We start from the raw sequence: 144,179 nt of genomic DNA, 5'->3' as shown, positions 1-144,179 counted from the left end.
TCTAGCTCATAAGTATTCTTGCTAGCCAATAGCATATCATCCACATATAGTGCCAGGATTATCAGGCTACTATCCTTAGCCCTTTTAGTGTAGAGGCAGTGATCAATTTCACTCCTTCTAAAACCCTGGGACCGAATGAAAGCATCAAACTTCTGATACCATTCTCTAGGTGCTTGTTTAAGACCATAGAGACTCTTTTTCAGCTTGCAAACTAAATGCTCTTTGCCCTTTTCTTCAAAGCCTTCCGGCTGCACCATGTAGATGTCCTCATGCAAATCCCCATGCAAGAAAGCTGTCTTGACATCCATTTGCGTAAGCTCCATATCCTCTACTGCCACTAGTCCAAGCATGCATCTAAGTGTGGTCATCTTCACAACCAGAGAGAATATCTCATCAAAGTCCACACCCTTCTCTTGCTTGAACCCTTTAGCAACCAAACGGGCCTTGTATCTAGGCACATCATCACCTGTGACCTTCATTTTGTAGACCCATTTACATGGCAATGCTTTCTTTCCATGTGGCAAAGAAACCAAGTCCCAAGTCTTATTCTTCATAAGTGAACTCATCTCTGATTGCATAGCATACTCCCACTTGCGTTGATCCTCACGCATCATAGCCTCTCTGTAGCAAGAAGGCTCCCCGCAATCAGTAAGCATCACATAGTCTACCCCTGGAACAAACCTATCAGGCGGTCTAGACACTCTAGATGATCTTCTCAAGGGCATTTCAGCTTGCTGTCCCACTTGCATATCATCCACATTTGGCTCATCATTTCCACCAATAGATGATCCATCATCTACCCTTGATTGTATACCTGTGGGAGTACTTGGTTGTACCATTTCTTGCACATTTGGTGCATGGACAGCTTGCTGCCTATCAACATATGCAGGTGGATTCACATCTTGGAAAGTGATTCTCCTCATTTCCACATCCCTCATGGGTGCCTTATGCATCTTCTTCTCATTGAAGACCACATCATGGCTGCGTATGATCTTCTTTGCTTCTGGATCCCAGAGACGATAGCCCATCTCTCCACTTTCACCATAACCTAGAAAGATGCATTTCCTAGACTTAGGATCTAGCTTCTTTCAAAGCTCTTTTGGCACATGTGCATATGCCTCACACCCAAATATATGCAAATGAGAGTAAGAGGGCTTCTTGCCACTCCATGCCTCTTCAGGAATACCACCATCCAAACTCTTACTAGGTGATCTATTGATCACATGCACTGCAATCTTCATTGCCTCAGCCCAAAAACCACCAGAAAGACTTGCATTGGAAAGCATGCATTGCAACCTTTCTTGAATGGTACGATTCATCTTTTCTGCAACTGGATTTTGCTCTGGAGTACGAGGGGATGTGAGCTCCCTCTTAATCCCACGTGTATCACAGAAATGCTGAAAGTCATGAGAGAGATACTCTCCACCATTGTCAGTCCGTAGGCATTTAAGCGTTCTAGCTGACTGATTCTCAACCAAGGCCAGCCATTTCTGAAATACCTGGAACACATCACTCTTCCGAGCTATAGCATAAGCCCACACTTTCCTAGTTGCATCATCAATGAATGTCACATAGTATTCAGCCCCGCCTAAGGACCGTGTAGGCATGGGACCACATACGTCTGAATGCACCAAATCAAGCATTTCAAACTCTTTCTTTCCCCTTCTTTTATGGGCTGATTTAGTTTGCTTCCCATAGAGACAGTGCTCACAAAATTCAAAATCAGAGAAACTCAAATGCTCTGATACCAGTTGAGAGTGCTCTCAACGGAAGCAAGAATGGAAGAAGGAGAGAGAGAGAGAGAGAGCCACACAAGTTTTGGTGGGTGCAGAACCCAAACGGCATAAGAGTTTCATTCCATTCTGGCTCATGTGCCCCAACCTGCAATGCCACAAAGAAGTGCTTGGCTGCTCGGTTATTGCAACAACATGATCAAATACCCCTGATACATGTAAGGGATACAAAGTCCCACACTTGACACCCCTGGCCAAAAGCATAGAGCCCTTCTGAATTTTCCAACTCTGAAAGCCAAAAGTGGTGTGAAAACCAGCATCATCTAGCTGACCCACTGAAATAAGACTCTTGGTTAACTTAGGCACATGTCTTACATGTTTCAAAACAAATGCAGACCCATTTGCAAAAGAAAACTTTATGTCACCTGCTCCCACTATGTCACATGCATAGTCATTTCCAAGATGCACACAACCTGTCTTTCCACTATCATAAGTGGAGAACCATTCCCTATGGGGAGTAACATGGAATGAAGCACCAGAATCCAAAATCCAATCCTGGGAATATGCATCATCTGAAGTGGTAAGCAACTCTGCAGATAAACTAGACATGAAGAGAACATCATTGTCACTATCACGTGTGACTGCATTGATCTCCTCGATCTTCACTTTTCCTTTGTCCTCCCTTGGACTCTCTTCCTTTTGATTTGCACCCCAATTTGCATTCTTTTTCTTATCCTTTTGCTCTCTTTTCAGCTTCTTGTAGCAATCCTTTTTCATATGGCCCTTCTTGCCACAATGGTAACACTCAATGTTCCATGCCCTGGATTTGCTACGAGACTTCCCTCTTTCTTGGGACTTCCCCCTGAACTGTGATCTGCCCCTTTGCACATTTAAGGCTGCATCCTGCTTGTTGCCATCCATAGACTTCCGTCTAATCTCCTCAGCCAACAAGCTACCCACAACATCATCAAATTTCAGTACTCCACCAGGTGCAGAGTTACTGACAGCTGTACGGAAGGTATCCCATGAGGATGGCAATGAACATAAGAGAAATATTGCCTTAGTCTCTGCATCAAAATTCATTTTCTGAGCCTGAAGCTGGCTGAAAATAATATTGAATTCATTCAAATGAGAAGCAATGGAGACCCCTTCCTTCATCTGCAGCTCAAACAACCTCTTCATGAGGTAAACTTTATTAGAGGCAGTTTCCTTCTCATAAGTGGCACACAGTTTCTTCCACAAATCTTCCGTAGTCTGCTCATTTACTACTGTGAAATAAACTGACTCTGCAAGATGAAGTCTAATAGTAGACTTTGCTAATGCATCCAACTCATTCCAATCATCCTCAAACATATTTGCAGGCTTAGCTTCAATCCCTGCCAAGGGTTTAATCTGCTTCTTTTGAATAAGCACATCCCTTATCTGTTCTTTCCACAAAGAAAAGTTTGTCCCATCAAACTTTTTAATGTTGAAAAACTCCTTTTCAGGCATGGAAGAGGATGCCATGATGCAAATAAAGCAAAATCCCAAATGCTAGTGCCTGCAAGAGAGAATCACACCAAATACCAGGTGCACCCAAATGTGTATGCCACAATAGAGTGAAATATCACCAAAATTCAAAGCTCAAAGCATCAAAAGATGCATCTGACTCATGTGCATATACTATGCATCCATATGAGCAAATCTGGCCCAAAAGAAAATGCCAATAAGTGCCAAATGACTCAAGCATAAACACTGTCCACTGGCATATGCATCAATAATGTCTCATCCAAGAGAGCATAGCACTATCAGTGCATCACCTGCAATGTGTCAAAGCTGTCCCTCAGCTTAAAATAGCATCCATGTGCAAAGCGTCCATAAAAATAGCATCCCACAAGGCAATTTGGGCCTATCAGCGCATCCAACAAGGACCGCAATGCATCCAAATGGCCTATAAATCATCCACTGCAACCCAATGCATACCACGAATGAGCGCACACTGCTCAACTGCAACCAGAGTGATCTGCATAAGGTATGCTCAAGAAATCATAGTCCCACGGTAATGAGCGCTACTGAAAATAGAACCTGAGATGCTTAAAAACATGGGCGCCATTGCATAATCGGACTCAGCAAGAAAATCTGCAAATATCTCTCTTCTACCAGAACTCCAAAATCACAACCGATGAGTGAGAAATGGGAGTCAACACTTATCCACTGCCATGTGGCATAAATCTAAGGTTTCAAAACCTTAGTATGAAAAATGCATAACAGAGAGACGAAATCGAATACACAGAGATTTATAACTCTGAAAATCCTCCACCGAATCATGCAAGAACTGATAGGTAGGGGTTTTTGGGCGTCCGGAACGCAATGGGACAGACGGTTTTGGAAACCGTGGCCTCAATCACTGGGTCCAACACACGGACTGAAAAACGTTTTTGGAAACAGAGCTATCTGTAAACTCCACCGGAGTGCGAATGATGAGCAACATAGAAGTTTTAGGACCTCCTGAGTCCACCGGAACTGACAGATCTGCAAATGGTTGCTCCAAACTTGAGTTCCAACACCCGGGCAAAAAACGTAGGAACTGATACAGTGAGTCAGAAATCCACTGAAATGATCCCAGATTCAAGAATGAAGGTGTTTCCAAGCTCCTGAAGTAATGTGGACACCAAAAGCAAGCAATAGTTGCCTCTACAAGTCAATACGGAGTCTCTGTCATCGAACGGAACAGGGAAAAGCTCAAAAAACGACTTTTTCTTTGAAAGCTCTTAACAGGCTCTCAAAACCACTTCGCAAAGCCAAAGTGACTTTTCCAAAGGTTCCTCCAAGGTCTCTGCACACTCGGATGCAAGTAAAGTCACCCACAAAGCTTCCCACAAAGCTTCTCCTTCCTCCCACAGAGCTGCTGAGCTTCAAGCATTCACGCATGCTCAGCTAGATCACCCGGGCTCTGATACGAGTTGAGAGTGCTCTCAACGGAAGCAAGAATGGAAGAAGGAGAGAGAGAGAGAGAGAGCCACACAAGTTTTGGTGGGTGCAGAACCACCCTAATCTTCTTTTTCATTCATTTATATATGTGTTTGAGTATTGTACATAACTGGGGTTAAGGCACAGTGACCTTTAACCCCCACAGATAAAAGAATCAGTCAATCTAAGAGCAATTATGGCTAGTGCCTTTTCATCCTCAGGGATCCATAAAGCTTCTCCTTCCCTAGTGGTTGGTTTCTTTTCTTTTCCATTAGCCACATTCCAGATCCCCTTTTTCGAGAGAATAAATTTCAGTTTGGTCTACCAAGTATGCAAACCCTCTCCCTCAAACTTATCTATCTTGTTTTTGGAGGCCATAAGGAAGGTCTTACCAAGACTGGCAGTGTCTAATCCCTTTACAATTCAAAAAGAACCATCACCATATAGATGCATGTTACAAGCAATGAAAAGCCAAGGTCCTTTGCATATTGATAAGTCAGGGACTTGGGATTTGCCTTGGAGTTTAGTGACCTTCCTATTGTTATATCTTGGAGTTTTCTTCTTGTTTATCTCCCTAACACATGGAGTGTTGCTAGAACCACAAGAAGAAGGCATGTTCAAAAACTATCTTTCCATGAATATAAAGCTATGAAGGAAAGATTGTCAAGATACCAAGTAGAATGTTTGTAGGTGAATGAGATTCCCACAAGTCCAATGGCTCAACTCTAGCACTCTAGCATAGTCAGTACTAAAAATTCTTGCAATTAAACTAAGAAGCCCGAAATCTTAGTTGACTTGGTCAACTCTCCAATTCACAAAACTATCAAAATGTGAACTCAGAAATGAGCAGAGATTGGAGGCTAAAATTCAAGTTCTAGAAGCAAGCATTGAAGGGGCTTTTACAATGGAATGAAAGCTCTTTTACCAAAGAGGAGCCCCTAGAGAAGAGTTGTGCAATGTTGTATCGGGTTGCTTGAGAGAGATGCACATTTTTCGACTATTTTTTCTTGTTTTCTCCTCAATTACCAGACCATTGTTGCTCAAACTTCATCAGCAACTAGCTCATAAGGCCACCCAGCCTCCCCTAAGAGGGTTTTGCAAATGGTTGAGTCTACAGGCAGAATTTTGCAAAATATCATCGGGTGAAGAAGTTGTCAACACAGGCAGTAGGAGCAAAATCTTGTAAAATGCTTTTAGGTGGAAGTGCTCCATAGGGAAGTGGTTCTATAACTCAGAGGGCTCAAGGAATAGTCACATGTAGAGGGAGAACAAGCTTAAGGAAAAAACGTGGTAAGAGAGGGGAGAAATCCTTCATTTTGGAAGAAGATGATGACATGGCACTCAGAGGGCTCAAGGAGGGTGGATGTGGCTCTGATATCACATGATGGAACAGTAAGAAGGATTCAAAAAATGAAGCAAAATGGAGGATTTTATTCAAGAGAGGAGACGCCCTTATAGGGCAACTGATACAATGCATGTGCCCCAAAGGAGAACATCTCCAGATCCACAAATCACTTCACTAATCTCTCAATCAAGCCATGAATCTCTCAATCACACCTAATAGAACCTTCTACCACCTAACCTGGTCACAGTAACCACCATGTGGCGACACACAAACTCACACAATCTAGGTACACCCCATTACATCAATTTGTCCTTCATTCTCTAGGTGCTTGCTTAAGGCCATAGAGGCTCTTTTTCAGCTTGCAAACCAAATTCTCTTCGCCCTTTTCTTCAAAGCCTCCCAGATGTACCATGTAAATTTCATCATGCAGATCCCCATGCTATCTTGACATCCATCTGCATAAGCTCCATATCCTCTACTACCACAAGTCCAAGTACACATCTAAGTGTGGTCATCTTCACAACAACTGGAGAGAAGATCTCATCAAAGTCCACACCCTTCTCTTGCTTGAACCCTTTAGCAACCAAATGGTCCTTGTACTTAGGAACATCATCACCCGTGACCTTCATCTTGTAGACCCATTTAGATGGCAATGCTTTCTTTCCATGTGGCAAAGAAACCAAGTCCCAAGTCTTATTCTTCATGAGTGAACTCATCTCTGATTGCATAGAATACTCCCACTTGCACTGATCCTCATGCATCATAGCCTCTCTATAGCAAGAAGGCTACCGCTTGCACTGATCCTCATGCATCTCATGCATCATAGCCTCTCTATAGCAAGAAGGCTCCCGCAATCAGTTAAGCATCACATAGTCTACCTAGAACAAATCTCTCAAGCACTCTAAACAATCTAGCTGATCTTCTAAAGGGCATTTCAGCTTGCTGTCCCACCTGCATATTAGCCACATTTGGCTCATCATTTCCACCAATAGATTGTCCATCGTTTGCCCTTGATTGTGTACCTATGGGAGTACATGGAGGCGCCATTTCTTGATGCACGGACAGCTTGCTATCTATCAACATAACCAGGTGGATTTACATCCTAGAAAGTGATTCTCCTCATTTCCACATCCCTCATGGGTGCCTTTTACGTCTTCTTCTCATTGAAGTCCACATCATGGCCTCGTATGATCTTCTTTGCTTCTCGATCCCAAAGATGATAGCCCATCTCTCCACTTTCACCATAACCCATAAAGATGCATTTCCTAGACTTAGGATCTAGCTTCTTCCGAAGCTCTTTTGGCACATGTGCATATGCCTCACACCCAAATATATGCAAATGAGAGTAAGAGGGCTTCTTGCCACTCCATGCATCCTAAAAAATACCACCATCCAAACTCTACTTGAGAGAGAGACTCTCCACCATTGTCAGTCCGTAGGGATTTCAGTGTTCTACCTGGCTGATTTTCAACCAAAGCCAGCCATTTTTGAAATACTTAGAACACATTGCTCTTTTGAGCTATAGCATAAGCCCACACTTTCCTAGTTGTGTCATCAATGAATGTCACATAGTATTCACCCCCGCCTAATGACCCTGTAGGCATGGGACCACATACATCTGGATGCACCAAATCAAGCCTTTCAAGCTCTTTATTTCCCCTTTTTTAATGGGGCTGATTTAGTTTGCTTCCCATAAAGACAATGCTCACAAATTTCAAAATAAAAAAACTCAAATGCATACCTACATAACCCATACAGCATAAGAGTTTTATTCCATTTTGGCTCATGTGCCCCAATCGCCAATGCCACAAAGAAGTACTTGGCTGCTCAGTTATTGCAACAACATGATCAGACACCCATAATACATGTAAGGGATACATTGTCCCACACTTGGCACCTCTTGCCAAAACCATAGAGCCCTTCTAAATTTTCCAACTCTGAAAGCCAAAGCCAACATCCTCTAGCTAACCCACTGAAATGAGACTCTTGGTCAGCTTAGGCACATGTCTCAGGCAAAAACAAATGCAGACCCATTTGAAAAAGAAAACTTTGTCACCTATTCCCACTATATCACATGCATAGTTATTTCCAAGATGCACACACCTTGTCTTTCCACTGTCATAAGTGGAGAACCATTCCCTATGGGGAGTAACATGGAATGAAGCACCTGAATCCAAAATCCAATTCTAGAAATATGCATCATTTGAAGTGGTAAGCGACTTTTCAAGTAAACTAGACATGAAGAAAATGTCATTGTCACTATCATGAATGATTGCATTGATCTCCTTAATCTTCACTTTTCCTTTGTTCTCCCTTGGACTCTGTTCCTTCTTATTTGCACCCCAATTTGCATTCTTTTTTCTATCCTTTTGCTCTCTTTTTCTTATCCTTTTGCTCTCTTTTTAGCTTGTAGCAATCCTTTTTCATGTGACCCTTCTTGCCACAATGGTAACACTCAATGTTCCCATGCCCTGGATTTGCTATGAGACTTCCCTCTTTCTTGGGACTTCCCTTGAACTGCGATCTGTCCCTTTGCACATTTAAGGCTACATTCAACTTGTTGCCATCCATAGACTTCTGTCTAATCTCCTCAGCCAACAACCTACCCACAACATCATCAAACTTTAGTACTCCACCAGGTGCAAAGTTACTGGCAGATGTACAGAAGGTATCCCATGAGGATGGCAATGAAAACAAGAGGAATATTGCCTTACTCCGCATTAAAATTCAACTTCTAAGCCTGAAGCTGGCTAAAAATAATGTTGTTTTCATTCAAGTAAGAAGCAATGGAGACCCTTCCTTCATCTACAACTCAAAAAACCTCTTCATGAGGTAAACTTTATTAGAGGTAGTTTCCTTCTCATAAGTGGCACATAATTTCTTCCACAAATCTTCCGTAGTCTGCTCATTTGCTACTATGCAATAAACTGACTCTACAAGATGAAGTCTTACAGTAGACTTTGCTAATGCATCCAACTCATTTTAATCATCCTCAGACATATCTGCAGGCTTAGCTTCAATACTTGCCAAGGGTTTAATCTACTTCTTTTGAATAAGCACATCCCTTATCAGCTCTTTCCACACAAAAAAGCTTGTCCCATCAAACTTTTTAATGCTGAAAAGCTCCTTTTCAGACACGAAAGAGGATGCCATGATGCAAATGAAACAAAATCCCAAATGCTAGTACTTGCAAGAGAGAAATCACACCAAATACTAGGTGCACCCAATATGTCTGCCTTAATGAAGGATAGAGTCATCAAAAATCAAGGCTCAAAGCCAAAATGCATCTGACTCATGTGCATATACTACGCGTCCATATGAGCAAATCTGGCCCAAAAGAAAATGTCAACCCGCAATGACAAAACAATGGCAAACCCAATGCCAATAAGAGCCAAATGCCTCAAGCATAAACATTGTCCATGGGCATAAGCATCAATAATATCTCATCTAAGAGAGCATAGCACGATGACTGCATCAACTAAAATCTGTTGAAGCTTTCCCTCAACATAAAATAGCATCTGTGTGCTAAATGTCCATTAATAAAGCATCCTACAAGGCAATCTAGGCCTATCAGCACATCCAACAAGGATCATAATGCATCAAAATTGCATGTAAAGCATCCACTACAACCCAATGCAAACCACAAATGAGTGCACATGGTTTAGACTACAACTAGAGTGATCTGCATAAGGTATATCCAAGAAATCACAACCCCACAGAAATGACTGCTTATGAAAATAGAACCTGGGATGTCTCAAAACATGGGCGTCATTGTGTAATTGAAATCAGCAAGACAATCTAAAAATATCTCTCTTCTTCAACCCTTGCATTTACTTGCAAAAATGAACCTTCGAAAACTTAACCTTAGCCAAAATGCCACATGGCAATCAATGAGAAGGTCTTGGAAACTTTGAGAAATTTCCTTCAAAGAGACGATAAAAAAACACAAAGAAGCACAACTCCCTCGATTCTTTACGAAATGGTAAGCAGTCTTGTAGACAGATGTTTCAGGTAGTCCTTAGCCAAAATGCCACATGGCAATCAATGAGAAGGTCTTGGAAACTTTGAGAAATTTCCTTCAAAGAGACAATAAAAAAACACTGAGAAGCACAACTCCCTCGATTCTTCACAAAATGGTAAGCAGTCTTGTAGATAGATGTTTCAGGTAGTCCTAGATCCCAATGAGATAGATAGCTCTGCAAATGGAGGCCTGGATATTGAGATCCCACTCACATAGGAAATGACAAAATGAAGACGTTGGAGTAGACAGAGCTTCACCAACAACTTCAGAACTTCATCGAATCAGAAGCAACTTCACAGCTAGAAGTTTTGGACCACTCTAAATCCATTGGGACTGTGTGAACTGCAAATGGTGGCCTGGATATGGAGATCCAACCCATGAAATCCAAGCAGGAAATTGAGTTTCGCCACCTTTTGTAGGAACTGTAACTTTTTACTGAAAACTCAGATGACAGAGATGTAAAAATGAAAATTTAAGTACTCAAAGTATTCTACAATTTTCTTTTGATCTTAGGGTGAGATTCAGCTTCTAGATAAAGATATCTTCATCACAAGACTCTCAAGTCTAAAGTAGACTGTCTTTTGCCTCCAAAACCCCCTGCTAGCTTGCAAAAAACCACTCAGAGAACTTTTCAAAGGTTTCTACAAGGTCTCTCAGGACATAGGTAAGTCACCCAATAGAGCTTCTCCTTCCTCCCATAAAGCTATAGCAACAGACTTCAGGCTCCAGGCTCACACCTAGGCTTAGCTAGAACACCCAGGCTCTGATACCAGTTGAAAGATCTCAACAACAACGAAAGCGGAATGGAAGAAGGTGAGAGAGAGGGAGAGTCAGAAGAGAGTCACACAAATTTTTAGTGGGTGCAGAACACCCTAATCTTCTATGTCATCCATATATATATGTGTTTGAGTATTGTACATAATCGGGGTTAAGGTATAGTGGCCTTTAACCCCCACAGCTATGGGATACTTTAAAATGGAAACTTCTTCTAAAGCATCCTTGTACATTTTGCTAGTCATGTGATCCTTCCCAACTTCTCCATAGCAATATCATCCATGCAAATGCAATGCTATCTTCTCTTCTTTGATGATTCGCTCATCATGCATCTCCATGTGCCTAGTCCTATTTTTGTGTAGTAAGAATACACTACTTTGAATGTCATTATATCGTATTTCTCCCCTCCAAGAATGAAATGTACTTCCCCTCCAACAAAAAAATATTTCTTACCAAAAGTCCACACTAACAATGGCCTAGCTGAACTCTAGAACCTCTTGAGCTATGGGTGCAAAAGGCTCACCATGACCTTCTTTTACTACACACATATAAGCAAACCAACCATAAAATAAAGCCAATTTTCTATTAGCTTCAGCTAAGCATAAGTTTTTATTCTTGCCATTACATGAAAAAGTCTCAAATGATTGCATTGCATGCTTTCTCGCTCGACTTTATGTCTCAAATTCCAATTCACAATTTGGTGATCAAAATCCACAACCATAACTTGCATGCTAGCCTTTCCCCTTGCCTTGGTGGACCCACCTACTCCAATAAGCATACAAAGCTACTACAACCTCCTTGAAAAATGCAAAAAGGAGGAATTGCAAGAATGATTCACTCTTCTCCAAGCTTCCACTCAATGGTTTGCTGTCAGCAGTATCTGTGCTGCAATTTGATTTTGAAAGAAGATGAGTCCACACATTATTCCTTTGCTTGAATAAATTTTCTCTTGCTATAACTACATACAATTTGGGTGCACACATATTGTGACATAAAATGTACAAATCAAGAGCCATCTCCAGTAGTAGCATGCAAAACCAAAGTTAGAGAGCATGACATAAACCTTAACAATATTCCAACAAACATGACCAAAAAAAAAATTCAAATAAAAAATACACTTGGTCTACAAACACTTCCATCTCACTTGCTACAAACATTTCCACATAAAACCACATCCAACAAACATGCTACTAACTTTTTCAAACAATACCACTACAAACATTTCTAGCTTAAAATTATTTTCCAAGACAAGGTTTCATTATGTCTCTACCATCAAATCTCCTACCAAAAGGATCCACTCCATGCAAATGACTCGCAAATTAATACATCATGTACATGGAGACCATGTCTCTTAATTTGTGACGTTGTCTCCCATCTATAGGTAGTGGAAGGGATTAATAACAACCACCTAGAATCATCCAACATCATAATACTAAGGCCAAGGACTACTTCAAGCATTTTGACGGACCATATATTCAACCATGCGTGCCTTAGTTAAAACCCTTCACTGCCATGTCAGTGGGCATTTCCAAACCTATGGCATCCACACTAGATTCCAAGTCAACTTTGAAAGAGGAAATTTTTTTCAAAGCTCAATGACTTAGTAAAAGCCACTTGTTCATTGGTTTAGCAACAAACCAACTCAATTTCTATAGAAAGTACCTTTTCTTGGAAGAAGTGGTGATGTGCCTTGATATGTTTGGTGTGAGTATGAAAAGCAAGGCTCCTTGCAAAGTGAATGTTGCTCAATCTACCATCAACATATTTCCATCTATTACACAAAACAAGAATTGTTTGCATTCTATATATCCAACTACCTTAATTTGAGTTATCTAGATTTGTTGAAGTCTCAAGATTGATGTTGCTTGTGGTTGACATGATTTGGGTGTCAAATGACATAGATAGAATGAAAATACATCAAACATTGATGTTTTAAATATTGCTATAAAATATTACGTGGGTGTCAAATGACCCTAATACAATTTGAATGCATCAAACAATAGTGTTTTAAATAATGATATCCAAAAAGATGCAAAATTTATCAAAATTGTCTTGAGAATGTTACCTTTCACTTGTTGAAGTTGGTGAAGACAAAATTAAAATTTGATCAAGATATGGCCAAAAGTGCCAAAAATAGTGTATCAAAATATGCCACAATACTGAAGTCAAAAGTACTAAAAAATGATACCAAATGGTAACACTTTTTTGTGTGTAAAACCTTGGTTCAAATAGCATCCAAATAAGATACATATTGACCAAGCATGATGCACTAAAAATAGGTAATTTTTTCGGCTCTAGGAATTAAACACCACTGAACATTGTCTGGGTAATATTACCTACTTAGGAGAAACATTTGGAATCTTTGAAAGATTCCACACAAAAGGGGGGCCATTTCATAGAAATTAAAGAAGTGCTTTAGCGTAAAGGCTTTTCTACAATGAGCCAAAAATCAATACTTCTTAAAACACAAATAACAAAAAATTTCCAAGAAATGACATGATATTTGGAGCATAATAGATTCAACATATTCATGAATCTCAAATGGAAAGAAAATTGTGCTATCATTAGAAGTAAATATCATAGACTATATTTTAAAATCAAACAAATCATTGAAAGGTGATCACTAATATAAGTAACAATAAATTTTATTCTAGTACATTTTAAATTTGACTACTACTCGTGAATCTTTAGTGCATCATTATCATTGGTAGCATTGGTTCCACCTTAGATGAAGTGGAAGAAGCATCTTCATCTACATTATCAATAATAATGTATCCTTTCTCAAGATGAAGACCATGGCTCTCTACACTTTGTGTTTAACTCTTGGTGTGTACTTTTTTTGCTCCTTCACAATCCTCGCTCTCCTACAAGCATGAAGTTTTTTCCTTGAGAATATTTATAGTCAACATTCTGACATGTCTTACCTTTGTAAGAGTGAACTCATACAAAAGTATGTTCACTTCATTAGGACCAAGTATACTAGTACCACCACTTATCATTTCCAAGTTATATTTCCCTTTGAATTCATCTTCATGATTTGTTTTATGTCATTGTACTGTGATTGACAATATATTGTCTTTATTTTCTTCTTTATGCAATCCAATGACTTTACCAATCCAAAATGGATGCCCAAGATTATCAACCTCTGCCAATGTAGCTTTAAGAGTACCCTCTTGAATATGTTGTGGATCTGGACACTCCACATCTTTTTAAGCTATTTAGTTCTTGCACTTGAACTTCTAGCTCTAAGATGCATTTCCATTGCTGGGCATGTAAGAGGCTATCATTCTCTACTAGAATAAGATTACTCATTTGGATGGAAAAGAGTATATCTTGAAGAGATGATGCATATGAAGCTCTACTTGGTCATTTGCTTAAGAGAATCTTGGAGGATTGCACGATTTTTCACATAAGACTATCTTATAATATTCAAGCATGGCAAGGTACTCATTTCCTTATTGCTAAATTTTTTTAAAGAGCTTTCATTTTTTACTCTTTATAAATCTATGTGCTACTATGTAAACACTTCAACAAATTTTATATTCATAATGTTGTTTGCATATTAGTAAAATATTATGTTCATCTGAAACATCAAGCTAAAGGGTAAACTTAATTTACAAAATCAAGTTAAATTATCTTCTTCTTGTAAAACATCAAGATCAAAAGTAATTTCTATGTTAACAAAATTGATGCTTAATGTTGATCTAGAACATCATTTTGAACTATGACCTTGACATTGGACATCAAGTTGAAGCTTCAACTTGATGCTGATGAACATCAAGTTCAAGCTTTAAATTGATGTCAAACTCAAGTTTTAGATTCAAGTCAATGTCAAGCATCGAGTTTATGCTTCAGCTTGATGTCCAACATTGAGCTAAAGCTTGATCTTGATGTCAGACATCAAGTTCAAGCTTCTACTTGATGTTGGACATTGAGTTAAGGCTTTAACTTGATGTTTAAAATCAAGTTGAATCTTATACTTGATGCTTCATACTGATCCAAGCTTTAACTCGATGTCAAACATGAGTTTAAGCATCAAGTTAAAGCTTAGACTCAATGTTGGGCACCGACCTTAATCTTGGACACGATGTCAAGCATCAATTTTTATGTTTAGATGTGTGGTATCTTGGTGGTTCTCATCTCCTGGCCATGTAATTTATTGTGTGAATTTTTGCATGGTATTTTGGAGTCAATATTTAGTTGATAGGTGAGAGGAGTGTGTATATAGCGCATTTCAAAATCTACAAAAGGTGCTTTGAAAAGATAAGCTTATTTATACTCAACCATCATCTACTACTCCCACCTTGCACCCGATAGTTCAACCATTCCAAGCCTAAGATAGATGGCTAATCCAAGAAGAGCATGGTTTAGCAAAGGAGAGCCACATTTAACATGAAGCTCAAGCATGATCATTTCACGATGTAAAATTTTTTGAGGCATCTCAATCCTTGATAGGAACCAAGCTGGCTTATATAATTATGGTACATTATTGTTTTTAAGCAAAAGTCTTCTCAAACTCTTGCAAATTGTTCTTTCAAGCTTAGTTGAGAAACGGTGGTGCAAATTGCTTGATGTTGCATGTGCTACTGCTTTCACAAGTAGGGAATATGTGTATGTAAAATAAATACTTTTTTGTGTTGGATATATGGATTTGGATTTGACTTTATTTCTTTTGCAAATAGCTCCATGACTTTAAATGCAAACTCGATGTCACACATTGAATTTGAGTTTCAATCTGATGTGCGACATCAAATTTTTGGCTCAATAAAGCAAGTGTGTTGATCTCCTAGGAGTATTAAACATGCATGGAAGGACAATGGTCATGGCCATGGTGCATTGACTCTACTCCACTTTCTTGCATTGCCTCCATGCTCCAAGGAATGCCCTATATACATCTTGCAGCTCTCTGAATTCTTCTACAAGATCTCAACTCCAATGAACACTAATGTTCTACAAGATAAAGTCTAGCAGTATACTTTGCTAATGCATCCAACTCATTCCAATCATCCTCAAACAAAGCTGCAGACTCAGTTGCAATCCCTTCCAAGGGATTAATCTTCTTCTTTTGAATAAGCACATCCCTTATCTATTCTTTCCACGGAGAAAAGTTTGTCCCATCAAGCTTTTTAATGCTGAAAAACTCCTTTTTAGACATGGAAGAGGATGCCATGATGCAAATAAAGCAAATTTCCAAATGCTAGTGTCTCAAGAAAGAATCACACCAATTACTAGGTGCACCCAAATGTGTATGCCACAATGGAAGGTAATATTACCAAACCTCAAAGGCTCAAAGCATCAAAATGCAACTGATCTCATGTGCATATACTATGCATCCATATGAGCAAATCTAGCCCAAAAGAAAATGTCAACTTACAATGACAAAATAATGGCAAATTTAATGCCAATAAGATCCAAATGCCTCAAGCATAAACACCGTAAATGGGTATAAGGATCAATAATGTCTCATCCAAGAGAGCATAGCATTATCAATGCATCAACTGCAATGTGTCAAAGTTGTCCCTCAACATAAAATAGTATTGGTGTCTTAAATATCCATTAATAAAGCATCCCACAAGGAAATTTGGGCCTATCATGCACATCCAACAAGGATCACAATGCATCCAAATGGCCTGTAAAGCATCCATTGCAACCCAATGCAAATCACAAATGAGTGCACATGGCTTAAACTACAACTACAGTGATTTGCATAAGGTATGCCCAAAACCATGGCCTCAAGGCAATGGTCGATACTGCAAAGCAAATCTAAGATGCCTTAAAAACATGACCCTTACTACATATCCAAACTCAATGATGCGATCTACACATTTCTCCTTTCTGTTCTAACTCCAAAACCTATCTGATGAGGGAGTAAAAGCCAATCAACCCTTGCAGTTGACTTGAAATTGAACCTTTGAATGATTTTCAAACACAGAGAAAAAGGAGATGATTCAACGTCTCAAAGAGGCAAAGATTCTCCAAATCTCCACAGGATCATGCAAGAAGTGATAGATAGGGGCTTTTGGGCCTCCGGAATGCAATGGAACAGACAATTTTGGAAACCATGGTCTCAATCACCGCGTCCACACACGAATTGAAAAATGTTTTAGCAAACCGATCCATTTGTAAACACCACCAGAATTAAAATGATGAGTAACACAAAAGTTTCAAGACCTCCTAAGTCCACCAAAACTAACAGATTTGCGAATGGTTGCTCCAAACTTGAGTTCCAACACACTGGCAGAAAACGTTGAAGCAGAGATAGTGAGTCAAAAATCCAAGGAAATGAACCCAAATTCAAGAATGAAGGGGTTTTCAAACTCCTGAAGTACAATGGATACAAAAAGTAAGAAATGGTTGCCTCTGCAAGTCATTCCAAACTCTCAATCATCGTCATGGTCAAAAGATATAGGAGAATTGTCAAAAAAATGTATTTTCACTCCAAAACCACCTGTTGGCTTGCAAAAACCACTCTAGAGACTTCCAAAAACCACGTGCAAGCTTCTACAAGGTTTTGCAACCACACACACAGGCTCAGCTAAACCACCCACAAGCATCAAATGGGCTCTGATACCAATTGAGAGTGCTCCCAACGGAAGCAGAATGAAAGAGAGAGAGAGAGAGAGAGAGAGAGAGAGAGAGAAGTTTTGGTGGGTGCAAAACACCTAATCTTCTATGTCATCCATATATATATGTGTCTAAGTATTGTACATAATCAGGGTTAAGTCACAGTGGCCTTTAATCCCCACAATATGCCACCCATGTACAATCATCTTTATTGACTATTTTCTAGCATTGGTTTCAACTTGCATACACATTAGCCTTGTACAACCTCTTGGCCACTCTCGCGACACACAGTTGTCATCACTTCACTACAAGCTTGATCCTTGGCACACGTGTAGTTCTTCTATCATGATGGTTTTTATAGGGTAGCATAAGACCCAAAGTGTCAACTTTCATATAGCGTTCTCATAGGTCGACTCTCTCATCGGTACATGGGTAAGCCTCTTACACAAAGCACAAGACCACCTTCAACATGGAGTGATCACACAGTTGATGATACACCACTCATGACTGTGGATGAGATATGTGCATGGAAAGAGAACCTACTTTGACCTATTATTTTCAAAGGGTATGCAAACTCGAGCATCATTGGTCTTGAGAGATTGGACACAGATGTTCCACATGTTAGCATGGATCAACCTTCATATTTTGGTCATGCAAATTTGACCCTAAGCCCTCGGCATGAGGCACATTTGATAGTAAGCCCTCAATATGAGGCACTCCCATCTACATGTGCACAGTTTGATTCTAGTGATGTACAGCTAGCACATTCATGCATGGATTTGACTCCATCTTCTGTCACACCACATGCACATACTTAGCAGGAGCTCACCAATGATCATGCAATTTTTCATCAGGTAAGTACTTAGTATGAGGCACTTACATCTCTAGTAGCATGTGGAGATACATGCCATAGTGCATTCACCTCCTTAGGTGATTCTATTTCAGCATTCATCATTGATGCTTTCACCTCTGACGTGGAGCACATCATATCTTTGGACATAGTTTCCATTAGCAATACCGATTAGCATATCAGTCTTTAAGGCATTCTAGCATGAGCTCAGTCATGCTACACTACATCATGCTTAGATCCAATTATCACCAGCTCCGATTAGTAGATCATTCCTTAGCATGAGGACATTTATGTATCAATGTAGTCCTACTAGTGTAGTGAACATCATCAAGTTCAACCATAGCACAACCTGGGAGTCTCACTGTTTCAACATGCACTTATGACTATCATATATAGTCCATACTTGATACAAATGAGTGGTTGGATCTAGGACTACATATCTATCTAAACATCAGCATTCGACACCTAAGATGCCATCTTATGCATTCTCACTTGTATTTCATGCTTCTAGGCCTTTATTATGTCAACTCCACCTTGATCCTATGACAGATGCTACATCCCATGCCGATGGATGTTTAGCCATGCACATATCAAATGACCTTCAGCTCATGATAGTTGAGCATACATGTTGGACATGTTCCCATACCTTGTCAGTTTTACAGGCCTCTTCATCAACAGAGCATGGTATTATACTTGCACCTTCGGCCCCAAATTTTCAACCCTAGATCACTCTGTTGACATTTGACTATGCAATCCTCTTCAACCCCACATCATTTGACAGAGATTATATTTCTACTGCATTAGATATCACATATTGTTGTCAGTTCTTTTGGGTTGGTGATACCCTTGTTTGTCACAACCTACCAAATTTTTTCTCCATAGCTACATCAACTAGCTTCACATTCAAATGCCCCTTCTATAGAGTAGCTGCACAGTCCATGATGACACATGACATGTTCAACTTTTACATGTTCGACATGTAGCCATACACATCGTTCTTCATGCAATCACCTTTTGATCGACCACTCTTTGATTCAGGCGGGCATCTTACTTTTTGGATTTCCTTCCGCTTCCCTTCAACTTATCTTCTAGATTTTATTCCTAAAGGTGAAGGATGACCCACAACTTAAGAGGGGAAATGCACATCTATGTACAAAATCACAAGTTATACTTGTTGTACAGGCTTCAATGACATAGTCATTGTGCTCACACATGCGCATATTGCTCTGATTCTTTTCAATTTTGGATGCTATCATATGCACTAAACGAAACCCACAAAAAGATCTTGTACATGCACCCTCTACTTACCCAGTGTAATTTAAGAGGGGGTGTTGAGGATGGTGTGAATTGCACCATACCTTAAGGGCATTAGGGGCAAATCCTAATCCTAACCCTAAACATAAGGGGTATCATGTATATATTCATGATTATGTTTAATACAACATAGTGTATAGGTAGTATCATGTGCACTCCTCTCTCTCTCTCTCTCTCTCTCTCCCCACTTTACAAATAGTGTGGACATTGTTTGATGATTTATGGACCTTGTTTGTTGACTAGTGAAGGATTCTTGGTTTAACGACCCACTTTTTCAGATGTACACACCTTGGGAGGCCACTCATCAATTACTCTATGGATAATATAAAATCTTTGAATTCGGCATTAACGACTACCATGTAGAAATATCCCCCTATTCTAGAGACATGGGAGGATATTTGTGAATCATGTCTACTATAGTCCAAGGATGGTATTCCTAAATCTTGTGGTAGGTCAAGGGTGGTAGTACAAGAGCTTGTGGTAGTCTAAGATTCCAAGCATAGTGGTCTAAGAGCTTGTAGTAGTCCATGAGTTCGTAAACATTCAAAAGTCTAAGTTCATAAATGTCCAAGAGTTTAAGATCTTGTAGTAGTCCAAGGGTAGTAGTCTAAGAGCTTGTATTAATCCATGAGTCCATAAACTTTCAAGAGTCAAAGGGTGGTAATTGAAGAGGTAGTGATATCCAAAAGTCCAAGGGTGACATGTGGCAACATTTTCTCCTCCAAGATGCCATGTGTCCAAAATTGTCCTTGTTTTTGGGCTATTGCTTGGGGTAGAACTTAGCAATGGTATAAGTTTCAAAGGGAAACTTGGTTTTTGGTTTCTCGTTAATTTCTGGAAAATTTTGACATGAAAAAAAAAAGAGAGAGAGTTTACATTATATGTTCAATGTTATTTTTGGAGTGTCAGTAATGTTCATTAGATAGGATGCACTAAAATGGGGGTGCATACATCTATCACAAATCAAACAAAATAAAACCTACTACAAGACTCCATTGCCTAACTTCTCCCTGCATGCAAATTGTAATTCCACTACTCACAAAGTATTTTTTTTTATAGAGACAATAGGAGGTAGATTTATTGCTTCATAATTTTGCATTCATTAGAGCTCTTATACATTTACTTGTTGATCTATAGGTTTGGCATGGAGTCTAGCGCCATTGAAAGATGCTTGATCTGGTATTTGATTTTCTTTGTCTCTATCATTTGATTAAGGAGAAAAACTTGATTGTCTATCTCATGCACTTTTGTGCTTATCAGATGATTTATTAGGAGGTGAGGTTTTGGTCAAGTGGCAAAGAATAAAAAATTGATTCATATGTGATCTGAAGAAAGAATTGTTAGTGTTTAGATATGAGAGAGGATGTGAGATTTAACCATGTTTGGTAGGCCCACTTGAAAAAATTGATTCTTATGTTCATGCATTTTCGAGGTTAAGTGAGAAAGAATTAAAAAAATAGACACACCTAGAACTGATGTTTTTTCTATTTGGTGATGCTCCTTTGTTGGCCCTGCTATGCTAACTCTCATAGATGGGCATGTGGGGCAACACATGGCATGATTAATAGGTAGGTATTTGAAGCATAGCCAGCTAATCACCACTAAAAATTCTATTGATATGGGGGCTTATCTAGCCAAAATCCTTCTTACATAAGAGGGCTTACTGATAAGAGTATTCCATAGGTTTTGAGTAGTGCTAGAGCCCTCATTTTTCACTTAGATAGCCAATATTAATGACAAGATGTGAGCTTTCCAAAAATTAATGGATACCAAGGAGGGTAACTTAGATAGGTTTTGAGTAGTGCTAACACCCTTTTTTTTAACTTAGATTGCCAATATTAATGACAAGATGTGAGCTTTCTAAAAAAATAATGTATACCAAGGAGGGTAACTTCATTTTTCTAAATCTTACCAAGTTGATAAACTTCTCACTCTTCAAGCTTCTTTAGCTTCAAACTTCTTTTTTTGAGTATTTGCCAACTTCTAAACTTACTCTTGGAATAGAATGCAGAAGCACCACCTATGCAAATGATGTTCATCTATCTACCAATCAAGAAAACTCTCTTATTGATGGTACCATCAAATTGCTTAAGCTATCGGTTCTTTCTTGCAATAAGTTCTTGTTTTTTATTGCTTAAGCCCATGCTAATTGTTTTGATTGGTTCTTTCTTGCAATCAATTCTTGTATTTCTTTTGGCTTCCTTGACATCACCTAAGGTTTTATTGATCTAGTTTATGTCAGCACAAGAGGATCAAGTAGTTGACATATTCACAAAGGCATTGGGTGCAGAGAAGCTACGCAAATTCAGAGACCTACTTGGTGTGCAAGAATTGGGATTGAGCTCGAGGGGGAGTGTTGAGATATCGAGCTCCACTCGTGATATGCCAGGGTGACCATTGTGTATTTATGTCATCGACTTGTTAGCTGCAGATGCGGTTGGTACACTGCCCATGAATAATAGCTGGATGACAACTATCTTTATGTACTCTAGTTAGTGGGTCAGTTAGTATGCCACCTTAGTTAGCTGAGTTTGGTTTGAGACCCACATATAGGGTTCACCTATTCTTTTGTACTTAGAGTTCTTTTGGCTTTCACAACTAAGAAGAGGAAAACTATTTTTAGCCTCCACCTTTGTGTATATTCCCCCATTGTGTATGTGAGAAAGCTCCAAGTGAGACTCCTTCCTTCTCTCCCACTCTCTTCACACATTGTCCACGACACCTTTAGTGCTTATAGCTAGCAGTGGCAAACCAAACAAAGATGGACACTTTCGACTTTTAGGAAAACCCCAAATGGTCTCTGCCAAAGGCATTCCGATGATGCTCAACATGCATATGCCAAAGGTAATGCCATCAAAACTAACTGTCAACAATTTTGCATGTAATTATTGGCGGGAAGATCATTGTTTTGTTGCGGTGGACATCTCTCTTAACCATACTAGAATTCTTCTTGATGGTTTCACTATAGTAATATTGAAGTATGGACCCTTTTAGGGTAGAGGCAAATCTAAGTGATGTATTTTATCTTTAGTGAAAGCTAAAATTTAGTCATAGAGACTTTGTTGTGGTTTATTATGTTCTCATGTAAATTTTATTAGGCTCATGCTAGCCTATATTCTCTCTCTCTCTCTCTCTCTCTCTCTCTCTCTCTCTCTCTCTCTCTCTCTCTCCCTCATGCATACATGCATGTACTATTAGCTCTTGGTTTAGGCTAACATGGAGCCTGCTTAAGTGTGGTAACCAAGTGCTGACCTCGGATGAAAGTGGAGCCAAGCACCAATTTTGTAGTAGAGGTGCAGAAGATTGTGCAGTCACCCCCAATTGGTAGAGGTGAGTTGGCTCACCAAGAACGTATCTATTTAGAAGGTGGCTAGGTAGATTGATATGCTTTGTAACATGCAAAGAAGGGAATAAGAGAGTAGTATGCCGAGTTCGCTTTGTCTCTGACCTGAGCTTGTTAGGTTATTACAAGCCGAGGCGGCTTGGTTGTTCAGTGGTTTTAATAGAAATTGATGTTTCCTCTCTATAAACTTGTCTCTATTGTGTTATACATTTGATATTATTTTAAGTGTACTTAAGTGTGTACACGACTCGGTATTCTCCCTTCATCACACAGTTCTATTGTGATAGCTAACCTCGACCTCCGAGTGTATATGTTGTCATTTGTTCTACACCCAATCACATCATCTTAAAGGCTACAAGAGAAGTCATCTTCATTGAGCACAGTACCTGGTTGAGTTAACACTCATCACCTTTCCCAAGTTAGTCTTGGGTACCATCAACATTTCAGTGATCCTAATGGGGAAGGGTCAATTAAATTTCAACTTGACGAGCTATCAGGTTAGGAGGTTTAAAGAACCAAGTTGGTAAGCTTAGTGTCAAAGTGAGGAAGGCTCATGTTAACCAGCAACAAAGTAAAACAATTGCTAGGAATCATGGGCTACTACAAGAGGTTCCTTCAAGTGACTCCAAAGCATCGTCTGGTGGTGTGCTTGAAGACCAAAGTGTGGGATACATAGAGTACTCAAATTGTTGCTCGGATACTCTCAATGGCTAACACATTCTTAGAAAGATGAAGAAAATATGCGGCCAGGTGTGAAGAGTACCTGAGCCAAAGGAATTAGCTACATCTGACCATTAGAAGTGGAATAGTCTTGGAACCATAATTCATCGCCCAAAGGAGGTTGGCAGAAGAAACTATCCAATAGGAGAAATGAGAGCGAGGAGAGAGATTTGCTATGCTACTGTAGGGGTGAAAGTTGAGTACTATGCAGAGCTAGAGGTTGGAACAATCGTGTTGGGCCAAGGTGACCTAGGATGTTAGTGGATGAAGGTACATCATGGCAAGTGAAGTCCATTACTCATCCACGGAGAGTGTGGGTTTTGGGCAAATGGCCATTTCCTTGATGGAACAACAGAATGAACAAGAAGACCGACTCAGATAATGCAGAGAGAGTCTTTGGCAGTATTTGGTTTATCATTCCAAAGGAATGGCATCGAGAAAGATGTGAAGTTAGAAGAGCAGCTACAGCTGGTGGTGGAAAAAGAAACAACTGATGGGAAGAGCAACGTAATTTTGATGGAGGGATACACAATCGAAGACTCTAGGAAATATGGAGCAACTAAAACAGATAGAAATTCCACTCCACCAATAGGCTTATATCAAATTGTGCCTCTAAGGCCTGAAGACAGTATTAATTAACTGAGGGAGAGTCTATAGCAACCTCATGTACTCATGTACCTCAAGGCAGTTATAAAAGATGGAAGGATGATGACTCGGCTCTTCCTAGTGAAAGACCTGTCTACTTGGGTTTTGGAGTAGAGAAATCTAAGTAGCTCTAACATCAAAGTGAAGTTTCAAAATTTTAAAGGCACGGATGATGAAGACCCTTACAGTCACTTGCAGAGTTTCTTGCATGTCTGTCATATCGAGGGTACAACAATAGACAAAGTCTATATAGATTTTTTTCCATGTACCTTAATTAAGAATGCCCAAAGATGGTTCAATTAGTTTCCAATTGGTTACTTCTCTGATTGGTATGCAATGTCCAAAGCATTCCTACGAAGGTTTCAGCAGGAGATCAATGAAGAAGATGTTTAGAAAAAGCTAAGTGAACCGAAGTAGCACAAGGGAAAGTCCATCCAAGACTTTGTGCTTTGGATGAGAGCTCTCATCAATCAGTTGAATACGGTTCTAGATGACAAGGCTATGCAATCCTACTTGATCACAGTTTGCACCTAGGTAGATTTGCGCAAGCCAGAGATAGTCAATCTGACTAGAACCTATGAGGAACTGCTAGAAGAAATGCAAACTCAAGACCATCATGAAGAAGGCCTTCAAAGAAGTGGGCATTTGAGGTAAGCCAAATAACAATGAGAAAGGGTGTAATAGGTGCTTCAAGGGTAGACACATAGAAGAGGAATGCAAGACTAAGTATCATAACACCTGTACCAAGTTTGGACATGATGAATCAGATTGTTGGTTTAATCATAAAAATTGTCAAGTGTCAGCAAACGAAGTGGCAACCAATACTCGATCATCGAGAGTTACATAGATATAGGTGGAGTTTCTCTTGAATTGTGCCAACACAAGACACCTTTGGTGCCATATGCTAAGCCAATTCGACAATATAGAGGTCCAAAATTCTAACTATGCAAAACATGTAAAACCCCAACTCCTACATGCTGGATTCATCTATACCATTGTCGTAGTGATTGGCCCTTCCCTATTGTGGTTGTGCTTAAGAAAAATGGCAAACTCCAAGTATGTGTGGACTATAGGAAGTTGAGTTCCCAGATAGTTCCTGATCCATTTTCGATTCCATTAGCTAATGGAATCTTGGATTGAGTTGCAGGACATGAGATATATTCATTCATGGATGGTTACATTGGCTATAACCAAATCACATTGGCTTCAGAAGCTCACTCCATGACTATCTTTATCATATAATGCGGTGCTTATGCAACCAAAGTTATGCCTTTTGGATTAAATAATGCCCATCAGCTTCTAGAAGTTTATGGTTAAAAGTTTCTAAGATTACCTCACCAAGCTCATTGCCATTTATCTACATGAATTTTGTGTCTATTCCTCAAATACAGATCATCTCAAATACCTGGAGAAGGTTTTTACAAATGTAAACAAGTGGGTATCTCATTGAAGCTAGCTAATAGTGTATTCTACATCAGAGTCGAGATACTATTCAGCCACATCATCTCCAAAGATGGCATCAAAATTGAGCCAAGTAAAACTAAAGCTATACAATAGATGCTTGAGCCCATAATCTAACTCAATTGCATTCTTTTGTGGGGTCTGTTAGCTTCTATTAAAGGTTCATTAAAGACAACTAGATTGTAATGTCTTTGTATGAGTTGACAAAGAAAGATGCCAAGTTTGGCTGGAATGATGAGTTGACTGTGGTTTACCATGAGCTGAAGAATCGAGCAATGCTAAGTTGACTGTGGTTTACCATGAGTTGAAGAATCGAGCAATGGATACTCCTATTCTAATGCAACTAATGTGAGATATGATCATTCATGTGCATGTAGATGCTTTTGGATATGCCTTAGGAATCATTTTGGCTCAACCAAATGGTCAATTGGACTATCCAATATATTATGTCAGTCGATTATTAACACCTACCGAGTCCAATTATAGCACTACAAGTGAGAAGCTTTGGAAATGGTATTTAGTGTGTAAAAATTAATGCATTATCTACTCGGTAATACTTTTGTGCTCTATGTGGATCATTAAGCTCTAAGAGAGTGCGATAGGCCATGATAGAAGGTGTGTCATGGATGAGGAGGGATGAGAAGGACCATGCATGATTTTTCATGAAGATCTTCTATGATCTTTTAGTGGTTGGCTGGCAATCAAAAGGAAAACTTATGACATAGCTGCTCCATGGTTCATAGTGATAACTACCTCATAGACAGTCAACTGTGTTCTTTCTTAGCTTATCATTAGGAGTAAAGAGTGCCCATCCCCATCCACTAAATATTTCCAAAAGAAATACAATCGTAGAAGAAATTGCAACACAATCTTCTACAACACATTGAAAGCATTATAATTTATGTGGCTCGTACTAAGCCGCCTTATCAAATCCTAGTAGAGGTGACCACTATCTTGTCTAAGAAGTCATCAAGGAAGGGTTGTAAAATATCAATGCATGATGAAGAGGCTAAACAAAAGGTGAAGACCAAGAGTCAATGCATTTGGCCCTTCTCACACATGCACAAAAGATACAATGGCATATGTGGTTGTTTTATCAAGTTTTGCTTATCTGATCTTATACGTTTTGGTCTTGATTTAAAAGTACTAATTATATACCAAAGAATAGAGTTGACTAGAGGTCTTATGTTTGATAAATGTTAAAAAGGATTCTATGTGGGATTTAGCATCATAATGTGTTAGTGGTAGTGTATTGACATGTTTTAGCTAGCCTGACTGGTATAAGTCTTCAATGCTATTTGTATGGAACTCGAAGCAAATAATCTATTGGGGACATGAAAGAGCCCAAAAATGGAGAAATGGTACTCCAAGGAGATCTATCTTCCCATTTCTTTGTACTTTCCAAGGCCTCTCAGGGGCCTGATTATGAGTTCCCCATGGTAGAAGAGGACTTCTTTGTCCTTTTTTTCATGTGTAATGGGTCTATGAAGGGGTCCATAATTACTAACCTTATCATGCCAATCCATGCCGAAGATGAGTGTAAAAAGTCAATTCTTCTTAATGATTGAGTAGAACGTTAACATAGTTGATAAATTAGTCATCCAATTAATGACTTCAATAAATAATGTACCCATGGTGTTATTATCATTCCTAGATATTTACAACCCTTGCACATGATGGAAGACAATAAACATAGACAATCCTATTTTTTGCAAGTACTTGTTTCATGAGTGTAGTATTCCAATACATATCAAAATGAACTTCTATTCTAGAAAGCCACAAAAGAGAATTCTCTTCAGCACTAACTCCAATAGAGGCTGATAATGTTTCCAAGAACTTCATCGTATACAATTTTCCTTTCTTCATCTTTTTGCTCTCTGGAAAGTTCACAATTGTTTTGTAGTATCTCCTCTGAGAACATCAATGGTGAGATATTTGACCAAATATTAATAACTTTTCATTTGTCCCTTTGTATGATTCTATCATATACACCCTAAGCCTCATCTTTCATCCTTGTTAAGTAGTGTCTCCTAACCAATGGAGCTATCCAAAGTTAATCCTTTTGTAATTTTTTGCGAAATTATACTATATTAAAATACAGAGGTAGGTAAAAATGGTGGTTTCCATGGGCTCTTTTGTAAGTCATCACGAAGGCTTGGCCTAATGTAAGAGATGCTATTGTAAAGCTCAGGCTCTTTATAAGAGAACCTCTTACGCGAGGCTGAAGCGTATGATGAATTAGAACAAGGGCTCATGGAAATGACCATTTCTCTCAACCCCTCTCTTTTCATTGAGTATAGCTTCACAAATACAAAAGCATTAATTTTGAAGAGCTTCTAGTTTTGTGAGATACTACTCAATATTTTGATATCAAGATAAGTTTATCTTGGATTTGGTAGAGTTTGGTAGAGGATTGACAAATGAAAACTTATTAATATTTAGTCTAAATATCTCGCCATTGATGCCATAGAGGAGATACTACAAAACAAATTTGAACTATCATTGTACAAGAAATTGGAAGATAAAAATCGTATAATGAAATAAATGGTCGCATAATAATAATATCAGTTTGTATTATAGCATGTCCTAAAGAAATTTATCTTTTAGGGGTGTCCTGGATGGCATTTCATGTTGCTTTGCACTGGGATGTTGCATTCTTGAAACAATCATTTATGAAAGAGAATATTATTCATGTTTATTCTCTTCTAGCATGTAGAAGAACAATGAATCTCTTAAATAATAATGACTTTATGGGTTTCTAATTTATCTGACTTTATGTAAAAGTAATATTAATTGATCATATATGGGGTACGTCCTTCATGATGAGATTAATATATCTCTTCCTATAATGTTGCAGGTGTCACATTCACTTCAGCATAATCATCTAAGAAAGGACACAATATCCCAAATTGTAGAATGTGCCACTCGAATGCAATTGGTCGATGTTTTGACTTACCTGTCTATCTTGATGGACGCCCTTGTGGGCCAACACTTGCTCGGCCCATCATGCACACTCAACAATCTACTCTAGAGTAAGAGTAGTGATATCTATAGAAGCCACAACACGTTTTATTTATTTAAATATTCTGAGCAAACTAGGAGTTCAATCCTTTCATAGTAGCTTATAGTAACCATTGCTAAAGCAAGCAAAACTTGGTCAAGTGTTCGTCCAATGTCATGTCCTTTTCATCCATGCGACCAATCTTGGTGGGGATTGTTGGGAAAATTGATGTAATTAGGATAGAACCACGAGACACGAGTGTGTATGTGAACATGTATATGTGGATCTAGATTTGATTAGTCATAGTTGGTGGACGGTGGAGAGTTGGCTAAGTCTTCAATGACCTCACCCATGAGGTCAACATCTATTGTACTTTGGCTATATAAGGCTACTTCTACATGGAAATAGATATGCTTTTTGGTCTACTCCTGCAAGCTATGGATTGCTACCTCTATCCTCCTTGATCTCTCCAACTCCTACTCCACCTTCCAATTACAACAAATGGTATCACATCAGTATGACCCTCCTTGAGCTTCTAGCCTTCTCTTGTGCCATGTCATCATTTTCTTCCTCATCTTCTTCTCCTCCTATTCCACTTTCCCCCAACTTGAGCTGAACCTTGGAGACCTGCATTCTCCCTCAATGGTCAATCACATTCTTTGATTATTATGGGTTGGACAATCCTGCAACTTTTTGAATTAATTTCCTTGCCTCCATTGGTCTTAGTTCGGAAGGTGGTCTTCCTATCGTTAAATACCCAATGATGTTTGCACACCATTTGAGAACAGCATCAATTTGAAACAAAGTAGCATCTATCATGTCATCTCCTATTCCTTCTAGCTCTTCCCCTTTCATCAATCGTGATATATGATCTACAATGTAGTGTTGAGCTCCTTTCCGTACAACTATCTTTTGAAATTGAATTCTTGGAGTAGGAGAATCCGTCTGGTGATCCGGCTGATGGTACATGGTCAATTCATAAGATATAATAGGTTTAATGATCAGTGTAAAATAAAAATTCAATGGCCAATAAATAATGTCAAAATTTATTCACATTGCTAGGGTTTCTCTTCTAGTGGTTGTGTAATTCACCTCTCCATCATTCAACTGCCTACTTACAAGGTAGATTGGGTAGTCTTTGTTGTATTCGCTAGTTTGACATAATAGACTCCCTACTTGGAACCATCCATATGCACATGGAATTCAATGTCCCAATTTGGATTCAGTATTATCAAAGCTGTGATCAATTTTCACTAAGGGTTTCAAATGCTTGTTTGCATTCTTCCATCTAGATGAAGTTTACCAGTAGCTTATATAGGCGTCTTGTAATCATATAATTGTTGCACTGGGGCTTGCATCCTTTCAAACTCATTGAAGTGTGCACTTTAGCCTACTAGTGTTGCACACTCTTTTTCTTCTTCCTTGACCATCTGCTATTTCTTTTTTCTCGAGGATCTAGTTTGGGATACTCTACTACCATTAATGTTTGAAGGATGGCCAAGTCATCAAAGACTTGACCTTCTAATGTGGCATTCTCCACTTCTATTTCTAGATCCCAGACAAAATCTGCACCATAGTTTTCAATGATGGCCTCTTCACGATCACTATCCCATTCTATACCTACCACCATGAAGATAGGTACATCCACCACTTCCAATTCTTCATCCCAAATTGGTGGTGCTAGCTGTATCATTTGTGCGTCAACATCTGGCAACATTGGATGCATTGTCTTGTAGTTATCAATTGTGGCCAAGGATTGTATCCAATTTTTTATATCACTTTGGCTATCTCCCTCTGCGGGGTTGAGTTCTTTCAATTTTGAAAGTGAGGCATGACTGGTAGCTGTGGTGGAAGATATGTCATCTATAGTAGGCTTGATTTCTCCACTTCTTTACATGGGACCACCAAGTAATGGTACTATAGTGGATTCACTTGTCATTTGCTTAATGCTAAAGAAGATTTATTTTCATGGCAGCAGTATCTCTATTTTGGATTGTGATCCTATCAGTACCCCAATCATGGAGTATTTAAGCCTCTCTAATCCATGGTCTTCCCAACACAATTTGGTATGTTGTTGATCCTTGGGGAAGATCTAGAATGGTGAATTGTATGGTGAACTTGACTCCCACAATTTTTGTTGGCACATTATCAACAATTCCCAATGGCTTCATCTTAGTGTGGTCGGCTAGGTGTATGTTGAATGTGGCATTCCTCATTGGTGGTAGTCCAACCCTTCATAGAGATCTTTTGCTATAATATTCACACATGCCTCACCATCTACTATAGTAGGGTATTGAGCAAAGGCTTTATGCTCAAGTGGGATGGTTACAGTTTTTATGTCATCCCTGGTACCAAATTTAGGTGGTGGGAAACCTTGTGTTGATTCTATCCATCCCTTGAAATTCTCCCACATTATAGGACAATTTCTCAATAAGGTTCCATAGTTGGCATTGTGATGAGGCATCTAATTAAGCAATTGGGGATGACTTGCATGTAGATCCATTACTCTTGCATTGGTGGTGGATTTAATCACTGTGTCAATATTGTGCGATGTTGGTTCCATGTCCACTATTGTTGCTCTTTGGTCTGACTCAAATTTTTCCTATTCATGCCTTACCCATTCCTTCAAGGCTTGATAGCGAACTTTCTCCACTTTGATGTTGGGGTAGACTTCCTTAGATTCTTGAAGAGCACTAGGAGTATATGTGCTTGGCATTTCTTCACTTTGTGCTACATGATAGTAGCACCCATATCAAGGATACTCAATAAGTAAGCTCCAAAAGGATGAGGTAAAATAGTTTTTTTTATTTCTTTCAGAGTGCCTTGGTTTCAAGTACAGTTTTGGCAACATTCCCCATTCCTTGGTTCTTAAAGGCATGCATGCAAGGGGGCGACAAGGTAGTAGATTGGGCCATGCTTTCCATTAAGCTTTCCATGAGCAATTGAAGAGTTGCACCAATGGCTCATGCAAAAAGAAAAAGTCGAGAATGCCTTTGAGTGGCTATATAAGCATTTGTAGGAAGTTCCTCGTTGATCTAAATCAAACTTGGTTCTTCCCATGATCCACATTAATCTATTTGATTGCTGGCCTTTGATGATTTGTTTAGTTCCCACTAACTTGCTAGTTCAATTTGGTGGCTATTCTTGGACTTTTCTTTCTCCTTTATCATTCTCAATGAAGAACTTTGGAAAATTATGTACAACTCTTCAACTTCATCAATATTTTGGTTTCCACCTACAATGCATCGATCATTGTGATTAGCATAGTGTTCAAGACCAATACTGTTCTTCTCGTTATTGGAGGCATAGTCTTCTTCCCCCTCTAGACATTCGGGCTTACATATTTTTTGGATTCTACTTTATGCATTGATATTTGCACATCCTTCCATTCTTGGGCGATTATGAGAGTGTTGCCTACCCAATCATGAAGTACCACAACCACAATGCGTCGGGTACCCTCGTTCACTCTCCATATTGAGCACGATTAATGTAATTGTGAAGTAGACTCCACTGATTTTGATACAAATTTCTTTCAATATGCCAGTGGGAATTACTAACCTTTGATCTGCCATCCGAATTTCGAACGATGAGGACTTAAGTTTTTACTTTGTCGGAGATGGCGTTTACTACTATATGGGTGACCATCACTAAGCACTCGTCATTTTAGACTTTGACATTGATCAAGGTACCTCTTTGTCCTAGATTGTCATCTTCATCACCTCAATCCTTAATGTAAGGGGTGTAGTTGTAGGTCATTGGTGCATGACTAGACTCTAGGATAATTTTACACATTGGGAAGTGAGTTCCATTAGTTGACCAATCGAGACCATCACATTTTGTTCTAAAAAATTCTCTTAGATTAAGTTGATGTGCATTTTCTCCACTAGTCTTTTGGCTCCATCTTTACTCTTAGGTTTGTTTCCCTTTTCTAATTCATTTGTTCCCATCAATCCATCTATCTCTAGTTGTTGATCGATGATTCTCCTACTTTGATGAGTGGCTCTTTTTGCTTTAGCTCTCGGTTGAGCTTCATCACCATCTTCTTTTCTGCCTTCTAGTGGAACCCTTGCTCTTTCTACTTCTTTAGGTTCACCTAGGTTGCTCCTTGGGAGCTTGTGACCATATCCACATTGTCAATACTATGCTCACGTGGGGTGCACAATCATCTTGGTCTCACGCCTTTTGCAACAGTTCATCTTTGTCATGAAAGTAGTATGTTCTATTGGTGCTCTTCGATCTTTCCCCTTTGTGGAGTCTACTTATCTCTTGATCCAGTTGGTAGGCTTCTGCCATTTGTTTGTGCTTGTTACTAGAAATCTTTGGTCGTGTGGCCCAGACAATTGTAGATGTTGCAATACCTACCAGATTGACACTCATTCACCATTTGACTATCGGTTTTGTACTTGTGGCACTAGACCTCTCATTTTTTTGGGTTACCTCTGATGTCCATCTCACTTGGGAGCTTCTTGAGATCCTCCTTTTCCATTTTGGCATCCTTTTTGGTCGTCACCTCTTCTTGTTCCTTTTTAGAAGCTTCTTTAGCTCCTTCTTTTCCATTTTGGTGTCCTTTTTGGTTGTCACCTATTCTTTTTCATCTTTATCTTACTATCCACCTTAAAGATAAACATTTAGGGTTCCATGTTTCCCTCCTTGACCATAATTGATCTTTTTAGCAATTCATCATATGTCCTCATTGTAATATCCATGTTGCATAGCTCTACTCCTTGAATGACACCATTCATCAACAAGGATTGTGGCATTGTTTTGTCATGCACATTGTCAAGCTGATTGGTCAGCATCCTCATTCTACTATACTACTTTGCCTTTTTTTAAATTAAGGCAGTGAAGCTTTAGAAATACATCATCCTTGCTGAATTTGTGTTGGTACCTTTTTAGGAACGTGGTCTTCAACTCATCCCACAAGGCAAAGTGGTCATCAGGGTGCTAGTTGTACCATTCCATGGTTTATTGTTGGGAAAAAGGGTGGGCAAGTACATCAAGTACTCTTCCTCATGGGTACCTTGCAAGGTGCAACCATTCTCTGGAAATAATGCAGATGAGACTAGGGATTATCTCCCTTGTGTCCCATTAAGTATTGAAACTTCATTAATATCTTTGGTCCTCTTATTTTGTTGACTTCTTAGTGTGGGCTCACTAGTGGTCTATCTTTATCTTTGTCCATCTCTACTTGCTCTACTCAGTTGGATCTCCTTCTTTATGATGATGACAAGAATTTGCTACCTTGTCCTTGCCAAAACTCACTAGAGGTGTGGTCCTTTGACTCTCTTGGCCACTCCATTCTTCCTCTTCATTCGATGATGGTGATGGCAAACTAGGCAACCTACTCACTTCCCTTGGTTAAGGATTCGTCTCCTTCAGTGATTGTCTCAAGCCTTCTTGTCTCCACTTCATGTTTGATGATCCACTCTTCTCTTTATCATTGGTATCTTAGTTGACATCTTGTTTTTTCATCAGTTTGCTTCATCATTCACCACACATCAATTTTTACTTCCTCTGGACACTGGCTTCTCTAACACATACCACTTCACATTCCCTAGCAAGATCACTAAATGTTAATGAGATAAATTGTGGTGGTGCATACTGGTTCGTCAATTTGTCTCGTGGCCCTTCATTCGTTTAGGTGTGCGGAGTGATTACTTTTTCCAAATGGCTAAAGAGGTATCAACCTCATCGAGCAAATGCAAATCATTGTAAATAAAAGCATAGGGTGGGGCAAGGAGGAACGTGCAAGGTACAATGAAACGTTGAACTGAGAGAGAGAGAGAGAGAGAGAGAGAGAGAGAGAGAGAAAGAGAGAGAGAGAGAGGAAAGATCGCAATGAGTGGAAACAAGATGCTCATCTGTTACTTGGCCTAAAATCGCATTCGAATATAAATGGTTCTTGGTTGCAATCCACACATGCTAGTTGTCTTGGTAGCAAGAATCAACCTAACTTGTAGAACTCTAGAATCTTATATAAATGACCTTCCTAGTGACATTTGTTGCGAGTACTATCCATTAGATTTACAATGGTCACACCTCCATCTCAAAAGGGGTAGGTTCCATTACTCTCCCATTACTTTGTTATGTCCTCATTAACACACGTTGCCCTTGTGAATACTTTGTACATAGCCATTGATGTCATCCTTAGTCTGACCAATTGAACCTTTGTTAAGCTCCTAATTCTTCTCTTCCTTTGTTGTTGCAAGGATCACAACACTCTAATAGCTGAGGTCCTTTGCCAACTTGCCAATACCCATGTCACATAGCATTGTTTCAATTGTCTTCTAGCGTTATCTATGGACTGGGCACCTTGAAGACAATGTTGACTATGCATGTACGACTTTCTCCCCACTTCACCTAATCCTACAACCACTCACTCTAGGGAGCTCCATCTATTCACTTCGCTCTTCGGTTTGAAGGCTCTCCTTCGATTGCATTTAAATTCCCAAAATGTCATTTTCAAGGTTCAACAACATTATGCAATGAATGCTAAGAACTGTTATTCAATAGAAGAAGACCAGAAGTAGAAGAAGACAATAGGAATGCTTGCTGACATAATATAGCTTTTTATGGATCATGTTGTAGAAATGTTTATGAAAGGAATTCCAATCATGGGCTAGCACTGAGACCTAACTTCCCCACTACCCTCTCTTATGCTAAGATAAAGAAACAACCTTGTTAATTGCATTCATCTAAATACAAGACAAAGTTAAAACCCATGAATTGTGAAAAGGTATAACTAGGTGGCTTACATTTTAATTGCTTATTACTTATGTCAAGGGTAAGTGTTTGCGAGAATAATTTATATAACAAATTTTTAAAAAGTAAAATTGATACATGGAACTATTGTTTTTTAAAAAGCTAGGGATGTTGGGATGGGTTATCAACACTCTTTAACAATCGTACATACATATAAGCAAAGATACTCCTGTATTATTTTCATAGAATCTAAGCCATAGTTTGTAGGAAAAGAAAATGCAGTGTAGAATCTTGGCCATTATTCTATGGGAAATTAAAATGCAATGCCAAATCTAGTCAAATAATATTAAAGCATCATGAAGGTCACATTCAAATGCCATGTAGAATCTATTCGAATACGTGCAATCACACCAAAGGATTATGAGGTTCACACTATGATGTAACTTATTTAAAGGACATTGCTTGTCCAAGTTTTCTTTTGGTTTGTCATGTGAGAGACATATGCCTAAAAAGTGAGGTGGTTGCTCAACAAAAAGAAATGGATACATCATGTCCAAGCTAGCAAAAAAATGGGAATTTTATTTCTGAAATGTCAAAAGCTCGTAAGGGAGAGTTGATGAAATGCCATACAATCCCCAAAAGCCATTAAATTCTTACTAAAAGAAGTAGGCCCACCAAAATCTCTTTAATGGTTCAAGCTGTAAGCATGATTAATTGGTACGCTTTTACTGCTTTGGTAGTAGTCAAAAAGCACCCCTAATATTACTTTTAGAAATTCCATTGGGGCAAAAAGAATAGGGAGAGTTGATGAAATGCCATACAATCCCCTCATGCCATTAAATTATATACTTATTAAAAGAAGTAGGCCTACCAAAATCTCTTCAATGGTTCGACATGAGCCCAGCTCTCATACTTATTCATCCAAAAAATAGCTATTATATAAATAGAATAATCATTATGACTCATTATTTTAATGAGTAATCCTTCTAAAAAAGGTATAATATCTTTTAAAATGTTATAGCATGATGATGTTAAAAATGTGATCTTGGTATATATACATTGTCTGCTATATTTGTGAGATGAGAGCAACACCCTACGTGTTACTGTCATCATAGAGAACCCTCATGATTTGGGCAATGCCTCTTTCTTGTCTCTATTTCTTCGTCCAAGCAAATAGAGGCAATTTCAAGAGCAGTCCCAAATTACTTTTCAATTGCTACATGCCAGTCCATACCACTTTCTACTCTAGTCAACTACATATGCTAAGCTAAGCACTAAAGTAAATACAACACTAGGACACTATGGTATTGTCAAGAGAAGATGGTATGGAAGCATCTTTTTCACCAATGTAAGCTCACAATTTTGATTTTTGTCACCAAATGAAAATCAATTTTTTTTCACAAGTCTACAAAATTAACGGCATGCATTGAAGCAATTTTGAAGAGAATGAATGCATGCGTTAATATGAGAAAATTAATTCAATAAAAGTTTGAAATAAGCGTGTTATTTGCATTGATTTTTAATTAAGAATCTAATGCATATCCCATCGTTAGAGGAAAGAAATGAAAAAGGATGAGGAGGCAATACATGTTCACAAGGATCCACCATGAGTGCAGTAAAAATTACCAGTCACCGGGCTTGCATGCTCAGTAAAGTACTAGAGTGCATGGCAATGAGTGATTACAGCAATGTTTATGGTGGCTACGATTATACCAAGTTACGAGTTAAAATTACTAGCCATCGCAATGGCTTGCTCATCCACCACCAGGCTTAAGCATGCATGATCACTACGAGTGCAGTAAAAATACCAGCCGGGCTCGCATGCTCAGTAGAGTACTAGAGTGCATGGTAATGAGTGATTAGAGGTGATTAGGTTTCATGATTTACTTTTGTGGGAATTACTGCCTGGTGGTGGTGGCTCTCATCAGTTTGTCGTGGCTACGATTCCACTGGGCTAGCAGTTAAAATTACTAGCTACACTGCTCACCCACCACCGGGCTTAAGAATGCATGATCACTATGAGTGCAGTAAAAATTACCAGTTACCAGGCTCGCATGCTCAGTAGAGAACTAGAGTGCATGGTAATGAGTGATTAGAGCTTCATGATTTACTTATGTGGGATTTACTACCAGCATCAGCCACGGTGGTGGGTGAGCGGTGGCTGGTAATTTTAACTGCTGCCAGCTCGGTGGAATCGTAGCCACAATAGACGTGGCTGATGAGAGCCACCACCACCAGGCTAGTAATTCCCACAAAAGTAAATCATGAACCCTAATCATCTCTAATCCCTCATTACCATGCACTCTAGTACTCTCCTGAGCATGCAAGCCCGATGACTGGTAAATTATTGCACTCGTAGTAATCATGCATGCAAGCCCGATGGTGGTAACGGAAAGGTGAGTAATTGCGAGCCACAGTGGTGGCACATGAATAGTAAGGGAATAGTAGTATCTTTGCATACGAATTACCACATGAATAGTATTATCTTTGCAAACATGAGAGTGCTGGAAATTTGTGTGGAACTTTGATGCACTTTATCTAGCCTTTTAAATCTCTAATTACTCCATCATGGTACAATACATGCTTTTTAATTATCTAGTTACTCCATCTCTAGTTACTCAATCAAAGAGAGAGAGAGAGAGAGAGAGAGAGAGAGAGAGAGAGAGAGCCTAGTACCACCACCCCTCGATGCTCTATGATCCCAATAATATCTGCCTTCTCATATAAGGTGATTGACGCAATCACTCACCTGGAGTAGAAATGCTAGCACTAGTGGAAACCCTTTGTTCCCATAGGCGATTCCCCACACATTTGAATCTCATCACCTCTCCAATCCTTTAAAAGAGGTTAATGAAAATGTTATCCTGGCCATCCTCAGGTTTGATACTATCTTTTTTTTTGTTGCTACTTCAATCTTTTAATTAAATCTAATGAGCTAATGTTTGTTTATTTGTTTACAGTGTAGTTATATCTCTTAGATAACATGCTCATAGAGGACCTCTTTGTGGCTATGCTGTATGGGTTTCCCCTAGATGTCGATGAAGGCCTCAATATTTTCAGAGCAGAGTCTCTCGACTTGCTAGGGGGGCCGTAATCTGAGTCCTAGCAATGTGCATGGTCTTCAGCCTCTCCATCGGATCCTCCTTTGGCTCCCTAAAAATTTTTAATGCAACAAGCTAGACTGGCAGAAAATTGAGTTGTACAAATTCCCTCTTGCTCAAAAGAGCCTCTCAGCAATGGCCGGATGTGATCTTTTGGGCTCTCAACGATCTTTTGGCTCACTGGATGTAATGTTTTGGTTTACCTTCCAGTTAAGTGAATTACAAATGTCGAATGTCAAGAGTCCAGATCACATGTGGCAACATTTGGTGATTTCCAACCAATTCCCCTAACTAACGACCAACTTACCTTAAAGTGGGCTCCATATTCAAGGCATCCCTTTTTAGAAGGTAGATTATAAATAGTCCATTAAAGAATACCTCAAGTAGGCACCGCCCATTCCATGCCTAAGTCGTAGGTAGCCAACATTGATCTTGGGCAAGTAAGCTTAAGTGTAGGCTTTACCAAGGCAGGCAACCTGCATTAAATTTCTTGACATGCCATTGTACCAACATCATTGGCCACCGCCTCTAATACTTTATTGGTTAGAGTAATGGGTGCCCATCCTTGGGTACCCACACTCTTGGTTGCCCCAACCATGGGCACTAGGTGGCTTTTGAACTCTCTGAAAGTTCAGTTGCATGTAAAAGGGGTGTGCTCGTCCATCCAAATTAAGCATCCCGATCTGCTCCTTGCAGTAAGGTTGGGAGGGCAGTCCTTGGTCTGTAAAGGCCTGCTTTCCAATGGAGTATGTGCATTCACATCAAGGTTCGCGGTCCGATGAAAAAATCAATGTTCGACATATGATAGCGGGTACTCGTATCCGCCATTCATGCTCGGATGTCCCTATTCATCCTAGAATATTTTTGTACGTTGTTTTTCGAGGCTCGAAAATCCGAGGTGTATAGGTGCTACTAGTGGTACGTCCAGAAATGTTGACATGTAGGGTAAAGGGGCTACTAAAGAGGTGCGTGCCTTTAAAATGTTAGCACCCTCCCCTATTTTCTCCATGGAAAGACCCAATAAAGAGGCCTGAAAAAGGGAAAATATGCTTAGGTGTCAAGCTCTTATGAAAAGTTAAGATAGTCTAAATGTGACACAGTACTGGGCCACCACTGCCTTTAGTATTGGGTATGTAGGTTTTCCAAGAAGTTAATATTTTTTCCTCATTTTTTTTGGAAAAATTATATTCTTTCTCTATTTCCATTCATGGGATGCCCTTACATTTTGAAAAACATAAAAAAAACTATAGGCCCAGCCCCTTACACTATGAAAAAGATAGGGGTGCTCAAGACTGGCCACCGACTCCTTGTGCGGGGACCTCGACGGGCGTGGAAAGCGGCCATGGAAAGTTCATGGAGCTGCACCACCACGGACCAAGGATGCTAGATGACGTGGAGGGCTGTGATTGGTGGAGGATAAGAAGGGACGAGAGGGAGATAATTTCTCGAGTAGAAGGGTTAATTAAGAAGAGATTAGTGGGCTAATGACATATTTAAGGAGTGAGGACAGTTCTTCGTTGCTATTAAGCAGCGTCCATCGTCTTTGTTTGATCTTCTTTTATGTGGCTATGGCGTCCTCGAGCTCCAATTCATCTTAGCAAGATTTCCATTTCCTGCTGCAGAAACGGTAAAATTCTCGAGGTATGCTTCTTCTCACAAGCCTCGCATTTTCGCCTCCCGAAATTGCAAGAGTTTCGTCACAGTCTTTTGGAAGTTTTCCCTTCATCTTCCACAGCAGTAGCTCCCGCTTCTCCCGTCTTTGAATCAGTCCGCTTTTCGTTTCATTTTCCTTTGCAGCTCCGCAGCAGGAGTGCCTGCATCAGTGCCTATGGCATCCCTTGACGCTGGAGCAGGTAATCTGGTTTGCATGCGTCCGCGGACAAGGGCCCTGACAATGCCTTCAGCAAGGAGCCTTGGCGATGGTTTTATCGGTCCGGCGATAGCCTTCTGTAATGGGAATGGTAAGAAAGGCAGGTGCCAAAGCTCAGTTGATCGTAAATTGGAGACGGCTGCGCCGTTACAAGGTGAAGAGCACGCCCGTTCGTCGGTATTAGCATCAAATCAGAGAAGAAGATATGAAACTTCTGCAGTCAGCCGTGGAACAGGCCGAAGCCACTCCAGAAGGACAAGCCGATGTGCAGTACCCTGCAAAAATGCTTTATTGCTATCTGCCTCTGGGCAGCACGTTATGGACCATTCAACAAAAAATTTAACTATAAGATGCAAAGTATGCAGATCTTCACCTAGCCTTACTTCCGATGATGGTGAACAAGACTCGGGAATTGAACATGGAAGAGAATCGGACCAGTCCAACGCAGCTCCAGGGATTCTTTGCACAGAGGTACGGTCGGACGATAGGGGTGAATTCGATGCTCTAAATGACTCAAATGTTAGCTCGGAAAACAGTCCGTCTCCAAGAGGAAGTTTTCTAAACGGGCGTTTGTACCATAAACGACACCTCGAATTTCGTAATGATGCTGCACTTCTTACCGTAGAAGGCTTTTGCGAGTCGCGTAAGCTTGGAGACTTGTCACAAGTAGCTGAGAAGGAGCGCGAAAACAAAGGCTTGAGAAATTTTGTCTCTCAGCTGGACTCTCGAGTAGAGGAAAGCTTCCATGAAGCTTCAGTTCCCAGTGCAGGTGTGGGGGAGTTGGTAGGCAAGGCTTCAAACTCTTCAACAGGTATAACGACAGGGATATTGCAAGCGATACAAGGCAATGGATCATTGGCTACGACTACACAAACGGGAAAGAATCGTCAACTTGCTAACGATGATGCTGGAACCTGTGAACGGGGGGCAATACCAAAAGCGACAGGATTTTGGCAGATTGTGAAGAACGATATGGAGTTTCTAGCACTGTCTTTTAAGTGGGCACGAGACGTAGCTCTTCCTTCCCTTGCAGAACGTGCGGAGGAAGTTCCTACGTTGAGACTGTGGGAGGATAATTCTGCCTTTCAGGCTCTTGAAAGTCAATCTCCTAGAGCTCCTTACCCAGGTTTGCCCTCCCACCTTCTTCTAGCACCTTGTAACTGAGAATCATTTAACAATCACCACAAATATGAGACTTGTATTGTCTGGTTCTGAGGATTCTGAATTAGGCATCACTAGAGATTGACTTTAGAAGAAACTTTATGTTACGACATAAGAGTCTAGGGGAGTATTGTTCTTCTAAAAAATCCTCTGTTTGTCAAATAAATCTTAGTGGCAACCATAGCGCTTGATAGTATCGAGACCTCTTCTGAGTCTCGGTTAAATTTCTACCAGGGAGAAAAATCGTAAGCTGTATGTAAGTATCAGAGTCGTATTACATCTGAAGAAGGGGCACACCTGGATCCAAAAGAAGTTAAAGATATTCTAGTGTGGCCAAGTCCGGCTACTCTAGAAGAGTTGCAAAAACACGTGATAGCAACTACCCTGGTATTGAAATGGTTGATCCTAATGAACCTTTTGTACTTGAAATTGATACGAGTAATAGAGCTTTGGGAGCCATGTTGAACCAAGGTGGACAATCGGTCGCCTTTGAAACTAAGGAACTTGACCAGCTTAGAAAATTAGTCAGCATATGACAGAGAATTAAGATATTGTCTATCCTTTGGAAGCATGGAGGCACTTTGTATGTCGATAAGTTTGAAATTCTCTTTGACAAAGAGAGGATCAAGTGGTTGTGCAATCAGCTTGAATTCAAAGGTCAAAAGGCCAAGTGCGCTGAATAGATGGAAGAGTTTAATAGCCAGCTGAGATATCTTAACGGAAAGTATACTATGATAGCCGATGCATTTGCGTTGGAATCTTATAATAGATGAGCTCGGGTTTACTCAGTTTCATAGTGAACGTGATCGATCATCTTCCTCAGAAATTTGAAAAGTTGTTAATGAAAGGGACCCTATAGAATTACACTTACTGCTGAGTGTGTCCTGGAAATAAGTGGCAACAACTGGGGTGGGGGGCGGCTATCCAATCATCAGATTCCTCGATCCATGCGAATGTAAAAAACGCATGCATGCCATGCCTTGCAGAAATGCTCCAGTCGTTCAATCTTCTTCCTAGATACCTTTGTGTCCTACTCCCATGTGGCCCACAAGATGCAGATGACACCATGCCATATGTTGATGAGGGTGGCTGCCTGAATCTGCTACCCTGGGGCATCACTATATTGCAGTGCCTTATCTTGATATTCTAGGCTCTGATGCTGGACACCATCTCCCAGATGCCATCCTCTAGAGAGAACATGAGTATGTGGCGAGAGGGCGGGACTGAGTCCTGGATATCCATGCGAGCGACACTCAGACCATCTATCTTGCAGGCTGGCCAGATCGTCTCAGCGGGGAAAGCTTGTTGTGCTCTTTCAACCAAGATGCCATGCCCCAAGTGAGTCCAGGTGGGTACGTCGTATCCTGGCTACCATCTTGAGGGGGAGCATTGCCAGATCATCTCAACCCCCTGGACAATTCCACAGGCATGGTCCTACTAGCAGCCCTCTATGAGCTATAGGCCATAAGAAATAGGAAACCTTCCTAGGGTGGAGGCGCCCAAAACTCCACATGCGGCACTTGCTGCTCTAGCTAGTTCCGCTCCCATGAGGAACAGCTAGATAAGGAACTAGGAGCCTACCTAAGGGAAGTATTAGGGCATCACAGCAAAGTCATTGACATAGCACACCAGTTGGCTAGGCATGATTCTGCATGAATTTCTTTTTCCACAGAATTTTGATGGAAGAGCCACTATCTATTTGATAAGGTGTCCAGTCCCATGGATTCTAATGGGTCTCAAGCGGACTTTAATACAATCCTATCATATCATATCTTACGAGCTGAGCAAGCGGTAGAGAGAATTTTGAATTGTTTGTATTTCTACAGCTATTGATAAACTCGACCACATTGCCATGCCGAACATCACCAACAACGTACACCATATCCTATAGATAGACATAAGGGTCCTCTTGGATAGAGGAATTCTTTAGCCTTGGTCTAACTCCACACAATTCTTCCAATCTCTGTATGCATATTTCTCAACTCTATAATGGAGAATAGTAGTCCTTTTCTTAATAAGCTGTGTGGCCAGTGCCTATAATAGATGACTCATGCACCATATTTCTAATATGAAAGACTTACTTGATGGGGATAGGAAACTTTGGTGTTCCAAGTGGATCGCGTTCTCATATGTGCCTACCCAGGCATGATTTTAAAATGCACTCAAATACAAGTGGAAATGTGGTGCCAAGAAATCAACACTAAAGGTTCTCGGTCTTACCATCATACCGAAGAAAATTGAGCTTTTCTGGAATTGAAGACTTGACAGGCTGCAGAACTCTCTTCCTTTCCTCATCTCCTTTTGGGCGGAGTAGAGAAATGAGAATATGTCGCTCCATTCTTCCTTCGCCTCCCCAGCTGTGCGCTCTTTGAGCTCCCTAGCTTCTTGAGCCGCGAGCGATCACGCTCTTCTTTTGCCTTCCAAGCTGCCCTCTTGTGGCCTGCTCACGATCATTTTGTTGCTCCTGAAGCGAAAGCAGGCATTGAAAAAGGCTCTCTGACTGCTGTTGCTGCATCTGCTTCATGGTTTGCATCATGGCTACCATGGCAGAAACCATCATTGGGGCCTTTGTGGCGGGGGTCGGATTCTGTGTTGGAGAGGCTTGGGAGGCGGGTCCTTTCTCCCCACTGGAGTTGGACTTGTCAATGGTACTCATGGTGTCGTTTCCGGATCTTGTCTATACCATAAAACGGTGGCCATCCTTGAAATGAACCTCCCTATCTCAGGAAATAAAATTTGAAAGCTCTGATACCAGTGTAGCAGGGAGAATGCCTAACTCACATCTCTCCTACTTGCTACTAACTGAACTGAGAGAATAATGCCCTCAAACACAAGTGGAAGTGAGTGTGAGAATTTGAGGGCGGAATATAAGGGGCCTCCAAAGAGGAAGAATAATCAAAATAATGTCAGCCCAATGGGGCTGAATAGAACTATAATATCTGAAAGACCTAAGTATTGTATGAAGGGACAAAGCCCTTGTAGGTAGGGTGCTAAACCCTCACTGTAGATCTGTGTACTGAGGGCTGTGGGATGCAGACCCTTGCTTCTGCTGTAATCTGGACTGAACCAGCTCTAGGAACCCTTAAGGAATCACGGCTGAGGGGCAGGTCTGCTGCTTCCCGATCCGGCCTGATCCTGCTGCTGGCTGCTCAAACTGAGGCCTGGAAGTGAGTGGAAGGAGTGGCCAAGGGGGCTGCCCTTTATAGTGACCGATAAGGGCAGTCTATTGACCAACCCCTGACCAGACTGGTTGAGGCCCGTCCAATCACCAACTGCCATGTGGCTGCTAACATGGCCTGCTGTCTGCTGCTATGATGTGGCCGTAGGGCTGGCTGTGTTGATGTGGGCTGGCTATGATACGACTAAAAATTACAGCTCATTCAAGACCACGAATTGGACGAACACCAATTAACAGGTGATAGCACTACGAATAACCACGCAGCCTTTCTCTGGTTCAGCAAGCTCATCACAATCAAAATTCAGTGTGAGAAGGACCTGCAAGCTGAATACCAAAGCCCACAATTCCCTAGATGGATCTAGGATGCCACATGTCTACAATTTAGGGTACCTCCTAAATGCATCATTTACCCCTCTCTTGGGATATCATTGAAATCATTTGCCCCTTGGCACATTTAATGCATTTAGACCCCTTAGCCTTAGATCCACTTAGTCTAGTGCCATGTCATCCTCACCAAAGACCTTGACCTTGATTCCTTTTTGATAATTTACGTGAAGTTCAAACAAATATAATACAAACATTGATCCTTTAAAGGAAAATGTCGACTGACCCTTCCGAGGTCATGTCACCTCAACTTGAGCGTAACATTCCTTCCCTCTTTAGGCATCAGCGTCCTCGATGACAAAGTCTGGGAACACTCTCCGTAACTGGTATACGGATTCCCAGGTAGCTTCTGATAGAGGTAAACCATGCCATGCAACCAACACTGTGGGTATCTACTGATTGTGTACTTGCATTGTTCCTCGGTTTAGTATTCTTGTTGGTTTGCGTCCTGCATTATCCTCTATCTCCTGAAACAAAACAACACCCTTGATTAGTGAGTCACCTGTATGCAAAAAATTCTTTAAACGAGAAACATGAAACACTGGGTGCACCTTACAACCCCATGGTAATTCTAATTTATAGGCCACCTTGCCTATTCTTTTTAGAATTAACCACGGCCCACAATATCGGGGTGATAACTTAGCACACTCTCCTGCAGTTAAGACTTTGAGTGCGAAGGAACTCTGAGAAAAACTTTTTCTCCTTCCTTAAATTCTCTAACGGATCTGTTTTCATCTGCATACGCCTTAGCTCTATCCATAGCTTGGCAGATGTTAGCTCTCGCAAGTGCTAGCATCTCCCGCATCTGAACCACAAAGTTCGCGGCACTAGGCACTTTCTGAGGTACTCCAAATGTAGTTGGATTCGCTGGTCTATAACCATAGTTCAGCTCAAACGGACTGAACCCTGTAGAGAAATGTTTTCTATCATTGTAGGCAAATTCTAACAATGGCAACCACTTGTCCCATGTATGTTGCCTCAATGATACATATGCTCTAAGCATATCCTCTAAAATTTGGTTGATTCTTTCTGTCTGACCATCCGTTTCTGGATGATCCCCATTACTCATTCCCAACTCAGTCCTTAGTGTCTCAAACACTGCATTGTAGGTAAATTCTAACAATGGCAACCACTTGTCCCATGTATGTTGCCTCAATGGTACATATGCTCTAAGCATATCCTCTAAAATTTGGTTGATTCTTTCTGTCTGACCATCCGTTTTGGGATGATCCCCATTACTCATTTCCAACTCAGTCCTTAGTGTCTCAAACACTGCAGTCCAAAAATGACTGGTAAATTTGACATCCCTGTTTGACACTATGGATTTGGGTAATCCATGCAAACGAAATATATGTTTAATAAACAAATCCGCCACTTGTGGGGCACTAACAGACTCTCTAGTTGGAATGAAGTGAGCCAGCTTGGTAAGACGATCAACTATCACAAGGATAGAATCATATTCACCTTGTGTCGTAGGCAGACCTACAATAAAGTCCATGGAAATGCTCTCCCACCTACCTAGTGGTATTTCCTAAGGCTGTAAAAGTCCGGGTGGCTTCACCCGATTTGCCTTATTTACCTGACACGAAAAACAACGTGTCACATATTCATGAATATGCTTTTTCATCTTTGGCCAAAAGAAATCTCGCTTCACGAGATCATATGTCTTCTCGACTCTTGGATGTCCCGCACATGGGCTATCATGGCATTGTTGAATGACATTCTGCCTGAGATCATTCTGATTAGGTACTACTACCTTGCCATTTCTTTTCAGCATACCATCTCTTATGGTATATCTTGCATAAGTCTGGCCTTTTCTGGATGCTAGGTCATCCTTTTCCCCGGGTTTAAATACATGAGCCTTAGGCCAAAGGCTCTGGACGAACTCGTCTACTTTTTGAGTTTCTCTAATCTCGATCATTAGATCACTCTCTAATACCGTGAAACTCATATTATGCATAATGTGTGACAATGCATCAGCAACTTTATTATCCTTTCCTCTTCGGTATCGAATCGTCAAGGTAAACTCCTGCATGAGTTCTGACTACCTAGCTTGGCGGCCTCTCAAGTTAGGTTGTTTACAAAAATGTTTCAGAGTATCATGATCAACATTAACATAAAACTTTGATCCATATAAATAATGTCTCCATGTTTTCAGAGCATGGACAACATCATACAACTCTAGTTTATGAGTTGGCCAATTTCGTTGAGAGGGAGAAAGCTTCTTGCTTTCAAAGGCTACTGGTCTTCCCTCTTGGAGGAGAATTGCTTCTACCGCAATGCCACTTGCATCGGTTTCAAGGAAAAACGGTTTCTGGGGATCAACTATTTTTAACACCGGTCCTGAGACCACAGCTTCTTTTATGGTGTTAAAACTCTCTTGTTGATTCTGTCCCCATGTAAAAGGTACTTTATCTGAGGTCAGATCAGTCAATGGTGATACTATTTCGGAATATCCTTTGATATGCCTTCGATAAAATTGGACAAATCCCAAGAATGATAGCAAAGCGGTCAAACTCTGAGGGATTGGCTAAGTCAGTATCGCAGCCACTTTCTTTGGATCCATTTCTACCCCCTCAGGAGTAAAAATGAATCCTAAATATTCAAGTCTTACCATACACAGTACGGTTTTCTTTTTATTTACATAAAGACTGGCTTTCCTCAAAGTACTGAACACTATTCTTAAGTGTTCGAGATGCTTAGCAATACTTTTGTTGAAAACAAGAATGTCGTCAATAAAATGTACTACAAACTTCTCGATATACGGACGTAGTAAATCGTTCATAAGCATGACGAATGTAGCTGGAGCATTGGTAAGTCCAAACGGCATTACCAAAAACTCATAATGTCCAAACTTGCTTCTAAAAGCGGTTTTATGCACATCCTCGGCTCTAATACCGATCTAATGGTAGCCACATTTAAGATCTATCTTACTGAAAATTACAGCCCCATGTAATGCATCTAGCAAATCATCCATCCGAGCCATCGGATACGTGTGCTTAATAGTGATATTATTCAATGCTTTGTAATCTATACAGAGGCGAAAAGTATCATCTTTCTTTTTTTTAAATATCAGTGGCGAAGCAAAAGGGGAGAAACTGGGTTGATTTTGCCCCAGCTTGAGGTATCCTTCCAGTTGTCTTCGTACCTCCGCTTCTTCGGTAAAACTTAACCTATAGGGAGGTCTATTTACAGGTTCTGCTCCCGGGATTAGTTCAATCTTATGCTGAACACTCCGCTTTGGAGGTAACCCATAAGGTAACTCATCCCTAAAATAATCAGAGAACTCCTCTGCTATTTGATCAGTCAGCTTGGCCATCTCTCCATTTTGGGTAACATGAGTACTAGCCGAAGGACCATCAATCGGCTCTACCGATGCTGTACAAAGAAACAAACACTCTTCTTGAGCTTTTCGAACTTCCATTACGGAAACCAACGGTCCTTGAGGTATATCTTTTTCACCTCATAAGACATACACCACATCATTCATCTTGAATTAATAAATGTGCTTTTTCCAATCTATGGCTGGATTCTTTCTAGAATGCCAAGCCTTACCCAGGGCTATGTCTGCATGAGCAAGCTTTGTCATTTCAAAATCAAGTTTCTCAGCATAGTTCTGAATTCGAAGTTTCAACTGGGTAACCCTTTAGTCTCATACTTCAGTTGAACTTCCGTCTGCCATTCTGATTGTATATGCATAGTTAGATGGGCTAGTCTTTAATTTCAGCGTCTTTACAAGCTTGGAGTTAATTACATTGTGCGTTGACGCTGAGTCAAACAACACAATGACATCATGATTGACTACTTGCCCTTTTATCTTAATTAACTCTGTATCGTTAAAGGATGTATACCCTGTAATGAACATAGAAATCCAATGTGGGTGCAATTGACAAGAGCAATTAAATTGTCTTTATTTTGATCATTGGTGCAAAAGGCTCCTTAAAATCTACTCGTTGCTGTTGAGAGTAACTTTTTGCAACCACTTAGAACTTTCCTCTACATCTTTCAACTATGGTATCTACATGGAGTTTGAATTTGTAAACTCATTTGCAACCAATGATGTCTTTATAGGGAGGTGGTTCTATAAAGTTCAAATGACTTTAATTCATCATGCCTTTATAGGCTTGATTCCAATCCATGAATGACATATATGGCTGTTTGCTGGTTCTTTTGCCCAAAATGAATTTGCTGAACTCTTGGTTTGCAACATACTTTGGGTACCCTCACGGTTCTTTCTCTAGTGGTAAACTGCCTCATGATGCCATTCTCTTTAAAACTCTACAAGCTATGTGAGAGATATGCTTTCCTGTCCTCTCTTCTTGAGCATTTCAGCTTTCTCCTTCTTTGAGCTTATTCTAAATTCTAAATTTGTATGATTGGACTTATTCTAGTCTTACAAAGGTATATTCTTTGAGCTTATGCCATTTCTCGGAATGATATGGATATTTGGACATCTTCTGCATAATGCACATAAATACTGTTCTGGTGTAGTCACCAATGAAAGTAACCAAATACTTAAATAACGTTGTTAGCATCTTGCAATACCCTTGTAAACCAACCTTAGCAGATCATGTGCCCTGGTTCCTCCTGTCATAGATCATAGTGATCACACATGGATCCTTGCTCTAAGATACTAGGGAGGTTCTCTTAGATCTCAGGAGAGTAGTCACAATTCTTGTGTCACTCCGAATGGGCTTGAAACAGGCACCAAAAAGGGATCTACAACAACTTTGGGTTCCTCCCAAGGCAGCACAAATCACACGTCTTCTCTTTTTTGCTTACCTAGAGATTAAAATTGTCCACAAAAGAGAAGCATGGTCTTGAACCAGTGCTAGCCTTCATCATGGCTGAGTCTGCCCTTCACCTCCGGAGTGCTGACAGAAACTCAGTACAAAGACTTTGTATAAACGGATGCTCAAGTATGTGTGGGTGTGTGGATTTGTATGTGTGAGAGCATATTTTTATACTATGGTCTACCCCCATTGTTGGGTGCTGATGACGTCAGTGGGGATATCATAGTAGCTAGTCCTTGCTATGGGTGATGGAGTTAATGGTTTTCAACCTTATGAGTGACTATCATGAGATTGAAACTGCACTATGTTGTGTTTTAAGAGGACGAGTTTGGGAATGTTCTTGGATTCATCTAGGCATATGCTTCTGTCGTATTAGCGGACATGCAAATTTCACCTTGTGAAGTTTTCGTCCAAGTTGCGGCCTGCTGGTATTGCGATAATTCTTTCTATCTCAAATCGTGCGTTGCCCTATCAGCTAGATTTCGATTTAGATGCTCGTTTGGGAGAGACTAAAATGAAATCGTTTAGACTTCACAAGCAGTTGTAGCTTGAATGAAGAGATTTGGACTACTTTTTGATTTAGTGCTAGCCTTCGTCATGGCTGAGTTTGCCCTTCACCTCTGGAGTGCTGACAGAAACTCAGTACGAAGATTTTGAAAAAAAGGATGCTCAAGTATGTGTGGGTGTGTGGATTTGTATGTGAGTCACCGTGAGACAGTTCCTCACCTCTTATGGTCTTGCCCACACTCTCGCATATTGATCACTCATGTTTCCCATTTGCTGCGGCTTCGGTTTCCCTCTATCCGATTTGGGAAACTCTTCTGGATGTTTGGATGCTTCTCATCTCAGAGGTCTCCATTCCTCCTCTTCTTTCACTGGACTCGCTTTTGGGTACTATGGACCATTTGGACATAGAGACTGCATTCCAGGATGGGTCAACAGTTTTCTCAGACATATATTTAATTCAGAATGTCTCTCAAGCAATCCTTATATGATAGTTTTGCTGCAAGAGACTTGGATGCTACTAGCCTTGAAGTGTTTTCTCACTGTTTTTGAGTTCTTTCATTGGGCTCTCCTTTGGAGTCAAATGTCATGTACATTGATTTTATGTTAATATAGTCATCTGCTTTCACCAAAAAAAAAAAAAGAGAGTATACTTTTATACTATGGTCTACACCCACTGTTGGGCGTTGATGACGTCAGTGGGGATGTCATAGTAGCTAGTCCCTGCTATGCGTGGAGTTTATGGTTTTCAATCTTATGAGTGACTATCGTGAGATTGAAACTGCACTATGTTGTGTTTTTAGAGGATGAGTTTGGGAATGTTCCTGGATTCATCTAGGTATAGGTATATGGTCTTGAACCAGTGACTAGGTGAAGGACTCGCATAATAACTTGCATGCAATAAGAAGAATTTGAAGGTAACACAACATGGTGCTCTGTAATCAGTGTCTCCACAGGCAATGCACAGTATATTAAAGTATACATGTCAAGGAATGGGCAGACAAGCCCCGAAGGGACAAAGCATCCTCATGTCCTGGTGCTCATATTTATTTGCATGCATCAGTTTGCTATCTTGGTGCACTGGTCAGCACACACAGATACTTCCTGCTGATTTGGTTGGGACATTTGAGGGCCTGTACAGGCCCCTTTCATCATGGGTGGACAATTCTTGGTCTTCTATGGGGATATACCTTGAAGTATCCCTCTATACAAGCCTTGATATACTTTACCCTTGTATATTTTCAACCCGAAGGAGAGTCCCTCATCCCAGCCATAAAAGATGCTTGTACAAATTCAATTTGTAGGGCTTTAACTTCAGCCTCAAAGACCCTTTATGGATGAATAAGCATATGTAGTAATCTGACTTACAGTGCTTGAATTTACAGTACAATGTTGTGTCCGTGCCATGTGAAAGAATCTGTCAGTTAGTCTAAGAATATGTTTTCTTTAAAATATGTCTGTTTGCTCAATTTATCAGATTTTCTAAGAACACTTTTCTTTTGAAAAGTGTAATCGAGGGAAAACTACGGCTATGAAAAATAATGCTTTCAGAGGATTTGGTCCCGATATGTTGATGACGTATCTATGATCTCTTTCCAGATTTGTCAGGTTTGGAGCTTTTGGCTGCTGATGCAAAGTTTTTAAAAGGGCATATTAACAATACTATAGGCTGGTTTATGGCTTGGCGCATCCCATTGAAACAGTCATATGAACCGGAGATGATTGCAGATTATTTTAACAGGCGACCTCACGTCTTGTTATTTCGGATCCTTCAGGTAAAAAAGCAGTGAGAATGCTCTAATCAACTGCAGGCACGTTCTGTTGTACCTCTGCTTTGAGGCGATGATTTTTCTAGTTGAGATGAGGGGGGTGTTAAGTTTAATGCTGTAACCTATCGGTATGTATTGTATACATACTTGGAAGTCACGATGAGCGTCTATGTGTATGAAATATTTTATTTTTTATATGTATGGACTTGCTCCTCTCTCTCTCTCTCTCTCTCACTCATGGAGAAATCAAAGATACAGAATCTCTGACCGATGAGTCCTCTTTTTTTCAGCAAATCATAGGATCCTTCATAAATAAAATACATGACAGATCTGCCTTTTATGTAGGGTACAGTTTGTTGCTCCACAAGGAGCCTACCGTTGCTACTCTGTGTTGTGAAGTAGGTAAAGGGTAGCCTTCACAGCTACTGTAGAGTGTGTTTGGCTTTGCAAGTTACCTGTTGGAAAATCATTGATGCTGATAAGCTTAATGGTATGATGTCTACTGCTACTCAGTCAAAAGCCAAGGAAAAAGTTTCTAATGATGGTTGGCAATCCCCAAAAAAACGAGCTATGTTTAGGAAGACCCTTCCACCTTGCACTTGAATTGGTACATACTCGTGCTGAGAATTCTGGTATAGGCATTACTTGGGCTGAAGTGACTGAGCATCATATTTTATTCCCGGAAGATGATGTTGCTCTTTTTTTTGCCCACTCAACATGATGTGGTGTCACACCAGGTCATATGATGGATCGTTAAGTGGACATGCAGTCTTGAATGTCTTTGCTGGGAGATAGCATCTGTAAATATTGGTAAATGTGCTAGAACAAATAAAATGCTTGACTTATAATGTGCAAGGGTTATGCGGCATATGAAAATGGAAACTTATATGGACGTATGTTAATAAATTTCAGCCTGACATAGTCGCTCTGCAAGCATAACCAGCATGCATATGCAAGCTGTATGGGGCATTTTGTTGGATATGATATTTTTTATGGGGGACATCAGGCTTTCTTGTGCCACGTGCTTCAGTTTGTTGTGGCTTTCAATGATCGAGAAGATAGATGGATTGTCATGCAATGCCTTATACATGGGGAGATATTTGAGTTTGCCTTTGGATATGGTCCGCAATCTTCGCATCTAGAGCATCGATATGGCATGCAATGGAGTAGTATCTGTGGAGACATCATGCTTTTACTTGTGGGGATTGTAATAATGCTCCATAGCAAGGGGATAATACCTTTGGTCATACGCATATCTTGGCTTCCGAGTGTGACTCAGCTACTGCTTCGGCTGAGCCTTGCATACCTATGGCAAGAAGCACAAGCCTTGATGCGGGGTTATACTTTTCAGCGTAATGCACAATCAACTTGTTAATGTGTACCAAGATGATGCATTTACTTGCCACTTGTGGGTGGACTATGCAAATCTACACTCGGATCATTCTCCACTTTGGTTAAAGCTATCTTTCCATGAGATGCAAAATGATAGACAGGCTGATCAAAGGCTTTTTATTGTAAATAATACTTATTTGCAGCATGAGGCGTATAAGGATGTGGTTTGTTTGCACCTCTTTGGGCATAGAGTCTGATAGATGTTGAATAATCTTGGTTTGTGCTTTTTTTTTCAAAGAAAGGAACCTTCTATTAATGCTTGAAAGCTTTCAAACAAGACAGCAGCCCCGAAGGTGCTGAGTATGGAAAAAAACGGGAAAGGCTGAAAGAAAGAACCGGCCTGCTCCAGAGAAACCCAGCTCACTGCCTAGGGGATCTTTGGCACTGGGGCTAAGAGCCAAGTGGGGGGACTATACAACCAACGAATCCCTCCCAGGGTGAAGATGTAGAAAACTCGTGCAGGCCAAGCCTTGCAGAAACGAGCATGCCTCTCGATAGTCGCCTTGGAGACTGGAGTCCCACGCTCCTAGGTGGACCGTAGTGTGTATATGATGTCCTGCCAGATGGTGACTAGGGTAGCCGAGGGTGGAACCGGGTGCTCACCCATCACAAGAATGCAATGAGCCACCCAAATGTTCCATGCCGTGATGCTGGCTACCACCTCCCAAACGCTGTCCTCCCTAGGAGGAGCTAGGTTGTCAGGAGGGATTGCCTCGTGGAGTGCTATCCTCTGGATGCTCTGATCCTGTATCCGGTAGGCTGGAGAGATCTCATCAATATGAAACGCATGTCCTCCCTCTGTCAACCAGGCCACCATCCCCCACGTATAGTCTTTCTGAAAAGACTGCATACGTGTCATGATCTAGAGGGCTCCCATCCAAACTCGCTGCGTTGCGACAGCTCGAGAGGCAGTGCGGGATAGTCTCCAGGACACCATTGGAGCAACAATGGCACTGTCCCTCCACTCGTGTCTGCTCCACAACCATGGTCCGATGGGCAAGCCTCCGTGGGCGGCCAGGCATAAGAAGTATGAAATCTTCTTCGGCTGCAAACTGGACCACAACCGCGTCCAAAACCTGGAGCGAACATCCCGAGGCACTCTCTGGGTCAACCAATGCCTCTCCCTGGAGAGGGTCCACCTCGATGAGTCCATCTGAAGCCTCCTGCCAATCTGTGTGGTGTAGGAAAAGAAGGGCACCTCATCCACCTGCTCGGCTAGGCCGCCCTTGGAGGGCCAAAACCACTCTCCCGGATCCCATTGGACCTCCCTTAGGGGTCTATCCTCCCACAGCCAAAGGCGCCGTCTAGGGCGTCCTGCTTTGAGATACTGGGAGGGGTCAATGTGCCACTCCTTCCCCAAACGTCCCACTACTTTGATCATCTGCCAGTGAATCCCATCAAGACTCCCATCGATCTCGGGGTCTCTCTCAGTGAGTGGCTGAAGCAGGCCTCGAGGTCCTACACGGAAGAAGCCGGGGTGTGTGCTGCCTCGCTACATCAACATCCTCAAGGGAACACCAGTACGGGAAAATTGCCCCAACCATTTGCTGCCTCTCCATATGCGAAGTCCTTCCCACCAAGACTCAGGAATGGCTAAGTTAATCTTGCACATCCGCTGCCCTACCTCTTGCAGATGCGCTAGGGTGTCAAGCCTTGCCTCTGCCTCCATGGGTAATTTGCTCCAACGGCCAAAGGACCCTGCTGGACGACTGTCCCACTGTGCCCAACCAATGTGAGTCCGCTGTCCGAGCATACGTCCCTCCTGATCTCTGATCTCTGGGTGCCACATAAGGGGCTGACGCTCAAACTCCTCTCTGCATCTGGGCAGAGCACGAACGAGACCCCCTGCTAGTCTCTGCCAGGCCCTCCTCATCAAGGGGGAACCCTTCCTCGTAAGGGGGGTCTTTGAGAAGATCCATATGTGTGAAGGTTGCCACTGTCCCCTAGTGCATGGGGTGTTCCTTAGAAGCCCTCGTTGTAAGAGGAGTTTCCAAGGCTCTGCACTTGGGGTGAGGCCATGAACCACCAACTTGCCCAAGAGGGCTCTCTGCTCTGCATCTCCGGATCAATGATACCGAAGCCTCCCAGTGCCTGCATCATGATCACCGTCTGCGAAGCTACTTGGGCTCTAGTGTTCCTCTTGCCGTCCGAACCTGCCCAAAGGAAGTTCCGTACCAACTGTCGGAGCTGCCCAATGCATCCTCCGTGAAAGCACTAGCAGGAGGCGATATACCAGGCCGTGGCAAGGACTTGGTTTGCCACTAAGGCGCGACCTAGTAGAGACAGTTTGGCCGAGCTCCAGTAGAGAAGCTTGCGCCGAACACTCTCAAGGACCGGGGCGATCTGTTGCTCTGCTGTAATGCCAATACCAACCTAGCATCCGAGGTATCTCGTTGTCTGGCCCCGTGGTATATGAAGCCAAAGTCACTCCCCCACTCATAGATCTTCTGTGTCTCCTCAAAGCCTATGAAGAAACCTATGGATTTTGTCCAGTTGATCCGTGCACTCGAGGCCTCATAGTAGATAGTCAGGGCGCCCCTGACTCTCTCCAGACTCATTGTGGTGCCCTCAACATACAAGGCCGTGCCATCTGCAAACTCGGAGTCAAGTAGCTCCTCCTCCTGTCTGATTGGGAGCCTCAACCCTGTGAGGCCCGCCACCTGTGATCTCAAGTAGTAGCCCAAAGCCTTCGCCACAAACAAGAAGAGGAAGGGAGCGAGTGGGCAGCCCTGGCGGATCGAGCGAGAGCAAAGGCCTCGTCCGTGTGTCCTCCGATAAGCATCTGACTAGAGATCCCTGCAGAGAGCGTTGAAACTCCTCTGACCCATCTGTTTGAGAAACCCAATCTCTGCATAGTACCCTCTAGGAGGGACCACTCCACCTTGTCGTAGGCCTTCTCAAAATACAAGAGGACGGCCAGCGGCTGTGGCTCCTCCCTGGACCAATCCAGTGCCTCCTAGAATGTGAAGATGTTGTCCAAGATGCTGCGCTCCTGGACGAACCCAGTCTGTGTGTCATGAATGATGTCGGCAAGATGGGGCCGTAATTGCAAACTCAAGGCCTTGGCGAGGATCTTGTATGCAGTATCAAGCAGAGTGATCGGTCTCCACTGTCGGATGTCTGATCTATCTCCCCCGGGATCAAACAAATCCATCCCTTGCCCAAGGACCGAGGGAGAGGGCCTGTCTCAAAAATCTCCTGGCAAGCTAAACAGAAAGGGGTGGAGATAATCTCCCAGAAGTTCTGGAAGAAGGCTGGAGTCAAGCCATCCTCACCCAGACACTTCTGGGTCGGGAGAGCCTTAAGGACTTCCTAGAGCTCCTCATCTGTGAAAGGCTCCTTAAGTCTGCTGCATAAATCCTGCGAGACTACTGTCAGAACGTAATTTCAGACTACATCTCGGGCCACAAGACCAGCTGGGGTCATCCATTCCGTCTGAAAGAGCTGGCTGTAAAAACCCGTGGTTAGGTCTAGAATCTCTAGCGAGTCAGTGTGCATGATGCCCTGCGAATCTTGGAGACACTGCAGCTGTGTGCCTGCCGATCGGGGCCCAGTGGTATGAAAGAACTGCTTCGTCATCCTGTCCTCTTGTTGCACCCATCGGGCCCGGGAGGAGTGGTAGGAGAACTCAACCCGTTGAATCTCCATGTCCTGACACTCAAGGCGAGCGCTCTCAAATTTGTCGTTAAGCCACTCAGAACCTTGGTCCTGCTCCCTGAGCCGCTCGATGGAGGCAAGGTCTCTCCTCAAAGCCCGCTCACGCTCCTAAAGGATCCTCCTCCGCCTAAGGGCGTGAGCCTACAACTCCTCACTGCTCCTTCGAATCGCATCGGCCACCCACGCAGCCCAGCCCTGGCACGGTGTCATCTCTGACTGCTCCCAAATCCTTGCCATGACCTATTGGATCTCCTCGTCGTGCAAGAGGTCCTTTGGAATGCGGACCCCCTTCTGGGGGAGACCTCGGCGGGGCTGATCCAAGTGAAGTACTACTGGAGAGTGGTCTGACATTGTGATACCTGCCAAAATCTTGATAGAGCCGCCTCTGTGTAGTGCCCAGTCCCCAACATAGAAACGATCTAGTCTCAAGCAATCCATGGTGTCTCCTCTATCCAAAGGAGAAGAGGAGGCTGCCCGGTGTCCTATTGAAATCTGGCTCTCTCCACGGGTCTCTGCCATTGATCATGAAAATGAATTGCTCCGAGGTTCTACGCTCTACTACTGGCATCTCAGAGAAAGAGGCACCGCCCTGCTTGTCTTCCCCGAACTCCAGGTTGTTGAAGCCACCTCCAACAATCCAGGAGTCTACATCCGGAAGACACTTTGACAGCGTCCTCCAAAAGGTTGGGCTGTGCTATCTACACGTTGGGGCATACACGTTCAGGATCCCAATCCTGGACTCTCCCGTCCGAACTCCCATCCAAACTGCTGTCCTGGAATGAGCTCGCCCTGATCGTAGAGCTCTGGAGCCAAAGACTGTGAGACTGAGATGCAGACCCCTCCGCTCCGTCGTACTGCAGGGGACCAATCCTCTGGACCTCTCCTTGGGAGAAGGTGATGACGCCGTTTGATGTCTGAGGCTGAAAACATGTGCTCCTGAATCAAAAGGATGTCCACTGCCCGCCCTACCACTGCCCTTTGCAACTCCTGTCGGAGTATCAGATATTGCGGTTGGCTACGAACACGGTCGTGGAGCCCGTACACGTTTCAACTCACTATGGTCCAGCTCATGAGGACGGGGGTGTCAAGAACAAGGCTTCCTTGTGATTGGGTGCGTGTTCCACAAACAATGCCTTATGTGACTTTGTCGGGGGTTTGGAGGGTGAATAGTCCGTGTCTGTGCAGCGACGTACTGGCTTAATACCGATCTTCCATGCCCACTTCATCATGAAGGACACTTCCACCCCGAACAGCTCTGCACACTTCTGGAGGGGCCAGAATTATGCCTACTCCACCTTTGCCTCCAGTGGCAATCTCATAACTCCTACCGTCAAACCATACACCGGCTCCTCGCGTGTGAAGCTCAGCTGAAAGTTCACCTCCGCACCATGGGCGTGCCAAAGGTCTAGTCCCTGTGGCCCCATCTACTGGTCCATCATGCGTGATATCTGATCTCCCATAATAGCATCGAACACCTTTGGGGACCACTTCTCCAACCCTGTGGAGGCAAATCTGGAATCTCCAAATGGGGTGTGTCTGAGATCCCACTGTATTGATCAAACCCTCCTTCCGGGGCTGAAGGACCATGAGCGTTACCTCTAGTGGTAGAGGATATGAGTCCGGAATCTCCAGATAGTTCTAGGGTCCTAACCTTCAGAAGTCCTGTGGTAAGGGACGCCCAGGCTAGAGGTTGGGAGCTGTTGACCGAGCAGACGAGCCCCGTCCCTTAGGATCCCTCCCTGAACGGCCGGTTGTTGCGAGCAGAAGGGGGCGCCATCTTTCCCTTACCTTCTGGTAGGGGTGTCGAGGCAGAAGAACTTGCTGCAGAGGGAGAGGGGGGCGGCGGGGGTAGGGGCGCGGGGGGCGGAGGGAGGGGGCGGGCGGTGAGAGTGATCAAAGCAGGGTAAGCTAGGGGCGGGGGGAACCCTAGAGGGGAAGGAGGAGGGTGAAAGGAAGAGGGGGAGGGGGAGGACGACCGCGGGCCCCCTTGCCGATCAGGCTCGTCGGGGCTCTGGATCTGCTCCTTTGCAGCCACTGTCGGGCTAGCGTCCGCGGTTTCCGCCATCGCCGCATTTGGAGCTCCTAGGGCTCGCTGTTGCTGCAAGGGTGAGTGCGGAGACTGAACCTCCGAAGTGGGAGGATCGTTTGGATGGGCGGTGGCCCCTGTCGCCGCTGGGGGAGGTGGCTCTTGCTATTCCTCCTTCGAGGCCTCTTGGTCAACCCTGTCCCTCTCTCTGCGATTGGCCCTCTGCCTGTAGCGCTTGCGGGCCTGTTTGCTTGGTTTCTTTTTCTTTTTAACCTGGGTCTAGTCCCCTTTTAAGGGGGTAACCCATGGGATCTGAGACTCCTGAAGCTCCTGCCTGAGAGAGCGTTGGACTCGGGCCTGCTGACTCTGCTTGCTCTGCGGGGGTTGGGGGGAGGCACTTGGCCAATGCCAAGCGAGCAATCTCTGGCAAGGTGACCCATCAGTCTGCAACGGAGACATTGGCCTGGTAACCCATAAATCTCCACTCGCTGGCGAAGTGTACCTCCTTTAAGGGTCTCTAGAAGAATCAACTCGAGGAGGGACTCTGGGCTATCAACCACCAGTCTGATCTTGGGAACCCTGTCATTTGCTACCACCATTGCGGCCAAATCTAGCGGAGACTCGAGCACTGTGCCAAATGCCTGACCAATGGAGGGGAGGATGGCTCTGTACTTCTTTGGGAGCCCTGGGAAGTGAAGCGTAACCGGGAAACGGGAAATATGGTGTGTCATGTCCATGTCCTCCACTGTAAAGCCATGGTACCACGGAAAGAGGTACACCAGATGCGGGCCAAGGAGGATGGGGCTCTGCTCCACTAGTGTCAAGGCTGTATCGGGGGAGCTCAGCTGGATGAGGAAAACACCTCTCCCATAGATGGTGACCTCTTGAATGTGGTCGCCCTCTAGTGCCAAGCTCGCATGGATCCACTCTCACACTTGTCGCCTTGTGGGTGTGAGGTCCACAATTGTGCCCACAATCGCCTTGTTCTGAAGGGACTGAACTGCTTGCTGAACCTATTGTTTGTCGGCTGGAGAAAGGACCTTAACGGCTGTGGGATTCGAGGGTGTTGCCATAGAGCCCCTCTGGCCAGACCAAAGGTTTCCACCAAGATCCTCTTCCTTTTGACAAACACGAATGCTCCTGTTGCTGGTAAAGAAAGGAGGGAAAAGGGGAGGTGGGGCGAGGGGGAATGGACAATGCGGGAGGGCGGAGGCGAAGAAGGTGGAAGAAAGGGAGAAGCGGAGGGGGGGGGGATTAAGAAGTAGCGGGGGGGGGGGGAGGGGGTCAGGAGGAGGGCGGAAGGAAGCCGGGGGGGGGGGGCGAAAAAAGGTGGGGAGGCGGGGATGAAGGAGTGAAGGGGCGAGAGGGCGGTGAAAAGAAGGCGGGGGAGAGAAGGAGGAGTTGAGCGGGGAGGTGGAGCGGAAGGCGGAAGGGGAGGCGCAGGCGGGGGAGGCGTCGGGAGGAGGGCGGAGAGGCAGCGGGGCGGAGTGGTGGCCTAGGTGGAGGGGAGGCGAGGCGGAATGGCAGCCGAGGCGGGGGTGGGGGTGAGGGGTGAGGCGATGAGGAGGTGGAGGGGAGGCTAGAGGCGGGGTGGCGATGGCGGGCAGCGGGAGCAGCGCCCTTCCGTGGTGATGGTGCTATGGTTTGCGCTTATCACTCGTATGCAGTGTGTAATTCATGAATATGGGAATAATTACATGCACCATCTTAGGGAGGATGTTACCAAGGCTGAAAACATCTGTCCGGTTTTGAGAGAGACAAGTCGCTTGGAATTTATCTCCTATGGAGCTCTTGCTCATTTATGTTAGGCATGATCGTAGAAAAACTGAGCGATGGGAAACCGAGGCTAGGCCAATAGATTTTTCAGATAAGGGCTGCTCCTTTAAGGAAGTTTTCAAAAGCCTGCACCATAAAAAGACGATGTGAAAACTTTTGTCGGGTTAAAGATGTTGATGGTAATTGGACCACCTTAAGGGGACAATTAGCCCAGGCTTGTGTGAGCCACCATGCCAAACAATTCGGGCATGTTGCTTTCTTGTCACAAGATGTATTATCGACGACATGACGATTCTTTGGCATGTGTGTCCAATTATGTCCCATGAACAGGCCATGCAGATTGAGGCACCTTTTAAAGAGCGAGAATTGAGAGATGCAATATTGTCATGCGACAAATGGAAGTCTCTGGATTGGGATGGTTTCACTGTACAGATTTTCCTTGAATATTGGGATGTCCTTTCACCTAGATTGCTACATATAATCAATTATGCATGGGAAACTCAGCACATACCTCCTAGTTGGATAAAAGGGTTGGTAACATTATTCTCTCTTTTGTTGATTGATGGCCCATGACACTTATGGGTTGGTAAAACTATTCTCTCTTTTGTTGATTGAAGGCCCATAACACTTATGAAGCTTGTTGTTATGATGGTGGTCAACCGTATCAAAGGTTTCCTGCACGAGTATGGATTCGTATCCCGTAGACATATTATGGGTAACATTGCTAATGCTTATATTGGGATAGAATATGCAAACTACAATCAACAAGATGTTCTCTTGTTACAAGTGGATATCGCCAAAGCTCTTGACACTATGCGATGGGATTCATCTCGCAGACTATGCAATTGCGAGGGTTTGGGAAAAAGATGCAGCACATTATTTATTGTCTGTATTATGATAGTAAAGCTGTTGGCATTCTCTCTTGGAATCTATCTTCGTCGTTCAGTTGTCAAGGATGCCCTATCAGTGGATTGTTATACGCAATAGCTACTCATCCGATGCTTCTTTACATGGATCACCTTGTTGCTACAAGTAGCTTGCATGGAATAGAGATGCATGGAGGGAGGTTGATGATGCATGGAATAGAGATGCATGGAGGGAGGTTGATGATGCACAAGCAGATGCTGATGACTCTTTCTTCACTCCCAAGAACACAGAGAGAGATCTTTCTCGCATGCTTTATCGTTGTATGGTTTGGCAGCTGGCCTGCAGGTGAATTTAGAAGAATCTAAGCTTCTACCACTGCATGCAAAGGACTAGCATCACATTCTATGGCCTTGGGAGAATGTAATCAGTTACTTATCATCAGCAAATTGATTGGGTCCTCACCAAGATGAAAAAGAAGTTCGAATATTGGAAGTTAGCCACTCGACCATTACATGTCCGATTCCACATAGTCAGGTCAATCTTGGTTGCATGTATACAATTCTTTTGCCCTTGATGATGTTTGCCAGGCAAGACATCAATTGGTATATGTCTACTATATTGGAGGCTTTCTGCCTGTTGTAGCATGGTCGTAAGGGCCTGAGGTTATTTTCCTTAGAATACCTCTACTCCTAAGGATGCATGGGGGAAGAAATATTCTTAAATATTCACTTATACATTTTGGCTCACAAAGGAAAAATGATGCTCGAGTTTATGCAAGGGGATCAGCCAAGGGTTGTCATGGTGCGTTGCTTGACTTGTCATTTTAACCACTGATGCATTTGGCCATTGGTGGCCAACTCACTGGGATTTTCTTTTTGGCCATATTGATGGCAAGGTTAAGGGATGCCCTTTGGTGACCTGCTTGCTTTCCGATTGGATGTACATATTCTCTCATCTTAAATGGCATGGTTGGGATGCTCTTGATGGTACTCGTTGCGTGCAGAGGGTAAACATTGGTTGACGGTGTTTGCACATCCATTGGCCATGCAGGAGCCCAGACGCTCGTATTTTCTTTGGTTGAAAGGGATCCACACTGTGAGAGATGTGCTTAATGGTGCAGGTACTGTGCTGCCTTTTCTTGCAATAGTCAGGCAATTTGGCTTGGGACAACATTATAGATCCCTTTGGTATATACTATCGCAGATGCTCCATGACTTTCACTTAGTTTCCCATCTTGAGCTCACACGTCGTCTCAAAGACTGCGCTCCTCTGGAGATGATTCTGGCTGTCATCTGTTATTGCTGGCTGATATAACAGTTGCTAAGATTTTAATGCTGCCCCCTTGGTTTTCAGCTAATGCAGATGGTGTTTGGTCTATGGCATGTAATGGATCGTGGTGGTAGAAAGATTGCAACACCTTTGGGATTGCAAACTTCCCTTCGCCAATAGGTTTTCTTGTGTGGTCTTCCATCTTGGCACGTTGTCATATTACTCCTGCTACTTTTTATAGATGTATGGCCCCAAAAGAGTCCATGGCCCATCTCTTTTGGCATTGCCTTGTGACTCGTGAGTTCTTAGTTTTATTGCAGCATATTCTACGGGCACGTTTGCCTAGTGCTTCCTTCGGTTAGCTCTTCTGGTTATTTGGGATCCACACTGCTAGGTAGGGATATGATCTTTTTTTCACTTGGGTTTGCTATTTGGCACTTTGGACTCTATGGAAAGAGAGAAACCACACAGTCTTTGGTGATCCCTCCCTAGCCAAGTTTCATTTCTTCCGTGTGTCTCTACGGCCATCGTTATTTGACTGTCTGTGTGCCCATGATCTGAATTATCCTGCATACTTGTCCTGTAATGCCATCTCTTGATGTTGTAGTTGCATGTTCCCTTCCTGTGTAATAAATACAAATAGACTTCAAAAAAATTGTGTGTTTGTTTGCATGGGCGAGCATTGATGCCTTGCTGCCCTAGAGATAGCATCCTCCTAAGCAATGTATCATCTTGCTTCTCCAGCTCCTTCTTGCCCTTGACTTGTAAGTTTATCATCTCATCAAGTGTCTCTCGCAGTATGCCAGCCATGTGAACCAGGAATTTAAGATCAACACAACTAAACTGAGCTTTTCAAAACCCCCTTCTTCCCTTGTTTCGTTGTTTTTGTCCTTTGTTCTTTTGCTCATTTTACTTTTTTTTTTTTTGCTTGGGCACTGATGACGACATAAGTGTTGCTTTGCTTGCTAAGTATCTTTTTTTTTTCCATTAAAGTTTTTGTTTACCTCTATTTTTTGTTCTCTTTCGTTTTCTCTTTTATTTCCAGTGTAAATTTTTGGTCTTTAGAACAACAACAAATCTAAATTTGTATGATTGGACATATTCTAGTCTTACAAATGTACATTTTTTTTTGGTAGTTTGGATGTATTCCAATCTTATGAAGGTATATAAGCTCTCAAATTGACTCCCATCTCCTCAATTGTGGCTTGTTAGAATAAGATTGGCTTGTGTCTTACTTGAGAGGGTCATAGATTAGTCCAAAGACATGCTCATATTGTATGTCTGGATATGATGAGGCAATCGATGAAGTTATGGTAGACTCTGGTGCCAAGGTGGCCTAGTTCCTAGCTTGTCTTGGGATCCACTAGGCATGGAGTGTCTTTTTGGGCCCATACAGGGACTCAGCTCGCTTGTTGACTAAACAGCCAATAGGATCAGCTTGACCTAGGGGCAACCGATTAGACCAATTGGCTTGATTATCCAGTTAGGGCAGGACTTCTTGGTGTTTTAAACTATATGTATAGCCCATGCTACTCCACATGACCTATGAACTAAAGCTCAAAAGGAAGAGGGTGCCCCAAAGGGAGTACTTGCATATAATTTAGCGATGTCCTCTTGGCTGTTTGAAATTTTTTTTGGCATTCCAATTTCATTACTCATGTCAGTCCTTGTTTTTTAGGGAAGATAGTGTCTTGGTGCAGACCTTGCTTCTCTTACACAAGAGGGCACACATATTGACTTGGGAAGGCACTTGCATAAGGCTAGCTGCTACTCCTGTGGGAAGAGGTGATTGCTCATCATGTACTTCAAATATCCTTGGTTTATATATTCTTGTTGAGTGGGCTAGGGGTCTCTATCCTTTGGTTTGCCTTTTTTGTGTCATTTTGTTTGGTGGTGTATCTGCAAGGACAAGTTCTATCTGCAAGCATGGATTTTCCCACTAGTTCCATCTATGCAAGCAATGGTGTGATGGGGAAATCCAGTCTAAGCAACATCAAAGTGTAAATTTGTTCTGCCAATGCACGTGGCACACCATCTAGCTTTATTGATGTGAGGAACTGGTCTACATTTCGATGTTCATGATGTGGTTGGCAGGGGCCTGCATTGCATCCTGTAGCATTTGCTTCACGGTGTCATTGTTGCTGTGTGGCACCTTCTTTACGATGTCAGCATGGTATCCTGGTAGCCTGCCTATGCTATCAGGATACCATGCAACATGATAGGTGTTGTGACTTGCCTACGTTGGATGCTGGATGGTTGTTTATGTGGCAAGCATGTATGGTGTCTTATTGACAGCTTGTATAGTTGGTGAAACAATCCTTCTGTCTAATGATGTGTCATTGAGGTGCCTGGGGTAATAGGTGGAGAGCTTCAAGTTGTGCTTCGTGGAGGCAAGCCTCTTAGTTTGAAGTTGAGAAAGCATTCTTCCGCAAGCTGCTTGGGCGCTGAATCTCTTGGCTTATGGGCAGTGCAATTGTGGTGGTGGCCTTGGACAGCATAGATTGCTTATGACATGGACCCATGGGTGAGCTTGGCCCTTGGCAGACACCACCTTAAGAGGGTTTTAATAAGGTATTTGGCGTTTGTGGAGTGTCTTATTTGCAGATGAACCCCCTCTTCAAATTGCTGTTAATCCCCTCTTCAAATTGCTCATAGTGGTCCATTGTATTGTAGTGCAGGTGGCTTTTCTTATACCATGTTTTTGATGAAGTTCCTACCACTGATATGGATTAAAATGTTTAAGATACCCCATGTGGATAGGAAATAGGTTGAAGATGAAGAGCATAGGTGAGGTTGAGGAAGGTGTATAGGGCCTGTGAAGGAGCTGTGATATCAATGTAAAAAAGAGATAGGGTGGATTTTGAGTAGGAGATGCTAAAGTAGTTAGAGAGGGAGAAAGAGAGGTCAATGAGTTGGAGTGAGAGAGCGGGGTGTATGGGTGGAGTGAGTCAAGGCGGTGGAAACAAGGGAGCAGAGTGCTATCTATCGTAACCCTTGTAGCTTTCGCTGGGCCTTAATCAAGTCTAATCTATCATTTATTACAATAATAAGTGTGAAGACCTGTGACAAGAATGTATGATCATGAATGTGTGGGTGTATGCCATATGCATGCATGTGTGAGACATCTGCAGCCCATAGTTGGGCGGTAATGATATTGGTGGAATGTCATAGTAGTAAGTTTAACACTTCATTGCCACTCCTGCTTTTAGTTGATGAATTCTTGCATGTTTCTGGGTATACGTAGATCTATGTGAACTCATGTGCATGTATGTAAGACATGGGAACTCACTTCTCTACACCATGCCTTTACATATGCATGCAGATTTCTATGTTATCAGTGGTAGGCATGTATCAAGAAAAAGAGAAAGAAAGAAAGGACAGAACAATTATAAGGGGGATGATATGATATGGTTCTATTAAAGCCCACCGTGAGAGAGAGAAACAAACAGATACACGAAGCGCTTATGCCTTCATATATGGCTTTTGAAAGTGTATGTGAACATATACAGCTTGATAATTTGCAAATCTTTTTGGCACTAAGATTGGCACAGCCCTTTAAATGATAAAATATTACCTCTGTATGTTCAAGTTTTTCCTTGGCAATTGTTTTCCTTGTCCTTGTTCCAGTGTTTCATAATATTATAGCTGATCTCATTTGGTGACTATGATCTAAGGTGTCTGCAGTATTTGGATATGTCATCATCCGGATAGAGAGTGAAAAGGTTCTGAAAGGGATTACAGGATTCACGAAGCAGATTCCAGGTGATGAAGAGCATGCAGGAATAAAAGGAGCAGAATTGATCAAGGAGGCTTTGGTGAAGCTTGGACCCTCTTTCATCAAAGGTCACTTGGCTGTGCTCATAAAAGATTTAAACTTCCAGGCTTCCCCATAATTCTTCGTAACAGAGGGAATAATTGTGAACTTGCGCTTTGACAGAAACTCCTGGAACCCACCAACATGTTTTCTCTGCATGATACAAAATGGAAACCTCTCTTTTTGGACCTTTTTGAAGACTTTTTTTGAATAGGGGGTTTGGTTACATTATTCCTCTAAATTTGTGTTTGGATTTTCAGTTGGGCAGTCTCTTTCAACCAGACCAGACTTAGTGGGACAAGACATGGCCAAGGTATGCCTGCTAGAATTGTACCTATTACAGTAGAATGGTGTAACTGTTGAAAAGCTTCATACAATAATTTTGAGGAATGTCCCGTGTGGAATCCTGTTTTGATAAAGGTTTCTGTCTTCAGATATTGGCAGAATTGCAGGATACCTTGCCTCCCTTTCCAACACCACAGGCTGTGTCTATCATTGAGAAGGAACTTGGGAGACCTCTCAATGAGATTTTCTCTCATCTTTCAGAGACTCCTGTAGCAGCTGCCTCATTTGGTCAGGTACTATAAGGAAGCATATGGAGGACAGTATCTAGGTTGCTTAGCATGTAGGTTGGAGGTTGTGCCTTATTAGAGCAGCTTTATTAGAGGATTGCACATGTAAACTAATCTGTCTCTCTGCTTTCTTTGCAGGTTTACAAAGGGCTAACACTCGATGGTCAGGAGGTTGCTGTGAAAGTGCAACGTCCCAACCTTTTACACTCAATTGCAATTGACATCTATATTCTTCGTTTGGGGGTGAGTGATCCCTGACATGAACAATGACATGCCAGGTGTCAAAGGTGTCAGGCATACTGAATATTCCACTTTCTGCATTACATGGGAAAAATTTCTTTAGCTTTTGTTTGAGGGACTGCAATGCTACATCTCTCTGAGAAGGTCTAGTCATCATCTATGTGGATCCTTTGCCTTATGTTGGGTATGTGGAATTCTTATGTACAGCTGGCAGCACTTCGTGAAATTGCAAAGAGGAGGAGTGATCTTAAACTGTATGCTGATGAACTAGGGCAAGGCTTCTTTGGCGAGCTTGATTACATAAGTGAAGCTGAAAATGCTGCAGAATTCCAGGTCTTTTTCTTTTTGTCAAATAATGCACTGTTGTCCATACTGGACTGAAGATAAAAGGCTGGGTCAAAAACTTAGCATTGTTCTTATTATCACATTTTGACACTGTCTTATAGAAGGGCTGAATTTTGGAATGTCTGGTGGGTTGGGATTAGTATGTCTTTCAAACAGGGTTGAATAGTTGACAGAGCTTCCTCATGCAGATGCCGTGGCTACTGGACATGCATAGTTTTTATGTTAATTTCTACATAACATTTTAGGCTAGCAATGTAGCTTTTCTCAGTAAATTGCTATTACAAACATACAGACGCTCCAACATGTCAACTCACACCACGTATTGGATCTTCTTTTTGGTAAAATCCATACCCCCCCGCCCCCCCCGACCTCCCCTTCCAGAATGTTAATTTCTATTATGACTAAAAATTCAAAAATCCAAGGAAATCTTGTGAGAGTCTCATACAAAATCATGCAGAAATGAGGTGGTAACCGAATCCGAGACTGGAAATGCCATGAAGGCCGCTCTGTGGTGGGTATGTGAAGAATAAACCATGGGCCCACTCTCTCATGAAAGAAGCGCTTCTGGAAACTGCGGTGCATGAGAGCTCTAAACCCTACCGTAAGTATTCATAAGAGTGTGAATAATGTCCTGCCAGATAACTGAGAGTGATTGAAAAGTTTGCTGCCATCTATAGCGTTTTGCATCTGGATCTCCATATCTGCCATGCAATGAGACTGGCAATAGTCTCCCAGACTGAATCTACAGAAGGAGAGCAAGGTCTATGCATAGATACTGGTGCTGTGTCTATGGTGGTAAGCTGAGGGACTCCTCTGTGGATCGAAATGGTCCTATCGGGATTTAATTTTCTCCCTCGTACAACACCTAGGGATCTGACGTGGTGAGCTAACCCACAGAACCTAAAGTGATGTAGCAAGTTCCTCTCCTCATCTTGGCAAGCATATGCGCAATGCGCTGCCAGATCCTATTGGCCTCTGTGCAACCCCAGACGCAATGCTGAATGAACTCTAATGCTGTGAAGTACCATGGGCAAATGACATTTGTGTTGGAGAGCTAGAAGGTCATGGAAATCTGTCAGGGCCTCTAGAGTTGGTTTCAAACGTGATGCCAAAGGTCTCCCAATGTGTTCTCTAGGTAGTTATCTGCAGCAGGCTTCGAATCTGGGCTCATATAACATTCTCAACTGTGTGGTCGAAGAAAGAGAGTGTCCTATGGGGATATACTGCATCAATTCATCGCCACTAACTCCCATTGAATCATTCAAAATCCAATTTACTAGAACATAAGCCTCTCTCAATAAGTTTCTCCAAAGTTAATGGAAAATCAGTAAAATGGCTTGAAGAAATAACTTAACCTTTGAGACATCAGTCAGAGAAGTCTTACAAGCCACTGCAATGAATCTACGTTTCTTAGGATTTTTATGAAACTTTGAGGTTGCACAGAGATAAGGAAGACTTGGGTTGGAAGTGAACCCAAGAGTTACAAAGGTTTTGACGTTTAAAATTCAAATTCTTTTGAGGTATAGAACGACTAGCTTACATCTTTGCTGCAGAGTTAACCTCTCATAGTAGAGATTGCAATTTGCAAATAAAACTTTGTTCTCTTTTCCACTCAGCTTAGAGTCAGATTCTCACTCAAGGTGGTAGAGGGTATGGATTCAGATATCTAGATCCATCTAGAAGCCTGCCCTCAGGTCTCCCTTCTTTATCTTTACATATATGAGGGGATGACTCATTTTGAACGCTCATAGAAACAGATTATTGGACCTCATCGTCCCATCACAAATGACGAGGTGCTTCTCCATCGTGAGCTTGAGGATGACACCTCCATATCTTACATTGCAGTTGTTAAAGCTTTGGGATTTCGGCTTAGGGTATGTTTAGGATCCTTGGAAGTAGAATCGAAATCCAAAGTGGGGAGCTTTAAAGATTTGTTCTATTTTTGGAGTTCATCTACTTGTTTAATTTTGTTTAGTTTTGCTACTTATGTACATACGTGTGCGTGTGCGTGTGTGGTGTGTGTGTGTAGGGCAGAGGCCTGGACATTGAGGTGGAAATGCAGATGTAGACAGCCCGTTAGTTGCTGTACATACTTGTCCCATAACTGTAAATATGCTTGATCATCTGAAGTGTGTTACTCTCAATGTATAGGGAATGTGTGATGGTCGCAAATGGAAACTGGTCTGAATGTATATCAGGCAATTGCAGCCTGATATAGTTGCTTTGCAAGAGCATAATCAGCATATGTATGCTGGTCAGATAGGCCATTTTGCTGGTTATGATATCTTCTATGCTGGAGAGCACTCCTTTTCTGGTATGCTTTTTTGGTAAAGCACGACCTTCAACCTGTTGTGGCTCTCAATGATCGCTATGGTAGATGGATTATTGTTCAATGCCTTGTTCAAGGGGAAATTTTTGAATTTGCATCGGTTTATGCTCCCCAATCCTCTCGTGATAGAGCTTTGATCTGGGCTGCCATGCATACTTATCCATGGCGACAACATGCCTTCATTTATGGTGACTTTAATAATGCCCCTCAATCGGGTGACAACACCTCAGGCTACACTCATATGTTGGCTTCTGAAACACAGGCATGGTTTGATTTTTTGCTTCAGTTGCGCCTGGTTGATCTATGGAAGGAATTACAGCCCATGCTTCTGGGCTATACCTTTCAGCATAATGCTCAATCTTCTTATCGGGCACGCTTGGACAGATGGTATTAGGTTGATCCACAGCATTGTGATGCCTTTACTTGTCAAATTTGGGTTGATCATGCTTTCACACATTCTGATCATGCTCCTCTTTGGTTGAGGCTTTCCTTGCCTTGCCGAAGGCTTTTGCTGATTAATAATAGTTATCTGGAGCATGCTGATTTTAAAGCCTTGGTCTCTGATGCTATTCAGCCTCTCTCTCGTCAGATACACGTTGGTTTAGATTATGCATGGCAGGCTTTTGTTGCTCAGATGCAAGCAGTTATTCGAGATTATGGCAAATCCTATATGCAAGCCACAAGGGAGACTGTAGCACATGCCAAATTTACTTGTCAGAGTTTGACTGAGCTTGCTCATCTTCGCCCTTTGTCTTCAAAGGAAAGCATGCTTTATGTCAGGCTCAATTCTCTCTTCAATCCAATGATCGCAGAAAGCTTGCTAAATGGGAAACCCGATCTAGACAACGGGCTTTTTTGGATAAAGGTTGCTCTTTCAAAAGAAAATTTTTAAGAGTTTACACTACAAAAGACAGGCTGCTAATATCTGTCAGATCCGGATGCCTGATGGTTCTTGGTCAACATCTCGTTCAAAGCTTGCTGATTTATGTGTGCATCACTTCTCCACTCATTTTGGGCATGTGGATACTCTTTCTCCTCGGGTGGTGTCTGCATGTCAGCTTCTTTTGCAGCATCTTCATCCAATTCTGTCTGATGCTCAGGCTTTGGAACTTGAACATCCCTTCACTAAAAGGGAATTGTCTGATGCACTGAGATCTTGTGGCAGATGGAAATCTCCAGGATGGGATGGTCTCACTGTTGAATTCTTTCTTGCATTCTGGGATCTTTTTAAATTCACATTGCTGCAAATGGTAAATACAACATGGCAAAATCAGCAGATGTCTGTATCATGGAAAAAGGGTCTTCTTAAGCTGATTCCAAAGAAGTAGCTATGTGATTCACTTGGTGATCGGAGGCCAACCACGCTCATGCCAGTCATTTACAAGATCATTGCCAAAATGGTGGTTGATCGGATTAAAGGTTATTTGCATGATGGGTTGCATCCCTCCCAATATGGCTTTGTTCCACGTCGCCATATCACAGATAACATTGCCAATGCTTATATTGGGATTGAATATGCCAAATACACGCAGTAGGATGTTGTACTCTGCAGGTAGATATTGCAAAAGCCTTTGACACAGTTCAATGGGATTTCATCTCGCAAACTATGCGAGCTTTGGGGTTTGGACAAAAAATGCAGTAGGTTATTTGCTGGCTTTACAGAGATAGCAATGTGGCTTGCATTCTTTCTGGGGATATCTCTGATGAGTGGACTCTTTGTTGTTCGGTCCGCCAGGGATGTCCTCTCAGTGCTTTATTGTATGCCATTGCTACTCATCCTATACTGCAATATATTGATCATCTTGTGGCTAGAGGATCACTTCATGGCTTGGAATTGGATGCTAATCGCAGCATGGTTGCTGAAGCTTATGCTGATGATTTTTTCTTTACCCCGAAGAATACGCCCCATGATCTTGGTGCCTTGATCCAGGCCCTCTCTATTTATGGTTTGGCAGCTGGTCTTCATGTTAATTTTCAGAAGTCTAAGCTGCTCCCTTTGCATTCCAAAGACTAACATAGTCTATTATGGCCCGGGGATATCATTCCACCCACTCAGTTTGTTCGTAATCTTGGTTACCCTTTGGGGCGGGAGCTCACTCGCCGACAACAAACTGATTGGGTTTTGGCTAAGCTTCGGAAAAGCTTGAGTATTGGAAACTGGCAACCTGGCCTTTGCACGTTCCTCTTCGAATAGTGTAGTCCATTCTTGTGGCATATAGTCAATTTTACTTGCCATTGATCATGTTCACTAAGGAAGATCTTACATCTTTCATGTCTGTCTTTAGGGAAATCTTCTGGCAATCCAAACATGGCAGAAAAAGTTTCAGGTTGCTTTCAATGCATCACATTTGTTCTCCCAAGATGCATGGTGGATTGAACATCATGGATATTCATGTGCATATTCTTGCCCACAGGGGAAAAATGTTGCTATAATTTCTGCAAGGTGATCAGCCTTGGGCTCTTATGATTAGGACTCTGGTCACTCATATCAGTATTTCTGCGGTTGGTCATTGGCAACTCGATCAATGGGATTTCTTTTTTGGCTGCACTGATGGTACTTTGCCTGGCTTCCCTTTTGTCTCCCACTTGCTTCTTGACTAGAAGCATGTTCTTTCTCATCTGGAATGGAATGGACAGCAATCTTTGCTTGGGAATTCTTTGAGAGCTGAAAGCATTCACTGGTTGAAAGTCTTTCAGCCTCCCTTGGCTCTACAGGACCTCGACGTTCCTACTTTGTCTCGTTTAGAGGCATCACCTCGGTTGTTGATGTTATAGATGATGCTGGTACTGTGCTCCCCTTTTCTCTAGCAACCCTACATATGGATTGGGCTCTCATTATCGTCCTTTGTGGCAACAAATTACTTCTATGCTTTCGCCTTTTGTTCCGATTTCTCCTTTGGAACTCCAGGACCGGTTGTAAGATTGGACTTTGACTTCTCCAGGGTCCTCTTCTCGTCCTTTGAGGCTATCTTATATTACTGTACCTACATTGTATAAAATCCTTTTGCCTCAACCTTGGGTTTCAGAGAGAGTTGCTTCTGTTTGGCGAATGCATCACCCAGCCAAGTGGTGGAGGAAAAGATTACAGCAACTTTGGGCCTATAAAGTACGGCTTCGGCAACAGGTTTTCTTTTGGCGAGTTCTTTTGGGAGTGTTTCCATCTAGATAGCTATTAGCTCATCGACACATTGCTCCTGCACTTTGCCACAATTATTCTGCTTCTTCGGAGACTGTGTCTCTCTTGTTTTGGCATTGTCCGTGCTCTCGTGAGTTTTTTTATCTGCTTCGACAGCGCTTGCGAGTGAGATTCCCATCTGTTCCGTTTGGGAAGTTCTTCTGGCTGTTTGGGTTTCATCCATTTAGACTGGAGTTTCATCTTTTCTTCGTTTGGGTTCGCTACTAGGCACTATGCACTTTATGGACATATAGGAATTGTAAAGTCTTTGGTGATCCCACTTTCTCTCTGTTTGGCTTTTTTAGGCGTTCTCTACAACAATCTTTCTTTGATTGCTTGTAGACCCGTTGCATAGATCATGAGGTCTTTTTGGCATATACTGAAATTTTCAGTTGATGTAATTGTAGCACCTTATTTTGAGGTTGCTACTCATATAATATAATCAATCAAAGATTTCACAAAAAAAAAAAAGTGTTTGGTGTGTGTGTGGAGAGAGTGGAGTGATGGAGCCTGACGTGTCTCTCCCTGGCGCCGTTCTGTCCCTTTCACTTGTTCAGCCTGTACAATCTCTGTCTGATCAGTTTTCGCCCATGCCCATACAGTTTATGCCACCTGTACAGTTTGCGCCTATAAAATCTATGCCGTTGCCGTTCGTTCAATCTACAGTACAAGTGTTCGTGCAGTTTACGCCGCTCGTAACGTCTACGCTTGTACATGATTCGCCCTGTTTTGCTCGACCTGTTTCAATGCCCTTTTCTTTCTCTCTCCATTGGATGTTGACCTAGAGATTCGTTGCTATAATCGCAAACGTCATGGTATCTCTCAGTCCTCCGTTCCCCAAGACAAGATGCCTAAGTGTTCTGCTTTGGCTTTTCCTCCTCTTGTTTTTTAGAAGGATCTCCTTGGTTGCTTGTGTTTTGAATCTATTCAAAGTAATTCTTCTTAGGGTTTTCTACTTTCTCGTGCCCTTTCCTTCCAACTAATTCTGTCCAGCCTTTCTCAAGCCCAACAGTTGGGGGTTTGTCTGTATTTCATGGGTAGAGTAATGACAGTTCGTGCTTTGCATGCTTGGTCTGAATTTGCAGTTAATGCTGGTAAAATTTCTTCTTTTATCTTTCTGGGAAAGGGTTTCTATTATGCTCACTGTACATAAATTGAGACAGTTTTTCAAATTGGCGAGCATGGGAGGAGTTCGTGGTGCAGGTTATTTGGCAATGGTGATGCCTTGGGATCCTCTTTTTGATCCGGCACAGTCTCTGCTTCGACAATGTCTAGTGTGGGTTTCACTGAAGGATTTGCCAGCTCCTTTTCTTCTGCATATACATTCTCTGGCAGCCCTTCTTGGTAGAGTGTTTTTTATCCCTAAGAGGGATTTTTTGGTCACTAGCAGAGATGTTCATGTTTGTGTGATGTGGGATATGGAGCAGCCTATTCCTGCATGCTTGGATGTGGATTTGGGTTTGGCTCAGCCTTTTCAGATTCGTCTGTAATTTTCTTCTTTTCCAAATGCTTGCTATAAATGCAGACAACTGGGTCATTTTGCACGGGACTGCACTTCTACTCCAGCTCTAGGTACCTCAGTTCCTTCCGGCAACCGGTTTTTCTTCTTATGGGATATAGGTAGTCAAGCAATCTTCCAAACTAGTAAGATATGGAAGCGGGTTAAAGATGTTTTAGCGCCAGATTGTTCTCAGGTTAATCCCTTTGTTGTTAAAGAAGCTCAGGATCAGTCTATTATTGAGCATACTCAGCATACTTCTCTTCAAGATATGGAATTACATGTTGAAGAGGGGCTTAAACAAGATGATGCACATGGTACATCTCAGGCTGATGCACAGGGTGAAGCTGTAATAATGTGTCATGATTTATCAGCTGCAGCTCCTATGTCAGAGTGTGTAGATGTTACTCAAGTCCCTATGCCTGTGCCAGAGTCTCTTTCTGTTCAGGATGTAGATGTTCCTTTTTCATTGGATTCTTTCATCCTTGGTTGAGATAGGTTTTTGACCCTGTGGTTCAAAAATTCAGGCTGCCAGCTTATATCGAGAAGAATCACAAGGGGAAAAAACAGCTTTGTTTTATTGACGGTGATGTCACTCCGTTGCATCACTTTTTGCAAGTCAATAGTCTTAAAATGGAGGATGTGTTGTTAGATCCTCCTCCAAATGATATGTAAATTTTATCTTGGTAGCCTCATGAGTATTTCTCTCTGAGGCTTGCTTGTAAATTTGATCTTTGTACTCAATGGTGGGTTTTCACCTGATTTGAGGTTTCACACAAAGAAATATAAGATTTCACAAAAAAAAAGGTGTGTGTGTGTGTTGTCGCTACGCGCATTTCATGGGAGATCTTCCTGCGACCTAGCTATACATGTTCTTTCACTTTTTAAAGCTCTCTTGTACTAGCTGTTCTTTGCTGGAGCAGCTATCGCATGTTTTCTTTTCAACGTCTTAGCGTAAGCTGTCTTACTTTGAAACAGCTATGAATGTATATTCTTCTTAATAGAAAGTTATTTTACCACAACAAGGAAAAAAGTGAGTGTTGTCGCTATTGGGCTTTATGGTCATTATCTCATTGTTGGAAGTGATTGCGACCTGTTCCAGGGATGTTCCAGGTGTTTCTAGGCTGTCCAAGCTGCTGTAGAAGATTGTGATTTGCTTTTTCAGGCTTTCCAGGCTTTGCAGGAGATTTCGACCTGGTTTTTGGAGCTTTTTGGGTGTTGTTGCTGATTTTGGCAACCTTCCAGGCATGGTTGTTCTCTTCTAAGCTGCTTCTGGGGCTATGCCAGAGCAGAATCAGCTTTTTTCTGCAGGATCTAGGGTTTTCCAGCCCTGGTGACCTATCTTCTGTGGATACTGCTTTTGCCGTTCCTTGATTGGTTGTTGGCTAGTTATTGCATTTGGGTTTCTTTCCTCGTGAAGAAAGGTTGATTTGTGCTATTGGGTAGTGGCCAGAGAGGCTATAGATTGAGGCAATGTGTTTGGAAGTGCTTTGTTGATTGATTGCACTAGAGTTTGGCTCTTGAGGGGTTTGTCTTGCAGTTGTTTAGCCGTGTCTAGTTGGTTGGGCAATTGGTTGTGCAATTGCAGGTGTGGCACACAGACAGTGGATGCTTTTGGGGTCTCTGTTGCATGCTTTGGTTGGCTGAGGACACATGAATGTCTAGTAATTGGATGCCATTTCACCATTTGCAGTTGAGCAGGGAATTACAGGGTGGGCTGGACGGGGAGTCTGCGGGCGTTGGTTTGCCTGTGGTGCAGCTTCCCAGAGACATTTGTAATCAGCCGCTTGGCTTTAAATGTATGTTAAATATATACCACAAGGGGCGCCAACGTTTGGGGCCAATTGGTGTGCTTGTTTCTGAGTAGGAGCGCTCTAGCTCCCTTTGTCAAATTACTGTGTATGCTGTAATTAAGTGAGGCTGGTTTCACTGATGATTCCTTTTTCTTGCACATGCATATGCTGATGATTCCTTTTCTTGCTTCAAAATACTGAAAAGCATCTTTCATGCCTCATGGCCTTTATGGTCTGGCTGCTGGTCTGCATGTCAATTTTTAAGAATCTAAACTTTTGCCTCTACATGAGAAAGCTTGGCATCGTTTGTTATGGTCAGGGGACATTGTTTCAGCATCTTGGTCATCCTTTGGAGTGGATGGTCACTCACCATCAGCAAATGGACTGGGTGCTTAACATGCGTAAGAAGCTGGAATACTGGAAACTGTTGCATGTCTTCTACTGCATAGTACAATTAGTTTTGGTTGCCTACATCCACTTTTATTTGCCTTTGATGATGAGGGTGACAGTAGAATGAAAACACTAATGCTGATCAAAGAAGTTAATTAGTTGAAGGACTTTAGAGGAGAGGAAAGGGGACAACACAATGCAAATTATTGTCGAGGACACATTGTCCCATTCCAAAGTGCTGAACCATTAGCACCATCTCAAGGAACACTCAAGATGGGTGAATGAAGACCTTATACAGAACCAACACATCCTAAAGTTTAAGGAACTTGAGGTACTCATGAATGTAAAAAAGGAAGGAAAGCATGCAAATATGAAAGATGGGAAGCTCATCATCACATAGAGGCGGGGGAAGGTAAGGTGACCTAGGAAGAGACCCTCAGGATCAAAATATGGAACGTGGAGGGATGGTCTTTGTCTTTGGACAAGGCTAAGAGGGAATCTCAGAAATAGACATACTCATAGCATTGGAGACATGAGAGCGTGAAGGGAACGAAGCCCTTGACACATAGGGCTGTCTGAAAACGTCAACATGGAACGCAAGAAATACGTAGGATGACAAGGATTCAGTGGGATAGAATGCTACATCAGCAAAGCATGCGAAAAAACAGCCAGGCTCATGAAGGAAGATCCACACAAAAGTTTAGATATAGCGGTCCAAGACATGAACATCCGTATAGCAGCATGCCATTTTGAACCCCCCCAATCAACCATCCACCTATATCTTGAAAAAGAACATGCAAGCTTTTGTTTTGGACTCAGGATTTTAAGATAATCAATTGATAATTATATTCTAGAACGTTGGACTTAGATTGCAAATTGTTACAAGGAACCACAAGCTTCAAATTAGCGAAACATGAAGTTTGTTAAGGTGAATTTTGAATGAGATAAATGAAATAATGGACTTGACCTTCACGCAATTCTTGAGCCTAGAATCCCTTCCTCGATTCATAGAACATTCTTTGTTTGTGGCTATTCAGTGAAATACCCAATGAGAATGTCCACAGCATTTATTACAAACGTGGTGATGACTGCAATGTAAGTTAGAATGTCTAAAACTTATTATAAGTTTTGAAAATGCTCAATTCTGAGTCAAGGAGTTCTGTACATCTATCATGGCCTTACATTTGTGCAGCGATATGTAACGTATACTTGATGGAACTCAGCAGTTTTGTGTTAAACCTTGTACATTAGAGGCTTATGTGTTAATGTTACTGTTTTCTGTCAAGGTTTTGGTCATGCATCATGCACACATTGAAACATAATCTTGTTTAGGCTCTCTGTTTTTTGATCTGGTGTGTTTCAGGCAGCACATGCGAAGTTGAAGTTTTTGCAAGTACCAAAAACTATTGCTTACTTATCCACAAGCAGAGTTTTAACGATGGAATGGATAGATGGGGATCGTCCTGTGGATCTTTTGCATACTGCCAGAGCATTGAATCCTGATGGAGACTTTTATGTGAAAGAACAACAGATGAGAGCAAAGCAACGCCTTTTTTCACTGGTAAGAGGTGCACATATAGTCAAAAAGTTGAGGTTCAGCAGGATTATAACTTTAGATTGCTTTGCTCTCCTGGTATGGAGAGGGCCTCTTTCTAGTAGACATACTTAATGACAGTCATGGCATTTACCTTATCTGAGTTGCATGCCTGAATTTCTTGTGCTTTTGTTGTATGGACTTGATTTATATTAAGAATTGTTATTCCTTGTGGGTGCAGGTAAATAAAGGAGTGGAAGCTTCACTTGTGCAGCTGCTTGATACTGGTATCCTACATGCAGATCCTCATCCAGGAAATTTGCTTTACACCCAGGAGGGTCGAATGGTGTAAGTTCTGACATCTTGAATGCTTTCACTTTACAGTTTATAAAATGCAATACATTGTATATTTCAGTAGTTCCTTTTTGTATTATTCTGTGCTAGTTGAAGACATTGTGATTGGTGGGTTCAAACGTTGTAAAATCGTAGTTAGATAGAGCTGTGTGATTGCCTTTGTTCAAGGTAAATGAGTTTAAGAATATTATGTACCTCATCTTTCTCATTGAGGAAGGGGACACTTCTCACAGGACAGCTAAATAAAAGTATTAAGGCCTATCTAATCTTCCTGTGCTCATATTGTTGAGTCTCTCCATTTACTTCATTCTATAGAAGGTGAACGATGGGCAGACTTTTGCACGTGTTTTGGGTTGGGATAGTTTTCAGTGTGAGACAGCATTGTTTGAATCCCCTTGTTTGGAACATGTGTATACTAATCCCATAGGAAACCTTTCTTGGAGATTGCTTACCTTTCCAAGTGAACTTTCTTTCACCCTATCTTTGTTTGGAACATGTGTATACTAATCCCATAGGAAACCTTTCTTGGAGATTGCTTACCTTTCCAAGTGAACTTTCTTTTACCCTATCTTTGTACTTGATGGGATATTGTAGATACATGCTCTAATGTGTTCTTTTTTCTGTCTGATCGAAACTCTTTCTGGTTATGTGCTGAAGAAAGTGGTTCAAGAAGTTGTACTAAGACTATTATCATCGTGACCCAATTCTCTTCTAATTGAGCTATTATGAAAGATTGGATCTATTCTATACTCTTGGTAGAGCTAGTCTTTAAGCATGTTCTCCAAGTCTCATAAGTATTATGAATGGTCCACAATACTTAGAAGACAGTTTTGGACATCTATCTACTCCAAGGATTTTCTAAGATTTTGCCACTTCTAGATAGATTTTCTCACCTTTTTACATTATAGATCTGCATGAGATTTCACTCTATCTAAAGCCCTTTTAATGCTTTCTTTTGCTAAGTTAAGCATCTGATTCATATCTTTGAGAAAATGTCTTGCCGCTAGAACCTTCTGCCTTTTGAGCCCAATTTCAATTGGTCTTCTCTATTAAAATCCTTATGTTACCATAAATTAACTAGGCTGAAATCCATACAAATATCATGAGCAGTCTACAAAACCAAGGGATAAATTTTGGCATTTATTTGCTTTAAGGGTTTATGAAGATTTTTGCACTTTTAGATGAACTTTCTCGCCTTATCTAGATTTCTCCTTTTTAGTATGTGAATTTTTATAAATCTTGTTCTATCTTCAGCCCTTGTCAATGCTATCTTTTGCTAGCCTGAGCATTTGATTTATATCTTCGAGAAAGTCTCTCTCTCTCTCTCTCTCTCTCTCTCTCTCTCTCTCTCTCTCTCTCCACTTTACGAGGCTGCCCTTCACGCCTTCCCTTACACTACTTGCTCCACTCGTCCACCTCCACCTAGGACCGTCCCTTGTAATGGATGGTAGGATGATGAGTGCAGGGCTCTACGTCGTTAGCTCAGATTCGAATCCAAACACAACCTTTCGAGTGAGCTAGGGACGATGCACGAGTACCTTTGATTGGTGCGTAGGAGAAATAGGATTTCTTCGCCAAAATGAGGAGGAACTATTTTTTTTTTTTCAAAGAAAGGAACCTTCTATTAATGCATGAAAGATTTCATTCAAGACAGCAGCCCCGAAGGTGTTGAGTATGGAAAAAACCTCGATAGTCGCCCTGGAGCCTGGAGTCCCACGCTCCCAAGTGGATCGTAGTGTGTAAATGGTATCCTACTAGATGGCAACTAGGGTAGCCGAGGGTGGGAACCGGGTGCTCACCCATCACGAGAGTGCAACGAGCCACCCAAATGTTCCACGCTGTGATGCTGGCTACCACCTCCCAAACACTGTCCTCCCTAGGAGGAGGAGCTAGGCTGTCAGGAGGAACTGCCTCATGGAGTGCTATTCTCTGGATGCTGTGACCATGTATCCGGTAGGCTGTGGCGATCTCATTAATCTGAAATGCGTGTCCTCCCTTTGTCAACCAGGCCACCATTCCCCCAGGTGTAGTCTCTCTGAAGACTTTGCATATGCGTCATGATCCTTCGGGCTCCCATCTAAATCCTCGATGTGCTATGACAGCTCCACATCTGTTTCAACCATGGTCCGATGGGCAAGCCTCCGTGGGCGGCCAGCCAGAAGAAGTAGGATATCTTCCTCGGCTGCAAATTGGACCATAACCACGTCCAAAACCTAGAATGAACATCCCGGGGCACTCTCTGGGTCACTTAATGCCTCTTCCTTGAGGGGGTCAACCTCAACGAGTCCATCTGAAGCCTCCTGCCAATCCGTGTGGTGTAGGAAAAGAAGGGCACCTCCTCCACCTGCTCGGCTAGGCCGCCCCTGGAAGGCCAGAACCACTCTCCGAGATCCGACTGAACCTCCCTTAAGAGTCTACCCTCCCACAGCCAAAGGTGCCATCTAGGGGCATCGTGCTCTGAGATACTGGGAGGGTCAATGTTCCACTCCTTCCCCAAACGTCCCACCATTCTATTCATTTGCCAGTGAATCCTATCAAGACTCCCATCCATCTCAGGGTCTCTCTTAGTGAGTGGCTGAAGTAGGCCTCCAGGTCCTACGCGGAAGAAGCTGGGGTGCGTGCTGCCTCGCTGCATCAACATACTCAAGGGGACACCAGTACGAAAAAACTGCCCCAACCATCTGCTGTCTCTTCATGCGCGAAGTCTCTCCCACCAGGACTCAGGAATGGCTAAGTCAATCTCGCTCATCCGCTGCTCTGTCCCTCGGAGATGCGCTAGGGCGTCAAGTCACGCCTATGCCTCCATGGGTAATCTGCTCCATCGGCCAAAGGACCCGGCTGGACCACTGTCCCACTGTGCCCAACCAATGTGAGTACGCTGTTTGAGCATACGCCCCTCTTGATCTGTGATCTCTGGGCGGCACATAAGGGATTGACGCTCAAAGTCCTCTCTATAGGGCGGAGCATGAATGAGACCCCCTGCCAGTCTCTGCCAGACTACGTTGAGGTTCCGCATCAAGGGGGAACCCTTCCCTGTAAGGGGGGCCTCTGAGAAGATCCATTTGTGTGAAGGCTGCCACTGTCCCCCAGTGCATGGGGTGTTTCTTAGAAGCCCTCGCTGTAAGAGGAGCTTCCAAGGCTCTGCACCTAGGGTGAGGCCGCAAACAACCAGCTTGCTCAGTAGGGCTCTGCTCTGCATCTCTGGATCAATGATACCCAAGCCTCTCTATGCCTGCGGCATGATTCCCATGTACCAAGCTACCCGGGCTCTAGTGTTCCTTGTGCCGGCCGAACCTGCCCAAAGGAAGTTCCGAACCAACCGTCGGAGCTGCCCAATGCATCCTCTGTGAAAGCACTTGTAGGAGGCGATATACCAAGCCGTGGCGAGAAGGACATGCTTTGCGACTAAGGCGCGCCTTGCTAGAGAGAGTTTGGCTGAGCTCCAATAGAGAAGCTTGCGCCGAACACTCTCAAGGACAAGGGCGATTTGCTGCTCTGTTGTAATGTCGATACCAACTTGGCATTCGAGGTATCTTGCTGTCTAGCCTTGCGGTATCCATCTGAAGCCAAAGTCACTCCCCCACTCACGAAGCTTTTGTGTCTCTTCAAAGCCTGTGAAGAAACCTATGGATTTTGTCCAGTTGATCCGTGTCTCGAGGCCTCGCAGTAGATAGCAAAGGCGCCCTTGACTCTCTCCAAACTCACTGTGATGCCCTCAACATATAGGGTCGTGTTATCTACAAACTTCGAGCCAAGCAGCTCCTCCTTTTGTCTGATGGGGAGCCTCAACCCTGTGAGGCCTGCCACCTGTGATCTCAAGTAATAGCCCAAAGCCTCCGCCACAAACAAGAAGAGGAAGGGAGCGAGTGGGTAGACCTGGTGGACCGAGCGAGAGAGAGGAAAGGCCTCACCCGTGTGTTCTCTGATAAGCATCTGACTAGAGCTCCCCAGATAAAGCGCAGAAACCCCTCTGACCCATCTTTCTGAGAAACCCAATCTCCGGATAGTACCCTCCGGGAAGGACCACTCCACCTTGTCGTAGGCCTTCTCAAAATCCAAGAGAAGGACGGCCAGTTGTGACTCCTCCCTGGACCAATCCATTGCCTCCCAGAACGTGAAGATGTTGTCTAGGATGCTGCGCTCCTGGATGAACCTGGTTTGTGATTTGTGGATGATGTCGGTAAGATGCAAGCTCAAGACCTCGGTGAGGATCTTGTATGCAGTATCAAGTAGAGTGATCGGTCTCCATTGTCGAATGTTTGACCTATCTCCCCCTTTCGGGATCAAACGAATTCACCCCCTGCTCAAGGACTGAGGGAGGGAGCCTGTCTCAAATATCTCTTGGCAAGCTAATCGGGAAGGTATGGACATAATCTCCCAGAAGTTCTGGAAGAAGGCCGGAGTCAAGCCACCCTCGCCCGGGCACTTCTGGGTCGGGAGAGCCTTGAGGGCTTCCCAGAGCTGCTCATCTGTGAAAGGCTCCTCAAGTCTGCTGCATAAATCTTGCGAGACTATTGTCGGAACGTGATCCCAAACTACCTCTCGGGCCAAAAGACCAGTTGGGGTCATCCTCTCCGTCTGAAAGAGCTCCTTGTAAAAACTTGTGGTCAGGTCTAAAATCTCCTGTGGGTCAGTATGCATGATGCCCTGCGAATCACAGAGACGCTGCAGCTGTGTGCCTGCCGATCGGGGCGCAGTGGTCTGAAAAAACTGCTTCCTCATCTTGCCCCCATGCTGCACCCAGTGATAGGAGAACTCAGCTTGTCGAATCTCTGTGTCCTGAATGTCAAGGTGAGCGCTCTCGAACCTGTCGCTAAGCAACTGAGAACCTGGGTCTTGCTCCTTGAGCCGCTCGATGGAGGCGAGGTCTCTCCTCAAAGCCCGGTGTAGTGCCCAGTCTCCAACATAAAAATGGTCTAGTCTCTCAAGCAGTCCATCATGTCTCCTCTGTTTGAAGGAGAAGAAGAGGCTGCCAGGTGTCCTGCTGAAATCTGGCTCTCTCCATGGGTCTCTGCCGTTGATCATGAAAATGAACTGCTCCCAGGTGCTATGCTCTGCTGCTGGCATCTCAGAGAAGGAGGCGCCGCCGTGCTTGTTTTTCTCAAACTCTAGGTTGTTGAAGTCCCCTCCAACAATCGAGGATTCTACATCCGGAAGACACTCTGATATCCTCCTCCAAAAGCCCGGGTTGTGCTGTTTGCATGCTGGGGCATACACGTTCAGGATCCCAATCATGGACTCTCTCGTCCGAACTCCCATCCAATATTCCCGTCCTGGGATGAGCTCGCCCTGATCGTAGACCTCTGGAGCCAAAGACTGTGAGACTGAGATGTAGACCCCTCCGCTCCATCCTGCTACGGGGGACCACTCCTCTGGATCTCTCTCTGGGAGGTGGTGTCGTCGTTTGATGTTTGATGCTGAAAACATGTGCTCCTGAATCAAAACGATGTCCACTATCCACCCTACCACTGCTCTTTGCAACTCCTGTCGGAGTATCAGGTACTGCGGCTGGCTACGAGCACGGTCATGGAGTTCATGCATGTTCCAACTCATGAGGACGGGGGTGCCGAGAACAAGGCTCTCCTGTGGGTGGGTGCCTGCTCCAGAAAGACTGCCTTAAGTGACTTTGTCGGGGGTTTGGAGGGCGAATAGTCCGTGTCTGTGCGACGACGTACTAGGGTGGATATGGGCTCAATATTGATTTTTTGTGCCGCCCACTTCATCATGAAGGAGACTTCCATCCCGAACAGCTCTGCACACTTCTGGAGGGGCCAATAGTATGCTTGCTCCACCTTTGCCTCTAGCGGCAATCTGATAACTCCTACCGCCAACCACACATCGGCTCCTCACGCGTGAAGCTCAACTGAAAGTTCACCTCCGCACCATGGGCATGCCAAAGGTCTAGTCCTTGTGGCCCCATCCACTCGTCCATCATACGTGAAATTTGATCACCCATAATAGCATTGAACACCTCTGGGGACCACTTCTCCAACCCTATGGAGGTAAACTGGAATCTCCAAACGGGGTGTGTCTGAGAGTCCATTGCACTGATCAAACCCCCCTTCCGGGGCTGTAGGACCATGAGCGTTACCTCCAGTGGTAGAGGATATGAGTCCGGAATCTCCAGATAGTTCCAGCGTCCTAACCTCCATAAGTCCCACGGTAAGGGACGCACAAGTTAGAGATTGGGAGCTGTTGATTGGGAGGATGAGCCTTGTCTCTCTGAATCCCTCCGCGGATAGACCGGCTGTTGCGATGAGGAAGTAGAAGGGGGCGTCGTCTTATCCTTGCCTATTGGCACGGGTGTCGAGGCGAAAGAACATGCTGCGGAGGTGGAGAGGGAGGCGACGGGGGAGGTAGGGGTGCGGGGGGCAGGTGGTGAGAGTGATTAAAGCAGGGGGGCTGGGGATGGGGGGAACCTGGAGGGGGAGGTCTAAGGAAGAGGGGGAGGGTCTGGAGGGGGAGGGGGAGGGAGAGGAGAAGGGATAAGGACGACTGCAGGCCCCCTTGTCAATCAGGCTCGTCGGGGCTCTGGATCGCTTTGGATCCGCTCCTTCGCAGCCACTATCGGGCTAGCGTCTGCGGCTTTCACCATCGCTGCATCTGGAGCTCCCGGAGCTCGCTACTGTTGCAAGGGTCAGTGCGGAGGCTGAACCTCCGAAGCAGGAGGATCGTCTGGATGGGCAATGGCCCGTGCCACTGGTGGAGGTGGCTCCTACTGTTCCTCCTTCGAGGCCTCTCGGTCAACCCTGTCCCTCTCTCTGCGATTGGCTCTTTGCCTGCGGCACTTGCGGGCTTGTTTGCTTGGTTTCTTTTTCTTTTTCACCTAGGTCCAGTCCTCTTCTGAGGGGGTAACCCATGGGGTCTGAGACTCCTGTTGCTTCTGTCTAAGAGTGTTGGACTCGGGCCTGCTGACTCTGCTTGCTCTGCGGGGGTGAGGGGGGAGGCACTCGGCCATGGCCACGGGGGCAATCTCTAGCAAGGTGATCCATGAAGCTGCAATGGAGACACTGGCCTTGTAACCCAGAAATCTCCACTCGCTGGCGAAGTGTACCCCCTTCAAGGGTTCCTAGAAGAATAAACTTGGGGAGGGACTCTGGGCTCTCAACCACTAGTTTGATCCTAGGGACACCCCGTCATTTGCTACCACCGTTGCCGCCAAATCTGGCAGAGGACTCGAACATTGTGCCGAATGCCCGACCAATGGAGGGGAGGATGGCTCTGTACTCCTTTGGGAGCCCTGGGAAGCGAAGCGTAACGGGGAAATGGGGAACATGGTGTGTCATGTCCATGTCCTCCATTGTAAAACCATGGTACCACGGAAAGAGGTACACTAGATGCGGGCCAAGGAGAATGGGGCTCTACTCCACTAGTGTCAAGGCTGTATCGGGGGAGCCCAGTTGGATGAGGAAAACACCTGTCCCATAGATGGTGATCTCTTGAATGTGGTCGCCCTCTAGTGCCAAGCTCGCTTGGATCCACTCTCGCACCTGTCACCTTGTGGGTGTGAGGCCCACAATTCTGCCCACAATCGCCTTGTCCTGAAGGGACTTAATTGCTTGCTGAACCTGTTGTTTGCCGGCTGGAGAAAGAAGGACTTTAATGGCTGTGGGATTTGAGGGTGCTGCCATAGAGCCCCTCTAGCTAGACCAAAGCTCACCAGCAAGATCTTCTTCCTTTTGACAAACACAAAAGCTCCTGCTGCTGGTGAAGAATGGAAGGAAAAAGGAGTGGGGGAATGGGAATGGACAATGCGGGAGGGCGGAGGCGAAGAAGGGAGGTGAAAAGAAGCGGGCAAGATGGAAAAGCAGCGGGGGGAGTGAGGAAGATGGCGGAAGGGAGACAGAGGCGGAAGGAAGCACGGGGGGAACGGAGAGGAGGCAGGAGGGGGCGAGAAATGAAGGGGGGTGACAAACACAAAAGCTCTGCTGCTGGTGAAGAATGGAAGGAAAAAGGGTGGACAATGCGGGACGGCGGAGGTGAAGAAGGGAGATGAAAAGAAGCAGGCAAGACGGAAAAGCAGCCAGGGGGGGTTAGGAAGAGGGCAGAAGGGAGGCGGAGGGGGAAGGGGGACGGAGAGAAGGCAGGAGGGGGGGGGGGGGGAAGCGGGGGTGAAGGTATGAAGGGACGGGAGGGTGGTGAAAAGAAGGCGGGGGAGGAGAAGGAGGTGGAGTCGGGAGGCGAGGGCGGGACAAGGCGGATGGCAAGAGGGCGAGCAGGTGGGGAGGTGGAGCGGGAGGCAAGGTGGAGAGAGATGGCGAGAAGGCAGAAGGGCATCGGAACGAGGGGCGGAGAGGAGACGGGCAATGCTCGAGGCGGGTGGAGGGTCAAGGCAAGGTGGAAGACGGGGAGGAGGCTAGGGGCGGAGAGGAGGCGGGAGCTGAGGTGAGGCGGAGAGGAGGCAAGGGGCGGAATGGCGATGGTGGGCAGCGGGAGCAGCCAAGTCTCCAAGCATTGTGAGGAGGAACTAGTGAACATCTAATTTAGTAGCAACTCCAAGGACTTTTGGTGAAGATTTCTGGAGCAATGGTCCCCTTCACCCCTCACAGATGTAGGCCATTCTATGGGCTATTAATAGGTGCTACTCATTCCTTGGTATGTGCCTTGTAGGCCTAGTTACAGCTAGTTAGGTCACGTGGTACAGTTAGTACATGTACCACTAATGACAGTTAGGATACTTAGTCCAGTTAGGACACTTAGCCTTAGGGTTTTGTTATGTTGGCTCTCTCTTGAGCCTCCACTCTCAATTTTGCAGCAATTCATTACAACATCTCGTTTTTTGTCTTCTTTCCTTTATTTATGAGCTTCCATTGCTTACCCTAGCCTATAGTGGTATTAGAGTAGGTTGGGAATCCATTCCTCTCTGCCATTGATAGTATTTCCAAGCTGTTTGGCAGCCTCTTGAGCTCTCATTCCTGCTGGACAGCTCATTTTCAAGGCATTCCAACTCCAAGACAGCAGTCGCTCTGCAGGGAAAGAAGGCAAGGAGGGGGAGGTAAGGGGATGAGGAGGCCTTAGGGCAAATGTGAATTAAGGCCCAGTAGACCCCTTTTGTCGATGAAAGTCAACGAAAGGGGTTTATTGGCCTCTAATTTTCATGAGTGCCCTTAAGAAAATTAAAGGCCAATAGACCCCTTTCGTCGACGAAAGGGGTCTACTGACCTTTAATTTTCACATTTGCAAAGCTCAAATAGTAGGATTGATATTTGTAGAAATTGGCATCCCCCTTCCATGTATAAGAACACCTTTGCTAGCAAGGGACTATCACGTGTCCTCGACCGACCCAAGTACTTAGCCTTGCCCCTTTATTAGCTAGCACTCCTTACCACACAAAAAATCATGTATTTTGTCGTCTTTATTATTTCAAATCATTACAATCAATGCATTTATTTTATTCACCATGACGGGACAACATACTGGCTATGGAAATGCTACCAAACCATGATGTTAATAGGAACCATGACTTATAATGATTATCATACAAATTCGATTGCTAATGAGAATGCAGCAATGATGAGTGATCATTTAATTAAACATCATTACTTTAACTGTGTGAGGTTTATAATTTTTCATAATTTTTTTTGAAAATTATAAAAAATAGAGCCCAATAGACCCCTTTTATCGATAGTACAATGAAATATCTTTTTGATTAATAGTTAATTAATGATAGAGACCAATAGACCCCTTTTATGTGTAAGGCTTGGAGGTGGCATGCTGTGTGTTTGTGCTAGATAAACTTCCATATGGTCACCTAAACAAGAGAGAAACTAGTCCAAGTCTCTTCATTCAAGCTACAACTGCTTGTGAAGTCTAAGCGATTTTAGTTTAGTCTCTTCCAAATGAGCATCTAAAACTAAATCTAGCTCATAGGGCAATGCACCATTTAAGATAGAAATAATCATCGCAATACCAGCAAGCCACAACTTGGATGAAAACTTCACAAGGTGTAATTTGCATGTCCAGTAATACGGCAAAAGCATATATCTAGATGAATCCAAGAACATTCCCAAACCCATCCTCTAAAAACGCAACATAGTGTAGTTTCAATCTTAGGATAGTCACTCATAAGATTGAAAACCATAAACTCCATCACGCATAGCAGGAACCAACTACTATGACATCCCCACCACTGACGTCATCAGCGCCCAACTGTGGGTGTAGACCATAGTATAAAAGTATGCTCTCACACATACAAACCCGCACACCCACACATACTTGAGCATCTATTTATACAAAGTCTTTGTACTGAGTTTCTGTCGGCAGTCCGGAGGTGAAGGGCAAACTCAGCCGAGACGAAGGCTAGTACTAAAGGAGAAGGCTAATCAGAAAGTAGTCCAAATCTCTTCATTCAAGATAGAACTGCTTGTGAAGTCTAAACGATTTCATTTTAGTCTCTCCTAGACGAGCATCTAAATATAAATCTAGCTGCTGATAGGGCAACGCACCATTTAAGATAGAAATAATCATCGCAATATCAGCAGGCGGCAACTTGGACGAAAAATTCACAAGGTGAAGCTTGCATGTCCGCTAATACGGCAGAAGCATGTACCTAGATGAATCCAAGAAGATTTCCAAACTCATCCTCAAAAAACGCAACATAGTGCAGTTTATTGGCCTCTATATTCAATTAATGGTTCATGAAAGATAGAGGCCAATAGACCCCTTTCGTCGACGAAAGGGGTCTATTGGCCTCTACCTGGCATTTGCAGCTAGCTGAAGAAATTCGAGGCCATTTGGAGGAGTTCCATTGCCAGAAATCAAGTTTTTGGTGTTCCAGCTGTGCATTTCGGCTGTTTTTTCACCCATTTGCTGCATTTCGAGGCGGTTTCACCTTCCCCGATCTGTTTTCAACCTGTACGGCTTCACACGTGTGGCGGTTTGCATCTGTATGGATTCCGTACAGCAGCACAGTGCTGTACGGAACTGTGAGTCTGCAATAAATGCATGTCAGAGGCTGTATGGACCTGCAATCAGTGCAATTAATGCTGCACGGATTCCGTACAGCCCATTTATGACTGTACAGAATTGCCCGGAAGCTGTATGGACCTACTGCGCTAGCATTTAATGCTGTACAGTCCTCATTCGAAGCATTTACAGCTGTCTTGACCTGCCTCGAGGCTTGTGCCAGCTTGCTTGAAGCTTTTTCCAGCGATTCGGAGCTGTTTCTTGCTGTCTCGTGCTGCATGTCAGTGTTTGAAGAAATTGGGAGCTTGTTGAAGTGATTCGGAGGCCTCTCGTTGATCCCTTTCCTTCTCATTTGGCTTTATTTTGCCTTGGGCTGCGAGTTTCTCTCCATTGGATCACCCTCCTCTCTTTTCGAAGTGTTCTCCTTCTCTTGGGAGCACTTACTCTTGCTGTAAGTCTCATTTCCAGCCCTCTCTTGGCACTTCTAATTGCCATTTGCTGTATTTTTCATCTCTCCCTCAAGGGTGAATCTACTCACATCTGGAGCCTCTTCCCCACTATAATTTTCAAGCTACACCATTGGGTAAGCCTTTGTTGCATTGGTTCTTTCCAGTTTTTAATTCATTTGCATCTTGGAAAGGCCCCGTGTTGCCTTGGAAGGCCTCGTGTTGCCTTTTGGGGAATTTTGGCAACATGTACACTTTGAGACAGCAGAGTCTTTTGTAGTGAAAAGCTTTGAAGCTTGAGCAGAATTTTGCCACTTGATTTTGAGAGGTTGCCCGCAACTATTGCAGGAAACCTGGGCATGATATTTCTGAATGCAGGAAGAGAATTGTATCTGAAAAGAAGAAGAAAGAGTCTGGTCTTGCAGTATCTAGTTCTCCTAGTCCAGAAGATCGATATGAGTTAACTAATTTTGCATGAGACCAGCATTGGGCTTTTGTGGTTACATGTTAGTATAATCCTGATGTTCATGATGTTCACGATTTCTGCATGACAGTTTCTGATGTATCTGATGCCTGGTTCTTTGATAGTGGTGCTAGCAAGCACATTACTTCCTGGAGGAAGTTATTCATCTTAGTTGAGCAATGCATCTAAAGGGGGGACCGTCACATGTGCCAATAATGCATCATATACAGTGAAAGGCATTGGGCAAGTTGCTCTTACTTCTGTTTCTGGTGGTCTTGTCACTCTAGAGAATGTGCTTTATGTTCCAGGCATTCGCAAGAACCTTATCTCTATTTCAGCCATAGCTACTTGTGGCTATCAGGTTTTTTTTTATGGTGTTCGGTGTGCAGTTTATAATGCTACACATGTCTTTACCATGGTCTTGACTGGGACATTGACTAGAGGGCTATATAGACTCGATGCGTATGACAGATGCTTGGATGATGCTGGACTTGCAGATGCAGATGCCTTTTCTGTTGATTCCTCTACCATGGGAGATAACCCATTTGTGGCATGAGAGGTTTGGACACCTCAACTTTGGGCTTTGGTGAAGTTACATAAGGATGGTATGGTTGTTGATCTTTCCAAAATGCATATGCTTCAAAGCATGTTTGTGAACCTTGTTTGCTTGGTAAGATGCACCGTTCTGCATTTCCCAAGGATGGGAGAGTTGTTGCCTCACGCAAGCTTTATTTGGTTCATAGTGATGTTTGTGGACCCATGCGGGTTGCAGCTTTTGGGGGATTATGTTAATTTGTCACATTCATTGATAATTTCACGAGGTATACTTAGATTTTTGCATTGAAATCCAAATCTGAAGTTTATGCATGCTTCAGGCATTTTATTGCCTTGGCTGAGAATGAGAGTGGGCTGAAAATTGCTCACCTTAATATAGACAGAGGGGGCGAATATATGTCAAAGGAGTTTGCTGTTTTTTTGGCCTTACGTGGCATTCATCATCATCAGTGCATGCTGCCTTACACTCTTCAACAAAATCCCGTGGCTGAGCGGAATAATAGATCAGTGATGGAGATGGCTAGGTGTATGTTGAAAGGCACGCACTTGCCTAACAAGTTGTGGTTGGATGCCGTTATGTGTGCTAATTACATTTTGAACAGATGTACCACAAAGGCATTGCAGATCATCACACCATATGAGGCTTGGACAGGTCCTAAGCCCAAGACTTCTCACCTGAGGACTTTTGGATGCTTGGCATATGCCCATATGTCTTCTCAGACACGCACCAAGTTAGATGATAAAGTTGTCAAATGCATTTTAATTGGGTATAGCTCAGAGAGCAAGGGCTACAAGCTCTTCCAGCCCCGCACAGGCAAGTGTTTGACGAAGTGATGCAAAAATAGCCTCAAGGCTTTCAGTTGCAAATGTGACCAAATGAGAGCTGAATCAAAGGAAGATCAATGCAAATAGAAGCTAAGGAAAAAGCCCCACAATCTGAAAGGACAAAATGGCCAAAAAGAGGACAAATGTGAAAAAGCCCCAAATCAAGCTGCAACTTTGCAAATGTGACCAAATGTCCTCCAATGTCCTGCAATTTCTTGTGAATTTCACTGAAAACCGCCAATTTCAGATCAAAGCAGGTAGATGTCACTGCTATTTGAGCAAATGTGGCAAAATAACCTGCAAATCTGAGAATATCTTGCAATCTGCCTGCAATAGACCCAAAAGCCCCAATTTCGGAGGGGACTTCTACTCAAGGTAAATGCGACAGCCTGCAATGTCTTGTCTCCTGCAAATCTGTAGCCCAAATGCAAAAGCCCCGATTTCTCTACAAAATGGCCGCGTGCTGGCAAAAGCCCCAAATGACCGGCAAATGAACGAGCTACTAGACTGCAGTGAAGTAGGTACTGTCGCACGTGTCAGCGCTTGACGAGCTGTTGTACGACAGAGCCGTACAATTGTACGGATGAATGCCATACTTGTACGGTTGCTGATTCGAAGCTGATGGGCAGGCGATGGGAGCACGTATGACAGGTGACTACGCAAATGTACGGAGAAGGAGAATGGTATGGATGGTCTGTAGGCTGGGCTGCACAGGTACACATGCTTCAGTGATGATCCCATTCTATTGCCAGACGTTGACCTTGAGAATGCAGATATGATACGGGTTTCGGCTATCAGACGAGGGCCAGTCACATCTTACGGGCAGGCCCTATTAGATCTTGGCAGGATGCATGATCTCATTATCTATAATGATCTCGACAAATGGCCCGCCTCGGGTGGTTTCACATGCTTCCCACATGGGGGAGGTTCTAGAGTTGTTGATTACATCATGGGATCCCCTGCCTTAACATCACACATCACCGATTTCACTGTAGCACCTCTTACTCCAAGAGCTGATCACACTTACTTTTTCTTTAACATTTTCACTCCATGTCGTTGCACAGCACTTTCCACCCCACTGAGTTCTTACTCCACCTATCATGATATACGCTTCGACCGTGACTACTCACCTACTTACTCTAACTGTCTGTACGTACTCCTTGCTTACATTGACTACTCACCTACTTACTCTGGCTGTCTGTACGTACTCCTTGCTTACATTGACTTCATACCCCTATTAGAGGACCGTGCTGCCCTAATCACCCGCTCACTACACGAGGCTGTCCTTCATGCTTTCCCTCACACCACTCGCTCCAAAGCCCACCACCACCTCCTGGGAGCATATCCTATAATAATTGGTACGATGAAGAGTGTAAGGCATTACGCCGTCAGCTCAGATTCGAAACCAAAAACAGCCTTCCGAGCGAACCAGAGACGCTACGCGAGATCGTCAGCTGGTACGTAGGAAGAAACTAGATTTCATTCGCCGGAACGAGAAGGAACTACTGAATATTTTGTTTAGTAACAACTCTAAAGACTTCTGGCAGAGATTTTTAGAGGGACGGTCCCCCTCACAACTCACCGACACTCAGGTCTGGTATAGCCATGCACGCACATTATATGACATCCAAAACCAGCCAGCCCCTGACCTCTCACATGTAGGCCATCATCTCTTGGTCATATTGATGCCCTCTAGGCCCTGGTATGTGCCATGTAGCTTTAGTATTGGCACTTAGGTCACCTAGTACTTTTAGTGTCTTATGACACCTAGTACTAGTGGTACCACTAGGACACTCTGTCCTAGGGTTCCCTTTTATTTGTACTTTGTACTCTCTTTCTCAAGTTGTTGATATGACAGCTTTCAGCACTTTGCTCCGCTCTTGTACCTCCTTCCGCTTCCTTGAGCCTACAGTGGTATCAGAGCAGGTTACCCTGCTTGTGAGCTTGACCCTCTCCATTTCAAGCTTGGGAGAACCAGCCCGTACAGCTCTCACTAGTCATCTCTCTTCCTGTCGTACAGCTCTCGCCAGGCACCTTTATTTGTGCCGTACACCTTGCGTCTATCAGACGTACCGTCCGTACGTACCTGCAACAGAAGCTTGGAGCGACGTACTACCTTCGTCTGTACAGTGTCGTACCTACACTGTCATCCATACAATGCTGCGTCGTACCACCATCAGCTCTATACCGTACCTACGCTATTGCCGTACAGCTGCTTACCGTACATGTCCGTACATTGCAATCTTTCCTGAATGGTGCAGTTTATCTTTTCTGCAACTGGATTTTGCTCTGGAGTATGAAGGGACGTGAGCTCCCTCTTGATCCCATGTGTATCACAGAAATGTTGAAAGTCATGAGAGAGATACTCTCCACTGTCCGTGTGTCTAAAGAAACCTGGAATGTGTCTCTCTCTGCTCTAATGAAATGGTCCCAAAAGGGTGGATCTGTAGAGTACTACTACTCGTCTTTATCCACGTGCTCTCCCTGTGTCCCTGGTCTCATCTCTGTAAGCAGACTCCCATGTGTACTTGCTGACTACTGGTAGTGGGTGTTCTGGACTCTGAGGTGTCTCTGTGTAGAAGACTATGTCGCGACTTGTATAGGATTCCGAGAAGTTCCCTGGTTCTAACCATAAGGTGTTATTACAGTTCCAAATGGTGCAGGATAGGGTCTCGGAGATCTGAGTCTCATAGAGAGGCAGTGCTTCCACTCACACTTCTAGGACCCGCGGACCAAGGCCCTTCTGTTGACTCCTTGGTCCGACCGACGGGGATGTATAGTAGCCCCCTTGTTGAAGGCCGTATATCTCAGATGCAGAGTGGGCTCGTGTGGAGCACCTACAAGTTCTCATGGTATCACGGATGATTCACAACAATAAGTCATCGATTCCTCACGAGATCATCCAAGCTGAGTTTGGGTCATCTCCATTGTAGCTAGATGCATCATTCCAGGTCATCACTTATCTATATCGGGTCAGGGGATAGGAGGACTGTACTTCTGGATGTCGCAGACTAGTGTGGCTAGCGCTATCATCCTCTATGGCCCTAGTAGAAGAGATAATGTTATGCACACACAGGTAGGTGGTTCGAGCGACTAGGGCTCCACATGGATAGACTTCCTCCCTTCTTGTACAGCATTGACACGCCTTTTCTCCCACTCAGGTATTATGAGATTAACATGGTCATACGTGAGGATGTGTTACAACTACACACATTCTAGACTTGGTTGGAATCGAGTGAACTCCCAGTGAAGCTTAGCTTCTATAGAGATCATTGCCTACGCATCTCAGAGGAGGGCTTTATTGACTCCCCAAGATATACGCGGATTCACCTGCCCCATTCATTGAAGATCTCTATTGGGCAGTTCCGGGTCTCTTTGTTGGAAATATGGGCCTTGTTGTGTGGTCCTAACCCCTCTCATGGTGGCACCTTGTATATGTAAATTATAGAGGGGACTACGGGGCCCTTGGCACGTGCTAGTGACACGTGGAAGTGGGGATAAAAATCCCACATACAATGGTGAATTGATGGTTCCTTGGTATATATGAGGTAAAATGGTAGACCCTTCTTCAGTCCCGTCGGCCTTTTGCTTGGGGCTGAAGGAGGTTAAGCGTGGCTAGGAGGCGAGGGCATGGGGACCCCCTCATACTCGGCGCATCCAATGTCTAGCTGCCATGTGGCAGGTTTCCTACAGTGGTATCGGAGCAGGCGGTTGCCCTGTGGACTGTGGTGATGACATGTGGCAATGGCGACTGTTTAAGAAAGCCGCGTGGCGATTCTTTGGCGGCTGGTTGCACACATGGGAAGTAATGATCCTTGTGTGCTGTGTGTACATTTGTGATGTGAAGACTGGTGCAGGAATGGATGGCCTGCGTGAGTGGACTGTGCAGTATTGATTGGCGGCCTAGGCTCTTAGTGGGCAACCATATATGATTGGCTGTTTGGGCCTTGAGTGGGTGTGCAGCATTTGTTGACTGGCAGTTCTACATCCGTGGGGTTATGACCATGGGGGGGTGTTGGAAATATGGGCCTTGTTGTGCGGTCCTAACCCCTCTCAAGGTGGCACCTTGGATATGTAAATATTAGAGGGGCTAAGGGACCCTTGGCACACGCTAGTGACACGTGGAAGTGGGGATAAAAAGCCCACATAGAATGGTGAATTGATGGTTCCTTGGTATATATGAGGTTAAATGGGTACACCCTCCTTGAGTCTCGTCGGCCTTTTGTTGGGGGTTGAAGGAGGTTAAGCGTGGCTAGGAGGCGAGGGCATGGGACCCCCTCGTAGTTGACGTATCCAATAGGACGCTGCCATGTGGCAGCTATCCTACACTCTTAACATAGACTTCGCATTGAGAGTGGCATTGCACATAGATTAACCAGGGAGAGGCGCATATGCACCCTGTGTGACCTATAGGAGATTGAGTCAGAGGAGCATTTCATTTTCCAATGCCCAGTGTACTATGAGACTTGAGGGCGCTTCTTTTGTGTCTTCAGAGATAGCTCCGGGCTGTTATCTTGTTTCCTTTCTTTTTTGGACTAGAGATGCTTGGCTGCCTTCATTCACGAGGTAGTTGGACACCGAGAGCTCCTGCTTAGTGTAGGCCATCTCCCGGTCGTAGTGATGCCCTATGGGCCCTGGTATGTGCCTTGTAGGCATAGCTATAGGCACTTTAGTATTTAGTGTCTTTTATGCCACATAGGACATTTAGTCCTATGTGACACCTAGGACACTTGATCCTACGATCTATCCTTATGCTTCGGAGAAAAAGAAAGCAGGTTTGACAGTTAATGCCTCACATGCAATTGAATCCCACGAGCCAGCAGATGCCTCACATGCACATGCTCTCCAGGATGATTGGCATGGGCTGTCCATTGCATGTCCCTGAAAAGCACGGACTTTTTTTTTAACCGTGAGCTGCTCCTGCTCCTGCGAGCTCCCCTTCCTCCCCCGCCGTACCTCTACCTCCCCCTCCGCCGTTACTCCTTCCGCTCACCCCCGCCCCCGCTATCCCCTTCGCTCACCCCCGCCCTGCTATCCCGCCCCGCTACCCCCTCCGTTCACCCTCGCTATCCCGCCCGCTACCCCCGCTATTCCGCCGCTATCCCGCCCCGCTACCCCGCTTCACTACCCCTTCGCTCACCCCCGCCCCGCTACCCCCCTCCGCCCCAGCCCGCTACCCCCCCGCCCCGCTACGTCCGCCACGCTACCCCCCGTCCCGCTACCGTCCTACCGCTCGCTACGCTACCGTCCTACCGCCCTAACCGCTACCTCCCCATCCCGCCCCGCTACCCCCGCCCCGCTACCGCCCCACCCCAGCCCGCCACCCCCTCGCTCCTCTCCGCTCACCCCCGCCGCCAGCCCGTCCACTCACTTTTTTTTTTTAAAATAATAAAATTTACCCCGACCCCCCCCCCCCCCGCTCACTCGCCCCACCTCGCCCCCTCCGCCTCTCCATTCCTCCCCACCCCCCGTCCGCCACCTCGTGCGCCACCTCCGTTCCCGTCACACCCAGGCTCCACCCTCCCGCTTCTACCCCCCCCGTTTTTAGGGTGACAGCCTCTTCCTCATCGGAAGCCTTGCAGTTTGTCTTGGCGGTATGGCGGCTCCCTGCCCGGAACCGGAGGCCCAGACGGTCCCTCCCTCTCCAGATGCCTACCGCGTCATCCTGACTGAGCAGCAGTCATCTCGGGTTCAGGAGGTGGCCAATGACTTTGCTCTTACATCAGTCTACGGCAGAGTCGTTGGACATTCCCCCTCCAGATCAGCCATCAGGGACTGGCTCCAGTCCACTCTCATGTTAGAGGACGGCCATATTGTGGAGGTGGCCCTTATGGGAAGGGGCATCTTCTGGCTCAAACTCTCCAGTGCGAAAGCTGCGAGCAACCTGATTGCTGGCTCCCCCACGTCAGTGGACGGGAAGATTATCATGATAGTCCCGTGGTACCGTGGGTTCAGCGCAGCAGATTTTGATGCCCGATTCCGTATACCTCGCCATCCAGTGACGCTGGTTTTTCCTGGTCTTGCTGCTGAGCTGCGGCCGATTGTTAGGGACCTTGGTTCCCACTTCGGCTGGGTTATGCACGATACCTTCGTCGATGCGGTGACTACGGCAGGAGCCCCCCGAGTCCGTGTGGCTGTGGCGGATCCTGCGACTCTCCCGGCAGTGATCGAGATAGTGACAGGTGCCGGCAGCATCACCCAGAGCATGGTAGTCACCGGACAGCCAGGACAGTGTCTGAGGTGTCACGGCTTTGGACACCTGGCGGCTGCCTGCCCACGTTTCGCCAGCTCTTCTCGGCCCTCCCCGCCTCCCCCCGCTCCGTCCCCTCCTCCGGACAGCCACGCCAGGAGGAGCAGAGGCAGCCGGAGCCCGGACCAGAGCTAGCTGGCGGCTGGACTGAGGTTAGAAGAAAAAAGGGAAAGAACAAGAAGATTTCTGACAAAGGCAAGGAGGCAGAGGTTACCCCACTTGTAGCTGCACCCCAGAGACCCGATAGGCAGCCGCCCCAGGGACTTGGGAGAGCATCTTCCTCGACGGTAGCCCGCCCTCCACAGCCTCAGGTCCCCCTTTCTCCCTCTCCCCAGCCTCCCCCCCTCCAGCCCCAGCCCGTCCCCCAACGGCACCCCTTGCCTCCCGACCCGCAGCTTCAGCCCCCGCGTCCTCCTCAGTCTTCTTCCCCTCCTTTTCAGCCCCAGTTTCAGTTGCAGCCCCATCCCTCCCCCCCCCCGCCTCTTTCAGTTCTCCCGCAGAGCAAGCTGCTCCGTCGGCGGTTCCCCAGCCGAGGGCAGTTCCCGCTCCCCCTCCTCCTCCACCGCCAGCCGCCCCTGAGGAGTCTGAGCTGCTTTTTCCCCAGCCTCCTCCCCCTCCCCCTCCCCCTCCGCTGATAGGACACCCGGAGTCTCCACCACCTCTGGTGCAGGCTTCTCCGTCCGCTAGCCCCTCAGTGGCAGACTCTGATGGGCCTCAGCCTCAGGAGAGAGAGCTCCCCCGCGACTTTTACAGATCTGGCCCCTGGGACTACTTGGACGTGGCCGACCTCGGGACCTTTCCTGCTTGCCTCGACATGCCCGTGAGGAGGTGTGGAGACACACTCCTTCCTTGGTCCAGCCTAGCATGCAGGCGACGCTGTTGGCACCGTTTACCACGGATGAGATGCTGGAGGCCTTGATGGCCATCGATGGACAGAGATGCCCAGGTGAGGATGGGCTATCCCGGGCATTCTTCACCTCCTTCTGGGACCAGATCCATCAGCCCCTCTTAGCAGCTTTTTAGAGGATTTTCAGCAGCGGTTATATGCCAGAGAGCCTCTCCTCGGGACTGATTTGCCTCATCCCGAAGGGAGGAGATAGACAGGAGATCCGTCAGTGGCGCCCGATCACTCTCCTTACCACTGCCTACAAAATCCTAGCCAAGATGATCAGCGCCAGAGTCTGGCCTCTACTTCCAGACATCATTCACGACACTCAGACAGGCTTTGTTCAGGATCGCAGTATTCTGGACAATGTCTTCACCTTTTTAGAGGCGGCAGAGTGGGCTCAGCACAGCGGATCACACCTAGCCATCCTACTTCTCGACTTTGAGAAGGCCTACGATCGGGTGGACTGGTCCTTTCTGGAGGGGACTCTGGAGCGGCTAGGTTTCCCAGCAGGTTGGATTAAGGGCATTTCAGCTTTGTACAGGACAGCCTCTAGCAGAGTCATCATTGGAGGCAGGTTGGGAGAGCGTTTTGGCTTGGAGAGATCAGTGCGTCAGGGCTGCCCCCTTGCCCCTTACCTGTTTCTCTTCTTCGCCGAGGCTATGACTTACTATCTCCGGGCGAGGTCTTCAGGGATCAGGGGTGTTCGCCTCCCCCTCCGGGAGGACACGGAGCTCTTGGACTCGGAGTACGCGGATGACACAGCCCTGTATGTCCAGGACGATGAGTTGATGCTGGAGAGGGTGAGGTTGGCCCTGGAGGTCTTCTGTTCGGCTGCTGGTGCGAAAATCAACTGGAACAAATCAGTTGGTTTCCTCACAGACCCCGGGGCGCGTTCTCAGTGGGGGAGGTTTTTGGGTTTCAGGTGGATCCCGCGGGGACAGACAGCTAGATACTTGGGTTTTCAGGTCGGCCTGGACATCACGCCAGCTCAGCAGTTTCTCCCGGTGCTAGATTCCATCCGACGGAAGCTGGCTTTCTGGAGTACTGCTAAGCTTTCCCTTGCAGGTCGTGCCTTGGTAGTCAACCAAGTCCTCCTTGCCACGGCTTGGTATGTGGCTTCCTGTTGGTGTTTCTCGAGATCCAGTGTGGCACAGCTTAGGAGGCTGGTTCGGAACTTCCTTTGGTCCGGGGAGGATGGCCTCAGAGATACCAGAGCCAGGGTTGCTTGGCAGACAGTTATTCTTCCGCAGGCTGAGGGAGGCCTGGGAGTCATCGATCCAGAGCTGCAGAGTCAGGCCTTGCTAGGCAAGTTGGTCATCCGCGGTTTGACCCCGAGGGGGCAGACGTGGAAGATGCTACTTCAGCAGGGGGTCGGTTCCTGTGTCCCGCGACGAGGTGGAGAGTGGCTCCCGTCCCTCAGGTGGATCTTCACTTCCGCCCCACTTACTCAGCCCCGTTCCCCACTCGTTCGTAGCCTCCTCATGGTTTAAAGGCGGCTCCGCCTCAGTCTCATTCAGTCCCCTCCCCGCTGTCAGGAGGAGATTGATCGCCAGCCGCTCATCTGGAACGATCAGGTCAGAGATGCCGAGGGCCTTCAGTTGGGGGAGAGATCACACATCAGGTGGGATGGTTGGATGAGGGGGCCAGCCCGGTCCCTTCGAGTTTGGAGGGACACGTACAGATATTTGGAGACGGCTGATCTAGCAGACGCCGCTGGAGGTGTTCGTGGAGCCCAGGCGAGACGCACGGAGATCGACGGCGCGATCCCAGCTGATTGGTTGGTTCCACCGGAGCCTCAGATCCTCATGCCTGGTGACGACCGTTGGCTGGGACAGTTCACCCCCCGCGGCATCCCACTGGTGGTCGCAGGACGTATGGTCGACTCCTCTATTTCTTTCTTCGCGATTATGGGGGATGGACGACTCAGGAGAGAGGATGCACTCATCGACCCCCTACTCCCATGGCAGAGGGTTCGGATCGTAGGCCTTTTGGGGAAGGTCTGGCGTACCGACCCTAGCATTGAGCAAGATCAGCTGCAGCTTTGGCGACTCTGGCTCTGGGAGGGGCGGGCCTTGTCAGAGCTTGAGTGGGACCCAAGAGAGTGGAGCTGGCCAGAGGTTGTGACAGGACAGGGACCGACCTCCTTCTTCGCCTACAGCACGACTTTGGGCAGGCGAGTTCTTGGGAGGATGCAGAGTCGCCTCCCCACCCAGCGGCCTAGCTGGTATGCACAGGGTAGGCCTTGTGGGAGAGCTGGCGGCCGCGGAAGATCTCCTACTTCCTGTGGCTTCTCGCCCACAAAGGTCTTCCGGTGGGGAGCTGGTTGAGACAGATAGGCCAGGACGGACGATGTCAGATCTGCCGCGTGGTTGAGGAGTCACCAAAGCACTGCCTGTGGAGCTGCACTCGCGCCCAGGAAGTGTGGAGGTGGACTTTCGGGATTCTCACTCGCGCAGCACCAGAGCTAGGCTTGATCACGTGGGGCGCGTTCTGTTGGTGCAGCACCGCACCTGGTCTACATCACTTCTTCGAGGCATGCCAGCAGGACCCCACTTTCCTTATCACGGAGGGTACATGGGGGCTGCTCGAGGGTATCCCGCAGCACCTAGCAGAGGCGGATACAGGAGTTCAGGAGAGGCAGCTAGTCTGGGAGATTATCAGCAGCATAGCAGGGTGGCACATTTGGACCTCGCGTTGCGCGCAGATCCTCGGTGGCACCTCCTTATCGACTGCCCAGGTCATGACTGATATTTGGTGCGAGATTATTCATACCCTCAGAGGCCAGTGGGACCAGATTCAGGTAGATTCCCGGTCCGGTCAAGAGAAGCGGAGACGCTTCCTTCGGGCTTGGAACACTCAGGGCCTCTTCTTCGAGCAGACCTCGCAGGGCCTTCGGTGGTGCTACTCACCACCCCGATGGCTGTTCATTCACACTCGCTTTATCCCGACGTGAGAGAGTGATTTATTGTGTTACCTTTTAGGGCTGTGTCCGATTTGTGTACGCAGCCTATCAGCTACAAGCTGACTTTTTGTATCTTGTTCTCGAAGTGATATAATTAGCACTGTTTTTTTGGCAAAATGGGCTGTCCATTGCTCCTTTGATCCCTCCCAAGTTGATGCATTCTTTACTGCTAATGATGCTCAATCTTGGTATTTTGATAGTGGTGCTTCCAAGCACGTCACATCTTGCAAATAGTTGTTTCATTCCTTAGCTAATGCACCTCGAGGGGGGACTGTCACATGTGCTAATAATGTCTCCTATGCTGTAAAAGGATCATGCTTTCAGAGGTGGCTGAATATGGTTGAGAATGAATCAGGATGCAAACTTGTCACCCTCAACACAGATAGGGGGGGAGAGTATATGTCAAAGGAGTTTGATGCATTTTTGTCTTCACAGGACATTGTTCACTCATGCACTACTCCTTACACTCCTTAGCATAATCCTGTTCCTGAAAGGAAGAACAGATCCACTATGGAGATGGCCAGATGCATGCTTAAGGCCAAGTCCTTGCCCAATAAATTTTGGCTTGATGCAATGATGTGTGCCAACTATGTGCTGAATAGATCTCCTACAAGGGAATTGAGGACTGTTACACCTTATGAAGCACGGAAAGGCAGGAAGCCTTCACTTTCACATGAGAGTTTTTGGGTCTCTTGCATATGTTCATGTACCATCTCAGCTGAGACATAAGCTTGATGACAAGGCAATCAAATGCATATTTATTGGTTACAGCCAAGAGAGCAGAGGGTATCGGTTATACCAACCAATACTAGAAAGATTATTGTCAGTTGAGATGTAATCTTTGCTGAACATTCGGCCTCTCCTCTTGTGGACTGCAAAGCTAAGCCAGAAGTTGACATGTTTGATGCCTTTGACTCTTGGCTATCTCTACTTCCCTCAGAGGGGGACTTAGACCAGCAACATGAGCCTCTTGCAGGACCTCCAACAAGCAATGATCAGCCAGTACCCCATGCTGATTTGCAGGTTTCTCTTCCAGCACAAAATGATCCCACTATTCATGATGCAGTGAATGAAGAAAGAGCTATCAATAGACAGCAAAGGCAAGTTCCCAGATGGCTTCTTGACACATTGCGGGACAGCAAACAAGATCAACCTCTTGCTGCCCGGACAAGATCAGGGAATAGACAGATGCATGGTCACTTTCTTGAGTTTGCACTCCTTGCTACAGCTTGCAATGAAGAACCTTTGTGCCATAAAGATTCTTTTGACAGCAAAGAGTGGATAAATGCAATGAGAGCTGAGTTACAATCCATTGCCAAAAATGACACATGGGAATTAGTAGATCTCCCTCCCGGCAAGCATGCCATTGGTACCCGGTGGGTCTACAAATTAAAAAGGAAATCTGATGGCAGCATAGATCGACACAAGTGACAAAGCCCGTCTTGTTAAAAAAAGGATATGCCCAACAATAAGGCATTGACTTTGAGGAGACCTTTGCTCCCACTTCCAGCATTACTACTATTAGATGTGTCATTGCCATTGCAGCCCATCACCATTGGCAAGTGCACCAGCTTGACATCAAGACTGCCTTTCTTCATGGGGATCTGCAGGAAAAAGTTTATGTGACACCACCTCCTGGCTTTGAGGTTGTTGGTTCTGAAAACAAGGTATGCCGGCTTAGAAAAGCCCTTTATGGTTTGAAGCAGGCACCCAGGGCATGGTATGCCAAAATTCATGCACACTTACTATCCCTTGGTTTTCAAAATAGCCCCACAGAGTCCACTCTTTATGTCCGTGGGAGTGGATCTGATTTTTTAGTGCTGATTTTATATGTGGATGACATGCTGATCACGGGCCCCGATACTCAGCATATTGCAGATTTCAAGGATGATTTGCAGCAAGCTTTCGAAATGTCATACATGGGACAGTTACACTATTATTTGGGCATTCAGTTTGCTCATGTTGAGGGGGGTATCATGATGTCACAGTCCAAGTATATTGGACAGCTTCTTGATCGTTTTCAGTTTGAGGATTGCAAGCCAATCTCTACTCCAGTGGACCCTGGCTTCAAATTTTCAGCTCATGATGGGAGCCCACCATGTGATATCACTCTTTACTAGCAGGTTGTTGGATGTCTCATTTACTTATGCCACACCAGACCTGACTTATAGTATGCAGTATCCCAGCTCAGTAGGTTCATGCACATGCCCAGCTCACAGCATTGGCAGGCAGTGAAGAGAGTCTTCAGATATCTCAGAGGCACTCAGGATTTAGCTCTCTTCTATGGTGATCAGGGTTCACTTACCGTGCATGCTCACATGGATAGTGATTGGGCAGGTTGTTCCGACACCAGAGTGTCACATATTGGCAATTGTTTTTTGCTTGGCAGTTCATGTATCTCTTGGCTCAGCAAGAAGCAACCAACAGTTGCCACATCTAGCTGTGAGGCTGAGTACAAGGCAGCCTTCACCGCTACAATAGAGTGTGTCTGGCTTCAACAGTTGCTTACAGATCTTGGTATTTGCCAGACATCCTCCACTATGGTTTACACTGATAGCCAGAGTGCTTTGGCCATTGCGCGTAATTCAGTGTTTCATGCGCGTACCAAGCACATTGAAGTTCACTATCATTATGTTCGAGAGCGGTTGTCAGCAGGAGACATAAAGTTGTCCTACCTTCCCACAGAGGACAACATAGCTGATATGTTTACAAAGGCACTTCCTCATCCCAAGTTCGAAGTCTTCCGACAGGCTTTACACTTGGTTCCCTTTGTTACATAATTTGACATACCTTGTACTTTTAGGTATTCTGAGATGTTTCCAGAATACTTCAGCCCATACCATGGAGGGGCGTTTGTAGGCCATCTTCTCCTGGTCGTACTGATGCCCTATGTGCCCTGGTATGTGCCTTGTAGGCATAATTATAGGCACTTTAGTGTTTTAGTGCCTTTTATGCCACATAGGACATTTAGTCCTATGTGACACCTAGGACACTTAGTCCTAGGGTCTATCCTTATGTACCTTGTATTTTCATTTTCTTTAGTCTAGTTGATGTGACGGCCTATCAGCCTCGACTCTTGTACTTGCTCACACACTCACCGTACCTACACTTAGATCACAGAGAGACAGGAGTAGAGCACTCTGGTAGACTTTTCCTAGACTATGATCAATGAGTTTTTTCATCCGGGCCATATCGACTCTCACCCCACGGGCCTTTGGCATGATCGCTACCTAGAGCTAGCGACGCGACAAGCCTAGTAAAGGATGGATGCACAAATTACAATTTGGGACATCCCCTCCTTGTTAAGAGTTGGAGTGTGTTCAACAGGGGTCATCGTAGCCCTTGTTAGACGCAGATCCATGAACAGGAGACCACACAGGACCACGTTCACAGGCAGCTGGCAGCATTCTATCTTTGACTTCATGCTAACACTCCCCCCTTTCGTCATGACGTGGGGAGAAGGGGGGGGTTGTAGCTGCAATACTGGATCGGATTTCACTTTGTACTCTGATGACATATGATATGATACGATGATGCAGATGATCATCTGATATTGATGTTATGATGGTATCACTGGTGTTATTATGGCTACGTAGCAGTTTGCAATTAGCATTGGTGTTCATGCTCATGTAGTAGCTCCACCCTTCAGCTTGTTTGTATTAGGTTTCTCATAGTCTCATAGACCCATCGGTCTTCTGTAGACTTTACTAAACTCTCTCTCTCTCTCTCTCTCTCTCTCGCTTTTCCTTCCTTTTTTCTTTTGCTAACTCAACAAGAATTGGCGTCCTAGGTTGAAAATTTTACATTACTGTGAATGAACTAAAAACCATGCAGAGAGTTTGACACTATTATAAATGCTAGTAAGGGCAAAGTTTGTTCCTAATTCGTTTCCAATAGTAAGAATCTTCTCCTTCGCGATTGCAACTATATTTGGTTGCTCTAGGTTAAGATCCATACATTACCGTAAATGAACTAAAACCTATGAAGAGTGGTTGGCACCGTTATACTTAAATTTTAATATGGATGAACACTCTTTCCAATTAGTCTGTCCCTAACTTAAGCATGTCCATAATATATTTTGATTTTTTTTCCCCCAAAAAGATTACTTCATTAAGTATGACTGAAAACCGCAAGAGCAAGCTCAAGTGCGGGAGTACATCATGCCATGCATGAGAAAAAAAACCAGCTCAAAATGAGCCAACAAAAATCCAAGGTGGAGGCTGAAAGTGCCACCTCAACCCTGAAGGAGACTCAGAGAAGAAAGGAGATCCTCTCCAAACTCTGAAAAAAGTATGTGAAGAACTAGTCTTTTCGAGAATGCAAATGTGTGCAATGCATGCAGAATTTGAATGCCAATTGGCCCTCCAACGGGGAAGAGCACCCTTGTGAGAGTACTTGTTCTATTTCAAACTACATGCAAGGTGGGAGAGAGATGGTGGATGAATGCAATGTGGTAGAGAGAATGCTACGTGAGATTCACAATGAAAGGGTGATACTCTTTCATTAATGTCCCTTGAGATCACTCAAGTTCCATCTTTCCATTTACACCTACCCTTAGCCTATGACCCATGCATCTACCATTCAATGCACCTTAACGCACCCTTCCCTTCCTATTGCCCCCTGGACCTAAACACGTGTGTGCATATTTTTATTAATAGAATAAGTGTCACATGTCCAAATTCAATGCCGTCTAAAGGAGTGGCTCCAACTCGACTAGTCCTATCTACTGAGATGATCCACCGCCATAACAAATCGGTCGGTGTCCATCATAAATAAATATACATGTTACACCATTGGCGTATAATATATAATAAAGTTTTAATGTCTACTAATCACAGATTAGTGATTTCTCTTGTCATGACACTCCCTCTTGCTCGAATGGACAGAAGTCCTCTTCTGGATCCTCTGTTGTCTCTTTCGTACGCTTCTCTTTTACTTATGCATTTGCATCTCCTCTTCATAATCTGCAAATAGTCTTCTCCTAGTAGTACACGATCTCTTCTGAATTAGAACTTAAATCTCATCTTCAAGTTTTGATTTCTCTTGACGCTGAATATTCAAAATGCAGAAGTACCACTATAGTGCCTCTTCAATATCTCTTCATACTCAGAACTTTCTTCTGAATACCAAGCTGCTGAAATCTCTTTATAGTAACCTGCTCAATAAGCTGAAACATATTCTCAATAAACTGGTCAGTATTAAAACGATTCTCTCACCCAAATGTTTCATTGAACTAGATAGACCTTGGCCATAGTTGATTTTGCGATGGAAAACTACTTAGTCTATAGGAACTATATACTTGTAATCTCTTTTTCCAACTCTTCTATTTCAGCCCTATTCATCCTATCAAACACTCTACACAGAGGAGAAAAATATTTTTTCTGTGTCCATACTCTACAATGAATATGCCTACTCTCTACTCAGTTCACACATCCATACACAATTGTTGGCTGAATGGATAGCATTTACTCTTGGTTCTATGTTCACTGTAGAGTCTTGAGATGAGGAGGTAGAAGCCTCACCCTCTTGCTTGGATGCTTTGCCTTTCCCTTTTACAGAATTCGTCTTGTCAATTTTGGCTAATAGAGTAGGACATTTATGCCATGGATGCCTGGCTTATGTTTCTTACATCCGAAACATTTACCCTCCTTAATTAGCTTTTTCTTCTCATCGTCAGTCATGGAAGGAAATGGTATCCATCCAGGACGTGATTGGCTATTAACATTTTGTACAATAGCTTTCTTCTTTCCTTTGTTGAAGGGTTTACGAGGATTCAATTTCCTCTCAGCAATCTCAGCCAATTTAGTGAGGTCTTTCAAAGTGGTTGGGTTGAACATTTTAACATCATACCTCACTTTTGGGGTTAGGGCTGCTAAATACTTCTTCCTTCTATCATCCTCGCTCTTCTCAAGTAACTCTAAAGAGAGTTTCCAGAACCTAGCTGTAAATTTAGCGTTACTCTCGTTATCGAATTGTCTGAAACTTTCCTAGCGGAAGGTCGATTCTTCTTCATGCCTCGGAGTCATGAAAGTGGCCTTTAAGTTGCTGTACAAATTTGGACCGTTGAAGAATAGGCTCTTTTCCCGTTTGTGATAAGGACCACCACATCAAAGCATCCTTCTATAGATGCAGTGTGGCAAGAGCAAGCTTCTCATGGTCGGTCTTATCTTGATGGGCAAAATATAGCTCAAAATGGCGAATCCAATTGAGGATTTTATGCACCTCTCTTGCTCCATCATACTTCGGGAACTCTATTCTCTCTCGAGGTTGAAATTTGGCTCTCTTTGAGGGAGTACTTAAATCGTCATCCCCAAAATTCAGCACTCTCTTAGTCTCAAATTTTGTCATAATAAATTGTTCAATCATATGGCTAAGTTGAGAAACTAACTTATCAACGGGAGACTCCTCTCTCCCTCTTAAACTTGGATTATAATCCAAGTGTACGGGATTTTGAGTTAAAGGCGTAAACTCAGCGCCTTGCTCTTGGATGGACTCGTTTCTCCCTTTTTTTCTAAAGGAAAACTCCCTATCAAGAGATTCTTGAAGGAGAGATGAAGGTTATTCTATACATGAATTATCATACTCAATATGTGTGTAACTCTTATCTACATTATCCTCTTCAGGAGGAGGTGATGGTGTTCTCTCCCTATCTCCTCTTGGTAGTAAAGGAAAAAGAATAAGTTCATTATTAAATATCCCTTCTCCTTCCATTCTTTCGTTTTAGTAATACAAGAGAGAAAATGAGTTGCTGTAATTTCAGAAAAGGGGTTTATTTTACAGCAAAAGTCAAGTGTTGTAGAGTTGGTGGTACTTATCCGACTCCCGCTTTGCTTGTGATGAAAAACCACTTCAAATGGCCTCTTCTTCCTTCTCTTTTAGGCTTTTCTTCTTGTATTTCTGCTGTAAAATGGTGCGCTTTGTTTGGGCTACTTATTTTGAGTGGATTGGAGCTCTAGATACCGTTATAGGGGGTACTTGATGGGTGGATCTTGTTCCAATCCAACTTTCAATTGGGGAGAACGGGGGGGTCTCTTTTCCTCACGGTTTAAGGGTTTTAAGGGTCTATTTGCACGGGGGGAGTCACCCCGTTAGGACACCTCGTTCCCCATCCAAAGACCAAAATAATCGGAGAAAGCCCTTACTTCAAGGGTTTCGAATTCCAGCTTGTTCTGTTTGCAAGAATTGAGGCCTATTAGAAATCGTGAAAAGTCGGGAGATTCAGCAGAACTCGGCTTTCGCATGGTGTCCGGCCAAAGGACTGTTTCCCGCATAGATCTAACTCCCACCGTGTCCTCCTTTGTTCGGTATTCTGTCACGTTGCTGCTGCCTTGCTGGCACTCGTTTCTTGCACAAAAAGAAAAGTAGGGCCTTGCACCACAAGTTTGGGTCTATGATATTGAGACCCCCGTCTTGTGTGTGGAAAGGATTAAGGTCTCCCAAGCCACCTTGGCTATAGTGTCTGTAGTGCCATCTAGCCCATTCCCTAAAAAGTTCCTTATGGGTCTCTTGAGTTGAGCAATGCAATCAGCAAGAGCAAACTCCCTCCAGCGTGGGATTCCTTGCGCTCCTCGCCTTCACGTGCGACTCCTCCCCGTGTGTTCTGCGTTGGCTGCTGTCCTGTGCGCTTGCGCCCTCCCTCGTTCTCGCTTCTTCTCCTTTTCTTTCCGTCCTGGTAGTGGATCATCAAAGCTCTGATACCAAATGTGAAGAACCAGTGTTTTCGAGAATGCAAATGTGTGCAATGCATGCATAATTTGAATGCCAGTCGGCCCTCCAATGGGGAAGAGCACCCCCATGAGAGTACTTGTTTCTATTTCGACCTACATGCAAGGTGGGAGAGAGATGGCGAATGAATGCAATGTGGTAGAGAGAATGCTACATGAGATTCACAATGAAAGGGTGATATCCTTTCATTAATGTCCCTTGAGATCACTCAAGTTCCATCTTCCCATTTACACCTACCCTTAGTCTATGACCCATGCATCTACCATTCAATGCACCTTAATGCACCCTTCCCTTTCTATTGCCCCTAGGACCTAGACATGTGTGTGCACATTTTTATTAATAGAATAAGTGTCACATGTCCAAATTCAATGCCGTTTGAAGGAGTGGCTCCAGCTCGACTAGTCCTATCTACTGAGATGATCCACCACCACAACAAATCGGTCGGTGTCCATCATAAATACATATACATGATACACCATTGGCGTATAATATATAATAAAGTTTTAATGTCTACTAATCACGGATTAGTGATTTCTCTTGTCATGACAAAGTATCTCTCCTAGCAGTAGCTGCTCTGGAGGATCCCTGCATGCTCTCCCAGATGGCCACTAGTGTGTGTATAGTATCAATCCATATACTAGCCATAGATTGGGAAGGGTGAACCTGGGAACACTCCATCGCCTCTGTACATCTGGCCCTCCAAATATGCCAAGCTGGAATGCTAGCCAGAATCTCCCATGATGTGTCCCACTGAGGCATGAGTAGCTCTGAAAGGAGTGAAGGGAATATTCTGGAGAGAGCAAGACTCCACAGAGTGTCATTGTATGATGAAGGCTGAGTCTGAGTCATGTCCCTCGAAAAACACCCGAGGGCTAGTAAGAGATAACCATGCCACTGATCCCCAAGTCGTGAAGAAAGGTGCTCTATGAAATATGCTAAAAATCCTAGGCAACACCCTTCCAAATCGTCCTCGTCTGTCTACGCTCCCAGAGGCAATGTTGAATTGACTCAACTGCTGCGTGGCATTGACGACAAGTAGGCCCCAAACCTGGATCTCGACAGGTTCACGGCAATCCCTCCATGCATAGAAAGCCAAAAGAAGAGAGTTATCTTTCTATTCTTGAGGGATTTCTAGAGCCTATATATATTACGATTTGATCAACACTCCATGGATAATTTGTAGTCATATTCACAGTGTAATATCCAACAGACCTCATATATATTTTCCATGAATAGGCTAGCTTACTCACGAGTTGTAGAATCTTTTTAAGTTGGGGTAAAGTGACTCATTGCGGACAATCAGCCCCAAGTACCCCATACCTACTACGTGTTTAATAAATCCTACAATAAAATCCTTAGAGATATTGAACTTTATTGACTTGGCGTCTTTTGCTTTCACTAGGATGATATTATATGCAATTTAAAAAATCAACCTGTTTGTGGGCTGTTTAAAGCGAAGGCCTTTCCCTTACGTTTAAGACAATTTGCAATTGGAACATCCAAGCAGTGTAGTTTTGAATGAGTCTATGATTAGTGTCCTAACAATCCAAAGAATATTCTTGTGATTGGTCAAACGTGGGCATTCGAATACAGCCTTCACGGTCCTACGGATTTCATCATGTGGTATGATATGTCCTGAGTAGTTTGCCAGGAATACTAGTGTTTCTTTGTAAAAATAGAACTTTTACTAAGCAATTGGAATATTGGCCTTAGTATTCAAGGCTCTTATTTTTTGTTTTACTATTTAGTAGAATGTCTTCAAGAAAATACCACAATTGATTTTCATAGGTAGTGCCATGAATGTAGTTGAGGCATCAATTAAATGAAACGACGATACTGTAAACTCAGAATGCTCATACCCAATTCAAAAAGCTGGTTTGGGATATGAGCTTTCCTAATACGTACTTAGTTGTCAAAAAATTATCCCTTGCAAATAATCAAAGAGCATTCAGTATTTATTTAAAATTTTGATTTTATTTAGGGCATCAAATATCTTTTTAAAATTGTGATTTTTTTAAAGGCTCAGTAATCCATGCATAATTTTATAGTATCATCTGTTTCAAGATTGGTAAAGCCCATATGAATTAGTTTGTTGAATTTGGTATCAATTCTACCAAAAGTGTATATAATTTTAATCAATAGTTCTTAAGGAAAACTTTATTTGCTTAAAATGCCATTTTCTTTTCAACAGAAGAAGAAATGGAAGTATTATAACAAATAAGGTCACACAGAAATATTCTTATTGAAAGAGTTGTTTCAATTTCATTGAACAATTAAATAGAGAGTTGGGTATATCACGTTCTCCCTTAATTTGAAAGACTATATCATCTTTTTCAGAGAAATATAGTATTTAATAACTCCGCTGTAGAGTATGGCCTAGGCTATAGAGACATTCCTGACCCAAGGCTAACATTTACCCTATCAATGTGCATAATTAGGAATCACGATGTCTTGTACCCTCTTGTCAATAGTGTTTACACAGTGAGAACACATATTTATGTGCACTAGGACTTCTGTTAATTTGAATGTCTTAAGCATTGAGTAGCTTAAGAATCTATGAGCGCAACTTTTATCAATCAATACTTGGTACTTTCTGCCCCTCATATTACTCTGTATCCTCATTAAACCATAATGTATATATGTGGGCTCCCACATGCCAATGATAAACAAGACATCTGGGTATTGTCCTCATTGTAAACCTCCACTTCTTTATATGTTTCATTATAAAATAACTGCTACATCTTACCGCATGCCCTTGCCTTTACTAAGGTTATCTCAGGTACTAGTTTCAACTTTTGTTCCTCAGGAAAACTTGTAAATGGTCTTCATGCATGCACCTCAGATTTTTTTTTTCTGTTCTCTTTTAAAATCCTGATGTTTAATGGATGAACATCCTTCACCTTTGGATTTCTTTGGTTGTATCTGAGAAATCTATTTCTTGAATGAACTCTTCTGTTAATAATAGAAAAACTAGCACTTTTGTGTATAAACCTTGCTTGTTTACCCACTTTGGCCTTACTATTGTGTCATCATATATGTGGACATGCTCGATGGCGTCATCGAAAATTTTAAAGAATTTCTGATCAATTCCCGTTGTATAATTATGCTTTAGGGCTCTAATAAAAGTTTTATTTATTGGAATTTATCTCTACATTTGAGTTTGAGCAGAAGCTCTCACAATCAACGATATATTGGTTAAAGAATTTCTACCCACAATGCAGTGATCATATGCTTCCCACATGCTTTCAAGCCGCTTTCCACTCTTTCAAGCTTATTCTTAGCGTAAAATTCTTTTGTAGAGGGCTTGTTTACACTCTGTCCAGGGTTCTATCTTTCTCTCTTTGGTTCATCTGCCCGTTGTAGACATTATTTTCTAGGGATAGGACAGCCTCTAGGAATTGATGTTCATATTTCTTTTCCGTTTAATGTTGGTGGTTCCAAATCTGTTAGAACACTTGAAGGGTTGTCCTGCCAAAGTGACATGACAATAACAAGAAAGCTGACGGTGGAGGTCTTCTAGACTGAGTTGTCGTCCACACTTATGCACAGGTAGGATAGATGCTCGCACACACAATGAATTGCAACGGCAATACAAAAGCCAACATTGACTAGAATGAAAGCATACATCTGAAAGTGCAGCAACTACTACAAAATTATCAAAGAACCCAACATGTAGCGAACCCTAGATGAGGAGGTGTGAGGATGAAGCCTCCTAGCGGCTTCTCATAGAAGGTTGGGCTTCAGCCCCGTCTGATGTGGCACTTTGATGAACAGTGCCCAATCACAATGCGTCAAACTCATGCACAGCCGCCATAACCGAAATCTGATTGGCTGACCTAGGGTGAGTGACATGGTGAATGTGACACGTGATAAAGACACATAACTAAAACTAGTAGAATGGCACACTGTGGTACCTACCCCTCCATCCATGGGTGAGTGTGACATAACCGAAATCTGATTGGTTGACCTAGGGTGAGTGACATGGTGAGTGTGACACGTGGTAAAGACACATGACTTAGACTAGTAGAATGGCACGCTGTGGTATCCACCCCTCCATCCATAATGGATGTATGTACTTAAAAACATTAACCACTTGCACGCACAAGGGTACAACTCTGTACAAAAAGCAGAGAAACAGAGATGATTATGCTGAAAATTGTGATTCATCCGCATTGCTCTCTGCACACAAGTTGCACACCAACTGATTATGAAAATGAGTTTTTAAAGATAGATATAGGTTGGGTTTGACCTGAAATGATTTATAACTTGGTTTAGCCTAAAATATCTTTTAGACATAGATGGACGAAACCTAGGTTAAATTAACTAGAGGTACATGTAGGTTTAAGCTAATCTAGGAGTAACTTATGCAATTGGGTAAGGCCTATGAATTACTTTTCGACTCCTATTAAAATTTGAGTTAGTTTTGACTAGGCTTGTAAAATTTTGCCCAATGACCCCTCTGCCCACTCTTACACTTTAATTAATTATGATGAGTAAGAATTTTGCCCAATGACCCCTCTGCCCACTCTTACACTTTAATTAATTATGATGAGTAAGTAAAAATTAGGGTTGTCTGGGGTTTAAAAACGTGAGCTAGAGCTCCACTCAGAATTAACTCAAAATGGGCATACAAGTTTATTAGAAGTGCACAAGGGTTTGACCAAAGCGTACTGCTGAATGGCTACCACTAGAGTAAATAATACTTGACAGAAATAGTTTTAAAAGGGACATCTACTATGCTCACCATAGGTTCCAAATGGCCTTGAATCATACCTCATACAGTCTTGGATCTCCCTTGACACCTCAAGGCTTACCACCAACAAAGAACATTGAAGGTGGTTGGTTAGAAAAGTGGGATACAGAAAGTCCCATGTCCTAGATAGGCGAGCAACTAAGCTACTTTTTGGGTCATGTAATCAAGTGCATGACCAGGTGGAGGGGTGATCCGTACCAATCTGGGCATATCACAGTGATTCCATGATATGGAATAATTGCGACATGTAGCAGCTTTACCTATCTGTACCTTCACTGTGGAAAGGTGTTACCCTTGGGAATAGGTGATACCATTTACCATGCAAAGGGAACTAATAATCTGTCAGATGTTAATATATGCATACATGTAATATCTAGTTGACCCTTAAACATATCGCTAGTGATCACAATGTGCAAGTCCTATTACACATGAATCCCTACACGTGTAGTGGAAATAATGAAATAAATAGGAAATCCAATACATTGGGATTTATAGTGGCCATTGGTGGCAACACCTGGCTATGCACATTCAACTATCAGCGTCCTCTCATGGCAGCAGATGTGCAAGATCAATATTTGGATGGATGAATGTGGCAACATGCGGTGGTGCGACTTAATGTGGAGTCCTCATGGCATTACTTTACATGATTGGCTAGGTTTGCCAAAGAATCTTGGCCTAAAAAAACCCCGATTTTCATTAAGTGTCTGCCCTCATATATGGCAGGGTTGAACAGTCATGCTGTAGGATATCTTGATCTCTCATGGTTAATAGTAGATGTGGTCTGCCTCGACCAATGGGAGGGGCAGGGATTGTCCGGCATAGGCTCCACCTTCTATTGAGGGCCTAATTCCCCAAATATGTAAAGGGAATAATGCCCTCAGCTGTGTGACATGTAAATATGGAGACTCTAATTGTCTCTTATGCAGTAGTGTAGTGTGTTTAACCTAATATGTATATTTTAATGGGGGTGTCTTCCTCTCACCATACTGCATACCCTTTTGTGGGGGATGAGGACTCCCTTGTGTGTTGCTAGACAGATGCTGCCAATCAGGAAGACGATTTGTTGAACTTTACTTCAAGCGTTGGAACCCCTACAAGGGGACCAATAATTATGTGCCATGTGAGGCTGGCATGAATAAAAGAGAGTGCGAATAATATATTTATATATGAAAAAAAATTTGATGGTGTGAATATTCATAGGATATCTTATTTCATTTAAGGGCTTGCAGGGTATAATATATAGCTACTTTCCTCTTTTGGATTGTATGTGTTCTCATATCTTGATGTTTTTGTAAGTGATGTTGGTATTGGATCCTTATATGTAGTGCATAAATTCTTCACATTTCAGGTTTTTGGACTTTGGGTTGCTTTGTCGCATGGAGAAGCACCACCAGTTGGCTATGCTTGCAAGTGTGGCTCACATAGTAAATGCAGACTGGAAAAACTTTGTTGTTGACTTGGCTGACATGGAAGTTCTCCCACGTTATATCGATCGCACTGCAATTACATTGGTATAAAATATGAAATTTGGTTTTCCAGCATGAATTTGAAATAAAACCTGAGCTTAAGATGGTTGGCTTTTCATTCAAAATATTTTCTATACTCTGAATATATCCTTTTCACACAGGAGCTGGAGGAAGCATTGGGTGATGAAATTCCTAAAGAAGGAATACCAGACATAAAATTCAGCAAGGTAGACTTGCGATATATATGTCTAGAGTTGCTTCGATACTTCTAAAATAGAATTTGAATTTGTAGAAAGAAGAGAAGATTCGCTAGGTGTTTGAATCAAGAGACTAAATTTCCCTGAAGATTAGTGTATCCTTGTACTGCACTTCTGATTGAAGTGGAAGGAAAGAGTATCATGACATTTTTTGAATAATGCCAAAATAGGAAAATAGCTTGAAGGTATTACTGTTGGAGAGTTGTAATATTTAAGGCAATGGACATGTTAGGAGGGTTAGGGGCACTTTTAAGGTTTCCAATTACCAAGTTCAATCACTGCATCCTGGACCAATCATTGTGTAGGCATGACATTGACAATGCCCTCTACTGCCCAGTCCTTTAGTTTCCGAACAGCCTGTTGGACCTGCTGTTTCCTTTGGAGAAAGGGAGATCCAGATGGCACTGAGAATCCGGATGCCTAAGAGCTGCTCTGGTCAGACCAACTGGTCACCATTTGAATATTCTTCCTTTGTAAACAGTAGCTCTTTTACCTGCTGGCCACCGGGAAAGGAAAAGGAAGTGAGAAGGGAGGAGGGGGTAAAGGAAAAAGGAGGGGGAAGGGGAACCAGCCTCGAAAAAGGCCAAGGCCTACATGGGCAGTTGGCTGTCCAAGCTCACTGGGTGGGAAGAGAAGGGAAGGGGGGTTTGGAACAATCCCTCTCCTTCTCTAGTTGCCTAGAGAGGCAGTACATCTGCTACAGGAAGCAGCTATGAAGCCCCTTTAAAGGGAGGAAGAGGAAGGGGAAGAGTGGAGAAGGGGCTATGAAAAGAGGGGAGGCCGGGGGAGTCTGGACGAGGTCGCAGAGTTTCTTGGGCTGAGGGCAGTCTGAAGAATGACCTTAGAGTTTCTTGCATTGCAAAGGCAAGCCCAATGGCTGGCAAAAGAAAAATAAAATTGCTTTTATAGCAGATACGCCAGATGGAATGGGAAAAGAAGCAGAAAGGGTGGAAAAAGCAGCAAATGAGCTGCAAAAAGTGGGGCCTGGTGCAGCAAAATGTGCTGCACAATGGCGTCTAGGAGGTGGAAGGAGGGGATGAGAGGAGGAGGGAGGGAAGAGCTAGAGGGACTTTATTCTAGCCTCTAGGCCTTGATGGCAGTAGAGCTAGTGGGTTAGAGAGTGCAGGTCTGGGCTACTGAGCAACCTTCTTGGCCACAAGGAGATCTTCCTCCTTTGAGAACATTCCCTTCCAAATAGACTGTAGCACGAAGTAAAAAAGTGGCCCCTTATTTACGCATCTGGGTTATGATTGCAATTATGTGATAGCATTGCCATACTACAATATCTACTTTTAGATACTGAAGAACATGGTGGGAAAGAAAGTGAATTGTTCTGCCCTTTTGGATTTACAAATGATGTGAAGCTGTGTTCGAGAGCAGTAAACTGGCGGAGAGATGGATGTACAACCTATTCACATTTAGACTTTCATATTTCACTTAGAGTTGATTCAGCCACTCAAAAATGTGTTTTCAATCACCTCGTGTAGACTTGCTTGCTTATCTTCACTTGTCATGGGCTTCTATTGTGTAGAAAAGGCCGTCAAGTATGGTGCACCCACGCCCCAAATTTAACTCATCTTTCTTTAGGATGACTAAAATATCCACTTTGTATGCCATCTTTTTTGCTGTGATTCCATCACTTAATTTCACGGCACCTGATCATCTGTGCATTGTGCACTGCTCAAACTTCGGCAGGGTAGAATGGGCCCTGGGTTTCTTAGAGGCTTTCCCTTGCCTTGCCAGGGCCCTGGCAGTCCTTGCCATGAATTTTTTTTGCCTAGCCATGGCCTTGGCACTCTTTGCACAATGCATAATGGGCTCAGCAGTTGTGAGCTTAATTTAACTGCTCGGGGATGCAACTTTGTTTGTTTTGTTAGACTAGATATACATATTTGTATGTTGTCAATACCGTAGCTCTCATTTCTGTGTGGTTGTGCATTTAGTTGTCCTGTGGATCTCTCATCTCATTCATATTTCACGAAAAGGGTACCAACATTTCCTATTCATGGCGAAAATAGATCACTTGCAACCAGCGTCTCGTGCTGTCAGTCTGTGTTTGTGTTCTAAGGTTATGGAGCAGAAAGAAGGAAAGAAAGAAAGTCATATGAACGTCTACGGGAGGCCTCACAGGTCTATGGGACAAAATGCAAAATGTCAAAAGCTTGCAACATCTAGATAAACCAGAGAGTCGAGGAGTGCACATGGCATCTCAGGTCGAGGTTATTATAGCACGTATCTAAATTCTAGTCCTATCATAATATGGCCTTCATAACATCAGTTTAAGTCTGAGGGTCGAATTGAAATCTCTAATTAATACCAATTCATCTTGGTAGACTGCCCATTTTCCAACTTTGCGTGCATCTTTCACTTTGGTAAGTTCGATATTCCTTTGTTTGAGCTGAGTTGGAGTAAGCTTCTCAAATATCCATACCCGTGTACCTTTCAGCTTGTTTGTTGGTGGAGAATCTTTACTCTTTCTGCCCTCTCATTGAAATAAACTTGTAGCTGTTTTCCCTTTTTAGAGATACAACTAATGTCATTTGCATCCCATTCAACTTGTGCTATTCCTTCTTGAGGCATTTGATTCTCTCTTCTTCATTGTATCCTTCGTCATCTTCAAAGCAGCCAAGGCAATCTTGTGATAACCCCCCAATGCATAGTATTTTCTTATCATACACTCTGGCTTCCTGCTCTTTTATTTCTACGTAAAGATCTTCTTTGTTGATTTTGTTGTTGGCCACAATGGCCATGTCTTGTTTGGCTGAACTTACTTGAGTGGCGATCATCTCTTTGACCATGGAGACAAGTCTTGGTGCCGGTGGAGATGTGCTGCACTTTTGTATGACCTCTACAATGATTTTTGCTTACCATTTCCTGCCATCTCCTTCAGTTTCCTCTCAAGAGCTGCAACCATAAGTTTGAGCTCTGTCACTTCTTGTTGTAGAAAGTATATTTGCTCATGTGCATCAGATCCAATCCTTTGCTTGTAATGCAATGGGGCTGGGTGTCGATGCCAAGGCTGCAATGTTGGAGTAAGAGGGATTTCTAATCGGTGTAGTGGCAAAAGTCTTCATTTTTGGAAATTCCACGGTTTCCTGTGCAGATTTTAACAGGCCATTTTGCTGAAGCTAATTCCCCAAGCTGAGCCAAGGGCTCAGCTCAGCCTGGGGTGAACTCGAACCCTGTTTTGCTACGCTGTACAGATGAGGCAGGTACGGACTGCTCTGCTGCGCTGTACAACGATGCACAGTACAGTATGGACGATGGAGGTATGTGCGACAAGCTGTACGAAGGTACTGTCGATGGAGGTACAGGCTGTATAGGCGACTAAATATACAAAGGTACGGACGACGGGCGATGAATGTACGGATGACAAGTGACGGGATGTATGGACGACGAGATGAGAGAGAGTGAAACAGCAGAGGAGAGGGCATGCCAGTTCAAGGGTAGTTGCTGATTACAGAATGTAATGCATACTTGAAAGATATGCTCAACATGCTAATTTTCTTAAAAAGACTTCAAATTAAGTTTCATAGGTTGTCTCCTTCTTGGTTCAGTGTACTATTTTTACTAAGGAAACATATTTTCGTCTAGCACAGATACTCAGTATTATGCCTTGGTCTTTTGTAGTTTCATTGCACATAAATGTCTTTTAAAGTGTGCTCTACTCTGTCTAAGGGCTTATGGTGCAGCTTTTTCTTACATCTATACATTTAGAAGTGATTACCTTAGACTGAGAAAGGTGTCAGATAGCTCATTACAAAGTAAGCTTGTTTGTACATGTCGATGGAGTTTTTGTATAGGAATGGTTATCATGAAGTCTATAAAACTTATAACTGGAAGAAAAATCTTTCTCTTTGCTCAGCAAACTACATGTTAGGTACTTTCTGAAGAATTTGATATGCCTTTGAGCAGGTTCTCGTGAAGGTTTTAGCTATTGCCTTGAAGCATCACTTCAAAATGCCACCATATTTTATCCTTGTTCTGCGTTCCATTGCTTCCTTGGAAGGTAATCTCAGAAAAGCCATTTTGCAGAGGCTCATCAGTCAAAAATTTCAGAAAGGGTTTTTAAAGAAGGAATGAAGTAACACTCTTCACTCATTTGATTGCCTGCGAATGTATGTGTTGTTAAGACCATTAATGAAAGATTGCTTCCCAGTTAGACACTTCGAGTCAGATCTTTCTGGCCTTTCCAGTATGACAGCTTTATGCAAGTTGTCCAATTACCTCATCCTTGTTTCAAATGTCAGAGAAGACCTTATATGTTTGTCTGTATTGCTATTCAGGTCCATGCTTCCTCTGATTTTTTATCTTTGTTTGTATTTCCTCTACCTTTTCTACGAGACTTCATTACCAAAGGGGATAGTCGGATGCAGTTCCAAGTACCATATGAGGGCTTTACCACTGGCCAGACAAGGCTCTATCTCACATTTTTCAAGGAATAAGGATTTTCTTTGCAGGTCTTTTGTATGCTTTACCATGAGTGGATCGTAAGGTTTTATTTTGTGCTGAAGGCTTACAAAGTTTTCTTACATCCTCAAATTATACTAATAACAGTCAAAGCTGGAAGTGGTACCTTGTATAAATGAATGCCCATGTCGATATCTGCTTATGTGTGGAGCATGTGCTTATACTATGGTCTACAGTTGTTGGGCACTGATGCCACCAGGGGAATGCCATGTAGCTAGCCCCTGCTATGCATGATGGAGTTTATAGGTTTCGGCCTTGTGCTGCTTCATTATCACAAGGTCAAAACCACCACACTATTTGTCTGTTATTAGAGGTGAGTTTGGGCATGTTCCCGGGTTCATCTAGATATATATAAGCTAGAAGTTATGTCTCGAAATTCACATTTCAGAGGTTTTATATCATATGGAATTCAGAGTTTTCATGAACATGGTTATTTATAGAGACACACCCATCTTGATTGAATCTTTAAATTCATGATTCCATTTGAAATCTGCTTATACTTTCTGGCTGAGGCCTCTGATTGTAATTTCAAGATGTGAATGCAAGTGTTTTGGCAGTAAGAAAGGTAATCACATTTAACCAATAGGGATGAATACTTACATCAAAACAGGTGAAAACAGTTTTTTTTATTGATAGTAGAGGGAATTCCTTAAAAGGGATAGTAACATAGAATTCCTCTTAAAAGTGCTGAGAACAATAATACTATGTTAAATTTTGTCATGCGCCAGCGATTTTTCAAGCCCTGTAAAGGGGGTTGGGAGGAAGTTTGTTTCTTTCATGCAAGAAGGGTTCATCCTCTGGTGGGTTTGTAGCTGATTTGAGGTTTTGTCAGCTTCCTTTTCATTTGGATTTCATCCATGGTAGATGAAGCATCTACCAACAAGGCTTCCTGGGACATCGGGGCTTGTTGTCTGTTAGTTTGAGCATAGGCTTTTTTGGATTAATCCATGTATGCACCAGTTTGCATTTTTTGCTTAGTGAAAATTGTCTGCTTCTGATTACATTGTTGTTGGTGTTTTTTTGCCCCACATTGTTTAAAAGCTCTGTTCATGTTAAATGCACCCTTACCCTTGTGTACTCACCTGTGTGTGTCTTTTTTCTCGTCACATAGCACCATTGTTTATGGTGCAATCGAACATTAACATCATTCCCTTTTCTATACCTTTGGTTTCAGGTGACTTGGTTCATGGTTGACAGGAAGAGATGCACAGAAAAGTGTGGTGCTCTTGTAGTTGTAGATAAGGATGCTGTTTGCTCTCATTCTTTCTTTTCTTTTTATATTTCCTAGAAAAAAGAATTAATATGTTATGCTTGAAAAATGATACAAGAACAGCTCTCCGTGAGGTGCTGACTGGTAAGGGAAACTAGCTGGCTTGCAGACTGCTTCTCTAGGTTCTGGCTGATCTGGGAGCAGGTGCCAGCAGCCAGCGTGGTGGGCTATACAGCCAATGGAATCTTTGATCCTTGAGACTGTAGAAAACACATTCAGGCCAAGCATGCCAGGCCTTCTAGAAATGCTGAGGACATCAGTGGCCTTCTTGGACCCTTGCTGTACCATCCTCCCAAATCGAGTGCAAGGTATATATAATGTCTGGCCATATGTTGACAAGAGTGGTAGCTTGTCTTGTCCGATGTCCCTGCCATTAGAACGCTGCAGTGCATGACCCAGATGTGCCCAGCTATGATTGTGACTACAGTCCCTAGACATTGTCCTTTGGAGGGAGAACTCGAAGGGCGCTTCCTTGGGGGTGGTGTAACATCTTGGATCTTCTGATGTACAATTGTTTCCCCACTCACAAGTAAGTAGGGATTTCACCTTCATAAGAAAGCCATGGTATCACAGTATACCAGGTGTGGGCTTAGGAAAATAGGATTCTGATCCACCAGAGCCTAGGTCGTTTAGGGGAAACTCAACTGGAGAAGAACGACACCTCTACCATAGATGACATCCTCTCGTGAATGTGGTCACCCTCTAAACCCAAGCTCGCTTGGATCCAATCACGAACCTGGATCCTCGTAGGGTGTGAGGCCAACACCAGCACTGTAGGGACTGAATGGCAATCTTCACTTGTTGTTTGTCCTCCGGGGAAAGTGCAATTTGAATGGCAGTGGGAGTCGAAGGAGATGCCATGAGAGCCCCTCTTGTGAGACCAAAAAGGTCACCACCAAGGTTGCATTCCCCAGTTCCCAAAACAAAAGCTGCACCTGCTACTAGAGGGAATGAGGAAGAGGTGGTGGAAAAGAGGGAAGGGGAAAGGAGGGATGGAAAATGAGGGAAAAGGAGGGAAAAGGGGGTTTTGCAGAGAGCAGCAGCTCCAAAGAAGGCCCCAGACAAGGGTACTAGAGCGGGGAACAGCTGCCTTGCTTCAGTCCCACCAGAGCCTGGCAGGCAACCAAGCTGGTTGGCAACCAGCAAGGCTAAGAAAGGAGCTCCCACAGCCAAACAGACAGAAGGCACAAAGAGCTGAGCTCCACAAGCAGTTGCAGCCGACTGCGGGGGGTGGGTGAGGGGAGCAAAAGTCATGCGACCAGGTGCAACAGCAAACTGGCCGGGCGGGGGCAACAGCATCCTGCAGCTTCCTGAGGAACAGCTGCCGGGCAGTGCAGTAAGGGGGTGAGGGGTGAAGTGCAGCAGCTTGTTGGAGGCAGGGGAGGAGATCGCGGGGAAAGGAGTGGGGGGGGCAGGCAGAAGAAAGAAAGAAAGAAAGTTTATTAAAGTCTTTGGAAGACCGATGGGTCTATCAGACTCTGAGAATCCTGATACAAACAAACTGTGAGGGTGGAGCTACTAAGCAAGCATCCACATCCACACCAATGTAGAATGCAAAAAGCTAGTGCTAAGTACTACATAGTCATGTCAGAGAAACGCGGAGGGGGGGCAGGCAGAAGTCACAGAGGGGGGGTGGCAGGGGGGAGAGATGGAGTCGAGGGGAGGGAGCAGCCCGAGGGGGGGGGGGAACGGGGGGGCGCTAGCAGCAGGCGAGCAGCAGGGTGAGCCTCAACTTCAGAATGTTGACTATAACGTCTCTTTCCCATACTACAGCCCCACTCTTGGAAAGCGGCATGCTTCAAATGGCTTAGATTCAAAGAGATCATGGTACTTTTGTTCACAATATAATTCCTTCATTACTCATATCTTTTGATTGCATAATAAAGCACGATGTTGTGTGAATTGGAAACTTCTGCCACCTTTTGGCATTGTTTTAAGGTCATCTTTTTAAAGGAAGGTGGAACAAGGATGCAAGGTTATGTCTTATAAGTTCCATTGATTAATACAGGTGAATTGATGTGGCAGGATTGGCTTTAGCAGTTGATCCAGATTTCAAAGTCTTTGCAGCATCCTATCCATTCGTATTGCAAAGATTGCTCACAGACAGATCAGTAAATTTAAGAAATGTCTTACTCTCTGTAAGTTCCAAACACATGTAAAATAAGTTTGTTTCTTCTTTTTTGGGAACTTGTATGTAAGAAGGGTTTTGAGAAATCAGTTTAATATTGGAATATATTATACAGAATTTTATATCCATGGTTCCTTTGCCCAATGTGATGGATTTCCCAAATTTCTGTATGAATACCACTGAATGCCAATGTGGCCCCATTGCTTGTGACAGTCTACCCGTTTCTAAAGAAAGATAATTTTGTGTGGAATAGAGTGGCTCTCAAATGAGAATCCATGTAGTGCTTTTCTCAGCATTGCCCTGCTCCTTAGTGACTTCATCCTCACAAGTCAGCCAACATCAAGAAGCTATATCGGAGTGTAATTTGAATAGTCAGTCTAAGCATCAGGAAGGGATACTGTATCTTTGTAACACCTTATTGACAATAACTTCTCTGTATTGTTGAATTGATCACAAATCCATCTGGTTTAACCTAAACTACACTTGTGTCAGTTGTCCCTGAAAGAAAATGGGAGGCCTTCTAGACTGAAGTTCCCTCCATCACATTGGTGGGATCAAATGCACACTCAAACGAATAACTTCAATGAAAATGCGAACATTGGCTACTACGCATAAACTGAAAAAATGCAGCCACCAAGCTGCTTACACAATGAATCCACATATATAGTACAAGCTAGAAGCAGAGATGTGATGGGGAACCCACATATAGATCTCTCTGAAGGGTCAGGGTGAAATCTCCCATTTGGCACCGTGTAGCATTGGCATAGTTTTCCCAATATGCTTGCATGGATGAATACTAACATTCATAGTGTGTGTTCTGGTGAAAGTGCATATGTTCATGAGACGTGTCAAATCTACCTAAGATAAACTGGTGATATGGTGGTATGTGGCACCCATCCACGCCATTCATGATGGATGCATATGGGGGGTATGCCACCTCATGTGGCCACTTAAAAATCTCTAACCACCACTAATGACATAACCTCGTAGGTGGTCTAACTTAGGAAAGGTTTAACTCCCACTGTACTACCTTTAATAATCCTAACACACTGATCGCCCCAAGGGTGAATGTAATGAACTAATCTGTACTTCATTTTTTTGCTTAACCCTTGAAAGAGGTTTGGTTAGAAAATCTACCTTTTGATCTTCTGTTGGACAATAGATTAAATCCATCTCACTGCTCAGAAATTTCTGATGTGTGAATTGAGCCTAACTATCTATGGGCTTAGTACGAGCATGATATACTAGATTCTTGGCTAGTTAAATAGGGAACTCGAATTATCTATGTATGAAGGAGTTGGTCCTTTTTGCTCAAATCAATATCTTTAGGGATTCTCCTTAACCATACAGCTTCACAAGTTGCATTTGCTGCTTCTCTATGTTTAGATTCGCAGACGATAGAGAAACAGTAGTTTGCTTCTTACTGCTCCAAGGCATGAGCTTGGATCCAATGCTGAAGCAATATTCGGAAGCTGATCTACTGTCATTTTGGACATCCATCCCTACCACTATCAATGTATCCTTTTGAGTCAATGTTTCCTTAATGTATCTAGAAAACTGTTTAGCAGTTCCCACAATGGCATTTCTTAGGGTTTGCCATATATTGGGATATTGCACTGAATGGAAAAAGATATGTCTGCTCTAGTTGTGATTAGACATATTTCATTACCTATTAATTGCTTGTTTAAGGATCCATCTACTCTAGGAGTCTCTCTTTTTGCTAGTAATATTGACTTGTAATCCTCCATTCCAACAGTGTTGAGGATCTCCTTTACATATTTTTTTGGGGATATAAATGTCTTGTCTTTGTCATTTCAGACTTCTGTTTCCAACGAAAAAGCATATAGCCAAGGTCTTTCGTGTGAAAGGATTTACTTAGATGATGTTTGACGGTTTCGTCGTTGTTCTCAGTGATGACTATGTTATCAATATATAATGTTACAATAGCTACTTTGTACATGGATTATAATCAGATAAACTTCTATTAAATCATTTCTTTTGGAAATCATCTATCTTTGAATACACACCAAGATGTGCTTACTTTAATCATACAAAGATTTCTTAAATTTAGCTTACAGACCTCCTTTTTCATTGTCTTCAACCTCAAATCCAGAACATTCATATATAAAGACTTTCCTTTTTCAGATCACCATTAAGAAATGCGATTGTAATCCATCTCATAAATAAGCCAACCATAACGAAGTGGCAATGGCTCTAATGAATTTAATTATATTAAGTTTGGCTACAGATAGAAAGGTCTTGTCATAATCTATGTCTCTCGTCTAGGCGTAACCCTTTGCGTTTGCAACCAATCTAGCTTTGTACTTTTTGATACTTCCATTACTCCCGGCGTCAAGGCAATAAACCCATTATTGTTAATGGGAGTTTTGCTTGGTGTAAGTCTTATTTTGTATCATGCTATCATACTCTTCTTTCATAGCTTCTTGTCACTTGGGGTTATCTTTGGCTTCCTTCTATTTTCGAGCTCAAATATATTTTTAATGGTCACCTTGAGACTACAACTTACACCATGGCTATCACGAGAATGCGTCCTCAATGCCTCAAGAATCCCCATAAACGGTGACTACATGTAAGAGGTCACCATCTATGGGAGAGGAGTTTTTCTTCTTCAATTGAGCTCCACTGAGAACAACCTGGCCCTGGTGGAGGAGAACCCCATTTTCCTTGGCCCGCACCTTGTTTACTTGATCCTTTTGTATTGCGGATTCACACTTGATCATGTGATGCTTTGCTTCTCGGCGCTTTCCAAAGGTGTATCGGCCTATCCTTCCCTCCGTTTGGTATTGTTTGGCATAGTGTTAATAGTTCCCACCTGATTTCAGCAGCCTCGGTTGTGGTGGCAGATGATGAGGTCCCTCGTCTCGGGGTGATTTTGGAGGACCCTAAGAGTCTTCCGTAGGAGATCCCCTCGAGACTCTTGAGCTCCGACACAGGGTTGAGGCTTTTGGGCTTCCAGTGCAGTGTCTTCGTGCAGCACATGGGCCATCTAGCACGAGGGAGTCCAAGCAGCAATAGAAGTCCTAGACTCCCTGGGTGGAGCTTTTCGTAGGGGCTAGGACCAGGGTGGAGAGAAAGAAGCCTGGTAGAGGCCTACAAAGAATTGTAGGCGGTGAGCGAAACGTAGACGGTAGGGAAAGGCACATCGGACATGAGCTTCCCTGCCACAAGGGAAATAGACAGATGGTTCCACCTCAAGACATCCGCATACTCTTGAGGGTGAGATCTTCTCCATCCTTTCAGCAGACCACCTTAGCCAGTGTGGCTTGGAGTACTTAGGCTCTTGCGCAGCAACAAGCCATACACAACCCCCCTTCCCCCTCCCCCCCCCCCCCCCCCCCCCCCCCCCCAACCTGCCCGACACAGGGTTGAGGGTTCTGGGCTTCTAGGGCAGTGCCTTCGTTGCAGCACATGGGCCATCTAGCACGAGGGAGTCCAAGCAGCAACAGAAGTCCTAGACTCCTTGGGTAGAGCCTTTCGCAGGGGCTTGGACCTGTCTATTTCCCTTGTGGAGGGGAAGCTGATATCCGATGTGCCTTTACCTACCGTCTACGTGTCGCTCACTGCCTATGATTCTTTGTAGGCCTCTACCAGGATTCTTTCTCTCCACCCTGGTGGTTCCACCTCAAGACATCCGCATACTCCTGAGGGTGAGATCTTCTCCGTCCTTTCAGCAGACCAACCTCAGCTAGTGTGGCTCAGTCAGCCTCGGTGTACTCTAGGCTCTTGCACAGCAACATGCCATACACACATTCGCCCCCCCGATCTTCCCCTGTCCCCCCTCCTCGTTGCCTTCCCCCGCACCTCGCCTCCATCTGCTCCTCCCGTCACTCTAAGTCCCAATCTTCTCCGTTGCCTAAGCCTCTAATAGCAAAGCGCTCCTCCTGTTTGATCCCCTATCGTTCACATAAGGTACAAATGCGACTCTCTAGGTATGCCCTGAGCCCATGCACTCTCTATACGAAGTCGATGTGAGACAAGTAACTGCTCGATCGACATCCTCAAGGAATGGGGGAGGTGGATCTGTGTATATCCTATTGGGTCGATGAAGCCCTTCTCTGAAATCTGCAAGCAATGGTCCCTATAGAAGCTGAGATGCACTGGAAGCTCGTTGGGTGCCATCTATGTCCTGAATGTGTGTAGCTGTAAGAGAAACTCCAGGATAACCTGGTCCATCTTGTGATACATGAGCGGAATAGAGGGGGCAACAATGCTATACTGAAAGGTAGGTAATCTATCTGTGTGGAGGCCAAAACTCTCAAACCATCTGCATGTGCATGGCACATGCATGCCGACACCTTTGATCTTCTTTAGCTGCGAAAGCCATAGGTGAAGTAGGGCCCATCACGATAACCTATGTTGGCCCGTGGTACAAGAGCCATAATCTTTGACGTGGTAAAGTTATGTGATAACTTGGAATACTACAGCAAGGTGTAGTGGCGGCTAAGACTATCTGATGTGGGACTGAGGGCTTACTCTGGATCATCCGTGGACAGCAAGAGAACCTGAAGCCTCTCTACATGAGCCCAATTTGTATTGGATAGGTTGCCAGTGAAAGTGCTGCCGCACAAGTCTAGCAAGCACGGTGTATTCCTGCTCAGGTGGCCTTGCATCACTTGTCGCATTGTGAAAATAGATAGAGAGAGAGAGAGAGAGAGAGAGAGAGAGAGAGAGAGATCAGCAGCGGCGATTGAGCGATGATCAGCGATGATCAGTGGTCAATCAATAGAGGCTGAGTACGAGAGAGAGATATGGAGTCGATAGAGGTGAAGGAAGTAGGAGAGCTGAGTATAGATTAGGAAGGCGCCACTTCAAAAGATATCTTGCACGTGAGGGGAGGGTATTCATATAGTACCTTCTTATCCTCTTGTGGCTGCTCCATCTTGCAAACACCCCCAAAAACTAATCCTCCTAACCGTCACTGACTTGACCTACTTTTGGCTTTCCTCACAAGGCCACAAATCTTGTACATAAGCTGGTTTTTCTTTCTTTAAGTCTTGCCAAGAGTATATCCTGAATGGCGTGTATAACCCTTGAAACATCCCACGCCAATGAATGTGGCCATAGGTCCGGCTATCCATCATAGCCCCAACAATACTACAGGCAGGGTCTACATCAATTATGTCTAGATATATATGTCAGTGAATTGGACCAAATGGACGTTTATGTGTAGAAGCTCCATGTCATCCCCTTTTTCTGTTGTGGTACAGGAATCCTTGTTTCCAATCAGATTTGTAGTGTACTTAGGTGTGCAGAATAATTTTTTTGGATTTGAATATGCTTTAAAGGCCTTCATGTGTATTTCTAATTCTTTAGTTTTTGGTTTTGGGTTTCATGGGAGAGGAGTGGAGTTTCAGATAAAGAGGAATGGGAGTGAATCATTTTCATCACCAACTGCATTTAGAGAATATAAATGTATGTGTTCACCCTGAATTCCTTTGTATTTTGCAGTTAGTTCTGAATGAAGAAAAAGAGTTCCGTTGGGATCGACTGGCATCTTTTGCCACTCTTGCTAGGCAACATACAATGTACGTATTCTGAACTTCTAACTTTCTTCTAAATCCAAAATGTCTTTCCAAGAATGCACAACAAGATGTTACAGTGAGGAGAGGTTGAGGCCTACTGTGGATAGAGTGGGAAAGGATTCTACAATGAGGAATCTGATGAAGGACCAATTGTCAATGTATCTTGGCCAAGTGCATGTGTTTGGTGAGCTATCTGCTTCTTCAGATCTAAAGAGTCTCCCGTTGCTTGGTGGGACAACTATGGGTCAGATAAGCCCCTCAATTGCAAAAGTTGGTGATCAGGCTTCTCTCACAAGTGTTGAGTTCCTCTAGAATGGATGGAATGGGTTCATCAATTAATGGCTGAGAAGCTTGTGTTGTGCACAGAAACTCTAGGCTTTGTTCTAGGAGTGATCAATCCTATAAGTCTGACCCTTCTCAGCAATGGGATGTTCATGAGGGGGAAGAGGAAGACAGTACAGTTTCCATGTAATCTGACGTTTAGGTAGGAAGAGGGAGGGTTCAAAACTTCTGACCATGGAAGTGGCAAGGTATGGAAGCCAAATGTTCAGTAATGTTTGTAATGCCTGTGTGCACATGATATTTGAAATGCTGAAATTAATGGAACATGGCATTTAGATTGTGTGTGTGCACATGTTGCTGTATTGGCAAGAGGATTCCTGAAGTTAATACTATGGGTGTGTGCATTCGTATGTGTGAGAGCATATGTTTATAATGTGGTCTACGCCCACTGTTGGGCGCTGATGGCATCAGTGGGGATGTCATAGTAGCTAGTCCCTGCTATGCGTGATGGAGTTTATGGTTTTCAACCTTATGAGTGCTATCATGAGATTGAAACTGCACTATGTGTTGTATTTTTAGAGGATGAGTTTGGGCATGTTCCTGGATTCATCTAGATATAGGATTCCTGAAGTTCATGCTTGTGTGTATGTGACAATAAATTTTCTTTACCACGCTTACCCCTGCTGTTTCATATTAACTCAATGGAATTTCGGCAAAGTTCCAACACCTAGGTATTTCCTGCATGGAAACGTTTATGCAACTTCGTTGGTGGGAATACTTGATCCTAGTTCAGCAGTAGTACTAGATTGGAGCTGCAAGTGAGCCTAGCTGGCCTAGCTGGGGTTCTGGATCTGCTAAAACTGATGTCACACGGTGAATAATGCTCACTGCTTTTTATCTCCCAATTATGTGGGTCCTGATATGCATGTTGATTCATATGAAATTCACAATATTACTGAAGTCTGGCCCTATCGAAGTCTGCCCATGACATGAACAACGGTATGAACATGTCTGTGATTGCAGGAAGAGGGTTGCGCTTGAATCAGGGATGGAAATACAGAATCTGTCTGTGTCTGCATATGATAAAACAAACAGCAACCCTGAGTTGATCCCACTATTAGTTAACCTTCTTTTATCAAAAGACGGCTCTGTTCTTCGGCGGCTTATTTTAGAAGCTGTATGAACCTCTTATGCTCTTTGTATCAGTTTATTTCTAGCCTCAAATGTTAATCTTTTGACATGCTACAATTGTGGCGTCGTTGAATATTCAATTGGAAAAACTGCAGGACACAGCTGGCTTAGCACGTGCTTTTAATTCTAGCAAGGCAGCAGTCTTTCGTAGGCAGGCTGCAACATCGGTAGCCAATGTATTTTATCAGTATGGAAAGGGTTTTCTCAAGGAGCACATGAAACTTGCAATTCAGGATTCTGTGGAGTATACACAACCATTGCCAATTTCTTCAGAACAACAGTCACAACCGGCAATTATCGTTTCTGAAAAATTGTTGACAGATGAAGTGAAATCCTTGGTGAATTGTTCTGATACTTTGGACAGTTCTTTATTCAGAAGCAGGCAGTTGTGGTTTCTTCTTCGAACAGCTGTGGCACGACTCAGAAAAAAACCACTGTTACTGTTGAATACAGGGTGGAGTCTTCTAACAATATTTTGCTATGTGATTGCCCTGACAGCTCATAGACTGGCAGTGGGAATCAGTTGCAAATGTTTTGTGCCACAGATAACAGCAGCAACAAGCACTTCCAATCAGCTTATCCCAGCCTAGGATTTCAAGGGTCCGGCTTTATCTTGCCTGAGCCCTGCTATCTCCAAGGTCGTGTAATGATATCAAGTGTTTATGTTTTCATTAATGCGAACCAGAATCACACTATCAGCATGCTGTCACTGTGAAGAAAAACCACGATTCATATTATGTTCTCCACTCTTACTGGTAGATCATCTCCATGAATGACACGAGTGTACATACAGGACATGCTGAGACTTTTTCTGGCGTTGCCGACCTTGAAGAAGATAGCACTGGTGTGTTCTTTAGTTTCTTTATTAACAACTACCGAACATGGTATGGGACAAATTTGTCTCTTCTCAAGAATTGTAAAGGGATTGCAATTGTACTTGTTCAAGAAAAACACAAAATTGTAACATATCACCAAGCTTAAAATTTGAAGTTGAAGCCTGCAGTTTCTTGTTGTTTTTAGCTGAGCAGGGCAGTACCCTTGTAAGAAGAAAATGTGAGCATTTGAACGAGTTTCAAGAAAAACTGTCTCTAAGCAAGATCATCTCAACATCATGTGATATAATGTGGATAAGCACTAGCATATAAGAGTGCTAAAAGGGTTGTAAACCCTAATCCTAATACGCACACCCATGAAATATGTGTAAGGTTTAAACCTGCCTTCTTACTGTTGCTACCTGGTTAGGTTCAGCATCCTACCTGTTTAATTCACTCACTCACATGCTCACAGGTGCACACACAAGCGAAGGAGCGAGCGTGATATGATCTGGCTACAAATCTCCTTATCAATATATAATATATGAATATGGTGTGCATCATATTATTATTTTTTGGCTTTGGAGTGGAGGGAGAAAGTATGATGAAGAGGAAGGCGGCTTACCCTCGTGTTGCAGGTCGGGATGGGTGGGGAACATGTTAAGTTTGGTGAGCTACAAACAGGGACCAGGTTAATGGAAGAAGACTTACATGCTAGATATCAGCAAGCATGTGCTTGTAGTAGTTGGGAAAGAATACCACACGCGCTCTCAAGTTCTTACCCTTTTCATCACCCTTTGTAACCTTTGATTTGTTGTTATATGCCTTATTATAAGAGTTGTGACCAAGCTTGCTATATTCCATCTCCACTCACTTGTAGGCGACTCAAATATAAGGAAGAAAAACCACCCAATACATCACATGCACATGACATTGTAGATGTAGTCATGCAAAGGTCACGATTGTCTATGATCATCAAAGGTCACCACAGTTGCAAGAATCATCACCAAGGTACATCCGGAAGGCCACAATAAGGCAGCAGCTTCTACCTCTCTCCATGATCCAATCAACAATGCAGTAGCCCGTAATCAGGTTGCGAACCTGATTGGCTACTTGAAGCTACAAACTTGACCTATGGACGATGTAATCCCATGCAACCATTCACTAACTACATGTAATTTAATGCAAGTTCTCTCCCTTCGAGGTATGATAGTTCTTCTTAGGTGTATTGAAAGGGTATCCCTATTTAAAGGTTGCCCTTAAATCTAAGATGCATGTTTCCTCATTTTTGGCATTCCTAGGTGTTGATGATTCTTCTTCACTTTTATCAAAAGATTGTATTAGAGGTAAATGGTGTTTGGGTATTTTGGAGCCTAGTGTGAGAAGTAGGCCTCTAGTTTACGAGTGAGTGAGAAAGGGGTTTTGGGTTTGTGACTTGTGTGAGTTCGAAAGGTCACTTGACCTGTGGGAGTAGAGTAGATTAGTTTGATTTGATTTGATTTGATTGTGTGACATCACTATGATGTGTAGTGTAAGGCTACCTCAGCCTATAAAAGAGTCCCACTATACCAAGATATCACGTCAATCCGAGTACTGTTGCCTCACCGTCGTCTCCATTGTACTGATTCCCTCACTTCTCACCATGTAAATGTAACATGGTATTAGAGCCTGGACTGATCTTCAACATGGCCTATACGACCAAGATCTACTGTTTCGGTGCTGGTTTTTAGCTTCCCCAACATTTGTCTACATGCTAAGCTAGTTTTGTTGTTTCTCCCTTATCGACTTCATGTCTTTTTTCTATTGGATGACATATACTAGTCTAGAACAAGAACTACTACTCATCTGTTTTGAATAGTAGTGGCCACCTCCCCGATCCAACTGACAACGGTGAAGTGGGAGAATGTTTATGGGCCACCGTTCACTGATTTAAGGCGGGCGATAGAACTTAGGATGGCTACCACATGGACACATCATGTTGGCATTCACACATGGAAAAACAAAAAAAGGGGGTGCCACATGGGCAGCAAACAGGTTGTCATGTGGGTAGCACACAAAGAGAAATACCTAGAGGTTTGGGACCTGCATGGAGGGCAGCAATGGTACGGAACAGCCACGTGGTTGCCAATGATTGGGAAGGCCAGATCTGCGTAGCGAATCAGGTAGAAAAAAAGGGTGATGACATGGTGCTGATGTCAACCTTGGTACGAACACTTGCAGTAGGGTTTACGAAGCAATTTGCAAGGGCTCCGGGGTCTAGAGGAGGTCTGGACAGGTGCGAATTTGCAATAACAAGGAGGCACAAGAATCACGGTAGTCTCGGAAGGCAAAAGGACCCTGAAATGGGTCAGGTTTCGGCTGGTAGAGCTTGGGCTAGTGGTAGGCTGGGCCAGCCAGCCCTCAATTTGTGTGCACCACCAGGGGGTTTTACAGACCAGAAAAGTCGGGTGGGAAGGATTGTTTGCATCGGCCCAAACCCCCTACTTGATTGGTTGGAGAGAGAGAGAGAGAAAGAGAGAGAGAGATCATCCTAGCTAGGCCTCTAACCTTAGCCTCTAAATCTACAATTCAAGATGTGTGCAATAAATACGTTTGGAGGAGAGAGAGAGAGAGAGAGAGCTAGGCTTCTAACCTTAGCCTCTAAATCTACAATTCAAGATGTGTGCAATAAATACGTTTGGAGGAGAGAGAGAGAGAGAGAGAGAGAGACAGTCTCGCTGTCTCGCTCTAGAGAGAGAGAGAGAGAGCTAGGCTTCTAACCTTAACCTCTAAATCTACAATTCAAGATGTGTGCAATAAATACGTTTGGAGGAGAGAGAGAGAGAGAGAGAGAGAGAGAGAGAGAGAGAGAGACAGTCTCGCGGTCTACAATTCAAGATGTGTGCAATAAATACATTTGGAGGAGAGAGAGAGAGAGAGAGAGAGTCTCGCTGTCTTGCTCTAGAGAGAGAGAGAGAGCTAGGCTTCTAACCTTAGCCTCTAAATCTACAATTCAAGATGTGTGCAATAAATACGTTTGGAGAGCTAGGCTTCTAACCTTAGCCTCTAAATCTACGTTTGGAGAGCACATTTATTGCACACATCTTGAATTGTAGATTTAGAGGCTAAGGTTAGAAGCCTAGCTCTCTCTCTTCACATTGATGCTACTACGAACGTGGTAAAAGGTGAACCATTTGATAGAACCATAAACATGTTGCCTGAGACTTCAATTGCCTGCTATGTCCCTTGGGCTTCGTTTACAGTGCGCACCGCAAGAGGCATAATCTCCTCAGTTGTTGATACGGTAGCTTTCGTGATCATCAAGGCAAATTTAGACAACCTCACGATAGCTGATGGCCCACTGCCACAAGATTGTGGTACTGTAAGTTTTTATGTTTTCCTTTACTGACATTGTAATGTCAGTTGATAGACTTCTTACCATTGATTGTAATATTGCATGCCTTTGTAGCACCTTCATTTTGTTGGTGAACGAAGAAGCCTAATCCAAGAGTACCACGAAGAAGCATTTTGACACGCCTAATCCAAGAGTACCACGAAGAAGGCATTGTGATGTACACACTGAGAAATGTATCTTACATGTGTAGCAAAAACTGTTTGGGCTTTTTTGACTTCACCATAGTAGTGGACATTCCAGAAGGGCAAAAGAGAGAGGACCCTCAGCAAGCTTTTACCAACCAAATCTCTGAGTTAGGCTACGGACAAAAGGTAGCCCTTCTGTACCTCTTGCATTGCTAGTTTTTTAACTCTGGTTTGCGAAGAATGATCTAACAAATTCCTCGTTTGGTAGGTCACTGATTTGAATGCTTAGTTAATTGACTACCAATGCGCTTCTTGTAGAGGCGTCCAAGTTAGCCGTGAGCCAACACGCCCATTTTGTTTCACATGCAACTGTGTGCAACGTATTTTACGAATCCCATGGGATTCCGAATGGGAATGACGTTTCAGTTGAAGTGAGAGGCAACCATGTCAATGTAGTGCTCCAGCTAGATTCTCCATTCCTGGATCTACTTCGCACCAGTGTTGTGGGTACTCAATCATTGCTGCTTGACATCAAGTCAAGCGGCACTTTCACAATCAACAACACTGGCTCCGTCATATCTTACGAGCTTGACGCGTGAATTTCCTGCTTAACTTTGAAGAGCGAGTTGCTTGAGCTCTTCAATCAATAAATTGTATCTGTTTTTTTGTTGTTTACAAAGAACTTCTTTAGTTGTATTGCGACAATGGAATAAAATACCTCCCTTTCCACAATTGCCTTGTCATTGTACATGTCATTGCATTTTCAAATCACTGTTGAATATTTTTGATGCTATTAAAGCATGGACTATTTTGAAGCCTCCTTGCAACAACATGACCGCAATAAACTTGAGGAATTTAATACATACAACACCCTCTTAACAACAATGTGATCCATTGCATAGCATACTTTTCCAAAAATTTATCGTACGAAAAACGTTTTTAGCTATTGTACTTGTTTATTGAACCTGAAGAAAGTAGAGCATCTCCTTGGTATAGACTTTCAGTTCATTATCATGATGTTGAACCATTGCCTCGCGAACATCTCCAAGCATTACTCGATTGTGGATCGACTCAAACTTGCTACTACTGCACGCACTAAACTTCTTCTCCACATAACTAATTGTTCATTCAAGGTGTTCACAGGTGATGGGAGCACATTAATAATGATTTTCCACATAAAAGTATCCTCAACTAGAAAATGCTACGACATACTAGTTGACCAAAGACATACATGTCACACTATTATGCCATTAACAAGGCAACAATCAAGCCGAACATGTCACGTGGAGACGTGACCATGAGGAGGAACTATGTAAATTAATTACACGACACAAATCTTTGCCTGCTATGCAAGTAGCACGAATGTATTACGATCGATATCCGCATAAAACATACACTATAAAGGCGATCAAAAGAAAATCTCTAGAATGAGAGTGTCCTTATCGTAGCTGTTGATAGCAACATTGAACAACATGAGATTAATCCAAATAATCCAACAATTTCTACACATGCCCAATACCTTAGTCAATCAAGAACCTACAAGAGGAAACAATGCAACAATCGATTTGAAGCAGAATACAAAAGAGCCAATGAGGACACTCCACAATTCCCATGCCTTTGCTGTGGATGTCTCACATTCAAAAGAAAACTTAGGAGAACAAGGGAAATTTGGCATGATTTCATGAATGAAGTTGGCTTAGCAAAAGAACCACTCGATCTTAATGAAAGGAACATTTGTTCGTTATGTGCAAACCAAGTGAAGCAAAATAAGATCCCCATGTTTTCCCACACACATATGGAACTTCCAGAGAAGACGACATTCACATCTAAACTTAACGAAATTGAAGCTAGACTTGTTGCAATAAGGATTCCTTTCATGCAAATAAGAGAGCTATCGTATGATGGCCAATAGGCGGCCAATATGGTTAATGTTCTTGTTGATGTCGATAGAGCACAAAGAGTCCTCCCACGATTTTTGACAAATCAATCAATAGTACTAGTTGCCATTAAAAGGAAATTAGAGTACACACACAACTTTATGAGTGGCATTGTACGTCCCACATTGACAATACGTGCTCTAAAAGAACTATTGGAAACAAGACTGTACAAGGACAACAATGTGAGATTGAACCCTTAATAGGTCGACCACATCCTTAATTTACAAGACAGGTACCAACATACTAATGAAAGTTCCAATAACAACCAAGTCAGTGAAGATGATGAAGTCCAGATAGATGTATTAGTACATGGTATATACACATCTCAACAAGTTGTGGACTATGAGGACAAAGGAATCGTTGTTGCTCCTTCAAAAGGCTTTTCACCTCTTAGTATATTCAAGGACAAGTTTTGTGAAGAGCTCACAATTCTGACTTTATTTTACGGCCAACCTAGGCAATATGATATTCCTCCACGTACAAGCTATCATGATATTGCACGGTGGGAGTTGATGAACAAAGACCATCGCAAACTCAATTGAAAATCTCTTCTTCAAGACAATGAAATTTTTAGTGAGACAAGTACTTTCCTCTACTTGGGTACGATCAAGGATTACATTTGCGTTTTCACGTTTGCGTTAATGGGTTATTAGTGTTTGTTAATTACTCTTCAAAGTAGTGTGAAAACAATGTGATCACGTTGTTTACCGAAAAAAATCACCGGGAAACTGGATAAAACTACCGTCGGTACTTAAGATACTATCGGCAGTAGTACTAACATTACCGGCGGCAATGTTCATTATCGCAGCGGTATAAATACCGGAGGTAATATACATCATCGAGATAATGAACATTACCACCGGTAATGTTAGTACTACCGTCGGTAGTATTGTTAGAACTAATGTTGGTAGTATCTTATGTACCGAAGGTGCCGTGGGTTACAGATCCCCAGTTTCCCACGTAGCCCGATGCTATATATTGGTGGAAATGGTGATAGAGACTTGTCATTCGATCCAGTTGTGGTTCATATCCTGATAAACCCTATGGTAAGTTGGGAAAGAAAGTGAACCACGATTTGGATATGAATAGTTGTAAGGCTAAGTGGGGGAGAGTGAGTCGGCATTCATTATCCTTGTGGGTGTGGTTTGCTCCTCTGATTCCTCGCATCTTGGGGAAATTGTAGACCACGAACACGAGGGCTAGTGGATGCGAGTGTTTGTTGTGTGTTCTTGAGGGTTGGTCTATGCTCCGACTCCTTGTGTTTTGGGGAACTTGTGGACCATGATCATGAGTGCCAATGAATGCGATTGTTAGTGAGGAGTCTTGACTCTTAAGCTAAGGGCCTTAGGTATGGAGAGAAGGGGGAGACGATATGGCAATGATTTGAGCAAAAATAGGGCATGCGTTACGACTATGACACAATCAAAAATGCCTGAAACTAGAAATGCTCGTCCACAATCTTCAAGACGAGTTGTAGGCAAACTGTGGATGCCTGAAAATGTTCCCTGAGTTAAACAAAGAGTTGCAGAAGAGGATCTCATTGTCAAAATAGGCACTACCCCAACGCTTGATCCACCTTGTGAGGTTGTTCACCAAGATACGGGGAGAGGATTTATGCGGGTGTTACACATTAGGAAAAAAGGGAGCTCATTTTGGGGCCTTTTAGAAGAGAGAGAAAATAGGCTCTCAACCAATGAGGATTACCAAAAAGCGAGCGAAGAAAAGCGAGCGAGGCCAAATAAGCGAGCGTGGACAAACAACAATGCAAGGTGTTATCTGTTTAATAACAACCACATCATATTCATCCAGGACAGCCAATTACCACAATTTATGCTCCGAGAAAGCTTACCCACTCGCCTGCATCTTGGCTAGCATGTTTCCAAAAGTACATGTTCAAATCATGTTTCCTTTGTTGTGAAAAAGTAATGATAAAATAAAACATTGAATGCTTTTAATAATGAGAATAGTAACATATTACATTAACTGCTCTTCATGTTGTCAGAAGACACCTTTTTTCTAAAAGTTATTAACTCCATAGCACAAAAAGCATATGTCATACAAAAAAAAAATAATATAAAAATTTGATGCTTCAAAATATCTTCCAACCCTTGGAATGATTGTACAAAATGTTTTTTCGTGCATTGCCAAAACATGGAAGCACACCTATGTATATCATCCGCTTTCAAAGGAAATATAAAAAAGGGACATCTAGGCTGCCTACTAAATGCTTGATGGGTTTCTTCCACCTTCAAAAAATACAACTTAGTGCAGCTTCATGCAAGGAAGCACACCTACATATATTATCCGATTCTGAAGGAAATGCAAAAAAAGGGCATCCAAGCCATACACTAGATACCTGATGGGTTTCTTCTACCACCCAGAGCTTGAAACAATTCAACTTTTGTCAATGCAGCCTGATGCATAAACTGATGCACCATTTTAGTTAAGCCCAAGACAACAATAAACACGAAGTATATGTGCTTGCAAGGCATGTAGGGACTTTTTCTTGCTTCCCTTTCTGTGAAATCAAGGCATGTGCAACGTGGAAACTCTGAAATCAAGACACTATATGTTAGCCCCTTGGACATTGATCCTGTTGTACGAACATGGAATACATGCACCTCATGTGGAATAATTATGTTCTCTCTCACCACCTCCCCATTTTCTGTAACTGCCTTGTGTATCCTTTCCTTGAAATCTTTATTCAACTTACTTCTCCATGAAACAAGCTTTCCATCACGATGAGAAGGGCACACATGGCTAGGTGTATGGATCTGATGTGCATAAGGAGGTCCCATCACACCAATAGAATCATCACTATTAAATACAAACCCTGCCCTTACAAGGGCACCCCTCTCATCTACAGTCATTGATGTCCCACTTGCAACCTTCCATACACCTGGAGAGACCCCAGGAACACCTTGAATGGATTTATCCACATTCCATGTATGGGTGACAGAAGTATTACAAAACCATACAAACTGCTCTATCACTCCATGAGAATGTTGCCTTCTTCCCTTAAAACAAGGGGCTGGCACACCATAACTTGCACTTCTACCAAGTGAATTGATTAGTGCCCCACATCATCTCCGACTCTCTGCCAAGTAGCCAAAGCATGTGACAATGCTATGTGGTTCGGTTCTCCTGATCGCCCAATTGGCTTCATGAATATCTATCTCTCTACAAACCACGTCCTGTGATGGACTTTTAAAATCAATTTGTCTTCTTTTTCCTATCACTCTCCTTGTTGTCACTGTCATGTATTCTGGTCGATGACTATTATTTCCATGGACCGATGTTGAACATTTTGAACCCCTCTTTCTTCTTATGCTCACCGGTTCTGTTATTGGCCTATTCATCTCAGGAGATTGTATCCCAGCCTCTTCAATCACTGTGTGTGATAAATCCACAAGCCTATTTCTGTCCCCTTTACCAGACCCACTACCATCAAGTATTTTTCGTCGGAGAGCATCCAAATTTGGTCCTGTACCCAAGTGTCTTCCATTCATAAAGGCATTGTAGTGGGCACTCTGAAGGACACTCATTGCAAGATCTACTGCACAAGCATCATACAATGTTATGTGTTTTGCATATCCATGTGCTGCTCTCATGCTAGAATGTTTTGTCTCTGAAAGGTTCACTGTAGGAACAAATCCAGAGTGCTCTTCTTGCCGCAAGAACATTCCTCCCCACTGGTTGACTCTAACATCCCACCAAGCAAGCCACGTATGCAATGTTGGTAGCTCACCCTCCTTCACATGAATCGGGGACCAATACAAATTCAATGTTTGTTTGCATTGGTCTGCAAAAGTTGAAGTTGTTGCCTCTCTCCACTTCCGACATAGAACTTTATTCTCCTCCTGAAATTGTGGCTTAATGCATCGTCTGGTGTGCTCAACCATGCTCATCTCCCAATGGAAAACATAAGTTCTTTTTCTACCATCCATCACATTTTCAGGTCCACCATTGTAAACAGTGCGGACAGCCAGCCAATTTGCTCCTGCTCCATCTGCCATGAATCCATGGAATTCAGGTTTTTTAAAACCATTCTTCTCCATTGTATTGTTCAGTAGCTCCCAGAATCAAACTTGAGCATGGTTATCCTCCACCTTGAATTCACATATTGCTATAGTTAATAGTTCCCTTATGAATGGGTCATACACATGAGCCACCATTGTTGACCATCCCCTCACTCGATGCACATGGTCAAAATGAACCCATTGTGATCCCAAGCTTCCACCAGGCCGCATGCGATTCACTAGATCAACTCCTGATCCTGGACCAATGGTCAACATTTTGAAGATATGTGGTTGTTGTTCATCTTGCAATTGTTCAGGAAATAGGATACTGTGTAGGTATGGATATTTGCATCTCCTCTTTAAATCAAGTATTGAATCCATTCCACCATCCCCTCCTCTAGCCTCACTTCTTGTGCTCTGCACCACTCTCTGAAGCCTCCTTCTCTGGGTAATTGGTGTAATGGTTTCAAGCACTTCTTCGAACTTTTGATCATCTAGCGTACCTTAATCCCAGACAGAGGCAGAGGTGCAAAAAGGAGCGCGGTCCAGGAGGTGCAGGCAGCGCGAGCTTTTAAGAAGCACAGCAATAGCAATACCTTCGGAGATGGGAGACTTTACTGATGCAAGCTGAACCATAAGACTGTGAAGATAATTGACATGAGAGGCTATAGTAGCTCCCTCCTGCATATGTAGATCAAAGAATGAGATCATAAGTGCAATCTTAGAGTTTTTAGATCTGGGTCCAAAAAGGGTATCCAAAGTGATCCATGCTTGAGAAGCAGACTGTATGTCGGGGCTCCACAACAACCCCATCCTTTGCTAGCATCATCTCCATCACAAGGTCTTGTGCCACAGACACCTCGATATTTTTGCAAGAGGAATTTCCATTCAACCTAGCACGCATTGAAATGAGATCCTCTACTTGCATTTCCTTTGCTTGACTTCTACCTTTTTCAACTGGATGGTCATGGAAACCCACATGCACTGCGCATCTCGTTGTCTTCACTCGTTCATGGGGAAAGCAATAATATATAATAGCACTGCATAGGTAAACACACTCTGGTATTGCATCACAATGCTTGCACACAAGTGACCCCAAGGCTGGATCAATGGGACCAGGTAGAGGAGGTCTCCCAAGCTTTCCTTTCCATTGTGTATCATTTAAAATTCCCATTTGTTCAAGGAAAGGACAATCCAAATTACAACATCTCAAATAACCTGAACATCTACTCATTCTCACAACACCATTGAAGCAGTCTTGCGAACATGTGGAATATTTTGTCCAAACATGACCATCAGCATTCTGTTCCATTCTAGACATTGGTGAACCCTTAGGCATAGGTGGAAATTCGAAGACAATATATCCATCGTAAGTTAGAGGAAGCTCAGTAACCTTCTCCACCCGAACTGCAGATTTGAGCGCAACATGAAGAGAACTATTCAAAGGCATGCTCTCTATAAGTGAAACCACACTATTCAGTTCATGATTCATAAAGTCACCATGAGTACCTCTCTTATAGGACATGTGAACTCTTAAGGTTGATTGTTGGCCACCACTAATCTTGAACCCTTTCTGACCATCCTCTAAGTTCACCACTGGAAGTACAATGGCAAGCTCATCTATTCTGATTTCTTGATGCAGCTCAATGTCCTCGTTCTCAATGTGAAAGTGTTCCTTAAGCTCCACCAATGAAACCTCCAGGAAAGGAGTGTCAAAACGAATGGTCAATGATTCGTGTTCTCCAAAGCAAATGAAAACTGAGAAAGGCATGATTCAAATGCTAGAGCCAAGATGTAGCACTAGACGACACCAACCAAAGAACAAGAGAAAAGCTAGCTACACAAAGGGTCCGAAAGTAGGGAGGCAAAAGAAGAAATGGCATAGATGTGTTGGAGACCGAAGAGAATGGAGCAAAGAGAAGTGTTGAAAGAGCCACTGAGAGGGATTATGGGAGAGAAGCAAGTTCGTCTCTGTAAGTGTCAAATGCAAATGGATGTCACTATTAGCATCCAAGGTGGTCGTTTAACTGCAGGTCTTTATTGAACAATATGTGTTTATTTGTTTAGAATAATGGTAATCTTTGAACAAGATGCCTTCATGCATATAGTAACTTGAATGACGCCTCCATGCATTTCATTCAGTAAGGTATTGAATAAAAATGAATGAATAAAAAGAGAAGTAACTTTCAAATTTATATATTGGTATTGAAAGACTAAAATATCAAGAAAAAAATTAAAGATTTATAATTACTATATTTTACTAGCAATAGTTAGAATGAGTAGTATCTTCAAATCCATA

At 43.5% G+C, this 144,179-nt stretch overlaps 1 protein-coding gene across 1 annotated transcript; it reads left to right on the top strand.

The window, feature by feature from the left end:
* Positions 1-23,994: 23,994 nt before the first annotated feature.
* ATATH8 (Protein kinase superfamily protein) lies at positions 23,995-132,645 on the top strand. The gene is made up of 18 exons (XM_087391264.1): positions 23,995-24,120; positions 40,055-40,164; positions 40,321-41,519; positions 52,013-52,188; positions 66,844-67,012; positions 67,244-67,296; positions 67,418-67,561; positions 67,694-67,798; positions 68,003-68,128; positions 78,689-78,886; positions 79,101-79,207; positions 116,335-116,497; positions 116,614-116,679; positions 120,625-120,718; positions 124,475-124,587; positions 130,047-130,123; positions 131,426-131,579; positions 131,689-132,645. Exons 1-18 carry the CDS (start codon positions 23,995-23,997, stop codon positions 132,181-132,183), a joined length of 3,675 nt encoding a protein of 1,224 aa, XP_087247390.1. The 3' UTR covers positions 132,184-132,645.
* Positions 132,646-144,179: the final 11,534 nt, after the last annotated feature.

The sequence above is a fragment of the Dipteris shenzhenensis genome, chromosome 20 (genome assembly GCF_047967505.1).
Source record: "Dipteris shenzhenensis isolate YYH24624 ecotype China chromosome 20, Dip_SZ_1.0, whole genome shotgun sequence".
Lineage (NCBI taxonomy): Eukaryota > Viridiplantae > Streptophyta > Polypodiopsida > Gleicheniales > Dipteridaceae > Dipteris > Dipteris shenzhenensis.
The sequence above is the reverse complement of the archived record's forward strand: the minus strand, read 5'-3'. Positions and strand labels throughout refer to the sequence as shown.

Excerpts from the sequence above, each read along its gene's own strand:
- ATATH8 (XM_087391264.1), top strand. The coding sequence starts at position 23,995 with ATGCAGAGAGAGTCTTTGGCAGTATTTGGTTTATCATTCCAAAGGAAT. Across the intron at positions 67,562-67,693 it reads CAGCTGCCTCATTTGGTCAG|GTTTACAAAGGGCTAACACT; the intron begins GTACTATAAGGA and ends CTTTCTTTGCAG. Across the intron at positions 78,887-79,100 it reads AGCAACGCCTTTTTTCACTG|GTAAATAAAGGAGTGGAAGC; the intron begins GTAAGAGGTGCA and ends TTGTGGGTGCAG.